Source organism: Coenobita brevimanus, chromosome 58 (assembly GCF_032717465.1).
Source record: "Coenobita brevimanus isolate Jiangsu-jjx chromosome 58, ASM3271746v2, whole genome shotgun sequence".
Lineage (NCBI taxonomy): Eukaryota > Metazoa > Arthropoda > Malacostraca > Decapoda > Coenobitidae > Coenobita > Coenobita brevimanus.
In genome coordinates this window covers 17,741,930-17,886,108 of record NC_137011.1, presented here as the reverse complement: position 1 = coordinate 17,886,108, position 144,179 = coordinate 17,741,930, and positions in this window count along the sequence as shown.

Below are 144,179 nucleotides of genomic sequence, written 5' to 3'. Positions count from 1 at the left end.
CCACAGGGAGGCTCGCATGAACAGGTGTTGACAACATTTGAAACTCAATTTCCGGCATTGGTGCCGGGTCATATCTACCGATGAATTTCGTTTCTCAGTGTGTGTGTGTGTGTGTGTGTGTGTGTGTGTGTGTGTGTGTATGGTTACTTGGCCTTTTTAACATAATTGTTCCAACCCTATTTACAGAGGCAATAATGACGGTGAAAAGTTTCATGAGGCTGCTCAATACAGCTTTTCGTTGGTTTTATGAACATATGAGAGTCAATATGTAATATACAAGTAACTTCATGGAACAACAGTTTCCAGTCTCCGTGCCAGAATACCATGATTTCATACTGTAAACTGAATTAGTTGGTCTAAACGGGATTCATATTATTTTTGTGATTAAAATGAAGTGGTCAAAGCTTTCTCCAACAAAGGGAACTTAAGGTACTCTAATGAACGTAGTCGTCCAAAGAAGAATTTAGGTACCATTTACCTGTAAAAAAATATGTTTTAAAAAAGTTACAACAGCTGCGGCATAGGGTCAAAGAGAATCCAAATGACAGTTGCATTCTGAAACTAGAAAACATTTAAAATACCGTACCAAATTGTTAGGTCTTGTTTAATATTTAGTTTTTAAGAAAAATATAAAACAATCCTAAGGGCTACGATGTTAAAACTATCACTCTTAACCTTCTCATTGTTGTAAATGAGAAATAAGTAGAATTTAAGTGTAAACAATACAACACATACCTCAGGAAATCAGATGACCAACATACTGTACATCTTACAGTTATCAGGCATTTATATCGTAAACAGTCACTTAGGGACGCTTGTACCGGCAAGTTTAAACTACTGAGTCGTCAACAAGAAAGGAAGATTATATATACTGTGTATATATATATATATATATATATATATATATATATATATATATATATATATATATATATATATATATATATATCATCATCATCCGGACCTCCTTTCCCACCTTAGGGCATGGTGAGGAGTAGCAATGTCCAGACAGCCCAAATTTGCCCAATACAATGGGCTGCGCTTCCATTCACTCAACATTCAAGCTCCCGGAATCCTGTCTCAAGCGGATACGCCAAAAACATTCACCACGTTCTGTAGCTTCACATAATTGTATCCAATAGAGTCAACCCGGAGGCTGCCACGTTAAAAAGGGGTGCCAAAATCCCTGATCACGCACTTCTCTTCATAATATTCATCTAGCCAGCTCGATCTCCTGTCAGTTCCCTAGCCTCACCGACTTCCAAACCTCTCTTTCTCAAACACTCATCCACCGTATCTATCCACTTTCTCCTTGGCCTACAACGTCTCTCCCTCCTTCGAATTCTCTCAGATATACCTTTTTCACCACTCTATTGTTATCCATTCTCTCCACATGACCATACCATCTTAGTACACTCTCTTCGATTCTGGTGTTCACCAACTTCCTCATTCCGCATCTTTCACGAATCACATTATTTCGTATCCTATCCACCCTCTGTACTCCGCATACATTCATCTGCAGGCCCATATCCAGTGCTCTACTTTTGGCTTTTCATTTTCATGCCATACCATAGTCTTACATCCATATGTTAAAGTTGGCACTAACACTCCTTCAGGTAAGCCTCGTGCAGCTGTAGCACTCAAACTTCTGTTTCTTACCAAGGCCTTCATTGCACCAGCTACTTTTCTTCCTTGTGTTACTTTACTTTCAACTTCTTTTGCACATTTTCCTCTCTTTTCTATCACTGTACCCAGGTATTTGAACTCTCTCACCAGTTCCAATCTCTCTCCATTCACTGTTATATCGCACTGCGAGTCACCTTCTCTCTCAATAACCATCACTTTACTCATTTCTACATTTACTCTCAAGACACGACGCTCACACACATCAGTAAGACTCTGCACTGGCCTACGAAGTTCTTGTCCGGTACTTGCAAGCAGTATTGCATCATCAGCATTCAACAAATTTGAGATAGTCCATCCATCACCAATCATTTCCAACGCCACCCCTCTCTCCATTACTTGTGTTTTTACTTCTTTCATCACCCCATCCATATATATATATATATATATATATATATATATATATATATATATATATATATATATATATAATAAACAACCATGGGGACATCACACAACCTTATAGCACGCCCACACCGATCGTGAACCATTCACTTAGATGCCCATTAACCCACACACATGCTTCACAACCATCATAAAAACTCTTGACGGCACCTATCAAAATAGGGGAAGGAAAAAATAAATAAATAAATAATCCATACACCAGATTACTGGCGTCGTCCATTCATAAATAATCTGTAACAGTTGGACTAGAACAGCTGAAGGTTGAAGTCTGGCGAGAAACAACTCTGGGGAAGCGAGTTCCAGAAAGAAGTAGGTCAGGGAATAATAGAATCCTGATAGACAGAAGTTCTGCAATGTGGCTGTGTAACATTCCAGTCATGAGCACTGTCAGATGTCTGTGTAGCACGAGGGAATGCATGGATAGGTGGCACAATGGACACAACTTCGTATGAGCATCTGCCATAAAAGTATCAGTAATATATTGCACGGGAGGCAACATTCGTTCTTACTTGTGGGGGAGGTAGTTTATTTATAATAGCAGGGTTATTAATAATACCAACAGCATTGTTCTGAGTTTTGTCTTGTTGTTTCAGTGCACCCTTTCCACATCCATTCCACAAGGATGAGCAATATTCCAGCTGAGAGCACACATGACTTATAAATTATAGTTAACTGCTCGTCAATGAAGATGTTACGGACTCTTTACAATAATCCAAGTTACTTTGAGGAGGTTTTAGCAAGTGATCTGACATGAAGGGTCAAGCTGTGGGCATTGTTAAGTGAAACACCAAGAATCTCAATACTTTTGGAGATGGGAAATATACGTAGCATTGATGGTAATATACGAATCTAGCAGTATCTGTCTATTAGTAAATCGTATATATATAGCTTTACTAGCATTAAATGAGACAACGTTAGTTTGTCCCCATTCAGTGATCTTGGATAAGTCTTGACGTATAGAGATGGCTGCACTGTGTTGAGAGTTAGAGATATTAAACTCTGTGAATCGGTGTTTGAGTGTGAATGAACTGCGAAGTGCTGAGTCATGTGCATATGAATGGATGGGATTGTGGGTGACAGATAGATCATTAATATGAACTAGGAATAGGACTGTTCCCAGAACTAATCGTTGTGGCACGCCGGCGTTAACTAAGTGGAAATTGGAATATACATCAACTATTGTTCCTCTTATTTCTCTGTTGCTGAGGTATAAGGAAAGCAGAAGAACAACAGACGTTAGTTCATAGCAAGGGAGTTTGGACAACAGGGAACGGTGGCACACTCTGTCCAAAGCTTTTGAAATATCAAGGGCTACTGCATGAGTTTCTCCATGTTGGTCCCTTGATTGATGGATGGAATGAGTAAGGAGATTGAACATATCAATGGTGCATGTTTCGTGGCGAAAACAATATTATCTATCACTAATTAAGTTGTTGGAGTTAAGATGTTTAACTACGTGCTTATTAATCACATTTTCAAATACTTGTACATTACCAAGAGAAGATGTGATAACTATTGGTCTGCAATCAGAGGGGTCAGAGAAACTTCCTTTCTTTGGAACTGGGCGGATAATAGCTTCTTTCCTTGAATTAGGGAATGAAGAAGTGCGCATGCATAATCTGAATAATTTAGCTAGAACAGAGGGAAGTCCTGGGAAGCACTGTTTAAAATCAGTTGGAGGAATTCCATCTGGGCCTTGAGCTTTGTTTGTTGGCAGGGGCGCAGCCAGAAATTTACAGTAATTCGGTGGGGGCCATAATGGCTAACCATAATCTATCTATCTATCTATTGCCAGATGCCATAATCCCATAAGGGGTGGCCATTTGACTTTGAGTTATTTGTTTTACGGGGAGGGTCACTAACCCTCCACCCACCCACTTGCTGACACGTAGGGAGCACGTATGGTTTGGTTATATGGTTACCACCCAGCGTTGTAAATGGTTTCTTTGGCTTGTCACTCAATGTAAAGCCGCCTGTAAGGGAAAGAAAAGCAATAAGAAGTGACAGGAAAGATGGGAGAAATAGGAAGATAGGAGGGCAGGCACAGAAAAAGAATGATACAGGCTAAGGAAGAAGTAGGCAACACTACAGAAATATAAAAACACAATGCATTTTATCATTTGGATTGATGTATGGCAAAATCACCCATCTTGCTGATTTTTTTTATTACCTCAAAAACTAAAAAAACATAACTTCAAACAATCACCCACTTCCGAACAGGTTAAACAAGAAGCCATCCAACGCCAGTCGAGGTAACGACGACGAGCCATATCTGAGAATGTATTTATCCAATTAATCAATTTGAAGTTTGTTTAGTTATCATTTCGTTTTTAAAGTCTCCAACGTGCTTGATCCGTCGGCCTTGGTCACCTAATGGCGGTTCTCTGTGCTGCTTGATCTCTGGCAGCTTACCTGTTCAGTCCCTTATCCCTGAGGTCACACTCAGTGACCGTGTCCCGGGTCCTTTACGGTAAAACTCTTGCAACACTACCCCCAACATTAACACTTATCAATTTCTGCACCCCATTATCATTCCCCATCCTCTCCACATGCCCAAACCATCTCAATCTACCCTTTTTCATCACAACACCAATTCACTCCAGTCTCATTCTACCTCACAACTCTTCCTAGCCTCCCCCCCACGCCTGGCCCTTAAGGACACACTGCACTATACATATTCCATAGTTAAGAGTTCCATTAAGTTGCTTGTAGCAATTTATGGAGAAAAATTTCACTGAGAAATATGCTTTTTATAATCATGACAGGTTTTGTCCACCTCTTGCATCGTACAAGGTACAGTTCCTACTAATAAGACAGGTCCACCAATGATATACTGCCGAAAATCATTATCAGTATACAGTATATCATCACAAACTGTCCAGTTGCATTTCTCAGTTCCTCTCTTTTCCAAAAATTTCAATGTACAACTCTGTTTCCCTACTTTTAACACTATACCAATATATGCTTTTTTGCCATAATCCACATCACAGTATTTGCTCATGCAACCTGAAAATGAAAAATGCTTTTTGACACCGAAAACCACCGTAAATACGACAAAATAAAAAATATAGTAGTATACAATGCGTGAAAAGTAGGTTTTTCTTTGCGAAGATCACAAATGAAATTGTTGTCCCAAATCATCCTGGGTAAAAAAAAAAAAAAAGAAAAAAAAAAAAGGTGGGCGAGTCGGGACAATTGTCTATTTATCCTTCAGCACTGCTGTGCTGTAAAAATGAATTTTATGGATAAATCACAAAAGACTATAACAGTTGAAGATTTCATCCGCCAAAAAGTAGATTTTTAGCTCTAAAACTGACTGTGGGAGAGGAAAATTGGCAAAATACGTGTATTTTTATAAATTAAATTCTACAAAGGACAAAATACCACCCTTTCATATTTGCACATTTTTCTGGCATCATTCGTGGTTCTATAGAAAACTAGTATTAACATTTGTAAAGTTGGGGCAGGGCTATTGAATAGGCACCATAAAATGGAGATGTCTTGGCATTTGGCATTGCGGTGCCCACTGTTCCAACTCGCCCAGTGTCCCGCGCTGTCCCAACTCACCAGACTCAGTGCTAGTGTCTGTGAAAATCCATCGTCTGTTAAATACTTCACTTAGTTAAATAATAATTAGTTTACTTCAGTGATGGTTGCCATACAGTGCACAGGTAGCTATAGCCTGAAATATATCACAAGGATAATCTTAAGCAATCATTGGCTTCCAGTTTCTGCGTGCACCTACACTTATGTAGTGCTCATGGCATGAGGTTATCATTTGTTATTATTGCTGGCAGTAATATCCTCTACAATGTAATGCATTTGCTAAACATACTCTGACCTTTCAGAACTTGAACTCATGAAGTCCAATATACTTGACTGCTGCAGCTGCTTCCGTTTCATAATACAGTGATCCAGGGAAACCCACGGAATGCGTCTTTTCACTTCTTGTCACAGTACAGCGTGCAAGTAGCGTAATTAGCAAGTTGTATGGACTCGTTACTGGTGCAATACGATCTGATGAGAGTTGACATGACTGATGGCACAGGCGGGTGATGATTGTGATGTGTCGTTCGTGAACGATTCGGCTCTTTTAAGTAAACGATGGGAGCCGTTTACTGTTTTCTTTATTTTCTTGGTTGCCAGATTTAGCTAATATTTATTTTCTGTTTTTTATATGATAATGAAGGTTTTATTCGTTATTTACACTACAAATGGAATATATACATTTTAAAGTTCTCCTCGAGCATCACAAGAGCAAAGTCCTTCATGTGGCCTTTGAGTTTAAGTATACTGTATGTGTAAGGGTAATTTGATTTCACAAACTATAAATGCTGAATATGCATAATCTTATCGGTATTGAGAACGTTTCAAGATGATTAAAGAGAAAAATATACTTGTGGAAGTCAATTTTGTGGCTGCATCCATTTTTTTTTTTTTTACATAAGCTGCAATATTGCTAAATTTGGGCAAATTTTATAAAAGCCAATGTGGTACTAAATGAGGAGCCACCTGCGAGCCGAAAGAGCCGGCCCTCTTGACTGAACTGAACCAAATGAGTCGGCTCCCTTGAAAGAGCTGGAATTCCCATCACTAGTTGGTCAGCAAGTGACACTCAGCTGATGGCCGGTAAACGTTGCCACGATAGTTCATTTTTCTTGCCAATTCTGCCACATGTAGGCCTACATGGCCACAGGTACTCCTAACTAGTTAATTACATAAACCTATTAGTAAAGGAGTTTCCTGTTTTGAAGATAATGTGTCATAAGGTACACAAAAAAATTGAATATTTCACAGAGAGGCAAACGTTTCTTGCTTCCTTCTTTGCCTCCTCTCCTCATCCGTCCCGGTGCCAACGGCTCCCGTGTGATAATTCGACTATCTGTCTCGCATCTAAAAGTAAGTCTTAAAAAGTGTTTGTGTATACAAGACTTTTTACTCAGAATTGCATATTTTTTCAGTTTTTCAAATATGTGACATACCGAGTATTACACCCTGGATTAAACAAATATTTGTCATTTAAGATTCGCAGTCTATGCTTGAACACACGTAGAAATTTCGGGGGGGGGGGCCGTGGCCCCCCCCCCTGGCTCCGCCACTGTTGGTTGGTGAACTGTCTAGGATGGATTTCATATATCTAGTCTGTATTTTAAGTGGAACAGTTTCTGAAGAGTCAAGTTCTAGTTCAGGAACGTTCTAGCTGACATCTTCTAAGGTAGAATTCCTGGCAAATGTATTGGCAGGGATACTCGCTTTGTCACGCTTGTCACTTGTAGTGTTACCACCTGAAGATTTTAGTACGGAAATTGGCAATGACTTGTTAAAGTGATTATTGAAAGAAGTGAGAGTTGATCAGAATCTTCAGTTGTCGCTGGGAATGTTAAGTAATTTTAATGTTTGGTTCTGAAGAAAATTCGATTTAATGAGATTTATTTCTGCTTTAGCATGGTTTCTAGCAATTTTAAGCTGACAGAGCGATTCAGATGTTTTTGATTATTAAGTAAGAGTTATATGCTAATGACTTTTGGGCCGTCGCTACAGCACAGCTGCTATCAAACTACTTCGGAGAGTTCGATCTTTTAGTCAACTATTGACTTGGTATGAATAAATCTATACTGCCTATTATTAAGTCATTAATGTGGGACTGGGTAGAACTGATGTCACAAGAGAAGAAAGAGTGCCATGGAATGTCAGCAAGATCATTTCTGAGTCCATCCCAGTCTGCCCTATCAAAGCGCCATCGGGTCACCCTGACAGGTTCAGAACGGGGAAGTTTGGGGAAGCTGACTAATGAGGCTTTGGTGAAATTGTGGTCGGAGGATCCAAGTGGTGACACCACTTCTACCCTGTACTGATCTGGATTATCTGTTAGAAATAGATCCAAGAGATGGGCGTTATGGTCAGGATTTTCTGGTATTCCGGTTGGTTGCTTAACCAACTGAGTGAGATTAAACGATTCCGCAAATAACTCACATTCTAGACAAGTATCATTAATCCTGGCAGAGTGCAATAACCATTCAACCTAATGAACATTAAAATCACCCAAAATGGAAATTTCGGTGCTAAGGGTAAGTTTAAGGTTACTCAACTATGTGGCTAAGGAGTCATATACACTGGGTTCTGATGAAGCACTGGGGGAGCAATAGACTACACTGATATATTTGATAATATTTAAATAATTCAGTTTATGTAGTGAGTAATCAAAATTAGCTGAAGTAAAGCTTAAAACAGTGCCAACTGCAAATTCTAATTTGATATAACAACAGGTGCCAACCTTATTACGTAAGTTTTTGAGGAGATGGTAACCTGGAAAACGGAATGGTGATATTTCGTTAGAGGGTGAGATATAGTGTTCTATGAGGAACAGGGCTAAAGGAGATATGGACTGTAGGAAAAAAGGAACTGAATTCAAATTGGTACAGAGACCACGGATATTAGTGAAGAATAAAGCCGCACGTGCACTTCTCCGCTGACGAGCATGAAGGGAATTTGCAATGTTTGCTGAATGGCACAGTCACTTATACATATATATATATATATATATATATATATATATATATATATATATATATATATATATATTTCCGGAATATGCAAGGAAGAATGAAACAAAGGCCAGAAGCATGCAAAATATTTCTGCCAAGAAGAAGAAAAGAAAAAAAAAAAGATAAAAGAGAGCCAAATTCAAGATCAGTACCGTTCAGGGTGCCTGGCTACACTGTTTGTAGGCCTGGAGATCATAGGCATTAGGAAATACAGACAGATGGAGACAGTTCCAGAGTTGACTTGATTCATACATGAAGGACTTGGAGCAACGGTTAACTCTTGGATTAGAGAGCTGGACAGAAAAGGGATGACAATTATATGCTAGACGGGTGCTACACGCCCACCGTTCTGAGAAGCAGTGACCATCGAAGTAGCGTTAGAAAAGAGATAAAAATGCGACAGTGTGGAGAGGAGTCGGAGGTTGAAGGGAGCCAGTAAGAGGAGGAGAGTTAATAAGACGAAAAGCCTTTGATTCCACCTTGTTGAGAAGAGCTGTTTGTGGGGAGCCTCCTCACACATGAGAATTATAGTCTATACTGGGTATAATAAAACTCACGTATAAAGTCAGTAATTGTGCAGGGGTAAAGAAGGCACGGAGTCAGCCTAGCACACCTAATCTCTTGGAAGTAGATATAACAAGTGACGTAATACGTTCTTCCAAGAGAAATCCCGTGCGAATGAAATGTGAAATATGTTTAAGGATAACGCAGGATTGATCTGGAAATTGTAAAAAATTAAAGAGTACTCCTGTAGAAGATTTTGGCAGGTTGATAAATGTAAGAACTGAGTTTCTGATGTATTAAAAACAACAAGATTACTTTTACCCAAATCAGAGAAATGAGCCAAGACAGGCATTAGGTGTGCCCTAGCCTCATCCCTTGTCTCTTGAAGTAACTGCTGAATGGACGCTACGGGAGGTGAGCGAATGGAAAGGTGAAGGATGGAGTCATCAGCGTATGAGAGGATAGGGTAAGATGTGCAGCGCTGAAGGTCATTAACGAATAAAAGGAAGAGAGTTGGTGATAGGACAGAGTCTTGTGGAACACCACTATTGATACCTCAAGACGAAAAACAGTGGTCGTCTACTACAGCTGCTATAGAACGAATAGAACGACCAGCAAGGAAGCAAGAGACGAAGGCACAGATAGAAGGATAGAAATCGAAAGAAGGGAGTTTGGAAATTAAAGATATATGCCAGACTCGATCAAAAGCCATTGAGATGTCAAGTCCAATGGCAAAGCTTTCACCAAAGTCCTGAAAGGAGGATGACCTGGAGTTTGAAAGGTAGGTGAGAAGATCGCCAGTGGAGCGTCTGTGGCAGAACCCATACTGTGACTGGAAAGAAGATTATGATAGGAAATATGCTTTAATTTTTTGTTGTATGAATAGAATCAAAACTTGAAATACAGCATGCAAAAGCAACTGAGCGACGGTTCGAAGGCTCGGATTGGTCACCCTTCTTTGGGAAAAGATGAATGAGAGCAAATTTCCAGCAAGAATAAAAGGTACAAGCTGACAGACAAGGGCGAAATAGTTTACCTAGACAGCGTGTAAGCATGGAAGAAGAGTTCTTGAAGACAGCTGGAGAGATACCATCAGGTCCAAATGCTTTGTTAGTATTGAGGCCAATGATGGCAGAAAATACATCACTTGAAGAAATTTTAATATCAGCCATGTGGGAGTCAGTGGGGGAAAGTGAGGGAAGAATGGCACCCGAATCGTCTAAGGTGGAACTGGAGGAGAAAGTCTGAGGCAAGAGTTCTGTTTTATCAATCGAAGAAATAGCTACAGAGCCATCAGAGTAGAGAAAAGGAGGGAAAAATTATGAGTTTAAGTTGTTAGAAAGATTGGGTAAGGTTGGAGAGTCTGGAGCATTTAGTATGAGTGAAGCTGTTTTCTGCAGAGCAAAGAAGAGAATTAGCATGATTCTGGGCAGAAACATAAAAGAGATGAGATTCAGGAGTGGGTTGGCTCCGGTACTTTTTATAGTCCTTCTCCATTTTTTGGACAGAATAGAACACGCGAGATTAAACCAAGTTTTTTTTTGCACTAATCAGACAATATGAGAAAGGAGTGTATGCTTCCATGTCCGAGAGAATAAGCTCCATAATGTGCAAGGCACAGTAAGATGACTCTCTGCCATGGAAGTAATAATCATTACAGGGAAACTCAAAGAAGTACTGCTGAAGAGCCTCCCAATCAGCAGCTACAAAGTGCTACAGCAATATATATATATATATATATATATAAAACCTTGTACATCCCCGGGTGGCGAATAGGGGAAAGCCTTGCATTTATATGAGGTACTGTCTTTGGCGGCACAAACCGTGGGATGCTCTATACATATATAGGGCTCCCCCAAATATGTTAAATAAGATGGTAAAAAGATTATATGTCACCAGAAAATATGTGGCACAGAGGTGAGATTGTTTGCCACTATCCCCCCAACCAAACATGAATTCTACTGCTTAAAAAATTCTGCTCTTAATGATTTCACGTGCGTTCCTGTTGGCTCATCGTGTACTAATATTCAATTGCACTGACTCTTTTACTTGCAGACAGCGTGCTACTGAAAGCAGGTAGAGTAGACACTGTCTGAGCAAATTAGAGACAGGGACATTCAACAAACCGAGAAGTTCTACACGTACAGTGTAAGAAGCCTGAAAGAACATTATAAACTTGATACCTTAATGACTGAATTAGGAAACATTAATTGGGATATTGTAAGCCTGACTGAGATCCACAGAGAAAAAGAAAATTTAATATAGCTCTAAGACAGCAAACTACTGTATCTATCTATATACTTAGGCTGCTTCCCCCAAGGAAAGGGAGGTAGCCGAGACATGACAACACACTCCCAATTTACTCATCCACTCAAACACATTCATTCATATCTTAGACCCAAAAGGGAGAGGGGACAGATCCTCACCACACCACACCGCACGAGGGTCAACTGCACAATGCAATCAGTGACATCCACAGCAGGGGCTGACAGCAAAGCTCGTTTACCCCTGCCACATCATAATAGACCCATCCCCTTACCCACACCTGACCTGATCAGCTGATCAGACAAATGCGGGAGAGTGTCCTCTCAAAGCAGCGTCATCAGTTATTCATTCACCTTTTCTCTCCACTCATTTCTATCATGCACGCCCACTCTTCCTTGCTCAACAGGCATCCCTCTCACACCCAACGCTCTCTTCACACTCTCCATCCATCCTATTCATGGTCTTCCTCTCAGCCTTACACCTATTTTATTACAGAAGAAGGCAAATTGAAAGGGTTAGTAGTGTAGGATTTCTAATTCACGGAAATAGTTTAGAGATCGTTGTTAAATTGAACAGTGTATCAGAGTATCATGGATTGTAATTAGACTAGGCAAAAGATACACCCTGAATATAATACAAATGTATGCACTGACTTCCTAAATCTTGGGTGAAGAAATAGAAACATTCTACGATGACATCTGTCAAACTATGGAAGAAGAAAAAAAGAAAAATTATATTATTCTCGAGCGAGACTTCAATGCCACAGTTTATAAAAAAAAAAAGTGGAGAAACATGTCTGGGAAAATTCGGAGTGGGAGAAAGGAATGGCAGAGGTGAAATGGTGGTAAATTTTGCTGAATGTATAACCTGAGAATAATGATCACATTCTTTCACCAAAGAACAGGGAGATAATGGACTTGGAAAAGTCCAAATTGAGGAAAGAAGAATAAAATCGACATCATTATTGCAAGAAACACCGACATGATCAAAAATATCACAGTTATGAACAAAGTAAGTATAGGAAATGACCATAAAATGGTGGGTTGTACAGTCTGATTCATTTTCAGATGTGAAACAAGGAAGCTGAATAAAAATTAACAGATATATCCATCAAAAGTATGGGAAAACAAAGCAGTCCTTCAGTTAGAAATAACGAACAGACTTCAGGCTCTACATTATGCTGAGTGTGATACTGATGAGTTGATGGACAGACTAACTAAATTTCTAAGAAAATCAATCGAAGCAAGAGGAAAAACTAATACAACCAAAGCAAAAAAGTATTAAAAAACGACCCTCGAACTCATAAAATGAAGAAAGGAGATGAAACTATGAGGAAAAACAATGATGAAATGGAAAGAGCTGAAATAAACTTATCAACAAGAGACAGAGAAGCAAAAAAAGAAAGAGAAACATGGATCAGATAAAAGAAACCATCAAAAAAGGAAAACTATGTGAGGCAGGTCCGAAGAAAATGTCGCTAGGAAAGCAACAAATTACAGTATATTACTGGAAGACAAAAATGGTGGCGTTCTTAAATTCAGAGTTAAGATGGTGGAGGGAGTTGAAGAATTTTTCAAAGAACTATATGCATCAAACACTACACTACTTTTCAGGTGTCACAAGTGACATACCTGAGGTGACACCAGATGAAGTAAACATTTCTCTTAAAAGGATGAAACGAGGGAAGACCCCATGGAAAGATGAAAAAACAGCAGATTTACTGTCGGATGCAGAAGTTTAAGTACAAAACAGGCTCGCCCACTTATTTACTCAGTGTATAAAGAAGACAATTTTCAAAACATGGTTTAATGCAATATTTATGAGGCTTTACAAAATGGAGATTCAAAGACTATTACTACGGTAACTATCGGCCCATTAAGTTATTACCAGTTATTTAAAAACACTTCACTAAAGTTCTTACAAACAGAAAAACAATAAATTTTGGAAGAAAACCATCCTCGTGAATAGGCATGATTCCGAAGGGGGCATTTGACTACTGATCATATACACATAATGAATCAGCTGACTGAGAAAACCGCTAACATAATACGCCACTGTTCTTAGGTTTCGTTGATTATGAAAAAGCTTTCCACTCAGCGGAGCACATAGCATTATTATAAATTCATTGTGGGAACAAGGAGTACATGAGAACTTTGTAAAACTGCTTTAAAATACATATAAACGTTGCTCATTTCCATAAAGACACGGTAAAAATTATGACAGTAAAAGGCATGCATCAGGGAGATACAAGTTGGCCAAAATTATTTACACTATGCCTAGGAAATATTTTATAGAAAGCTAGACTGGGAGAGCAAAGGAGTAAACATTACGGTTACAGCTTTTTTTTTTTCTTTCTAATAAAAGGTAGCCTGTATCATCAATTGATGAACTTTAGTTTAAAAACAAAGAAAAAAGCCCCTATTCCTCTCAGTTTTAAAAAAAGGTCATCCCCCCAAAAAAAAATAAAAAATAAAATGGATTACCGTATATTGAACATTACCACATGCAAGTGTTATCACTTTCTTAATCTTTATATAGATTTTTTGTAACTTTATAGACTTGCACAAATAATTTTAGAACTGTTCAGAACTTTCTAGGACAGTTTGTAACGTTCTAGTATGGTTTAACATTGTTTAGAACATTCAAGAATAATCTGAATATTATCAACGGGATGCAGTTTTCAGTATCTAACAGTTATCTTCGCAGTTTGCAGGTGAACAGTCAGCAAAATAATTGCTTAGTGTGTTACTGTTATATATTAAATAATTTTCTTTTTCAGGTAAGCATGTCGCACAAAAGAAGTGATACTATCGTACAGAAGAACAATGATGCCTGGCCCAATAATTTGGTTTGGTTCCGGCAGTCACATAGAAGAAGAGGAATTGTGCCTTTAAAAGAATCTTCATTAGAAAAAAAATGCTGAATGCCAAACCAAATGCAAGTTGTTGAACGTTACCAGTTTCTTGGAACAAAAATCTAAGTAAGAAACGAACGAATTGTCGAAATTTCCAAAGAAGTTACAAAGTTATGGGAGAAAAAATTGAACTATCCACATGTGTCAGATCATGCACTACAAGCAAAGCTTGACAAGGTGCTAAAATCTTATGATGAATGTGTCAAGAGGGGAAAATATGATGCCCTAAATAAACTTTTTAATATCACATAAGTAAATGGTCAATGGTTATCCACTGAAGGTCAACTCCTCTACCACCTACAAGTGCAAAGCAAAGAAGTGGGGTACTCAACAGGTTAAGTTGCAAGTAAGAAAACCATTCACCCTTCAAAAAGACGAAAACTGCCTGATAAACATATTTTATCATCAACATCTTACAATCTTTCATCTAGTTGTAGGTGCACTGAATCTGATGACAGTGAATATAAGGATGAAGGTGAGACTAATCATCCACCAACCAGAAAACACAACAGAAGTAAAGTTGCAACTAACTTGGTGTCATCTGCTGGAGTATTGACAAATAAAGATGCTAAAATATGCAAAATATTGTCACATGATGGTATTGACATTCCAGCTCCAAGTCAAACAGCAATTTACAAGTCAATATACAAAGAGGCTACTACACTGAAGGAGGATATGATTGAAAAGTTACAGTGACAGTTGGAAACATTGTCTTTACATTTCGATGGAAAGCGGATTGATGAAAATGAGTACCAGGTAGTACTACTGAAAAATGAAAGAACCGAAATAAAATTGGATGCATTGCGTTTGGAAAATGGCAAGGCTGAAACTATTGCTGAAGGAATTGCAAAAGTTTCTGATCAATACAACTAGCGTTAACACTGGGAAAAAGAGTGGACTTGTTGTCAGACTACAACTAATGTTCTCGGATAAGAGTTTCAACAAACCACAATTTATCAGTTGTCAGCATCACATTCAGGACAGGATTCTTCGTTTGGTGATGAACGAAGAACTTGGCGCTATTACCAATTCTCCAAACATCGAATATCCATTTGTGTCTCAATAAAGAATTATGAAAAACTAAAAACATAGTTTGTTAACGGAACAGAAGAGATCCTTGATAAGTCAGGATGGAGAGATGACATGAAGTTTTTGTACCATTTAACACGAGTGTTTAGATTTTTTGAACAAAATGGACATTTTCCTTTGATTAACTTTCACAAAATTTCAAATATCAGTAACGTGAGGTGGAATTCAAGAGCAATTCTCGCTATCCTTGCATTCATTCTTATGCCTACAACAAGGAAGACTTTGGAGAAGATATGCAGATTCATTTCGTACGAATGGTCAGAGTAATGGTTTACTAATCAGATGTACAATGAAAATGACTTCAAGAACTTGTCAGAAATATTGAAACCTTACAAAAATGCACTAAGCTCATTGCAGAATCACTGGAAGCAGGAGCCATCCTTACTCAATATACCAAGATGTAATCAGTGTGCAGAACGTGCATCCGAAGTGATGCAGGAATTTCATGCTGCCTGCAGAAACAAAGCCAAACTGCAACTTAGATTTATTCTAGGTATTAAAAACAGAGATATTAAGTACTAATGCATTTGTATTAGCTCTTTTTTCAGTTATTATTGTACATGTAAATATACACTTGAAAAAATCGTTTTTTTAAATTTTAGGGTGACTTTTTTTTTCTTTTTTTTTTTAAACTAAGAGGAATAAGGGCTTTTTTCTTTGTTTTTAAGCAAAAGTTCATCGACTTGAAGCACAGGAACATAAGGTTGTAAAAAAGTTGTAACCCTAGTAAACATAGATGAAAAAATTCTAAACCAATTAACCCTAAAACCCTAACCATGGTTGTACAGTATGTCACCCAATGCACATGACGTCATCGCCATGGCGTATGGTTCCCGTGCCTCTAGAGTTATCTATTCTCCAATAGTCTCATTTGGCAGCCAGTTGTGGTAGAGGAAGGATACACCATCGCGCTCTGTACGTGGGTATCTACTGCAGGCCTTGGTTCAAGTGTGCAAAACGATGAAGAAAAGTGAACATTGAGTGTTTACCACAGCAGCAGGGCAATGGCAACCTGTTCAGGGGTAGCCCAAAGGACCTGGGATTACATGGGAGGTTTTTCAAAGACATCTGCTGATTTTTGTTTTGTTTTTTTCATGAAACTTACCAAAATCTGCCTACTTTTAATCACTATATTTACCAGCAGTACTCATTTTCCATACCGAAATTATATGATTCAGTCCTCTGTAATGTTAACGCAAAGTACAAAGCCTAAAGTTCCTTCATGTACATTTATTTTATTAAAGCTTTGTATTATGTATTTTTTTTTTCCAATTTTCCAGTTTCGGGTTTGAAACATCCATGATTAGTGTTACTAAAATGGAAGGTTAGTGTTCTCGGGTTATGATTTGCAGATGACACTCTCCTAATCTCGGAAACTGCAGAGACTGTGCCAGAAATGTTAAATGACCTAAATAGAAAAGGTCTCCAAGGTAATCTGCAGCATAAATTTGTCCGTTCATAACATCGGTGACATGAGACACATCAGAGTGTAGCTGTATAGTTCAGTAATCCCCTTCCCCCGTCAGCTCTCTCTCTCTCTCTCTCTCTCTCTCTCTCTCTCTCTCTCTCTCTCTCTCTGGAAAGACATATGAAACTCCACGGAAATGCCCCACCACCTCTTCCACGTGCGATTAATGTAACACCAGTGGTATCAATTGTTACAGGCCAACACATCCGTTCAGAAAGTATCAATCGACATGAAATTGAAACTGTCCCACTGGGACCATATTGAAGCCATCCTGCTATGTTTCATTAAAAAAAAATTTTTCCAGTTTTGGCTGCACCACACACACACACACACACACACACACACACACACACACACACACACACACACACACACACACACGCACGCACGCGCGCGCGCGTAGGATTAGAGTATACTGTATTAGATTAGGTCTCACGAACCATATGTCAAAGCATTATAGAACTGACACTGTTTAAGTTTCTCGGTGGGGAGTTCCACAAATTTGAGATGTTAAATTGAAAGGATATATATGCGTCAGAGCGGGGACTGCAACAATAATCAATACATGGTGAAAGACCAAAAGCAGACAAAGACCAGGAATGACAATGGAGTCTCCAGTCATCCCAACTATAGCTAATTTGTTTTTAGAGCATCTGAAAAATGCTAGTTTTAGCAACATCTTGACTGTACATTAGTGATACCCCCTGAGTAGGCTCTTAGATCACATAAATGGGGCAGAAAATAGTATACATTCTACAGTAGAATATGAGACTAACAAAAGACTGCCTTACTTAAACATTCGTTCGATAACAGACGAAAACAAGCTTACATTCAAGATTTACAGGAAACAGACTAGAATGAAAGATTATGAACTTGTTCATTTCTCTGCAGAAAAGAGGACTATACCAGGTATTGCCATATGTTGTTATCTTCGTGCCGTGAGGTTATGTTTGGAGTTTTTAAAGGAGTATACCAGCATTTTTATTTTTTATTTTTAATGCAAATAAGAAGGAACCAAAAGCCAGAAGCCCACAGAGATTGTTCCCTCCAGAAAGAAAGAAATACAAACAATAAAATGAAGATAGCTAACAGACAGCCATATTCAAGTTTCATTAATGTCGAGATGGCTGTGGGTCATAGGCAATAAAAAATACAGAAAGAGAAAGAGGGAAAAAGATCCAATGTCGACCTACCTGATGCATTGTTGAAGGGTTGGGAGTAGTAGTTTACTGTTGCATTAGAGAGCTGGACAGAAAAGGGATGACAGCTTGCAACAAGAGAGGTACAATGCACCCGCCGTCATGGTGAAGGGATGCATCCAGACATTCACAGGAGCAGTGACCACTGAAGTTGCGATAGACGAGATAAACATGCAACAATGCAGCGAAAAGAAGGACGAGGAGAGTTAGTGAAACGAAAAGTCTTTGCCTCCACTTTCTTGAAATGAGCTGTATATGGGGAACCTGCCGACATATTGCAGTTGTACTCTACACAGAGGTAAACAAAACCCCTTTATAAATTCAACAACTGTGTGGGAGTAAACAAGGCATGCAGTGGGTTTAGCACACCTAAGCTCTTGGAAGCGGATTTTACATGAGAGGTAATATGATCTTTCCATGGATAAGTTGCGAGAATATGGAACACCAGGTATGTTCAAAGATGAAGCAGAATTGAGTTGAATATTGTTAAAATTAGATGGTAATACTTTCTGACGGCTCGAAAGATATAAGAACTGACTTTCAGGTGCATTAAAGACTGAATTACTTTGACCTCAATCCGAGATAAGAGCCAAGTCAGATATTATGTCATAGACTCATCCCTTGTTTGTTGAAGTAACTTCAGAGATGGACGCTGCAAGAAGTATATGGAAAGGTGTTGGGTGGAGTCATCAGCGTATGAATGGATAGGGTTAGGTGTACAGCACAGAAGGTCATTGACGAATGGGAGAGAGCCCTGAGGTACGACATTATTGATAGCCATAGGAGAAGAATGATGGCCGTCTACAACAGAAGCTACAAAACTACCACAAAGGAAGCTAGATATTATGAAGGTACAGATAGAAGGATAGAAGCTGTGAGGGGGCAGTTTGGAAATTCAATACTCATGCCACACTAGATCGAAAACCTTTGAGGTGTCATGTGCTGTTGTAAGGTTTTCGCCAAAGTTCCGAAAAGAGAATGACCACGAGTCTGAAAGGAAGATGAAAAGAACACCGGGGCAGTATCCTTTGCAGAACCCATACTGTCAATCAGAATTAAGAATATGATAGGAATGGTACTTCAAAATATTTTTTTAAGGATAAATTCAAAAACTTTAGAAATAATGGATGTTAAAGCAATTGGACGACAGTTAAAGAACTAAGAATGGTCACCCTTCTTTGGGACAGACTGAACAAGACCAAACTTCCTGCAAGAAGAAAACGTACAAGTTATCAAAGGCAAAAGAATTTACCTAGGCAGGGTGTAAGCACAGAAGCACTGTTCCGGAAGCCAACGGTAGGGGCCCCATAAGACATATATGCCTTGTTAGTACTGAGACCAGTTATAGCAGAAAACACATCAGTTGAAGAAAATTTATTGTCAGCCATACAGAAGCCAGGTGAGGGAAGTGATGGAGGAACAGCACCGGGGGCATCTTAGGTGGAATTGGAGGGGAAAGTCTGAATAAAGAGTTCTGCTACAGAGCCTTCGGAATGAAAAAGAGAAGGGAATGAGGATGAAGTAAAGTTGTTAAAAGGTTTTTGGTAAGGTGACAGAATGAGCAGGAAGACTAAGAATCAGGGAGTTCAGAGCACTAAGTACAAATTATATTTTTAAGTAACGCAAAGGACAGACTTAGCATCGTTCCGAACAGAGACATAAACGAGATGAGACTGACGGGTGAGTTGGCTCCAGAATCTTTTAAGGTCCTTTTCTTATTGTGGACAACATTAGAAAAAGCGGGATTAAACATTTTTCTTTTTGCGTTAGTCACAGGACAGCGGAAAGGAATGTATGCCTCCATCATCGAGAGAATGACCTCTGTAATGCGCCTGGCACACTCAGATCACTCTCGACCGTGGAAACAATAGTAATTCCAGGGAAAATAAAAAAGAAAAACAATTACTGTCTGAGAGTTTCCCAACCAGTAGCAGCAAGATGCCACAGCCGCTACTTCTTTGGAGGGTTCACAGGCATTACTGATGCAATACGACAAGTTAAAGTGATAAGTTTGTGGTCAGAGGAGCACAATGGAAAGAAAAGATTAACAGCATAAACAGAAAGGATTAGTTGTATGAAATTGTCAAGTATGTTCCAATTCTCCAAGATGATCAGGAATATGGGTAGGGTAGGAAAGGAGAGGAGATCCAAAGCTGATGGTGAACATTGAAAAATGACAGAAGAAAATTTCAGACTATGTAGAAACTGATAGGATGTATTCCATCTCAGAAAGAGTGTCGAATATTTTTTCATGGTCATTAGGATTAAGAAATGAATATACAGTACAGATAAATTAGTCAGAGAATAATAGGATAGCCTGTTCCAGAAGGTAGAGAATTCAGAAGATTCAGGGTCAGTAATACGAGAACAAGATGTGTTGATGTGTGCATATACACAATAACCACCATTGGCTTTGAAGTGAGTAAAGAAAAAGTTGGAGGGTACAAAGATGGGCTTGCTGTCAGTTGCTTCTCACTTCACTGATAAACACAGCTACTTTATCCTCAAGGCAAGGAATAGTACTGTATATATCTATGAAACAGAGGCAAATTTATAAAGATCATACTTCTAAATACCTCAGTAGCTTGCAGTGTTTCCATATTTTCAAACAAAAATGTATCAGCGTTGTGAAAACAAGTTCTGTAACAACGGGCAGTCTACCGAAAAAGAAATAGAGTAGGCAGGATGTGTTTCAAGCAAGATTTTACTGTGCGCCTTGTGCAAGATGTGATGGAGAAACATTTTGTGGAGCTGTGAAACGAATAATGGAAGATAAATATGACATTTAATGTTTTAATATGAATAATCTGATTGTCAATCGTTGAGTAGACGTGGGACATAATGCCGACTGGAAAGAATAACAAATAATGAAATATGAAGACAGTACTATGAGACGTAGACATTTCGAGTCCGCTTTCACAGCAAATGTGTAAAATCCGTCAAAATATTGCCTGTTTTATATTACCCAGGGCTTTGGCATGCCTCCTACCGAGCAGACAGCCAAGTATTATAGAATTGTTTATATGCTGTGTTTAGGTCATCACTCAGGCTTGAGACTGTTTAAGAAGTGAAGTGCAGTCCACCAATGTTGTTCGTGACGAAGTCCTCGGATGGGGAAGACGTTGAAATAAACTGGATCCTGTTTCTGCTTTTGTCCTTTCTTGGTGTACTGTATATTCGTAGGACCTGACACACGAAAACTTCTCACAAATGAAGATTCTGACAACACAATTACAGGGGCTGAAAAAGAGGCATGCGGAAGCTTCAGAGACGTCGCGAATAACTTCCTAGGAAAAGCATCCTGATTCCAAGAATACTGTAGAATACATGTTAAAACGTTCAAGTAATGGACGATGAGCCAAAACGCTCATATTTTGCATAAACATCTGGACCACTTTCCTGATAATCCATGTGCACTAAGTGAAAGTTAGGGTGAAAGATTTCGTCACAATATGAAAATAAAACGACGACACCAAGAGCACAGGAACGTGAGTATAAGGAGTGATTATTGCTGCTGCACTAAAAGGAATGAAGCCACAGTAATAAACAAGAGGAATTCATAGAGCGGCATTTATGATATTCTTCAACAAAGGCCGACAAGTTTTGCTTTAACGTTTTCCTTTATTTTTAAAGTATTGCCCTTTATTATTTGTATTCAGTACCTTGATATCAGGAATTAACATCACCAGTGTTCATTGTTTATTTATTTATTTTTTTTGTCACTGACTGTTAAAAACGAAGGGAAAAATTAATAACATTTATGAGAATTGGAAAATAAAGAAAAGAGACATTGGTTAAGAAACCTCAGTTCGTAAGTCACAATTTGTGTATCAATGTAATCAAGCATCCATTGTACTTTGATAACATATTCACTTATTCGTTAGCAGGAATGGACGGAGATTTCGTAATCAGACATACACCGTACTTATACATACTACCTAGTTAATAATTATTACCTATTCCTTAATGGTGGTAAGGGGTGGCGTCCATCATCCACTCACGTGATGTAGAGCTGCCTATTTTTTCCTTAACCTTTATCCTTCCTTTTCTGTGTCTGTTCTCCTCTCTTTCTATTTCTCCCATCCTTTCTGTCACTTTATTAATCTTCTTTCCACTTCAGGTGGCTCCGCACTCAGTGGCTAATGGTTTCCAGTAACCTAAGAGACCATTTACAACGGTAGGTTGGAACCTAATAACCAGATAACGAGGTGAAGTGGAGCCTACTATGATACCCCTATGAACTGGGTGGAGAGACGCAAAAGTGGCGCCCGCCTAGGAACCAAACCTCCACACTCTTAGCCCCTGAGGAGAGTCGTTGTCTGCCACAAGCGAAGATCGACTCACCGCAAGCGACGGTCCTGCAGGGGCGGATGCTTGCCTGCGGTTGATGGATATGTTTGGCTGAACAGACTGGAGTCACTCAACAACAACAGCAGCAACATTTTATTCGTTGGCAAGAAAGAAAGGCGATTAAGAAAACGCTTAGAGTGTTATTAAACTTACATACAGTGTTCTTAACATACATTTTCTTCGTCAACAGGCAGGAACGAGGAAACAAACAAAAAACAGGGCTTAAATTTGTCTATCGACTGAAATGAAGCCCCAACAACTTTCTAAGATAACCGATGTCAGAGAGCGTGCATACTTCGTGTCGTTGTGGGCGCAGGGAATGTCCTTAAGATCCATTGCAGCGATAACTGGTACAAGTCCCACCACAGTTCAGAGATGGGTCAAACGATGGCAGACTAGTGGCAACCTGCTGTCTCTGTATCGAAGAACAAGGCCAAGCCGTTTCCTCATGAGCGTCATGATGGATTATCTCATTATATCATCCTTTTATGCGCCATCATTTATTGAGGTCTTAAATTACGAGCATTGCTTGCCCTTTCAAATGTACTCTCTACCTCATTAATCTTTGGGTCACATTCATAGTGGGTCAGGAGATCTTGCAAAATGTTAATTGCAATTCACTATCCTCATGTGTTGTTGATGCGAAATTTATTGATGTAAAAACGAAATTCACACCGGAGAAGAAAATATTCAGGAGCAATAAGTAAAATAAATCGCAATGTAAGAGATGATACAGACCCTCCTAGGCCATCTAAAATATTGCCCTTGTAGGCCTATTCATTCTACTTTATCACTATTAAGTATATGTAAAATAATTCCTTTCGTGAATGGATATATTTAAACTACACATACTTTATTCTTTTATATAAATCACTACAATAGAGATACAAAATAGGACAGTTGATGTTGGAGTGGCCCTAATGAGACAGGACAGTGTTCGGAAACTCCCTGAACTGTTGTTTGCAGATGATGCTGTGTTGTTAAGCGAAGATGAAGGGGAGCTGCAACACTTGGTGAATGAGTTTAGGAAAGAGTGTAAGAAACGGAATCTAAAGGTGAATGTAGCAAAGAGTAAAGTTATGGTCGTCGTGAGAAATGATGTCACTGAATGATGTACAGTGAGGTTGGATGAGTAGGAAATGAAAAATGTGAGTACGTTTAAGTATTCAGGTAGCGTAATGAGTCAGGATGGAAGTTTAGAGGGTGAAATGTTTGAAAGGGCACAACAAGAAAGAAAGGTTGCTGGTTCTTTGAATGCAGTGATAAGGAGCAGGGAAATAAGCATGAAAGTAAAAAAAAGTCGCTGCATGACAGTATTGTGATATCAACTCTAACGTATGGAAGTGAAGCTTGGACCTCGTTTCAGGGACAGAAGTCAAGAGTGGTAGCAGTGGAAATGAGTTATTTGAAAGGAGCATGTGGAGCCACATGGAGAGAAAGACTGACAAATGAGGAAGTGAAGGAGAGCGTTGTGGTGTGGATGTGGATGTGCTAGAAAGCGAGGAGAAATACATTGAATTGGTTTGGCCATATGCAGAGGATAGAGAGTGAGAGAATGATGAGGAGATTGAATGTGAATGAGGAGGTGGGGAGAGGGTGGAGGAGGCCACGGATGAGATGGATGGATGGAGTGGAGAAGTATATGAGAGAGCGGTGTGTGAGCTGGGAGCAGGGCAATGATATGGCGGAGGGCAGGGCGACATGGAGGCGATTTGTTTTTTACGACCCCTTACGAGATCAAGGCGTGTGGCAATAGACAGATATATCGATAAATCATTACCTTAAAACTGTATTTCCCTGAAGCTTAATGAACTTAAAGATTTACCTATTATTAAATAAACCAAAATGTTGGAATGTATTATTACCCTACAGAGAAGTACAAAAAAAAAAAAAAATACAGTTGAGGTCTCTTCCAGCAAGTAGAGAAGATGTGGCAACAGCATTATATACCTTAGCTGACACATCTGACCACCAGTCATAATTTTTTTTTTTTTTTGTAATACTCATTCTTGGATTTCCAAAGTATCAAAATACGTAGTGCCACATGTATCTCAACTCGATCTTGTTGTCACAGCTACTGTACTTCCAGAAAGAGTCCCCAGCAGTATATGATATGTGATATTTATACCAGTAAAGTGTGCTTTGTGAGCATGTGATGAACAAGTGAGCGCCATGTTATCACAATTTCCCTTGGATATAATATTATATGAGGAATCTCCGATATTTAAATGCTAGAACTGATCCCCACTCCCCCCACCCCCCAAAAAAAAGACAGCGGTACAACAGAAAATCTTTTTTAAATTTGATTTCGTAATTCAAGCGTTCACTAATTAGAGCCGAACACTCCCTTGGAAAACTCGAGATTAAAAGGGTGAGTTTTTAGATGATAACTCAATTTATTGAATGAATGTAATTACATGCAGAAAGAATTCCAACTCTACTTCTCATAGAAGTAACGTTGTTAACTTCTGCTCAGTATGAGTTGGGTCTGACCGGTTCGAGCCGGGCCTCTCATTTACAAACTTAACTGAGAGTAAACATCGCTAACTCACTCGTAAATCTTGATAACTAACAATATAAAAACTATTTCAACCAAATGAAGTATAACTGTTCATGAGGAGTCTAATGGAATTTTATGAATATGACAGATGGGACAAGTGGAAGGTGTGTGCAAGATATTCACAAATGAAATTTGTGCAGCATGTGAGGTGGTGTGTGGGGTGAAGAGAAGATGAAATAGGGTCCAAGGAACAGCATGGTAGAATGAAGAAGCGAGATAAGCTGTGGCGCAAAAGAAGAAAACATATAGTGAAAGCATGGGATGCAGAGGCATGGAGGAAGTTGAGAGATGAAATAGAGTTGTACTGTCTGTAGAGGGGAAGAGAGAAATGAAAAGTTTAATAAGAGAGTAAGAAGAAAGTGAATGAGGACTCTGGAAGATATCTGGGTGTAAAATGGAAGGAGAGTAAGAAAATGTTCTGGAAAGAGGTAAAGAGAGTTTGACAGGGTGATAAAGAAGTTAGAAGGGGAGTGAAAGATAAAAATGGTACATTGCTAATGGAAAAGGTAGAAAAACTGACCAGATGGAGAGAACACTTCAAGGAACTGTTAAACAAAGAGAATAAAAAAGTAATACGAGTAAAAGTGGCTGGAGAATGGCTGGGAAGAAGAGGGAGGTGAGAAGGGAGGGAGAGATCAGTAGGATGGAAGTAGTGGAAGCAAAGAAGAAAGATAGAATGTGGAAAACACCAGGGACTGATGGAGTGTATGGTGAACTGCTGAAGCATTGGGAAGATATAGTAGTAGAAAGGATATGGAGAATGTACAGATTGGCCTGGGAGGAAGGTAGAGCCCCAGAGGATTGGAAGTCAGGTATAATTATTTCCCTGTACAAAGGAAGGGATATAGAATTGTATGGTAATCATAGGGGCATTTGTGTTCTTATGTAAAAGGAAAAGTATATGGTAGGATACTTATTAACAAATTTATGGAAATAACAAAGAAACAAGAAGCAGTGCCAAAGGACAACAAACCCGTCCCCGGTAGTCATTTTAGTGCTGACGTATAAATACAAGATATCTAGTCAAACATGTCACATATCAAATTTGGAAAGAATTGGGTGAAAATTGATGATTTTATGCCCATTTGAAATATTAAGCCCGACCCACCTGACATTAAACCCCTATTGCTAACTTAGGGGTGGCCCCCATTAGGTAATGAGACATGTTATAGGATGCAGATTTGAAAGAAGCAGCTTTAGGTTTTAGTTTCATGTTGAAATGACGAATTTGAAATGAGTTATGGCAAAAAAAAAACATTGTTATATTTATGTTTTTTTGAGCCTACAGCCTAAGCCTTGGGCGACTTTGGCCAAAAAATTAATTAGGTGATCAGAAGGTCATAGCCCATCACCCCTGTAATTTTAATCAAAATTGCACCAGTAGTTTTTGCGTTAAGTTGTTAACAGAACGACAGACAACACAGACAAACAACAAAAAGGCAGACAAACCAAGTGAAAACAATACCCGTGAGAAGATTAAGGAGGTTTTAGGAAGGGAGGAAATTGTTTCGATCAGATATTCATCCTTGGGACTTTAGTGAAAAAGTTTCTAGAGAAGAGAAAGAACTTGTATGCTGCATTCATGGATTTGGACACAGTATATGACAAAGTGGATAGACATGGAATGTATAAGGGTTCTCAGGCTGCAGTGCGTGTGGATTGATTCATTGAACATAATTAAAAATCTGGCGGCACAACTACAAGTGTCATATGCCGCCAGACAGCAAGATAAAAGATCCCTCAAATAAAATGTGCATTTTTAAAATAAATTTCATACTCATTTGAAGAAATAAGAACACTGCAAATAATAAAAGAATGGTTTATAAATTATCAATTACTTGTAGAAGTGGAGGGAGGCCTGCCTCCTGAAGAAAACTAAAAACATCAGTAAAATCACCAGAGGTTCCACAAAGCATCAAGGACTGACAGTAGGCATAATCTGCTCCCTGATGCCTATGGAGGAATCTCCGACGGAGGTCACCTAGACTTGGACACTCAACCAGCAACTGATGAACAGTAAGGGGACCAAGGCAATCACCACACTTTGGTTGAGTCCCACCACTTATCAGAAACCCATGTGTAAGCCAAGAGTGCCCAGTGAGAAGCCTGGCAAGAGCCACCTCCAATTGCTGAGGCATGGAGGGAAGAACCCTTGGCACAACCACTGTCCTGAAAATTTCTTTTAGCTTATTATGAGCAACACCATCCCACTGTCTCTGCCAACACTTACAAATCATGTACCACAAGTGTTAAATCGCAAGCAAGAGGCGGGCAGTCAATAGGGGGCCATCGAGAAGACACAGTATTTGCTGAAGTATCTGCCCTCTCATTGCCCACCACACCAATATGCGTAGGAACCCAACAGAAATCCACACAACGGCCATGATGGCCAATAAGAAAAAGCCACTCTAAAATCGATAGAACCAGTGGATGGGATGCATTAACCCACCGCATCCTGACAAAGTATGGATGCGTCACCACGTTTTGTCACGGTGACACCAGACGACGTATCCATACGTTGTGCAATTGTGAGGTCCGTCATTTGCACAATTTTCAAGTTTCACGGGTGATTTTTGGAAGACATATGTGGGAGACCTTCCTCTACCCAACACCAGACAGGGATAATGGCTGGCCCCACCTGACCCCCCCTTCCCCTTCGCAGGCCATTTTCTTGGCAACTCACCTGTTAGCAGTGACCTGGCCAGTAAAGACATGTCGCTCCACGGTCTCACCAATGATGAAATTCAAGCTAAAGTGATTCTTGAGGTGGAGGGCAAAGGAAAAAAACAAGCCAGAGAAAGAAACAAGCAGAACTGATGAGACGGTAACGTCGTAAAAGAAGGTGCCATATGTTGATGTTTTTGGTGAATGAACATCGCTTATATCACCTATAATATTGTCTGAAAACTAATATACTCTTGTACTACATATAAATTTGTACCAAATAAATGAATATCTAACCAGTTATGAATGGTATGGAATAGCTATCCCTGCCATAGAAAACGTTTTCTCTCAAGCCTAGCCTGAGAGAACATGGTAACAGGGTAAAGGTATTCTTACTTCTACCATATTTCTAAACTCAACTGAGCACTTTCTTTCTGAATTTTCGATGTTTCACATAATAAGCAGAGGTTTTAGCCAAAAAAAAAAACTTTTCGAAAATCTGCCGCGATTGGGGGGGTCAGTGGTGAAAAATCTGCCGGGATGCGGCGAGTTAAAAGACTCCAATGCAGGAAGAGCACTAGGAGAATCACTAAAAATCGCAAAAGTAGATTGAGGGATAGTAAATATTATTTGGAGAGCATATAAATTTGCAGTCAATTCCACTGTACTGTATATACTTAAGTAATACCAGGGAGACTACCACTCCTACTAAAGGAAGGGGAGACAACACCAAAGCCTACTCCAGTATCAGTCTCAGATCTGTTTGTATTAACAGGGACAGAGTCCTCATGAGTTGAGGCATATTCTAAAAAGAGAGAGAGTGACATCTGACAGGGAAGTGAGTCCCTCTTACTAGCAACAGACCTACAAAATTTCACATGAGGGAGTGGCAAAAATCCCGCCCTTGGGACCTTATTTGGACAAACTGCCAGTCTCGGAACAGAAAGGGCCAGTTAACATAACGGACCACACCCTGTAACCAAAAAGCTTCGGGAAACTAGGACGGGTGTCATAAACAAAAGATCATAAATCCTGGCAGATGATGGCACAAGAAATTGGGTTCGGAATGTGGTGAAGACGATACCAACACCTCATCATCAATGACTGCCGATGTAAATCCAAAGGGAGGACACCAGCATCCACCAACAAACTTGAAATCAGGGATGATCAGAATGCCTGGTTGCCAGACGCACACCAGCTTGATGTACAGAAATTAACAACTGGAGATGGGCATTTGTTGCAGAGGAGCAGATCTCACACCCATATTAAAGTTTAGGAAGGATACAGTAAGAGACCTATCCAAGAGGAGGATGGTCTGACAGTCAGCACCCCAGGAAGTGTGAGCCTGAACCCTCAAAAGATTCAAAGCTTTAATATAGCCACCTTAACAGAACAAATTTGAGGAACCCAAGTTAGTCGTCTATCAACTATAATACCTAGAAACCGCGTCCTTTCCACACAGGATGTTCTCCTACCATAGATATACAAGTCAGGGTCTTGGTGAAGCCCCTGAAGATGACAAAAGTGCATAGCCACTGTTTTTGTTATAGAAAAACAGAAGCCACGAGATTCAGCCAACTCAGAAATTTTGTTAATAGCCAGTTGCAACTTCCTTTCTATCAGAGACATTCTACATGCAGTGAAGGAAATTGAAAGGTCATCTACACATAATGAGCCATGTACACCAAGAAGTACACTATTTATATTACTGATGGCCACAGTAAAGAGAGTAACACTAAGGTTGCTCCCCTGTGGTACCCCATCCTCAAGTGCATGGGTATGAGAAAGAACTACTCCTACTTGGACCCTTAAAAAATGGTTAGATAATAACTGCTGAAAAAAAAAAAAAAGGCAAGTGCCCACAAAGACCAAACTTGTCAAGAAAATGTAAAATGCCATGATGCCAGGCAGTGTTGTATGTCTTCTCCAGATCGAAGAAGGTGGTCACCTGGTTTTGGTTCGTGGAGAAAGCCTCACAGACAGAAGATTCCAAGGACAGTAGGGTATCAGTGGTAGATCGCATTTTTCAAAAAACAGACTGGACTGGTGGTAAGTAATTGCTCCACTCTAAATACGATATGAACCTACCTGTTACCATCTTCCCTAACACCTTGCAAACACAAGAGGTTAAAGAGATGGGATGATAATTTCTTGCCTGAAAATGATTCTTTCTGGGCTTATGGATGGGGATAACCACAGCCACACCCCAGCAAGACAGAAACTCACCAGTACACCAAATTCTGTTATATAGCACCAGTAAAAAGGAAAGGGATTCCTCAGGAATATGAAGCAAAAAGGCGTACGGAGATGAATCATGACACTGCAACAAAGCCTCCCGTGGCTCATAAACAGAAAAGGGGACATTGTAAGACTCCCCCAGAAGATGTGAAACTGAGGCTAGAGGATTCCAAACGCTGACATTGGCATGCCTGAGACAATTCAGTGTCCTTTTTAGACACTCTAACAAAACGCTTGAAAAATGCTTCAGAAAGAGCACAGGGATTAGTCACAGTCCCACCTTCATCAATAACTGGAAGTGAAGGAATAGAAAATTTGCTAGACATCATTCTGATCCGGTTCCACGCCTGGGTGAGAGAAGTCCTAGAGTGAAGGGAGGAAACGTACTCCTGCCATGAAGCACGTCTGGCCTCCTTCAACACGCTACGTGCATGAGCACGCACCCTCTGAAAAGCCATCAAATATTGAGTGTCTCCACAATGACACCGAAGCCTAGAGAAGGCACCCCATTTGGCTGTCATTGTAGAAGTGCATTCATTGGTCCACCAGGGAACTAGACGTTTTGGAAATCGACCAGAAGTCTTGTGAATAGATAAAAGAGCTGCTGAGAGCAGTACATCAGATATATATGCCACTCCCTCATCAGCACCATGAAAACTGTCCACAGTGCAGTTTGTGGAACATAACTCCCTGAAGAGTGGCCAGTTTCTTTTATCCAGATGCCAGCAAGGAAGACGACATTGTGTCTCACATTCAGCAGAAGTTAAAAGAATTGGGAAGTGATCACTGCCATGCAAATCTGGCAACACACCCCACCTACAATCTAAAATAGCAGTAACTGAGAACAGAGACAAATCAATGGCCGTGAAAACTCCAGTCTGACTATGAAAGTACGTCATTTCACCTGAATTCAACACCCGCAACTCCTCATCCTCCACCAAACAAGCCAGCATAGCACCCCTATGGTTGATCATACTGTCACCCCACAATGGGGGACAACCATTCAGATAGCCCAGTAAAAGTAAGGGGGATGGAAGGTCACGAACAAGGTGAACAAGACCAACCCTCTCAACAGAAGCACTTGGAGGGAGATAAAGTCTATACATCGAATATTGATGGCGAAGGAAAATCTTAATGGCAGCAGCCTGCAGTGGAATTCAAAGACTGACACAAGTGTATGGGACATCACAGCAAACTAGAAGAGCAGCTCCATTATGATGTCCTTGGCCAGGAAGAGGATCAGAATAAACTACACGGTAACCAGGAGGACCCGAAGGAGCAACATCCCCAACCATGGTCTCCTTGATGCATATTTATACTGGAGAATAGTGGGCAATAAAACTACACAATTCCTCCCAACTAGCACGTAAGCCAAGACAGTTCCACTGAATTATTGATCCCGTAATGGAGTGGCATTATATCAGGTTACTTCCAGTACCAGAGTTCTGGATGCTGGGAATCTTAACGGGTTTCCAAGTACCTGTCCGAGGGTTAGGCTTAGTAACAGGTTTTCTAACAACAGCTAACCCCCTGCAGGAGGAACCCGAGATACCCTGTTCTGCAGATGGCAAATGAGAGGAAGAAGAAGGCCGGACAATGGTCTTCTTGTGTGGTGGAGCAAGAGATGGTTTGGTAGGGGGACTGCAAGCTGTCTTAGGCTGAACAGAGTGGGCAGTGCTATCACAAGGTGGAGTACGATCAGTAGCGCATCCTACGGTACTAAGATCCCGAGAAGGCAAAGCCTTATGTAAATGAGGAGACACATCAACAACACGGACATCACCACTGTCTGGTGGTATCTGGACTGTCAACAAAATATTATCCTTAGCCTGCACTTGCCCGGACCCCTTAGAATCCTGGAGAAAATGGGTAGTGGGCTCCCCAGCCAAAACCTTGGTGGCAGGGCCTCAGTTTCTGAGCATTCTGAGGAGCCACAGCGACGCTTGCCATGCACAAGAGAGATGCTGGGTTTTTTGGATACGTCAGGAGAAGGAGAAGCATCGACAGGGACATCTGCCACCACCACGGAAGGGTGTCGACCCTCTGTCACTAAAATGGAGGCAGTTCCTCCAACAACCAAGTCTCTGGGTATTGGAGGAGTTCCAGGGAGTAAATGACTCCCTTACACTGGTTAAAGGTGGCGTGGGGTACACATGTCATATTGCTACCAGATACGGAGGTCAGAGATTGGAAACAGGAGCTCTCTTCTGAGGAGGTCACCTCAATAAGGAGGCTACCATCCCAGAGCCGAACCAGTCCAACGTGACATCCTCCTTGTTCCACTGAAACGTTGGGGCATAGGAGAAAAGCCTCTAGGGGATTGGAAAGGCTCCAGAGTGGCAGTGAGGGAGCAGGATCCATTAGAGTGTCCAGGAACAGGTGCCACGTCATCAACAACATTATTTTTTACTAGATGCCATAAATGCAAAAAACTATCTTCATTCCCCCACACGTCCACCCACCACAGAGCCCAACAAGGGCAGGTCATATGCCAGGGACAACACCACTGGCAACCCTAGAGGTAGCAGGAAAGTATATGTGGGTAACCACTTGAAAACCCGAACAAGGGTGACTCCAGGACGATAGGAGCCACCAGGCCCCCCAGTGCCCACTTGGCCCTAGCCAATGCATGACCAGCCGATTGACCTGGTTGGGCCCATCCAGGCCGCCCGTCCAGGCAGAATAAGGGACCTAAAAGGTGTATTGTTAGCTGCAGGGCACACTGTGCAGCATTGCTCAACCCCCACGACTCCCATCTCCCAGCATTATGGGACGCCACTCACAGCAAACATGTGGGGAGGTAAAAGTCTAGCCCTAGATGGCAAATGTGCAGAGACTAACATCACAAGCAGGCATACTCCACCTGTGATGAAAGGGGTACTTGGTCCACTAGGCCGACAAATGCCGAACCCTACAAAGATAGGCATGCCTCCAAGGTAGGTGGAACCACCAACCACACTTCAAGGCCCGCCACCGTGTCAAGGTGACCACCTGCAGCGGGACAGTGCGTGTGGATGGCGAACTGAGTTAATTATTCTATCTGAATGTTGAATTGAAACAGGAATGTATCATGTTTCCATGGTTGTTCAGTCTGTAAATGGATGGGGTTATACAAGAGGTACAAGGTAGGGCACTGGATACTGGAGTGGCCCTAATGAGAGGGGGTAGTGTTTGGAAACTCCCTGTACTGTTGTTTGGAGATGACACTGTGTTGTTAAGACGAATGGGGAGCTGCAAGGCTTGGTGGAGAAGGTTAGAGGAGTGTGTAAGAAACGGAATCTAAATGTGCAGATAGGGAAGAGTAAAGTTATGGTCTTCGGCAGAAATAACGTGAGGTTGGATGATGAGGAAATGAAAATATGAATGCATTTAAATACTTAGGTAGTGTGATCAGTAAGGATGGAAGTTTGGAGAATGAAGTGCTTGAAAGTGGACAAGAAGAAAGAAGGTTGTTGGTTCTTTGAAAGAGGTAATAAGAACCAGGGAAGTGAGCCTGGAAGCAAAAAAAAAAAAGTAACTGCATGATAGTATTGTGAGACCAATTCTAACGTGTGGACGTGAAGCTTGGACCTTGTTGGAAGGCCACAAGTCAGGCGTGAGAGCAGTTGAAACGAGTTATTTGAAAGGAACATATGGAGTTACATGGAGAGACAGACTGATAAATGAGAAAGCAAAGGAGCGTTGTGGTGTCAATGTGGATGTGATATCGTAAGGAGAAATACAGTGAGGTGGTTTGGCCAGATGGAGAGTATGGAGAGCGAGAGAATAACAAGGAGAGTGTATGTGAGTGAGCTGGAGGGAGAGCAGAGGGATGGGGAGAGGATGAGATGGAGGAATGGAGTGGGGAGGTATATGAGAGAGTGGGGTGTGAGCTGAGGGGAGGGCAGTGAAATGGCGGGGGAGAAGGGGACATGGAGGAGAATTGTTTGTGGCCACCCTTTAGGGGATTGAGGCGTCTGGCAATAGACAGATATATACGTAGACAATCGAAATCTATCATTTTCTCTTTGTAAGGAAAAAAATAGTGAACATGGATACAGGAGCCACATGATTATTTTATAGGTGTCAGGAAAGATTATAAGTCTAAAGATTGACAAGTTAATTATAGGAAAGAAACCTACATAGTTTGCTACACAGGCGATAAGAGGCAGCCATTTACTGCAATGAATGAAAAGAAAAAAAAATGTTTAAAATACAGTTTAAAAGAATTTACATAAACAATTATAAACGTGAGTGTCCTCAATTAAAAAAACGCAAATAGAAACAGTAGAAATACAAAAATTCATTTATAAACAAAGCAGTACAAATTTAAAATGCAACAAAATTACTACTTTACTACTGTCAGCTTTGTTGAGTTGCACTCTCAGCCGTCATCTGACTGCTGGGAGGTCAATGTGAAGTTTACTAACACATATGAACAGTTTGATCATACTTATAAAACAAATCTCCTTGCATCTAATGAAAAACATTACTTCAGCCAATTAGAGGCGACTGTTACGCTGTGTCAGTCTGCGGATGACGAGTTTACTGGAATAGAGAATAGTAAAGACTGAAGTATTTACGGAATGTGAATAAAACTAATATAAAAACTGCTATACAGAATGTCATCCAGCAGAATAACTACCACCGTTAAATGAAAATCAACAGAGATGACTTTATATTGGTAGTATATTATCTACCTTAGCACGCTCTGGTGGAGAATCAGTGATTAACAGAAGTGAAGTTGTTAGGGTGAAGGTTTATATCCAAGGGGTGATTGGGGTTTATTGCTCATGTAATGCCACTCAGGGATGAGTGAGGCTGGTCACTTTAAATGTCAGGACCAACTGCCAAGCCCCGGGCTTCTACGCTCATCATGGGACAACGTAGGATTGGATGATGGATGGATGGATGATGTTGTTAGGTCAGAATTAAACTACCAGACGAACAAAGTCACAGGGCATACCAGTCTAGCAGCCTAAATGGCCAAGAACCCAACTCCGGTTTTTTCCATTTACGACCTGGACATATTAACCAATACACGAACAGTTTTCCAGATATGAGGACTGAGGTGGTGCTGCTGCTGTTGTTGTCCCTGGTTGTCACTCTCACAGTGGCTGTCTTTCGTGAACTTCACGTTGGGGGTAAATATTTATACAATAGAGTTCAGGATATCACATAATGACTGTGTTACAGGTAGCATAGGAGACTTTGTAGTACCTCTTTTTTATCGATTTGTCTGCATGTTACAAATAACCATTTTCTTGTATGTTATTTGCATTGACACTGCATCAGTAGTATGGAAGACGATATCCAGGTGCACATTTCATTCTTACTGGAAGTTCGCTCTTATTTTGTCTGCCCCCCCAAAAAGAGTGGTCGACCCTAGTTCTCTCTCCTACAATTAAGTGAAGATTTATTTTTCTATAGATTTTAAATCTATTCTTGACAAAAATGCAAAAATATAATAAAACATCCTCTCTGTTACAACCTTACCTACCGTCAGCATTGGTTCAGCCAGGCACACACCACTGGCAGTACTCTCATCATCCTATCAGACTTGTTTATTCTGATTTTTGGACTTTGGCGAGAGCTATGACATTGCCCTTGACATCTCAGGGGCTTTCGGCCGAGTCTGGCATATCTCTTTAAAATCCAAAGTGCCATGTTATGGTTTCTATCCTATTTATTTTTTTTATAAATAACAGAACGGAGGAAGGAAAAACAAATGGGTAAAAAAAAAATAATCCATACACCAGATTTCTGGTGTCCTCTGTTCATAAAATATCTGTAACAGTTAGACTTGAACAGTTGTGGGTTGCAATTTGGAGGAAAACAACTCTGGGGAAGCGAGTTCCAGAGAGATGCAGTTCGGGGAATGAAAGAATTCTGATAGGCAGAAGTTCTGCAATATGGTTCAGTGACATTCCAGTCATGAGCGCTACCAGATGCCCGTGTAGCACGAGGGAAGGCATGGAGAGGTGGCACCATGGACGCAACTTCGTCTGAGCATTTGCCAAAAAAATATCTGTAAAATAATGCAAGGGAGGCAACATTCCTTCTTACTTGCAGGGGAGGTACTTTATATGTAATGGCAGGGTTGTTAATGATTCTAACAGCTTTATTCTGAATTTTGTCTAGTTGTCTTAATGCAACCTCTCCACAACCATTCCACAAGGGTGAGCAATATTTAGGCTGAGAGCGCACATGACTTTTATAAATTATAGCTAACTGCTCATCGGCGACGAAGTTACGGACTCTGTACAATAATCCAAGTTTCTTTGAGGCGGTTTTAGCAAGTGATCTGACATGAGAGGTCCAGCTGAGGGCACTGTTAAGTGAGACACCAAGAATTTCAATACTTTTGGAGATGGGAATATTAGTAGCACTGAAGGTAATGTACGAATCTGGCAATATCTGTCTATTAGTAAACTGTATATATTTAGTTTTACTAGCATTAAAAGAGACAAGGTTGTTTTGTCCCCATTCACTGATTGGAGATAGATCTTGATTTATGGAGATGGCTGAACTGAGTTGAGAGGTAGAGATATTAGACTTTGTAAATGGATGTCTGAGTGTGAACTATGTAGTGCTGAGTCATCTGCATATGAGTGAATGGGATTGTGAGTGACAGATAAGAGATCATTAATATGAACCAGAAATAGGGTTGGCGCCAGAACTGATTCCTGCGGCACGCCGGCGTTAATTGAGTGGAAATTCGAATATACATCATCTACTTTTACTCTTATTTTCCTGTCACTAAGATAAGAAGAAATCAAAGGAACAAAAGACGTTAGTCCATAGCAAGGGAGTTTGGACAGCAGGGAACGGTGCCATACTCTGTCGAAAGCTTTAGAGAAATCAAGAGCTACTGCATGAGTTTCTCCAAAAAGATCAATTGATTGATGGATGGTATGAGTTAAGAGATTGAGTATGTCAATGGTGGATCTTTCGTGGCGAAAACCGTACTGTCTATCACTAATTAAGTTGTTGGATTCAAGATGTTTAACAATATGCTTATTAATTAAAGTTTCAAATACCTTACCAAGAGAAGATGTGACAGCTATTGGTCTGTAATTGGAAGGGTCAGACGAACTTCCTTTCTTCGGAACTGGGTGGATATTGGCTTCTTTCCATGAATTTGGGAATAAAGAAGTACGTATGCATAGTCTGAATAATTTAGCTAGGACAGAGGCAAGTTCAGGGGAACACTTTTTCAAAACAATTGGCGGAATTCCACCTGGGCCTGGAGCTTTGTTGGTAGGTAAATTGTCTAGGATGGATTTTACGTATCTTGTCTGTATTTTAAGTGGGGCAATTTCGGGAGAATCAAGTTCCAGTACTGAGACATTCTGGCTGGTATCATCTATGGTAGAGTTTCTGGCAAAGGTACTAGCAAAGATATCTGCTTTCCCACGTGGGTCATATGTAATATTGCCATCTGAAGATCTTAGTGGGGGAATGGAAGATGACTTGTTAAAGTTATTATTGAAAGAATTAAGAGTTGACCAGAATATTCTATTGTCATTAGGGTTGTTAAGTATTTTTGATGCTTGCTTTTGAAGAAAGTTTGATTTAGCTAGATTTAATACAGCTTTTGCATGATTTCTAGCAATTTTAAATTGGGAGAGTGATTCAGATGTTTTTGATTTTAAGTAAGAGTTATATGCTAATGACTTTTGGGCTGTTGCTCTGGCACAATTGCCATCAAACCATTTTGGAGAGTTTGATCTTTTAGTGAATTGTTGACTTGGTATGAATAAATCCATACCAGCTAGTATTAAGTCGCAAATGTGGGACTGGGTAGAATTGGGATCACTAGAGAAGAAAGACTGCCATGGAACATCAGCAAGATAATTTCTAAATCCATCCCAGTCTGCCCTGTCAAAGTGCCATCGGGTCACCCCGACAGGTTCAGAATGGGGAGGTGTAGGAGGGTTAACTAATGAGGCTTTCATGAGATTGTGGTCAGAGGATCCAAGTGGTGACAGTACCTCTATCCTGTAATGATCTGGATTATTTGTCAAGAATAAATCCATGAGATGGGCATTATGGTCAGGATTATCAGGCATTCTGGTTGGTTGCTTTACCAACTGGGTGAGATTAAACGATTCCGCAAAAGGCTCGCATGCTAGACCAGCGTCGTCAGTCCGGGCAGAATGCAACAACCATTCAACATTGTGTATGTTAAAATCACCCAAAATGGTAATTTCATTGCCTTCATATCTAGTTTTTTTTTTTTTCTGTAGTTTTATAGCTGCTGTTCTAAATGGCAGCCTCTAGCTTTCTTTCTTGTAGCTCTAAAGCTGCTGTTCTATACAGTCACTATTTGTCTCTAAAAGTTGTCAGTAGCCGTGTTCATCGGGGTTCTGATCTGTCACCACCTTTCTCCCGTCTTTCCATCAATGACCTCCTGAGCAGCTGAACTGCACATCTAACCCCATCCACTCACATGCCGTTGACTCATATCTTCATCCATCCACTTGCTTCTCACTGGAGTTATGGTACATCTACAGTATTTTCAATCTCGATTGATAATATCTATGATCTGGGTAAAAGAAAAATTTTTTGTTATTAATGCATGAAAAGCTCAATTCCTCCATTTTTCACCTGCAAAAATCTTCCTGTGGGTATCCATCTATTTTTAACAAAATACAATGATATCTTGCATCATCTTTCAGTGTTCTTGGAGCGTCAGCCTCATCAGAACTATCATGGAATGACAACATTATCTATCTCTCAAAATCCATTGCCAAGAGACTGTGTTAAGAGAAATACGTGCATTCATTATCCCTGCATAGCTGTTCGTATTATTTGCTCTTTTGTGGGGCACAATTCTCATGTTTTGGGAGGGGTTCCCTGTACACAACTCTTGGTTGGAATTAAAGGCTTTTTGTCTCACAGACTTCCATCTTCGTACTAATTCCTTTTAGCCTCTGACTCTTTCCTACAGTGTTGCATCTTTATCTCTTTACTATTGCCACTTAAATGTCAATGCTCTTTTGAACCGTCTGGTTCCATCTCTCCTCCATTACGCAATATCCATAGAATACAATGTCTACTCGCGGGCAGCCCGGGAGCTAAAGAAAACGCCCCCGCTCCTGGGTGATGACGTCACACTCTCCTCTCGTCTCCCGCGTCCCAGTTCATATCTTACATTGTTACACAGTAATTTTTTTCTTTTTTTCCTATCATATCTTAACATGTAGTTGAATATTATGTCAGAAAAGAGGCAAATAAATAACATACTAATCTCCAGCCGAACTCTTTTATTGGTTTTAGTTATACCCTGATCATATCATTACAAGCTTTGAATCAGTGTATAAGCATATGAACTAGAAAATTATCTCATGTCATATTTAATAGTTCATTGAACATGAATCTCTCTCTCTCTCTCTCTCTCTCTCTCTCAAGCAATGACTCAGTGTATTTATACATCTAGTTATTATCTTATGAGTTTACACGTTTTTGTTTTACAATTTCTCTGAATGAAGTGATTTTTTTATTCAGTACTCGCATTCTAAAAAAAACATACGACAGCGAACAAGATAAACAATTACTGCATAAGGCAGAGAAACAAATTTAGCAGTTTGACTGGCTAGATTCTGGACAGTGGCTTTTCCAGGTTGCAGGGCTTTAGCTCCATGTTGACAAATAACTTTTCCATTGTTTTTCATTTTTCCAGGAATTCAAAGCTAGGTTTCATCAACTTTTCATTTCCCATGCTAATTGCACCAATTCGTGTGTCTTCTTTGTTTGATGCCTTTGAACCGATGTACTCATATTGAGGAAATTTATGAGCTGAGAATCCACCAAAATACGCTTGGCCCTCTTCCTCAATAACTTCTTTTAATCCTTTAACCTCTATATCCAGGTTGATTGAAATATTTTCCTTGTCCATACCCTCTGCCTCTGGTTCATCGTTTTCATCTGACAAGCAGAACACAACGCAGACAGGGTCAGTTCACGCTGGAGATTTTCTTAGCCATCCTCAGACAACGGAGCATGCTCATAACTGAAGCTAAAATGATCTTGCTGACACGTTCACATCATTTTTTTTCCTCCACATTTTATTTTGACCTCACAAGTGAGCTGTTTTTTCCGAGATGTGACCTAACCCAGTGTTTAATAGCAACAGGAGATGGATGCCTAGCTTATTTTGGTGGATTTTTAGCTCAAAAATTTCCTCAATATGAGTACATCGGTTCAACGGCATCAAACAAAGAAGACACACGAATTAGTGCAACTAGCATGGGAAATGAAAAGTTGATGAAACCTAGCTTTGAATTCCTGGAAAAATTAAAAACAACGGAAAAGTTATTTGTCATCATGGAGCTAAAGCCCTGCAACCTGGAAAAGCCACTGTCCAGAATCTAGCCAGTCAAACTGCTAAATTTGTTTCTCTGCCTTATGAAGTAATTGTTTATTTGTTCCCTGTCGTATGTTTTTTTAGAATGCGAGTACTGAATAAAAAAATCACTTCATCCAGAAAATTTGTAAAAAAAAAAAAAGTAAACTCATAAGAAAATAAATAGATGTATAATTCACTAACTGACTGATTGCTTGAGAGAGAGAGAGAGAGAGAGATTCATGTTCAATGAACTTTTAAGTATGACATGAGATAATTTTCTAGTTCATATGCTTATACACTGATTCAAAGCTTGTAATGATATGAACAGGGTATGACTAAAACCAATAAAGAGTTTGGCTAGAGATGAGTATGTTATTTATTTGCCTCTTTTCTGACATTATATTCAACTACATGTTAAGATATGATAGGAAAACAAGAAAAAAATTACCGTGTAACAATGTAAGATATGAACTGGGACGCGGGAGACGAGAGGAGAGTGTGACGTCATCACCCTGGAGCGGGCGCGTTTTCTTTAGCCCCGGGCTGCCCGTGAGTAGACATTGTATTCTATTGATATTGCCATTACATTGTATTCTATGGATATTGCCATTACGGTCGGTGCCTAGCATCTGTAGGGCTATGTACTCTCACCCTGATTCTGTCCAACTCAGTAATGCAAGAGTTATATCATATTCTCATTCGTTCATGTTTGCAACAGGTCAATTCTGCAACTGTCTTCCTTAGCCTGTATTCAATTCTGCCTTTGAAATCAAGTCTTTTAAACGTAATGAACAGTAGGCCTACGTTTGGCATCCCAAAATGAAGGGGATCTTATATTTGTATTTGTATTCTTCTCAAAGGGAACATCATTGCATGCTTCAAGTGTTATATGCTTTCTGTGCATAAAAAAAAAATATGCAGACTAATTCACTAAGAAAAAGGTTACTGTACAAAATCTCCAAAGCAAATTTGAAACCATTTGGCTCTCAACAAGTGCATCAAGATGTATTACTCCAGCTATTACAAAGCGATTTTGTTCAGCTGATGAAAAGTTGGTCATCAGAGGCTTGATAACTTTACTGATTTACGTTTGGTAGGCTCGACTTCGCCTCATCTCCATAAAGTACTCCAGATTTATGTTTAATGAAACAGTCGCATCCATGGTACCAGTATCAATGAATTAACAACCGCTTTGTATCTGTAGAACTTCACTGTACTACTTAGTACCAGCAACAATATATACCCATCTCTCAACCTATCTATCAGTCTGTCTCTCCATATATCAGTCTATCTATCTATCTATTCATCTATCCATCTCTTTGTCACTATATATATATATATATATATATATATATATATATATATATATATATATATATATATATATATATATATATATATATATATATATATATATATATATATATATATATATAATATGTGTGTGTGTGTGTGTGTTTAGTAATTGATCAAGACTGTTCTAACATTTTTACATTATAATGTGCAGGGAAACTTGGTGAAACAGCAGAGACCCTGGAAGCAATTAAAGTATTGCTTGGAGCAGGACAATGTGAACATTCCATCAATCTTCTGGTGACAGAAAGCGGTTCATTGGTAAGACGTTGCTCACTGCAGTCATTAGAACATGAGTATCGTAGATGCAATGAGTGTATTATTTTTCCTGGTCTCTGCATTTCTGATAGATTACCTGTGGCTGGCAGGTAAACAAAGTGGATGAACTACAGTCACCATGGGGACTCGGAGTGCTCGATGTGGCATGGAACAACCAAGACATTAACAAGACCTTGACAGAACTCTCCTTGGTGATAGGTCACGCTAGCCGGGTAGGTCACTTTCAAGTTGCTCCTGAGGTGGACATGTCAGTCTTACGTTTCTGCTGAAGTGGGTAGGTCACTATCAACCTGCTGCAGAGACCGGTAGTTTAGAGAACTAATTTGCTTCCTGGTGACGTCTCCAGCTGCGGCAGGTGTCTTTGCCTTTGACGGTGGTGGTGGTGAGTGATGACGCAGCCTTCCTCACCTCCTTCGCCAAATGGTCTCTCGAGAGTCGCCTTCTAGTGTGGTCGACAAGGCTCCTCGTCCTCACCCGCCTCACGCTCCACCGTTTACACCGTATCTGGGACACACTCGCCATGACCAACTCGATGTTGATCATCCTCACTCACTCCCCATCATTCAGGTTAATATATTTTGCTTGTGTACATTGCACTGCAATGATAACTTCATCATTTAAAATCAAATGGCTTACTCGAAGCTTCAAACTGCTGCTTAGTTTTGCATTTGGTAAATGTTTTGTGGGCGTTTACCACATTCCCTAATTGAGCATATCCAACATGGGAAAACAAACAATACACCTGTATAACTGGACAAGAGGATATTAAATTACTGAAGCAATTGTCCTAGTATCATCAGGGCTAGTACAAAGAAAAGACAGTGCTTCAAGCGATACAAGCATAATGAATAATTAAAGCATAGATTACTCCATACCTACTGTATATTTGTACTATTACCGTTTTACCGGCACTGTAATTTCAGATATAATTGTTATAACTAGAATACTTTGATTACCATTATAAATCAGCCATTTTCATGAATGAGAAAATGTACAAAACCTACAAACAAGAAAACTTTACACGGGACTACTTATTGCCTCCGCCAAGGTTATGTTTTTGTCCTTCTTGGTTTGATTATTTGTCTGCTAGCAACGTTACGCAAAAAGGTGTAAACGGATTTTGACTAAACTTTCTGGAAGGGTTGGCCATGGGCGAAGGAAGAAATTATTAAATTTTGGGCCGGATCCGGATGAGGATCCAGAGTATCCCGCACAATATATCTAAAAGTTCTCAATGAATTTCAATGAAATTTTGAGGAAAGGTGGCCATGGACCAAAAAGGGACTGATTAAATTTTGGGACGGATCCAGATCGGGATCCGAATCCGGATCGTTATTAATGACAATGGCATTGGCTGAGGTATGCGCTCTCTGTGTGCTTTCTAGTTCTTTTGTGGTTTACCAATACTTCCGCCGCTGTTCTCCTTGTATTTCGTAAATTCTGGATATCATCAGACGCTTTTAAAATTATACATTATCTTCTGATTTTATTATGTAGATGAGCAGATCATTCATCAGTGTTTAACATGAAAAAGAAATAATAATGTAACTTTCAGATTCCAGGGTTATGTAGCATTGCCCTACACTTCTGAGGAAAATCAGATGCTGCTGGTCGCTACCTGGAATACCAAGCGGGGTTTAATTCTAAATTCTCGTATCCAGCTTTTCCCAGAGAAATTTTACAGGTACCTGTGTGTGTGTGTGTGTGTGTGTGTGTGTGTGTGTGTGTGTGTGTGTGTGTGTGTGTGTGTGTGTCAATAGATGCATCACTGAAGAGAACATTTTTTTTTTCTCATGCGCAGATAAAATATTTTAGTTTTCTACATCTTCATCAATGACAAATTTTAACAGGGATGTCTATTTTCGACGAACACTGGGTATTCCTGTCCCTATGAGTACTAAGTAGTGACCTTTTCTCCTCTTTTATGCCCCCCTTGCTAAATAACATCCTCTTCTTTTACCTGATTACTCTTTTTTATCTGTTTCCCCCTTCATTCCAAATCATGCCAGTCACGTAAAATGTCCTGTAAAAGACCAATTTAATTAGACATATAAGCCCGCCCCTTCCTCACAGTTGCCACAGACTGAGTAAAATTGTTGGCAACCATCGCTCACCCAACAGCTCTCCATTAATGAATCAAATTTCGTATGATTTTTGTATATTCTCGTAGTTCAGCTGTTCAGTTATCATCTGGAACTGTATCCGAAAATGAGTTGTGGAAGTTATCTTCAGAGTATAACTGAAATATTTGAAAATTAATAAAAATAATCTGTATTGTTACTAGTGACCTTGGCGCTGACTTTCAGCTCAATAGGCCTCTTCTTCTCCACTGCCACGAATTAAGGTCCATTCACACATACTTAACCAGTGGGCTGCAATGTGTCTTTCAGAAGAAATTAATTCGCCTTCCGGAGCCACACTTAACTTTTTCGTAATATTTACGTTTAGTGTTCCAAGGAAGTTACGCTTGATAATGGCATTAACAAGTGGTGATGCAACATTTGTACAATGTAATTATGGTAGTGGTTACTTCCCACCCCACTGTATGCTAACTGGTGAGAGTTTACCTGGATTGCAAAAGCTAAGTTTCTTCAGGCCATCACTGCATGAATGGTTGCACGCACTGTCTTTCATTTTCTCTGATTTGTAAATAGGAAAATTTTATGTTTGTGTACCGGTTTTTCCTAAGGTTTGATTTCTGTTTTTATAGAGCAATTTCTCGTGGTTTTGGGGGACGATCCTTTCACTTGGTATAGTGCTTCCTTTTAGTTACTCCAAACTGAATGACATGCCAAATGGTTTCATATAACCCAGGAAAGCATTTATTACGTTCGATGTTAATCACAGAATCATATGACGCTTGGGAGTTTAATAAGTGAAAGCACTTCAGCGAGATGGGGCCCACGGGGCTTTACACCCGAGGTGTGGTTGGTGTTTCTATCATAATGCCACTCTGCAAGAACAAGACAGATAAACTCCTTCTTCAATATCAAGACTGAATAGACTTGTTCCATGTCCCAACCGTCTGAGCAGAAAAAAAAAAAAAAAGGATGAAGATCAGATATTAAATAATTCTATGATAAATCTGTGAGCGAGGAATATCAGTATTTCTCAGATCAATTGCATCATTCATAAGGAGCTGGGCTTATCTCCCACCACATGAATTGATGTTTATATATTCATCCTTTATTCCCATTATATGACGGTTTCTACTCCATTACAATATATACACGTGACATCTATCGGGAGTATGTATGACAAATGTTATTTTATTTTTCGCACATGCCTAGTCACTAGGAGCTCAGGCCTACTTTTTACATTTCTTCTGCTTCCACCCTACTGCTGACCATTCTACCCACAACACGGTTTCTCACCTCTTGCACCCCACTGTCACACCATGGACTAAATTTTTATTTCTTTGATCTGATATTAGTTCTTTAGAACTTTTTATCGACAAACAATAATACTTAATTTACACATGATTTTCCTTAACAGTGGGATTTGAGTAAGCTCTGCCTAATGTCTCCAGTCTAAACAGTATTTCCTAAGCTAGTTAATGAAAGGCTTCAAAAGCAGTAAAACGTTATCGAAGTGAAATTCTAAATTAAATGTCGATGTGGTCATTCAGCATGCATGAATCTTTCAAGAGATTGAAATAGCTCAGATGAAGTGCCCATATTTCTGTGGTTAGGGGCCACAACAATCAACAGGAACTATGACGCTAACGGCAACCTAATTTATCTATTAAAGGTTTCCTACAAGACCTAACCTGATTGTGACAAGGGTACTATTGTCGCCATATGTGAAAACAGTGGAGGACCCAAAAGCCCCCGGTGGGAAGCGAATCATTTCAAGAAGCCCAGAGTTTTTTGCAGTGGAGGCCATATCACACATCATGAACTTTTCGTAAGTTGTTGAGATTTTATGTATGGAGGGACAATGGGCCATAATATGTTTAGGACAGGAATCGTGGCAGAACCTCTTGCTTGAAGAATTACTCTGCTTATTACACCATCATAGCCTCTTGTATGTTACTGATACAAAGTGCACTAATATTAACCCATTTGCACCCAGTGTCCTCAATAAAGGACAGAGCTCGGCATCTTCAGTATTTAATAAAGAAGGGAACTGTTCAAAATCCGCCGTACAGGACCTCAGGTGGCTAATGGGTTAAAATGATAAAAATACCAATAGAACAGTGCTTTCAGCGGGTGGGGCCGCCCCACTAGGGGAGCAAGAGCAGTGTTCAGTAAAGGTGCAAGAATCCAATGAAGAAATGTCGATTTGCTTGGATAAGAGCGTGTCTTTTTTTTTTTTTTTTTTTTTTTTTTTTTTTGCAATAACAGAACAGAGGAAGGAAAACAAAATAATTTTTAAAAATCCATACACCAGACTACAGGTGTCCTTTATTCTTAAAAATCTGTAACACTTGGACTCGAACAGCCGCAGGTTGAAGTTTGAAGGGAAACCGGTCTAGGGAAAGGAGTTCCAAAGAGATACAGTTCGGGGAATAAAAAAAAATTCTAATAAGCAGAAGTTCTGCTTCAGCCTCTGAAACCTATTTGTTTTTGTTCCAGTGAGAAGTAGGATTGTTTCTTCATCTGTCTGTCACCTGGCCCCCCTCTCTCTGATCCTTTTCTTCGTTCTGGCCATCTCCAGAACAAAACAGAGATTCCTAGAAATCTCATATCAAATGGTATAGCAGACCACACACTAGTTTGCCAGTCTAGTAAAAAAAATAAAAAATAGTTGCACTGTTATGAGGACTGGTTTCTGTTCCCGGTCATTTCACAAGTTTGCCCCCCCCCCCCACCTTTTTAAGTTTTTTGACAGCAACAGCTTCAAGTGCCAGTCGATCGCCATGTCAACACAAGACAGTTCTCTGTCTCTCAGTCTTACGAACGTCTTTATTCTACTAAAATATGCTTAATTTTATGAAGGAAGCATTAATGATGGTTCTGTATTTTGAAAATGTTTACTGTTCGATTTATTTCTCGTAACAAGGAAGATGTTTGCCTAATGAAATGGGATTATGAACAAGCATGTCCTGATTATGGCTGATATTAATGATTTTGAGGAAAAGTGCATGATCGCGAATTTGGCACCCCATTTTAACATGGCAGCGTCCGGACTGACTATCGGATATGTTCATGTGAAGCTACAGAACGTGGTGAATGTTTTTGGCGAATCCGATAGAGCCAGGATTCCGGGGTCTTGAATGACGAGTGAATGGAAGCATGGCCCATTGGATTGGGCAAATTTGGGCTGTCTGAACATTGCTACTCCTCACCGTGCCCTAGGGTGAAAAAGGAAGTCGGGATGATGATGATGATGATGATTAATGGTTTTGGAATTCACTTCACGAACACATGCTTGTATTTGGCATAGAGTGGTAGTGGTGGTGCTCATATAGATGCAGGTGCTTATAACCATGCACTGTGGTGCTATTATGACCACATGGTGTTGTGAAGTTGGTAATCATGAGTTATGGTGGTATTTATGACTATGAGGTGTGTTGGTGTTTATAATTATGTTGTATTATGGTGTTTTGGACCACCAGCTATAAGATGTTTATGACCATGTTGTGTAATGGTGTTTACAACCATACAGTGTATTAATGTTAATGACCATTGCCGTGATGATAATTATAACCATATAAAGTGGTTTTATATATGATAATGCGGAGTGATGTTGTTTATGACCATAAAGTATTGAGTTTATGACCATGCAGTGGGGGTGGTCATTATGACCAATTGGCGTTGTGTCTGTGACCATCCAGTGTGTTATTGTTTATATCCATATGACAAAATGGTGTTTATGTTCATGTGGTGTATTATTTTTAGTGTTTTTGTGATTTTATGGCCATGTGGTGAACTGGTGTTTACAACATGTGGTGTGACGGTGGGTATAACTTGTGTGGTGGTGAGTATAACCGTTAGCTGCGTGATATTACACACACACACACACACACACACACACACACACACACACACACACACACACACACACATATATATATATATATATATATATATATATATATATATCCTTAGTGATATGCAAAAAAATTCGTGTTATTGTTTTTATTGCTTCCAACATCTCAGTACATCTGGCAAGGTTAGTAATAACTTCATGCAAAAAGTTGCTGGCAATCAATGTATATTTAGAAGCTGCACACCGACTTTCAATTTGCACTCCTGTCTGGTGAACTCTGGTCCACTTCATGGACCCTCCTGGGATTTATATCCTTGAAGAAGGATCCCACCTCTAATGCCTCCCGCTCATTGTGATTTCATTGCCGCCAGAGTCAGCTTCTTTGCGTCTGGGCGGCATTCTGGTGCTTGCTCACTACTTGCAAGAGGAGATGGAGCTGTTCTTCCTCAGTGGTAATAATACGGCTGAACTCCTGAAATAGCGCCCCTCCATGTTCTGCATGATCATTGACAACAGGTAGGCTCTCAGTAAAGGATTTAGCGGTTTGGGACAATTGCAATGTTGGCGGAGGTTCTGATTCTTCCTTCAGGAAGTTCATGGGGATATTGAGCCTTTTGCAAGAGAACCTGGTGTTCATAGAAACAAAGTGCACTAATGTGAGATAGTATACATCTCCCCAAACAGTGGCCTGCTCTATCGCTGAGCTATTCTCTTCAAGCTCTCCATTTTATTATCAACTGGGACTGAAGGATCAAAGAAAGTGAAGGCAACGGACTCCAAGGAAAGGTTCTACATTTTTTTTTTCTTGAAATCTGCATCTGTTCGATGATTTTTAAAGATCTTCAGGAGAGCTAAATCGTTTTGAGGCACTGCGGCAGGGAGAGGAGCTCAGTCCAGCTGGAATTGGTGCCAAAAATCCAGACCTGTAGGGAGTAGATCACTATGCTCATCGAATGAGTACGGAGCATTGGTCCTGGAGCCATGAATCGACCTCCTCGCTTCGAGCTGGTTCCCATGAAAATTAAACAATTCAATGAATTCCCTGTAGTCGTCTCCCAGGTCCTTCATTGTTCGAAGTTTGTCGAGGGCCCAGTTGATGATTGCTTCCTTCTCCTTGCACAACACTTCAACGATGGCTAGATCTTCTGCCTCATTTTTGTATGATGTCAAGTGAACGTCCACTGCTGTTGGAATTGCTTGAACAGGGGATCAAGTGGGCTGCTGCTGGTTGACCCCCTGACAGAAAAGTTGGCTGCTTCAAAGACAGCTCAATCACATTGTGTCGACAGGCTAACTTTAGGAAATACTCCTTCAGTGTCTGCTACAAAAGCACACATGTGCCGATATTTCGACTAGTGTTCAAATAGGTCATCCAAATTATATATAACGTTACACCTTAAGTGGCAGCATCTTAAATAACACTTTTTTCTGAGAAAGATTTGGTAGTAACAATAACTTACCTAGCACAGCTTATGTAGCTCAGTAGTATCTAGTAGTGAGTTAATAGACTTTAAAAGTATGTTAGATAAGGCACTGGGTATGTTATATTATGTGATACGACTCAAAGAATGTTGAGGACCACTGCCATAGAATAATTACGTTTGGCATTTATAGGGAAGTAGCACAGTGAAGTTTTCTGTGGCAGTGAGGATACTCCTCAAAAATTATGAATTTTGCTATGAATTTCTTCTTAGATAGCGCATGTCTTTAACCATACTATCATCAACTTAGCGAGATGTCTAGCTCTGCTTTCTTAATTAATCCATGGCCCACTGGGATATCATATTGACGAAGAGAAGAATGTCCTTCGGGGCGTCACATGACACAAGGACTTCACCTAATAAGGAAGTAACATCTGGTGGTCCAGTCATAAATCACAACCATCTCCCACACCAACTGAGACATTTCGGTTTGTTCCTGCTACCTTAATGCTGGAACAACTTATTTCACGAAAAATCGATGGTCACTGTCTCCCATTGTTACAATGATGTCAAGAAAATCAGTGACGATTTCTATTTTGCCACCTGCAGATAAAGAATAACGTTCCACATGGACAACTTAGTTTTCTAAATAACTTCTCTCCAACATGAATATTGTATTTTCTTATGGAGGGGAGAAGGAATCAAAGGCTGGAAGCCCGCAACTACCGTTCCTTCCAAGAAAAAAGACAAAAACAAGATACCAGAGCGACAAAGTTAAGATCTGTTCATTTCGAAATATCTGGACACTCTGCGCTTAAAAGAATGGAGATCATAGGAAGCAGGAAATACAGACAGAGGGTGACAATTCCAGAGCTGACGTATTGCATAAATGCAGGAGTGCAAGCAGATAGTTCAGAGGATCAGTGACCACTGAAGTAGTGATAGAAAAGAGATAAAAATCCAACAGTGCTGCGAAGAGACAGAGGTTGAAAAGAGCCATTAAGAAGAGTTAATGAGACAAAAAGCCTTAGACATTACCTTGTTGAGAGAAGCTGTATGTGGGGAGCTTCCCCAAACATTAGAGTTGTACTGTACACAGGCGCAAATAAAACCCGTGTATAAAAGCCAACAACTGTGAAGGGGTAAAGACAGTTCAGAGTTTGCATAGCACACCTAATCTCATAGATTCAGATTTTAGAAGAGATGTAATATGATCTTTCCAAGATAAATCTCGAGAGAATGAAACCCAAAGTATACTTGTATTTGAAGGTGATGCAGGATTGAGCTAGATATTCTTAACATTATCTGGTGCTCCTGTAGAAGATTTTAACAAGCTGATAGATGTAAGAACCGAGTTTTTTACACATGAAAAACAACAAGATAACTTTTACCCAAGTCTGAGGTACGAGCCAAGTCAGACATCAGGTGTGCCATACCTTCATACCTTGTTTGTTGAAGTAATTGCTGAGATGCATGCTGCAGGAAGCGAATGTAAAGGTGAAGGGTGGAATCGTCAATGTATGAGTGGATAGGGTTAGATGTACAGCTTAAAAGGTCATTGGAGAATTAAAAAAAAAAAAGAGAGAGTTGGTGATAGGATGGAACCATGAGGAACATCACTGTTGTTAGATCTAGAAGAAATATGGTGGCCATCTACAACAGTAGTTACAGAACGACCAGAAAAGAAACTAGAAATGAAAGCACAGATAGAAGGATAGAAATTATAAGACGGTAGTTTGGAAATTAAAGATTTATGCCAGACTCGATCGAAAGCCTTTGATAAGTCAAGTGCAATGGCAAAGCTTTCGCCGAAGTTCCGAAAGGAGGAGGGCTAGGAGTCTGAAAGGAAGGTGAGAAGATCGCCAGTGGAGCATCCCTGGTGGAACCCATACTGGCGATCAGAAAGAAGGTTGTAATAGGAATGATGCTTTATTTTATTTTTCTTATTTTTTTAAAGAATGGACTCGAAAACTCTTGAGACACAGGATGTTAAAGTAACTGGGCGATAGTTAGGTTGGGAATGGTCACCCTTCTGAATGAGAGCAAGTTGATAGACAAATGCGAAAGAGTTTACCTAGGCAGGGTGTATGCACAGAAACACAGTTCTTGAGAACAACAAGAGAGATCCCAGTAGGCCCATATGCCTTGTTAGTATTGAGGACAGTGATGTCAGAAACTATATCAGTTGAAGAAATTTTAATATCAGCCATGAGGAAGTCAGAGGGGGGATGTGATGGAGGAACAGCACCAGAATCGTCTAAGGTGGAACTGGAGGAGAAAGTCTGAACGAAGAGATCTGCTTTATTAGTAGAAGAATTAGCTACAGAGCCATCAGGGTGGAAAAGAGGAGGGAAGTATGATGAGGTAAACTTGTGAGAAAGGTTTTTGGCAGGGTGCCAGAATTAGCAGGAAGAATTCGTGTTGGAGAGTTCAGAGCATTTACGCCAGATGAAATTATTTTTAGCAGAGTGAAGAACAGACTTTGTTCAATTTCGGGCAGAAACATAAAAAGGATGAGATTCAAGGGTCAATTGGCTCTGGTACCTTTTGTAGGCCTTCTCAATGTTGTGGACAGCATTAGAACAAACGTGATTCAAGCAAGTTTTTTGTTTTTGCAATAGTTATAGGATATGAGAAAGGATTGTATGCTTCCATGCCCGTGTGAATAACAACCATAAAGTGCAAGGCACACTCAGATGGCTCTTGGCCGTGGAAGCAATCATCATTCCAGGGAAATGCAAAGAAATACTGCCTGAGGTCCTCCCAATCAGCAGCTCCAAAGTGCACAACCGACATTTCTTTGGAGGGTCCACAGGCTGAACTGGATCGATGGGACAGCTTAAGGTGATAAGGTTGTGGTCAGAGGAGGCCAACGGAGAGGAAAGATTAACAGTAAAGCAGAAAGATTAGTTGTAAGGAAGAGGTCAGATACGATGGAACTCTTTCCAAGGCGGTCAGGGATACGGGTAGGATGCTGTACAAGCTGATCTAGGTCATTAAGGACAGAAAAGCTGAAGGATTGTTCACCAGGTGGATAAGTGAAAGGAGAGGAGAGTCAAAGATGGTCGTGAACCCTGAACTCTCTAGAATGGAGATTTCAGAGAAAGAAGAAATGAGTAGGATGTGTTCCATCATAGAATTAAGAGAGTTGAAGATTTTTTTCTGTCAGTAGAATTGGGCGATAAGTAAGCAGCACAGACAGGAAAGCCAAAGCCAGAGAGTGGAGAAATTAGAACAATCAAGTTCAGGAAGACAAGAGTAAGATAAATTGTTGCATACATGTACAGAACATCCACCTTTGGCTTTGAAATGAGTATAGAGAAAGTAGGAGGATAGAGAGAAATGTTTGATATAAGTTGCCTCAGATAGCTGAGTCTGAGTTAGGAAGGGAAGATGTGGTTTAGAGGAGGAGAGGTGGTGCTCAAAAGAGAGAAAGTTAGAGGCAAGGTAGGGAATGTTGCGGAAATGAAGAAAAATCGAGTCAGACAGTTGTTCCAGGTATCTCGCAGGGTCGTCGTTGGGAGATGGGGGGATGGTAGGGGCATTTTTGCCCCCCCCCCCAGGAACTCCGAGGCTTGATTATGAGTCGCCATTTTGGCTTAAATTTGAGTAGGAAGTGTAGTGTGTAATGTAAAGATGTAAAAGATGCAGCAAATAAAATGTGAATATTCAATATAAAGTTAATATCCGTCAGTAGGAATAAAACACTGAAAATAATAAAAGAATGGTTTATAAAATATCAATTGTTTATAAAAGTGGAAGGAAAGTGGTGGTGACAGTTAGAGAAACTTGTATTGGAGAGTATGCTGGCCTACTCTCTGTGTTACTTAAACGCTGAAAAAATTGTTTATAAAAGTGGAAGAAAAGTGGTGGTGACAGTTAGAGAAACTTGTATTGGAGAGTATGCTGGCCTACTCTCTGTGTTACTTAAACGCTGAAAAAGTTCAGCAAAGGGAGATGGGCTGATGAAATTGGAGCTCCAGCTCTCCTGTCATCAGCTTTCCATCCAACTTGGGTGTACCCCCCCTGCTTGATTGGTGCTATAGTGCTGATTCCTAGCAGTTTTTCCATAAAGGAGCGCAGATGGAAGGGAATGCTCTGTATCCCACGCCCTGGTGGTAGGATGGTAGGAGTTAAGAGATTGCTTTTGTACATGGCACAGGATTGTTCACTCTTATGTTTTGCTGCAAACTTTTAATGTATTAGGTCTTATTAAAAAAGTGGAAGGTAGAGTGACACAAGGAAGGGAAGTAGCTGGTGCAATGAAGGCCTTGATAAGAAACAGAGGCTTGAGTGTTGCTGCTGCATGAGGCTTACATGAAGGAGTGTTAGTGCCAACTTTAACATATGGATGTGAGACTATGGTGTGACATGAAAATGAAAAGTCAGGAGTGAGAGCAGTGGAGATGGGATTGCTAAGGAATGTATGTGAAGTACAGAGAGTGAATAGGATACGAAATAATGTGATTCGTGAAAGATGCGAAGTGAGAATGTCTGTGGACACCATTGATGGACTGACTGATTATATTAAAAATCTGGCGGCGCAACTGCCAGGGTCATATACCGCCAAACAACAAGGTAAAAGATGCAGCAAATAAAATGTGAATATTCAATATAAAGTTAATATCCGTCAGTAGGAATAAAACACTGAAAATAATAAAAGAATGGTTTATAAAATATCAATTGTTTATAAAAGTGGAAGGAGGTCCGCCTCCTGAAAGAAACTAAACACATCAGTAAAATCCCTAGAGGCTCCACCAAGCATCGAGGAGACACAGTAGGCACCATCTGCACCCTTATGCCTATGAAGGAATCTCTGATGTAGGTCCCCCAGACTCGGACACTCGACCAGCAAGTGACGGACAGTAAGAGGAACAAGGCAATCATCACAGTGCGGTTGAGTCTCAGCACTCATGAGGAACCCATGTGTAAGCCTGGAGTGCCCAGTATGAAGCCTAGCAAGAGCTATCTCCAATCAATGAGACATGAAGATTCGAACCCTTGGCACAACCACTTTCTGAAAGACTTCCTTCACCTTATTATGAGCAACACCATCCAAGAGTCTCTGCCAACACATGCGAATTGTGTACCGTAAGTAAGATGTTACATCAGAAGCGGGAAGTGGGTAGTCAGTTTGGGGCTGTTGAGAAGACAGCTTTGGCTAATGTATCTGCCCTCTCATTACCTACCACACCAACATGTGTGGGAACCCAACAGAAGTCCACATGGCACCCACGACAGCCAAGAAGAAAAAGCCACTCTAAAACTGATAAACCATTAGATGCGATGCATTAAAAGACTCCAGTGCAGACAGAGCACTGTGCAAGTCACTAAAAATCACAAAAATGGATTGGGGGAGAGTAAAAATGATTTTGAGAGCATATAAAATCGCAGTCAGTTCCGCCATGTACACCGAAGTAATGCCAGGAAGGGTACCACCACTATTGAAGGAAGGGAAGACAACACCAAATCCTACTCCAGCATCTATCTTAGACTCTTCAGTATAGACGGGAACAGAACTCTCATGAGTGGAGGCATTTTCTAAAAAGAGAGAGACCGACACCTGAGAGGGTAGTGAGCCCTTTCTTTCAACAAAAGACCTACAAAATGTCACACGAGGGAGTGGCCAAGAACCCACCCTTGGGATCTGATGTGAACAAACTGCCAGTCTTGGAACAGACAGGGCTAACATAACAGACCGGACCATGTAACCGAAGGGCTTTGGTAAATTAGGACGGCTGTCATAAACAGAAGATCGTGAATCCTGGGAGACCCTGGCACAAGAAATTGAGTCTGGAATGCGGTGAAGATGATATCAACACCTCATCATCAACAACTGGCATCACAAATCCAAGGGAAATACACCAACATCCACCAACAAACTTGAAATCAGGGATGATCTGAATGCCCAGGTTGCAAGAAGTACACCAGCATGATGCACAGAACTTAACAACCAGAGACGGGTATCTGTTGCAGAGGAGTAGACCTCACACCCATATTCAAGTTTAGGAAGAATAAGAGACCTATGTAAAAGGAGCAGGGTCTGATGGTCAGCACCCCAAGAAGCTCAAAGCTCTTAGACATGCCGCATTAACAGAACGAATATGAGGAACCCAGGTTAGTTGTCAATCAAACAGAAGACCCAGAAACCACATCTCTTCCACACAGGATATTCTCCGACCATAGAGATACAAGTCAGGGTCTGGGTGAAACCCTCGATGACGACAAAAATGCGTAGGCACTGTCTTTGTTAAAGGAAAATGGAAACCACGAGACTCTGCCCAGTCAGGAATTCTATTAAGAGCCAGCTGCAATATCCTCTCTATCAGAGACATTCTAGATGAGGTGAAGGAAACTGAGAGGTCATCGACATATAGTGAACCTTGTACACCATCAGGAAGTACACTGATAACGCTGTCAGTGGCTACAGCAAAGAGTGTAATACTAAGGATACTCACTTGTGGTAATCCATCTTCTAATGCACGGGCGTTAGAAAGCACTCCTCCCACTCAGGTCCTTAAATAAACGGTTAGATAAAAGCTGCTGAATAAAAATAGGCAAGCACCCACGAAGACCAAACTCATGAAGAGAATGTAAAATCCCATGACGCCAGGCAGTGTCATATGCCTTCTCCAGATCGGAAAAGACTGTGATCTGGTGTTGGTTAGTGGAGAAAGCCTCACAGAAAGAAGATTCCAAGAACAGTAATGCATCAGAGGTAGATAGCATTTTTGAAAACCATACTGGGCAGAAAATAAAAAGTCACCTCTCTCCAAAAACCACACAAACCTAATATTAACCATCTTTTCTAACTTTACATATATAAGACGTCAGAGAAATAGGCCGATAATTCGTCGCCTGTAGGTGGTCCTTACCTGGTTTGGGGATGGGGATAACTACAGCAACACCCCAACAAGCCAGAAACTCACAAGCAAACTATATCTTAATAAATAACGACAGCAAAAATGAAAGGGACTCAGCAGAGAGGTGACATAGAAAGACATTAAGAATATCATCACAGTCAGATGAAGAATCATGGCCTGGAGTTCAGAAATAGAAAATGGAACATTGTAAGACTCTCCCCCAGAAGAATCAAAATTGAGACCACGAGACTCTAGACATCGACATCGACAAGCAAAAGGTAAATCTGCATCCTTCTGTGACACGCTGGCAAAATGATCAACAAACAACTCAGCAGCAGCAAAAGGATCAGCCACAGTTCCACCTGATGCAGACAGAATAAGAGGGGAGGGAACAGTAAATATTCTTGAAATTTTCCTAACCCGGTTCCACACCTGAGTGAGGGAAGTCCCCAAACTGATGGAGAAAATATAACCTTTCCAGGATGAATGCCTGGTCTCCTTTAAAACCCACCTCATATGAGCTTGCGCCTTCTGATATGCCACCAAATACTGAGGATCCCCACAGTGACGATGAAGTCGAGAGAAGGCGACTCGTTTAGTTTTCACCGCAGAACTACAATCAGTGTTCCACCAAGGATCCGGACATATAGGAAACTGACCCTTCATTCTTGGAAAAGATAATAAGTCTGTTGAGTGCAACATGTTCGTGAAACGTGACATCGCCTCAGTAAGACACCCAAACTCATTGACAGAAAGGGAATTGGAAATTAATTCTCTGACATGTGGCCAGTCAGCCTTATCCAGATGCCAGCGAGGAAGACCAGGCTGAGGTCCACCTGCACTAGCAGTCAAGACTAACAGAAAATGGTTGTTGCCATACAGGTCTGGCAACACATCACAGGTAAAATCTAAAACAGCATCAGCTGAACATAAGGACAAATTAATGGCAGTAAAAGTTCCGGTTTAGTTATGGAAATAAGTCATCTTATTGGACTTTAAAATGCCCAACTCCTCATCCTCCACTAAAGTGGCCAGCACAACACACCGAGGGTTGGTTTCACTGTTTTCCCATAGTGGATGGTGACCATTCATATCTCCTGGTACCAGAATGGGAGAAGGAACGCCACCAACTAGGCATTCCAGATCCTCCCATTCTACAGTAGCACTAGGAGGAAGATAAAGGCTGCAAACTGTATACTGCCTACATGAAAACATCCGGACAGGAACACCCTTGCGGGGTAGTAGAAATGTCCAGATGACTGTATGGAATATCCTGGCGAAGGAAGATAGCAGCACCTGCATGATGACCTTGACCCAGCACAGGATCAGAATAAAATGCATGGTAACCAGAAGGACAAGTAGGAAGAGCATCACCAACCATAGTCTCGTGGATGTACATGCAAAGAGGAGTGAATTGAGAAACAAGATGACACAGTTCCTCATAGTTTACACATAAACCCTGACAATTCCACTGGATGATAAAACCCATAGTGAAGGGATGATGATTACGTGCAGGACTTTACACCTCCTGACAAGCGAGCAGGTTTGGATTGATGCTTAGGAAGCCCCTTGGGAAGAGACTCCCCAGCACCTGGAACCCGCACCCTATGACGAACATCTGTAGGCAAACGTGAGGATGAGGAAGAAGAAAGTCTTACAACATTCTTCCTCTGGGGTGAAACAACAATTTACTTGGAACCATTATGGTGCACAGTGTGCCTCAGGGTGAAGATAACCTGGAGGAAGAAGATGTGGGCCGGCCAATGGTCTTCTGTGGTGGAGCAAGAGATGGTTTGGCAGGGGGACCGCAAGTTCCCCCAGCCGGAGTGGAGCGGGCAATGCCATCATGAGAAGAAGCATGATTGATAGCACACCCACAGTACTGGAACCCTGAGAGGGCAAGGCCTCATGCAGCTGAGCAGGCACATCAACAACCTGGGCACCACCAATGTCTGGTGGCTGGGCCATCAGCAAAATGCCATCCCCAGCCTGCACTTGCCCCTGCCCCTGAGCATCCTGAGTAGGAGTAGTGGGCTTCACAGCAGAAATCTTTGACAGCAGCGTTTCAGTCTCTGAGCACTCTGAGGAGCCACAGCGACGCTTACCACACACAGGAAGGATGTTGGGAATTTTGGATGTATCAACACAGGGAGTAGTGTCAACACGGACATTTTCCACAGGAGAAACTGAGATGGGGGAGGCACTTCCAGATGCAGGAAGCATCACCTCGGAGGGGACACCCCCTGAGACAGGAGGTGCCTCCTTAGAGGAAGCACAGCCACTTTCAAGCTGCACCCCCTCTGTGGAACCTCCCCGGCTGAGAAGGCCGGGAAGTAGAACCCCAAGAAGTTAATGGGGTATTGCATGATGGCAGGGGCACCTGCCGGGTAGCTTTAGGGCGAGACTAGACAGCAGCAAAGGTGACCCCAGGGCGAATGAACCTCTCCCTTACTCTGTCCTTGGCCTCAGAAAAGGAAATTTTCTTCTTTGTTCGGACAGAAACAATCTCATACTCAAACTTGTACACATCGCAATCCCTTGAGGAGGCCGCATGCACTCCTTCACACTTCACACATTTAAAGGGTTGAGAACAATCAACCATACCATGGGAAAGTCCACCTCAATTTCCACAGACCTCAGGAAGGCCAGATGTTTCCCGCCGGCAAGTACAGCGAACATGACTGAACATTTGACAACAATAGCAGATTCTAGGTTGGGGAACATAAGGTTTAACCTTAAGCTTCCACCACGCAGCAGTGCAACCTCTGGCAAAGTAAGGCAATCAAACATCAAGATAAGAGTGGGCGTGTGTGTTAAAACCCCATCAACCTTCTTCATAAGTCTCTGTACTGCTACAACTCCCTGAGGAGCCAGCCCCTTCAGCAGGGAAGAATTAGAATAAGAGACTCAGTCACAAGAATACACAACCCCACGGGACTGATTTAGGACCAGGTGACGAGAGGCAGACACTGGATAACCACCAACCATAGTAAGGGACTGGATGCATGAACTCTCCTCTTCATTCCTGGCCTCTAGCAACAGAGAACCATCGCCCTGCAAGGAGACCTTCGGGGTAAATCCACATGCTGTAACTAGACCACTGTGAATCTGAAAACAGACCAGGTTCCAGCATGAAGTACCATCAGCCATTTTGAGTACTATGTATTTTGTATAAGAGTTTTTCACAGACGCCAGGTAACAGCTCGATAGAAAGGACACCTGGATTCGCAGTTTTGGCAGATGACCCGGAGGGTACAGAGTCGTCGGCCAGAGAGTGACCAGGTGATGCTGCCTAGTGCGGCTGGTCACTGACCACCCAAGTGGTTGAAGAAGTGTTTAATGTATCCATATGTACAGTTGAGCAAGCAAAAAGTGCGAAAAAATATTAGAGTATATGGAGACATCTAGCAGTTCCCTGTAAGTCCAAGTATCTTTATGAATGAATCGCTGAGAACCTAGAGCCTGTGTAAGGTGGACCGTGATTGAATGAACTTTTGAGTGGTGGTGAAGCAAATATTCTTAACATATTATACGTAAATCAAGGTTAATAACTAATAAGTGGCACAAAACAATGTATAGAGAATAATACAGTATTTAATTATCGAACGTGGGGTATATTAGAGTAATAAGCGTCAGTAATCTGTAAAACGTAACTGGCAACATAGCACAGAACAGCAGCATGTCAGCTGGTAGTTTCGTTTATTCATAAAACTCAAAGCAGCGGAAACGAAGTCTAGTGAATCAGATTAATAGATGTTGACCTTTAACGAAGAGAACAGGCAATGGTTTCTTTAACGAATGTAGTATTGGTATTACATTTCATCAATTCCAAGGGTTATTATGCTCTATGACACATGATATCTGTTAGTATGCATGTGGAGTTAATTAATACTAAACTATTTGTTATCTTACTACCTTTTATATTTCACCAAATATATTGAAATACGAGAGAAGACTGTACTAAGCCAGTAAGACCTTGTAGCACAAGGGAGAAGGAAATAGAGTGGGCCAGCAAGTACGAGGAAAAAAAAAAATGAGGAACAGTTGAAGAGTTGAAAAGGATTGATTCGGGACCAAAAGGGTGCCAAAATCCTTTAAGTATCGCCCACGTCTCTGCAGAGAATATCCCCTCACGGGGTTCATTCTCAGTATAAATGCATTGCATTAGACGTGCAAAAATATAGTAAGATAATCATCAACATTCATATATTATGAGATGGTTACCTTAAATTCTTCCTAGCAGGTTGACCTAATGACTTTCACGTCCATGAGGTGCATAAGACATCGTTCTGTAACATCAATCATTGACTAGGTAACCAAACATTCAGTTTTAATTTGCAGCATCTAACCAACACCGATCCCTCCCCCACAGTGTTTGGAGGAGATGGTAGGAAAGAGACAACGATGAAGACAGTGGAATGAAGAGGCTACCAAATGAGTAACTAGCGTCTATTAACACTGGCAGCTGTGGGGTTGTTCCCTCATTTTAATACATAAATATGTGTCTTGACGTTAGTCAGTCCCCAGATGTAGGCTAAGTTAGTAGTACAAAAGCGCCCAGGAGTACGCATGCGTACTCCTGGGCACTGTGTGATGGGCATCCCCCCTCCCCCTACCCCCCCACCCTCTGCGTACTACTGGGCATACCTTCAGGCAAACCCCACTTCAAGCCCCTGTTCAGGTCTACGCATGCCTAATCCTGGACACTTTGTAATAGGCATCCCCCCCCCCCTCCTCCTGCATACTACAGGGGATGCCTTCAGGCAATCTCCACTTCAAGCTCCCGCCCAGGTCTACGCACGCTAAATCCTGGATACTTTGTAATAGGCATCCCACCCCCCACGCCCCATTATTAGGTCAAATACCTCCTGTCCAAATCTACAAAGGGTTGAACATGTTTTAATCAAGAGAGCTCATCTCACGCGTCCACCTTCTGTGGTGGGTGGTGGGTAAATGACTAAGGGAAAGCTTGAGTGAGTGGCCTTGACTACCTTTCATAGACGAGTAACTCTCCCTCTCTCTCTCTATCTTCATTCTGCTTTCTATCTAATTTCCTCTTTTTCTCCACACCATTATCACTATTATTACATAATTTAAGAAACATCTTTTCATGTAAAGGACAAATAAAAAACAAAGTGAAATATTTGTTGTTCCCCTCCTCTTCCTCCTTCCCTTCCCCATCCCCCTTCCCCATCCCCCTCCCTCTTCCTCCTCCCACTTCCAGCAAGCAGTCACCCCAGCCCTCCCCCCCCCCTCCCACTCTAATTTTGGGCCACAACTTCCTGTCCACAGCTACGCAGGCCACACCTCCCCCGCCCCCCCGTCCAAATCTACGCAGGCTGAAGATGTTTAATCATGAGAGCCAACACGTCCACCTTACATAGTCATCCAAAAAAAGTTGTGTCCTCGTTCCGAACCCCGTAAATGTTCGAATAGATAAATCGAAGCAGCAGAGATAGCTTCACAAGTCTGGCAACTGTGACAGACCAGACGGTGGTAGGGGTGCGTGGTTTGGGGTGCCATGTATTACTGTCGACTGGAAATTGTTGGGAATAACATACTGGGTAATAGGGTTATAGTCAGCTATCATCACTGTTATGTCACTAAATGTCTACATAAGCATCATTCATCATGTATTTACATGTAATCAAAATATACTGCAGTTTCATATACATGAGTTGTCATGTCTAATTCATCTTTGATGTTTGGAATACTTCAGAGGACGGAATAACGGTGGAGTACGTTTCATAATATGTGTTTAGAATTTAATGAAACTTCACGAACATGATATAAAACAGCGTTTATTAATGATAACTAGAATCTCCCCTCTCTTTCCCGTCGTCCAGTATACTGTAGATAACTGAATGACTGTGAAGATATGACTATATGCTGGTGGGTGAATATCTTGGTTTCATCACCTTACGTAATACCTGTGGCTGGGTTTCCCCATAGATATAAATAAGACTAGATGCCGCATCGCCCTTTCTTCAGTACAGCAGCGGTGCGTCTGTGTGGCCGCCAACTTGGAGCGGTCAAGCATGTAATAGTGGGGCTTGTTTTAGAGTGAATTCAGACTATGAGAATGAATGTTGTTGTGGTGGAGGTGGTGATGGTGGTTACTGCCGTGGTGGTGGTGATGGTGGTTATTGTTGTGGTGGTGGTGATGGTGGTTATTGTTGTGGTGGTGGTGATGGTGGATTTTGTTGTTGTGGTGGTGGTGATGGTGATTTTTGTTGTTGTGGTAATGGAGATGGTGGTTTTTGTTGTTTTTGTGGTGGTGATGGTAATTGTTGTGTTGGTGGTGATTGTTGTGGTTTGTTGTTGTGATGGTGGTGGTTGTTTTTGTGGTGGTGGTTGATGTGATTGTGGTTATTGTGGTGGTGGTTGTTGTGGTGGAGGTTGTTGTGGTGGTGGTGGTTATTTTGGTGGTGGTGGTTGATGTGATTGTGGTTATTGTTGTTGTGGTTGTTGTGGTGGTGGTTGTTGTGGTGGTAGCGGTTGATGTGGTGGTGGTTGTGGTGATGGTGGTGGTTGTTGTGGTGGTGGTGGTTGTTGTTGTCGTGGTGATTGTTGTTGTGATGGTTGTGGTTGTTGTTGCTGTTGTGGTGGTTGAAGTGGTGAATGTGGTGGTGGTGCTTGTGGTGGTGGTGGTTGTTGTGGTTCTTGTTGTTGTTGTTGTTGTGGTGTTGTGCTGGTTGTTGTTGTTGTTGTGGTGGTGGTAGTGGTTGTAGTTGTTGTGGTGGTGGTAGTGGTGGTTGTTGTGGTGGTGGTGGTGGTGGTTGTTGTTGTTGTGGTGGTGGTGGTGGTGGTTGTTGTGGTGGTGGTGACTTGTGGCGGTGGTTGTTATGGTGGTGGTGGCGGTTGTTGCTGTTGTTTTGGAGGTTATGGTCGTGGTGGCGGTTGTTGCTGTTTTTGTTGTGGTGGTGGTGGTTGTTGCTGTTATGGTGGTGGTGGTGGTTGTTATAGTGGTGGTGGTTGTTATGATGGTGGTGGTGGTTGTTGTGGTGGTGGTTATTATGGTGGTGGTTATTATGGTGGTGGTGGTTATTATGGTGGTGGTGGTTGTTGTTATGGTGGTGGTGGTTGTCGTTGTTGTTGTTGTTGTGGTGGTGGTTGTTGTTGTAGTGGTGATGGTGGTTGTTGTTGTGATACTTGTTGTTGTTGTTGTGGTGGTGGTGGTGGTGGTGGTGGTGGTTGTTGTTGTGGTGGTGGTGGTGATGTTGTTGTGGTGGTGGTGGTTGTTGTTATGGTGGTTGTGGTGGTGATTTTTGTTGTTATTGTGGTGATGGTGGTTGTCGTTGTTGTTGTTGTTGTGGTGGTGGTGGTGGTGTGGTTGTTGTTGTTGTGGTGGTGGTGGTGGTGATGGTGGTGGTGGTGGTGGTGGTGGTGGTAGTTGTGGTGGTTGCTGTTTTTGTGGTTTTAATGGTTGTGGTTCCTGGTTCATATGAAACGTGAACTCGGTGGACTGCAGGTTTAAATTTCCCTTCTACAGCCCACCATCCACCTTTCTGGGGATAGGGGAGCAACTGAAGGACGTTTGCATAACCAGACAGTTGAACTGCTCATGCTATCGGTGTCACTCTTGATATATTCCGACGCTTTCTACACCCAAAAGCAGCAGTGCTGCAGAATTTCTAGGTAAATGGCGGTCAGTTTTGCCCATTGTCAGGAACACGACATCGTCTGCCTCGATCGTTCCAAGATGGCGGCCGGGCAGACGCATCTCAAGTAGTATTATTTATATCTATGGGTTTCCCTCACCCCTATACCAAAACACTAACCACTTGTGGAATGCATTTCTTGTTATTACTGTGAAGGCACCGCATGCATCTGCCACACCACACATGGTATATATACAATATATCCTGCCATGTTCAGAAGGTAAACATACTGTAAAAACACACCTTTCTGTCTTTTATTCCGATGTCATGTGACTTGTTGATTCCCGACGGAGGGGGTGTGGCAGAAAAATGGGGAGGGGACGGGGTTGCACCTCGTCGTTTCATTTAACGTTTGATTGGCTACACGGTCTAGGCATTATTTCTGGCTGACGATACATTTCATTATTTACAGGTATTAAATCACGTGTAATATCACATTTAGCACCTTTGTTATGCGATGTAATGCTGGACTACGCTGCCAACAACAACTATAGCACACACATCCTTCATTACCCCACCTCCACCTCCAAACCACTCACCCCCACCACCGTCTGGTCCGACACAGTTGCCAGACTTGTGATGCTATCCCTTCTCCTTGGACTTATCTGTTCGAATATTTGCGGGGTTCGGAAAGAGGACACGACTTTTTTGGCTGACTATACAGTAGCAACTGGCTAAATGACGAAGTGAAGGAGAGACCAAGGTGAGTGTTTGACCAACTCTCATTCCCGGGTAGTTTTCATCTACGGAAATAAACAAACATATTCGTCTCCAGGATGCTTTACCTGACCTTGACAGTGGTAGGATACTTTCACCAGGGCGAATGTACTAAACAAAAAAAAAAAAAAAAAGGCGTAGTCTCCTCTCTCTCTCTCTCTCTCTCTCTCTCTCTCTCTCTCTCTCTCTCTCTCTCTCTCCATTCTGTTTTCAATTTTCTTCTTATTCTCTACAGCTACATTCACTCTACAGTACAGCTACAGTACCGGTAACTAAAATTACCACCACCACCACTATTACCTGATTTAAGAAACATCTTTTCATGATAATATAGGAGAAATTAAAATTTGTACTGAAGTGTGGTTCGTCACCTTCATTATAGAACTTGGGCAGAGGAAGAACAAACGCAAAACACACACACACACACACACACACACACACACACACACACACACACACACACACACACACACACACACACACACAGATCATAAACTTCGTCATGAATTGCCTAGCTTTGTCAATCACTGCCTTAATATGATGTGGAGAAAAACTGAACCTTGAAGGTCGGATTTGCGCAGCTCGCAGAAGTGATTTTGATTATTGAGTAAAAAGATAAAATACTTTTGTTTCTTGATTACTTGTTCTTTACAGAGAACTGGTGAGACAGGTCAGAGGTATTTTATTTACACTTTAGTGGCTTGATTAGGTTATGTTTACAGTGAGCTGGTAAGATAGGTCAAAGACGTTTACAGATATTTACAAGTGATGATTCTTTTATAACACATTGGCTGTAAAAGGGCAACATGCTATGGATTGGATAAAGGATACAGTTATCCTAAGTGGCACAGTAGATTTCGTAACGCCTCTTGCCTAGCGATTTATGCTGACCATAACACTTCAGTATCGTCTGTATATTACTCATGCATACACCGTCGAGATAATAACTATACAGACAGCATACACGAGAATGGTAAGGTGTTATAGCAAGCTAGATCGCTGAGGAGAAGATGGTGCTAATCTTTCAGTGGCATCTAGAATGTGACCTAAAATGATGAGAGGTTCCCAGTAATGGTGATGATACTGGCGTTCGGAAAAAGTAACGTAGAAAGTAAAAAAAAAAAAAAAAAGTGAGATTGGAGGATCTGAGAATGGTGATGATGATAGTAATGATGACATGTTGTTTAGGTAGTGGGTTATTGGTGAAGGGCAGAGGCGAGAGAGGTAGGGTGGTGATGACGATGATGATGATGTGCAGTTAAACAACGCCGAATTTTCAGTCGTTTAAGAAGAGATATGGGAGACGTTGATTATAATGATGATGATGATGATGGAATTTTAGGTTATGTGGTCAGTCGTAGAGAAATGGGAGCAGTTAGGTATGATGAAGGTGAAGGTGGCTTTTTTCCGTTAGGTGGTATATTACTGAAGACGACCAAAGAATGGCGATGTGGTAGATGAGGCTTTTCTTCGACTGAGTACAACAGTAAATCGATGACAGGGGGAGGTGGAGTAGGTTCTCTCTCTCTCTCTCTCTCTCTCTCATTTTTGCTACCACCAGCGGTGCTGTAACCGATACGATTCGCCGAAAGCATATATTGCCGATATTTGCATTTTTCTTATTCAGAACCGATACCGATATTTACTGTTGATATCGGGATACTGGATATGGACGGAAGAATCATTAACGTGACTTTTATTGAGTATATCGGTCAATGTTTTGCCTGATTCTGCGAGTGTTGTTACCTTGACACTGTTTTGCAGCCTAATGGTCTTACACAGAATCATTAAATGTTCATAATAAGTGGTCGAGTTTGGAATGAAGAGAGAGAGAGAGAGAGAGAGAGAGAGAGAGAGAGAGACGAAAGCATCAAGTTAAGAGTGAGGTATACTGTGTACGTGTATTGGTGGTGTGAGTGATGACCGTGTGGGTTTATGTACTGTGCATATACAGTGTACACTCGCTGGTGAAATAAGCGCGATATGCCCGCACATATTTGTTGGTGTATTCTCTTTCTAGTCGTAATAGTCAGTTTTCTCACTAGAGTCTAAATAAGAAGTTATTTGTTGCATATAATAAGGAAGAAGACAGTAGATTGTGGCAATGAGAGGACAGTGACTCTGGGTCATGGGATGCAAGACATTTGGCAACTTTGTTGATGCTCAGCATAAACAATGAAACAATACTTGAAGAAAGTTACATATAGATCTTGCCAAGGCTTCTTCATTACTACGCTGTACATACAGGGTTTGCAATTGGGTACTTGTGTGCGTGCGTGCGTGTGTGTGTGTGTGTGTGTGTGTGTGTGTGTGTGTGTGTGTGTGTGTGTGTGTGTGTGTGTGTGTGTGTGTGTTTGTATATACATAAAAACATTCATAACGTGATAAAAAATACCGTATACACAAAGGCAAGACGGTAAAACGAAGGGTGTGTACGTCTATTCATGATGTGTATATATGGTCGGTCGTGTGTGTGTAAGCTACTAGTGTTTGTAGACGTAAGCCCAGATTCGAGCGTCATCTCTGGACGAATATTTCGCATGACTGAGGGGGTGATCCAAAGCGTCGCTCTCTTTAACCACAGAACCCTCAGTGCTTGGCTTTTCAAAGTAAATAAAATATACTTGACTGAAGAATGTCTTAAAATCTACAGAAGCATAACCTTTTGTGTGTGTGTGTGTGTGTGTGTGTGTGTGTGTGTGTGTAAAGTGAGCCACTACAGTAGCTACATTTTTGGTTGGAATACACTGAACCCAGACATTTTTTTCTTCATTTCATGGAGAGCGGTTTTAATCAGGATATATATGAGGATCAGTTTTGGACTACTAGTGTGTTAAATCCAATCTCTCAGCAATGACAGCAGGTGTATTTTTCCACTGTGCACTAACTCTTGGTTGGTCTGACCTGAATTGGCTAATGATCAAAATGTCATACAGTACTTTGAGTCACAAAAGAATCGGTGCTCAGGGGTCCAATGCTTACCGAAAACATTCAAACAACTGCGTACATTACCAACGTCACATTTTGTATGAACAGCGTTTATATAAACATACCATTTGCTAAATGTTTGCATGAGAATATTGTTAGTTGGTGACATTTGACACTTCCCTACGATAGGCCTACCAGCGTGTGGTAGGTCAGACACTAATATTTCAATGACCTTCGTTCTGTGGTCCAAAATGTTTCTCGTATACTGTGCACCGATACCTTTGTGAGCCATAGCACGTTTAAATACAAATGTTTATTTCTATGGCTCATGGCCAGTCGGCCAAGATTTTTCATGCGGTACGGAACTTTGAAGTAAAAATGTATTTTATATAGTAATGACTAGAAGCTCGTATATGTTATGCGTTACATCTATCGTTAAATCGCCATGATCTGGCTTAGCTTTAGCAGCTGTTGTGTGTTTACTGTTTGTCTTATGAATTATTGTTCTGTACCTTTAGGGGAACAAAAGTAACGGTATGTGCTTTATACTTCCTATTACTTTGCCCAGTTTTTATTTTGTGGCTTCTTTGTAATAATAATCCAAATACAAATATTAAAGGAAGTGTTATTCTATGTAATTTTATATATTTATATAGATATTATTTTAAGTTAAACAGAATTAGATTTGCAAGTAACGACCAATTTGGCACTAATTTCCTTAAACTCAAAGAAAGGCAACGATAATTAAATCGTTTATTATTTAATTGCATGCATTTTACTTAACATTAATAGAAAAAAAAATAAAAGAAACCCTTTTCTTCCCACAGCTCTTGTACCATCGAATGTAGACAATAAGGTTAAATCATATCACCGATGGAACACCGCCAGTGTGTGTGTGTGTGTGTGTGTGTGTGTGTGTGTGTGTGTGTGTGTGTGTGTGTGTGTGTGTGTGTGTGTGTGTGTGTGTGTGTGTGTGTGTGTGTGTGTGTGACACTCGCAAGTTCATAGAAGTCTACCACTGCTTCTTGACGGAAGATCGTTTTCTAGGTATTTGTGTCGAACGTCATTCTAACAAGTGATATAATATTATGATTTAGATGTTTCATGTGTTTTAGTTCAAGTATTTTATCATTTAAAACTCATTACGGTTTGGAATACGACTGTATCTCTGAAAGATAATAATTCCATCGTTAGTTCACATCTACTGTGGTAGAGAAATTAGTGCTACAGTCTAGGGTCACTAGGTAAAACAATCATTTATGTATTTTTCATCGTTTCTCAGCCGATCACGATACGATTCCGATTATCGGAAAATATTTCCCTACCAATACCGATACCGATATTAATTGATTTTTGGCGGTCAGTTTACAGCACTAAGCACCGACCGATTTTATTTAACTTTTATCAGACGTTAGCAGCGGAAAGGTTACTGAATGATATAGTCAACTCTTCCAGGTCGAAAAATCTGTTCACAGTTCACAAAAATCGTTTGACGGAAGCAGTAACAAATCACTGGAGTGAAGTGATTAAGAGATTATTTGTGACGGTCATTTATTCTCACAAGGACTGTAAACTGAAGAGATGAAATTGTGGGAGTGGTTGATGATGATGATGATGATGGTGGTTTAATATTCCTGAAAGAATGCTTGTAGTAAAACAGTCTAAGAAGAAGGGTGAAGGATGCGAGGTAATAATGACGTTTTGTGTGTGTGTGTGTGTGTGTGTGTGTGTGTGTGTGTGTGTGTGTGTGTGTGTGTGTGTGTGTGTGTTTAGCAAAGATATAAATTGCCTAGGAAGGTTAGAAAAGGTGAAGGACGGAGTAGAGAAACTTTTATTATTAACTCTACATGTTTTATCCTACTTTAATTTGGAATCAAGTGGAACATCTTCGGTGTGTTATTCTGCTTAGCTTCTGGAATTTTGTGTGAACTGTTTTTCATGTGCCATTTTCACTCATTTTTCTTGTGTTAAATGAATGAAGTTTCCATGTGCCCTTTTCACTAACTTGTATTAAATGAGTGAATATATTACTTTTTTATTAAATGTAATCTGGTGAAGCCCTTGTCTTGTTTTTCCATATATTGCTTCTTCAGTAATTTATCCACAAACTCATACCTGTGATAGATGAAGGGAGGACTTTATTAAATTCAGTTACTTAAGTTGTATGTTTTCTTTTATGATCGATGGATATATGCAGAATTAGCTTTTTATGACTAGTTTTGGACTGGTCTAGCTTCGTAATGTGTGTGTGTGTGTGTGTGTGTGTGTGTGTGTGTGTGTGTGTGTGTGTGTGTGTGTGTGTGTGTGTTGTTTCATCTTTAGTTGTTTTTATTCCTTAACTATTTTCTGTGATACGTGAATGAATAGATTATGTCATGAACTTGCTATGGACTGTTATTCCTTTATCTTGCACTGTATGGTGTATGGTATTTCCTCCTCGGCTTTTTCGCTTACTCTCCTGTGGCTGTATTGCCTTTTCATTGATTAGTTTATGATTGGTTAGCTCTGTATTAGCTTCTGTGATGTATAATGTTTCTCTCGTTACTTTATTACTGAATAGCATTATATTGAGTCGCTTTGCATTAGCTCTGTTCTAGCCTTATGCGGTGTTCCTTTTGTGGCCATTTTAGGATTTATTTATTTATTTTTTTTTTTTGCTAAAGAAATAAATAGCTTTGATTTGAGAAGCCTTGTCTTGCCCTTGTGTGTTATGTGTTGCTTGTTTAGGTTTTTGATCTTGAATTTGGATTTCGGTTATCTTATCATTATTTTTTTTTTCTTGGAGAGAACAATCTCGTTTCATTCATGTGTACTTTTTATACTAACTCATTTTCGCTCGATGGGTAGATAGATACAGTACAGTATATAAAGTAGTTTGTTTTAATCGATTAACTTTTCAGTGATTTAACTCTACCGATGTAACTTTGTCCATTGCCTTGTAGTGTGTGTGTGTGTATGCACATTTTTTTTTTTTTTTTTTTTTTTAATGTGTTCGACTCTGGGCATAGGCTTCACAGCCTGGTATCAAGGCCCAGCAGTCCTCCTACATACCACACACCTCTACATGTCACCACTTCGGCGCTAACACCCACCGTCCATATTGAATACATGCTAGGGCTGTCTCATACAGGACTGGTATATTGGTATTAGCGGGGGTATTTTTACGACATGTCGGTGGGTCTCCTGGTAGATCAGTAAAGTCTGATTTAATGAAATTCAAATCCTTAAACTGTTCCCTGCCCCAGAGGGGATTTGAACCCGGGTCCGTTAGGACTACAGGCCACCTCTCTACCGATTGAGCCACCGCCTACATGGATATGTGTATGTGTGGGATACGGATATGTGTATGTTAAGGTGTGTATGAGCACGATTATAAACATACATCAGCAGATTTGTATAGTGAAACACACACACACACACACACACACACACACACACACACTACAAGGCAAAGGACAATGTTACATCGGTAGAGTTAAATCACTGAAAAAGTGAATCGATTAAAACAAACTATATACTGTACTGTATCTATCTACCCATCGAGCGAAAGTGAGTTAGCATAAAAGGTACACATGAATGAAACGAGATTGTTCTCTCCAAGAAAAAATAATAATAATAAGATAACCGAAATCCAAATTCAAGATCAACAACCTAAACAAGCAACACATAACACACAAGGGCAAGACAAGGCTTCTCAAATCAAAGCTATTTATTTTTTAGCAAAAAAAAAAAAAATCTAAAATGGCCACAAAAGGAACTCCGCATAAGACCAGAGCAGAGCTAATGCAAAGCGACTCAGTATAATGCTATTCATCAGTGAAAAGGCAATACAGTCACATCATACACCATAGGAGAGTAAGCGAAAAAGACTTGGAAGAAATAGCATACACCATTCAGTGCAAGATAAACGTATAACAGTCCATTGCAAGTTCATGACATAATCTATTCATTCACGTATCACAGAAAATAGTTAAGGAATAAAAACAACTAAAAATGGAACAACACACACACACACACACACACACACACACACACACACACACACACACATTACGAAGCTAGACCAGTCCAAAACTAGTCATAAAAAGCTAATATTGCATATATCCATCGATCTTAAAAGAGAACATACAACCTAAGTAACTGAATTTAATATAGTCCTCCCTTCATCTATCACAGTTATGAGTTTGTGGATAAATTACTGAAGAAGCAACATATGGAAAAACAAGACAAGGGCTTCACAAGATTACATTTAATAAAAAAGTAATATATTCACTCATTTAATACAAGTTAGTGAAAATGGCACATGGGAAATTCACTCATTTAACACAAGGAAAATTAGTGAAAATGGCACATGAAAAATAGTTCACACAAAATTCCAGAAGCTAAGCAGAATAACACACTGAAGATGTTCCACTTTAGTCCCAATTAAAGTAGGATAAAACATGTAGAGTTAATAATAAAAGTTTCTCTACTCCGTCCTTCACCTTTTCTAACCTTCCTAGGAAATTTGTATCTTTCCTAAACACACACACACACACACACACACACACACACACACACACACACACACACAGACACACACACACACACACACACACACACAACGTCATTATTACCTTGCATCCTTCACCCTTCTTCTTAGACTGTTTTACTACGAGCATTCTTTCAGGAATATTAAACCATCATCATCATCATCAACCACTCCCACAATTTCATCTCTTCAGTTTACAGTCCTTTGTGAGAATAAATGATCGTCACAAATAATCTCTTAACCACTTCACTCCAGTGATTTGTTACTGCTTCCGTCAAACGATTTTTGTGAACTGTGAACAGATTTTTCGACCTGGAAGAGTTGACTATATCATTCAGTAACCTTTCCGCTGCTAAACGTCTGTTAAAAGTTAAATAAAATCGGTCGGTGGTTAGTGCTGTAAACTGACAGCCAAAAATCAATTAATATCGGTATCGGTATTGGTAGGGAAAAATTTTCCGATAATCGGAATCGTATCGTGATCGGCTGAGAAACGATGAAAAATACATAAATGCTTGTTTTACCTAATGACCGTAGACTGTAGCACTAATTTCTCTACCACAGTAGATGTGAATTAACGATGGAATGATTATGTTTCAGAGATACAGTCGTATTCCACACCGTAATGACTTTTAAATGATAAAATACTTGAACTAAAACACACGAAATATCTAAATCATACTATTATATCACTTGATTGAATGACGTTCGACACAAATACCTAGATAACGGTCTTCCGTCAAGAAGCAGTGGTAGACTTCTATGAACATGCGAGTGTCACACACACACACACACACACACACACACACACCGCTCGCTGGTGCAGTGGTAACGTTCACGCTTGCCAACTGGTGGACGGGAGTTCGAGCCTCGCTCAGGTCGCGAAAAGTTTCACTGACGAAGTGGGTGGTTACTGTCCCCCTTGAGCAAGGGGACGGGTGTGTGCGTGTGTGAAGGTCACAGCCTTGCCCTTAGATCGGACTATATGAGCTCTCAGCTCCCTTCCGGGAGGGTAAAAAGCTGACGATCACGACCATCAAGTGATCCTGACCGACCCGGTGAATTACACACACACACACACTGGCGGTGTTCCATCGGTGATATGATTTAACCTTATTATCTACATTCGATGGTACAAGAGCTGTGGGAAGAAAAGGGTTTCTTTTAATTTTTTTCTATTAGTTAAGTAAAATGCATGCGATTAAATAATAAACGATTTAATTATCGTTGCCTTTCTTTGAGTTTAAGGAAATTAGTGCCAAATTGGTCGTTACTTGCAAATCTAATTCTGTTTAACTTAAAATAATATCTATATTAATATATCAAATTACATAGAATAACAATTCCTTTAATATTTATATTTGGATTATTATTACAAAGAAGCCACAAAATAAAAACTGGGCAAAGTAATAGGAAGTATAAAGCACATACCGTTACTTTTGTTCCCCTAAAGGTACAGAACAATATTTCATAAGACACACAGTAAACATATAACAGCTGCTAAACCTGAGCCAGATCATGGCGATTTAACGATAGATGTAACGCATAACATATACGAGCTTCTAGTCATTACTATATAAAAATACATTTTTACTTCAAAGTTCCGTACCGCATGAAAAATCTTGGCCGACTGGCCATTAGCCATAGAAATAAACAACATTTGTATTTAAACGTGCTATGGCTCACAAAGGTATCGGTGCACAATATGCGTGAAACATTTTGGACCACAGAACGAAGGTCATTGAAATATTAGTGTACGACCTACCACACGCTGGTAGGCCTATCGTAGGGAAGTGTCAAATGTCACCAATTAACAATATTCTCATGCAAACATTTAGCAAATGGTATGTTTATATAAACACTGTTCATACAAAATGTGACGTTGGTAATGTACGCAGTTGTTTGAATGTTTTCGGTAAGCATTGGACTACTGAGCACAGATACTTTTGTGACTTAAAGGATGTAACATTTTGATCATTAGCCAATTCAGGTCAGACCAACCGAGAGTTAGTGCATAGTGGAAAAATACACCTGCTGTCATTGCTCAGAGATTGGATTTAACACACTAGTAGTCCAAAACTGATCCCCTTATTTATCCTGATTAAAACCGCTCTGCATGAAATGAAGAAAAAAATGTCTGGGTTCAGTGTATTCCAACCAAAAATGTAGCTACTGTAGTGGCTCACTTTACACACACACACACACACACACACACACACACACACACACAAACAGACACACACACACACACACACACACACACACACACACACACACACACACACACACACACACACACACACACACACACACACACACACACACACACACACAAAAGGTTATGCATCAGTAGATTTTAAGACATTCTTCAGTCAACTATATTTTATATACTTTGAAAAGCCAAGCACTGAGGGTTTTGTGGTTAAAAAGAGCGTCGCTTTGGATCACCCGCTCAGTCATGCGAAATATTAGTCCAGAGATGACACTCGAATCTAGGCTTACGTCTACAAATACTAGTAGCTTACACACACACGATCGACCATAAATACACATCATGAAAAGGCGTACACACCTTTCGTTTTACCGTCTTGCCTTTGTGTATACGGTATTTTTTTTATCTCACTATCAATGTATTTATGTACACACACACACACACACACACACACACACACACACACACACACACACACACACACACACACACACACACACACACACACACACACACACACACACACAAGTACCCAATTCCAAACCCAGTATGTACAGCGTAGTAATGAAGAAGCCTTGGCAAGATCTATATGTAACTTTCGTCAAGTATTGTTTCATTGTTTATGCTGAGCATCAACAAAGTTGCCAAATGTCTTTCATCCCATGTCCCAGAGTCACTGTCCTCTCATTGCCACAATCTAATGTCTTCTTCTTTATTATATGCAACAAATAACTTCTTATTTAGACTCCAGTGAGAAAACTGACCATTACGACTAGAAAGAGAATACACCAACAAATAGGTGCGGGCATATCGCGCTTATTTCACCAGCGCGTGTACACTGTATAAGTACAGTACATAAACCCACACGGTCATCACTCACACCACCAATACACGTACACAATACACCTCACTCTTAACTTGCTGCTTTCGTCTCTCTCTCTCTCTCTCTCTCTCTCTCTCTCTCTCCAAACTCGCCCACTTATTGTGAACATTTAATGATTCTGCGTAAGACCATTAGGCTGCAAAACATTGTCAAGGTAACAACACTCTCTCGCAGAATCAGGCAAAACAATGACCGATATACTCAATAAAAGTCAGGTTAATGTTTCTTCCGTCCAAATCCAGTATCCCGATATCAACAGTAAATATCGGTATCGGTTCTGAATCGGAAAAATGCAAATATGGGCAATATATGGTTTCGGCGAATCGTATCGGTTACAGCACCGCTGGTGGTAGCAAAAATGAGAGAGAGAGAGAGAGAGAGAGAGAGAGAGAGAGAGAGACTGTTAACCTACTCCACCTCCCCCTGTCATCGATTTACTGTTGTACTCAGTCGAAGAAAAGCCTCATCTACCACATCGCCATTCTTTGGCCGTCTTCAGTAATTTACCACCTAACGGAAAAAAGCCACCTTCACCTTCATCATACCTAACTGCTCCCATTTCTCTACGACTGACCACGTAACCTAAAATCGCATCATCATCATTATATTCAACGTCTCCCATATCTCCTCTTAAATGACTGAAAATTCGGCGTTGTTTAACTGCACATCATCATCATCATCATCACCATCGCCATGACCACCCTACCTCTCTCGCCTCTGCTCATTACCAATAACTCACTACCTAAACGACAACTAGTCATCATTACGATCATCATTTCCACATTCTCCAATCTCACTATTTTTTTTTTTTTACTTTCTACGTTAGTTTTTCCGAACGCCAGTATCATCACCATTACTGGGAACCTCTCATCATTTGAGGTCATATTCTAAATGCCACTGGAAGATTAGCACCATCTTCTCCTAAGCGATCTAGCTTGCTATAACACCTTACCATTCTCGTGTATGCTGTCTGTATAGTTAATATCTCGACGGTGTATGCATGAGTAATATACAGACGATACTGAAGTGTTATGGTCAGCATAAATCGCTAGGCAAGAGGCGTTACGAAATCTACTGTGCCACTTAGGATAACTGTATCCTTTATCCAATCCATAGCATGTTGCCCTTTTACAGCCAATGTGTTATAAAAGAATCATCACTTGTAAATATCTGTAAACTTCTTTGACCTGTCTTACCAGCTCTCTGTAAACATAACCTAATCAAGCCACTAAAGTGTAAATAATATACCTCTGACCTGTCTCACCAGTTCTCTGTAAAGAACAAGTAATCAAGACACAAAATTATTTTATCTTATACTCAGTAATCAAAATCACTTCTGCGAGCTGCGCAAATCCGACCTTCAAGGTTCAGTGTTTCTTCACATCATATTAAGGCAGTGATACACAAAGCTAGGCAATTTATGACCATGTTTTTGATCTGTGTGTGTGTGTGTGTGTGTGTGTGTGTGTGTGTGTGTGTGTGTGTGTGTGTGTGTGTGTGTGTGTGTGTTTTACGTTTGTTCTTCCTCTGCCCATGTTCTATAATGAAGGTGACGAACCACACTTCAGCACAAATTTTAATTTCTCCTATATTATCATGAAAAGATGTTTCTTAAATCAGGTAATAGTGGGTGGTGATGGTGTTAATTTTAGTTACCGGTACTGTAGCTGTAGAGTGAATGTAGCTGTAGAGAATAAGAAGAAATTAGAAAACAGAATGGAGAGAGAGAGAGAGAGAGAGAGAGAGAGAGAGAGAGAGAGAGAGGAGACTACACCTTACTTTTTTTTTTTTAGGACATTCGCCCTTGTGAAAGCATCCTACCACTGTCAAAGTCAGGTAAAACATCCTGGAAACGAATATGTTTGTTTATTTCCGTAGATGAAAACTACTCGGGAATGAAAGTTGGTCAAACATTCACCTTGGTCTCTCCTTCACTTCGTCATTTAGCCAGTTGCTACTGTACAAGGTTGACGTGTTTGCTCTCGTGATTAAACATCTTCAGCCTGCGTAGATTTGGACGGGGGGGGGGGAAGGTGTGGCATGCGTAGCTGCGGACAAACGTGTCACAGGGTTTTTTATAGTATACAATATTAAGGAATAATATTCAATAATACTTGAGAGCAGGATAAAGAACTGACTTCTGAAAATCAAGCAATGATTACTTTATGCCTGCTTACTTCGCCGATTCTCTAAGGACGAGAATTTATTTACTTTCTCAGCAGTATGCAGCAGAGACTAATTACTCACAAATTCTGTTTATTAGTATGCTAGCCTCATGAGAGAGCGACTCCACCCCTGACAGTCAATAACTAATGCTATTAATGATAAACAAGTTCTTGCTGGTGCAATTAACTCCAAGTCGGCACAACGGATTTAAGTTAATACAAAAGGACTGGCCTAAGTACCAGTTATGAATAATGCAAAACGTTAATGCAAACTAGGAGCTGCAACTAGAATAAGCTTAATATGGAAAATAAAACTTGAGTTTACGTTACATTAAGCTCAAGAAAAAGAACTGTTAAATTTATTGATTACAATGAAATAAATTTACGTTACATGTTTCAAAATGAATTCAAAATAAGGAGATCGCACTCACTCACTCACTCAAAAGCTAAACTCTTAAACCTAGGATAAATGAAAAGAAAATACTAGTCAGAGAAGTGGACTAAGTGGATGACTGGACGTTGTTGCTGAGGAAGGACGCTGCACACACTGAGCCTCTCGCCAAATCACGCTAGGTGGGAATTCAGGAACTGGACAACGGCGGTGGGAGGAATTGGGTGGCGGCTGAGGAAGGACGCTGCCACACACACTGCTAACCTGCTTCCACAGCGCTCAAATCTTGACTGAGTTCAAATTGTGAGAGAGAGGTGAGTGTCGGGCCGCACTTGCTAATGGCCAAAGAGTGTGAGCGATACACACCCACAGTATCAATCAGCAGAGGTGCTAATGTCGCGCACAAAGACGATCACTTATGAAACAGTGAAAAATGTCTTGAAAACATTCCCGATTGAGTAAATGCGGGGATGGTTAAACTGAGTGATAAATACTGGGATTCCACTAGAATTCGCGGTTTCCCACCAAAGTTTAATGTCACGAGTTTATTCAAATACTTAATTGCGCCAACTCGTGACATTATGACCCATCAAAAATGAATTTTTTTTTCTCAGGGGAAAAAAAAATTTCAATATACATACATATAAATCTTAACTCAGTCAAACAAGATTCACACTGTGGTGTGTGTGTGCTGTCCTGCTACAAGAGAAAGTCACAGTCGCCAGTGAGCGAGAAAACCTCATATTTACATTAATAGAAGCAAGCTTGAGGAAAAAACTCCATGACAGCGGTGAAAAATCCTGTACTCAGGTCAAATTGAGCGAAAAGTTCGCTACATTTACATTAACAACTAATTGTTATGTAGAGTGATGTATGTAATACACGGTGTAGGTGTGACAGTTGTGGTGTAACTGTACCTATGTGTAAAATTACATAATGCAAATCAATAGTAAATGATGACGACGAGGCAGAAGAGAAGAGGCGGCAGCATGCGTCAGGGACGATCAGCTGTTCTGCACGGCAATGCCGCACCTGCCAGATGCACCTGCGAAAGGAATCAAGGTGGAGCATCAAAAGTGTCATTTCTCTCTCTCTGCCTAGCAATCAGTACTTATGTCATTATTAACCAGGAAACGTAGTCTTAGGATTTACAAATCTCTCAGGACCCTTGTAGTTTACTGGTTAAGCTAACTTATTAACCAGGAAACATGTCAGTTCTTGAATTGCTCAAATCTCTTAGAACGGGCAGTTTACTGGTTAACCTAACATTATTAACCAGGAAACGTGTCAGTTCTTGAATTGCTCAAATCTCGTAGAACAGGCAGTTTACTGGTTAAGCTAAGTCTACACTTACGATTAATGACAGGAAGCTGAGAATCCCTACGTAGTCTTGGGCAGGTCACATTTTAACACCCATCGTGGGTGTGAACACTCATGTGGATAATGTGCATTCTCCGGGAATCCTCTGAGAGGCCCACAGCTCGAGACGTTCCACAACGTAATTCATACACAGCCTCGGACTGTCTCTGCGGGGTTCTCGAACTTCCCCCTTAACTTATGGTATACATGTATATACAGGTCCTGGACGTACTGTGTCCTGTGGGGCCAACGGGTGAGACGTCAGGTCTGCACCCCCTTCACCACTGCCCTGTCTCTCAACTGACTCAAAGATTACGGGTGTGGTTTCAAACAGAGCAGGAAAGACATGTCCCTGATTAGCGGTACTTTGAGACACACTGCAGGAATGCACAAAACTATCTATCTCTCGTCCCATCCCTGGCCAGAAAAAGTCAGCTCGGATATGGCCCCTGGGTCTTCCTTTTGCCCATGTGACTTCCTGAGGCTGAACAATGACCCCATGCTAAAACTGCTTGGCGGTACTTGGCAGGAACGACAAACTGCAGTCGAACCTCGCCCTGGGGTGTTAGTGATTCACGGTAGAGCCGTCCTTGTTTGCGAAGGAACTTGGCTCGATCTCCCCGTGAATACTTTATCACTCTACCCTTTTTTTTCTTTTGCACGGCAGCAAGTGTTGGGTCAGAATGTTGTTCTTGAACAACAACTTGGCTACACATCAGATCTTGCGACGATTCAATGGTTACCAGGGTGACACAGTTTGGAGCCTCAGCCATGGCTCATGTTACTGCAGCCGAAGTCTGAGTACTGTCATCTTCAGTGCAACTATGCTTGGCACCGGGAATATTGCCTATGATAAGGTCAAACAAAGGTTCTGGCATGACAACTGTGACTGTCGTACCAGTGTAAAATGGAGATGCCACCTGGATACGTGCCTCAGGGAACAATCTCACGTATCCATCAATAAGGTTAGCTTGGATCTGTCGACCTGTGTACTCCTCAGGCTGAACTAGACTCTGCCTGACAGAGCAACCTGAGGACCAGTTGTCTCTCAGGACCTTCACAGGAATGGCTCCCACAAACCCTGGCTGAACAAGGAAGGCACTGTCACCTGTGGGAGGGCCTGTGGAGGAAGCAGCTAGCCACTGATTAGGCTGCTGAATAAATGATGCGGCAAACATGGTGCCCTGAGAATTAGATACTTGAGGGGTCGTACTCACTGCCTGGGGAGATGGAGCATTGGCCATCTGTGGAGGGGGGTTCACTGTTGCCGTGGGACTAGTGAACTGTGGGGGAGTACCCGTACTGCTAGGGACAACACCACCGTGCTGCTGCTGAGGAATGAAGGCTGCGTTAGCCTCCTGCCTCCAATACACTGGGGCTGGTGCTGAAAAGGATAGTCCCGATGGTCAGTTGCATGGCTGATACTGCTGCTGGTTAGGGTACTTGTTGTACTGCTTCCACTCAGGTTTCTGAGTGTTTTGCCCCTGGTCCTTGTTCTGCGGTTTTGGACCTTGGCCATTATTCTGAAAACGGCCTTGTTGCTGGGGTTCAGTCTGAGACGGTTTCTCAGATTTATCAGCTTTCCTGTTCCAGGTATGCTGCTTGCGAGTTTGATACCCGTATGCAATGAAGAATGCATCAGCCTTCTTCACCATTTGGCTGGCATCTCTTACCTGGCAGATCTTAAGCTGATCCATAAGTTCAGTAGGGCACGACTTTTCTAGGTGCATGCGCAGCATAAGGTCAATATTATTATCCCCTCACGCGTGGAAGGAGTTTCATCTTTCTCCATCCACTCATCTAAGTAAGCAGTAAGCTGGTCAAGAAACTGAACGGCAGTCTCTTTTTCCTGTAGAGGCGCCCTCATGAACTGACTCTTGGCGTCGTCAACTGTGAGACCGTACGCTTTGACGAGTGCAGCCTTCATCATCTCATATGTGAGATTGTCTCCACGAATTCTGTGGAGAGTATCGAGGGCAGGGCCCTCAAACAGGCTAAGAAACTGAAGCCGCTTAGCTGCATCATCCAGCTGGTAAAGTTGAGCCATGTCTTCAAAACGAGCTATGTATGGCTCGATTCGCTCGCCTTCCTTGTATGGGGGAAGCTTGATGTGTGGGGTCGCCAGAATATGTGCAGGGATAGCGCTCGTGGAGCTTGGGCCACCTGCACCAGATGTGTCTGAAGCCAAGGAATCTCACTTGAGCTTCAACATTTAAAATTCATGTTTTTCGCATGCTTCTCGCTTGGTACATTCATGTTCTCGTTCTCTGTCTCATTGTTCACGCTCGTACTCACGTTGTCTCTCACGTTGTTCTAACTCGAGTTCACGTTGTTTTTGTTCGTGTTCACGCTCTTTTTCGCGTTCCTCACGCTGAATTCGACACTCTTCATGAGCATCATTTTCGCGTTGCTGCTCGTAATTAAACCGAGAGAGGACTTAGTCCTTTATTTTCTCCGGATCTGTAAGCCCCGTATCTTTAGCTTCCTGTACATAGACGCTGGTAGACATGATGCTAAGTCAATCTAAGTGAACTAAGGACTAAGTACTGACCGCAATTTTGCAGAGAAAGATGCCAATAATCAAGAATAAAGAATATAGGCACAGGTTAGTGGTGACCAGTTTTATCTAATTAAACTGGTAAATAAAATAAAATTACACAAACAACTGACTGTGAAAACTATTACGTAACATTAATAGAACTAAATCAATAATCACCAGTAAGACAGTGCCTATAGACTTTAATGATGAATACCTAAGTATGAGTGAGTGAGTATTATCTCATGAATAACTTTAGAGCTAGGAGTTAATATCCTGGCGAGGTCGCCAGATGTCACAGGATTTTTTAGAGTATACAATATTAAGGAATAATATTCAATAATACTTGAGAACAGGACAAAGAATTGACTTGTGAAAATCAAGCAATGATTACTTTAAACCGGCTTACTTCGCCGATTCTCTAAGGACGAGAATTTATTTATTTTCTCAGCAGTACACAACAGAGACTAATTACTCATAAATGCTGTTTATTAGTACTGGTAGCCTCACGAGTAAGTGACTCCACTCCTGACAATCAATAACTAATGCTATTAATGATAAACAAGTTCTTGCTGGTGCAATTAACTCCAAGTCGGCACAACGGATTTAAGTTAATACAAAAGGACTGGCCTAAGTACCAGTTATGAATAATGCAAAAGGTTAATGCAAACTAGGAGCTGCAACTAGAATAAGCTTTATATGGAAAATAAAACACGAGTTTATGTTACATTAAGCTCAAGAAAAAGAACTGTTAAATTTATTGATTAAAATGAAATAAATTTACATTACATGTTTCAAAATGAATTCAAAATAAGGAGATCGCACTCACTCACTCATTCAAAAGGTAAACTCTTAAACCTAGGAAAAATGAAAAGAAAATACTGGTCAGAAAAGTGGACTAAGTGGATGGCTGGGCGTCGTTGCTGAGGAAGGAAGCTGCACACACTGAGCCTCTCGCCAAATCACGCTAGGTGGAAATTCAGGAACTGGACAACAGCGGCGGCGTGAACTGGGCATCGGCTGAGGAAGGACACTGCCACACACACTGCTAACCTGCTTCCACGGCGCTCAAATCTTGACTCAGTTCAAATTGTGAGAGGCGAGTGTCGGGCCGCACTTGCTAACGGCCAACGAGTGTGAGCGATACACACTCGCAATATCACTCAGCGGAGGTGCTAATGTCGTGCACAAAGATGATCACTTATGAAACAGTGAAAAATGTCCTGAAAACATTCCCGATTGAGTAAATACGGGGACAGTTAAACTGAGTGATAAATACTGAGATTCCACTAGAATTCGCGGTTTCCCACCTAAGTTTAATATCACGAGTTTATTCAAATACTTAATCGCGCCAACTCGTTACAAGGAGGTTACGGCCTAAAATTAGAGTGGGAGGGGGGGAGGAAGGGTTGGGGGAACTGCTTGCTGGCAGTGGGAGGAGGAAGAGGGATTGGGAGGGGGAAGGGGAGGAGGAAGATGAGGGGGACGACAAATATTTCACTTTGTTGTTTATTTGTCCTTTATGTGAAAAGACGTTTCCTAAATCAGGTAATAATAGTGGTAATGGTGTGGAGAATAAGAGGAAATTAGATAGAAAGCAGAATGAAGAGAGAGAGAGAGAGGGAGAGTTACTCGCCTATGAATGTTAGTCAAGGCCACTCACTCGAGCTTTCCCTCAGTCATTTGCCCACCATCCACCACAGAAGGTGGACATGTGAGATGAGCTCTCTTGATTAAAACATATTCAACCCTGTGTAGATTTGGACAGGAGGTATGTGACCTAATAACGGGGGGTGGGGGTGGGAAGCCTATTACAAAATCTTCAGGATTAAGCGTGTGTAGACCTGGATAGGGGCTTGAAGTGGGGTTTGCCTGAAGGCATGCCTAGTACTACACAGAGCGGGGGGGGGATGCCTATTACAAAGTGTCTAGGATTAGGCATGCGTAAACCTGGGGGCTAGAAGTGGAGTTTGCCTGAAGGCATGCCCAGTAGTACACAAAGGATGGGGCAGGGTAGGGGGAGCAGGAATTCCTATTACACAGTGCCCAGGAGTACGCAGGCGTACTCATGGGCACTTTTGTACTAAAGCTGTTAAGCCCCGTTCACACTCTCCCTATCAGGCAGTAACTGGCGGACTGTGCCCTCATCGGGCACAGTCTGCCAGGCATGACTGTGATGTTGTCCAAACTGCTGAGTAGCTGGTCAGCCAGTAAAGTCGACCAGTAGTCAGTAGGTGGTCGGCGGCGATTGAGTGTGATATGACCATACGCAATGCAGCTGAAAAGAAAAAGAAATAACTAAGTACGGCATATAAATTGTTGCAATTGTAAAAAAACAAAACAATGATGAGTGCAGAAAAACAGTATGATTAAAGAGGCAACTTTTTGAGAATGGCAGGGTCCTTGGCTCACGCCCGGCGCCAGAACACCGGGAAATGTCTGATGATTTCGCTAGGCTACGGGCACTGGCTGTTCGCTGGTTTGCCCATCAAAGTTCCCACAAAGTGTTCGATGATTACTTTAACTTTATTTGTGTATCGCTTATCGGCTTATCGGCATCTCTATCGATTGCCAGGATGTTTACTGTGTGCGATTTATCTGCGAGATGAGCACGGCACTGATTCCCACACATATCTCACAACGATTATATTTCCTTTTACCTTTTCCAAGAAAATTCATCGCAGTCATTAAATAGGACAGGTTTTCTAAAGTGGTGAAAATTAACACAGGGCCGGCATGGAAATCAATTATGAGGGTTTGTTTTTGCCTAACATATAATTATTTGTCACTAATGTTGTTAATGTTTCATCTCTACTAGCCTATATCTCATCATCGGTAGGCATAGAATAAAATCATAGTAATTTACAGTAAGTTTATTTCGTAACAAAATATTCCTTCCTCCTAACTAATGTTCTCTCTAAAATAACGTGTGATCTATATATGACAAATAAATAGTACTCCTGCTTTATTCGGAAAACTGTCCAAAAGATTATAATATCATGACAACAGCATTGGATGAAATTATTAACCCAAAATATATCTGCCATTGTAATTACAATCAATATTTCGCCCAGGGACCTTTGCTGGTAGTCACATCGTGAAGGCGGTCAGGTAGTGATGCCACATGATTGTGAATCATGTGAGGCTTTCTCCTGAGGACCTCCCACTCCCTCATCATGTGACGCAACAGTCGCTGTGGCGTCCTTTCCTCGTTGGGCTCCCAAACATTAACATTATTAGCCCAAACGTACTCAGTGGGATTTAGGTCAGGGCTGTTGCTAGGCCAAGGCAAAAGTTCAAGGTGGCACTGATCCTCAAACCATGTTCGCACAACTCTCACTGTGTGCACAGGACAATCATATAGGAAATTGATGTTCTCAGGATACGGAAGGGTGTATGCGCGGACAGTAGGCAGCATCACCTTCTCTCGTATCTCCAGATACTGCTCAGCCCTAAACCTTCCCTCTATCTCTGTGACCTCACCAACACCATGGAGACCAATCCACCCCCACACATTGCATGTTACGTGATCACTCCGTGTCTATGCGTAGATTTGCTCCCGAACATAACTGTAAAACATTATGTCCTTGTCAGTTTCGATAAATAATACACATTAATAACTTCATTTTCTCTCTTTATTTTGTATTATATATTTCCATGAGATTTATGAATTCGATTACACATTACCTATGTTAAGAATTCTCTCTCTCTCTCTCTCTCTCTCTCTCTCTCTCTCTCTCTCTCTCTCTCTCTCTCTCTCTCTCTATCTCTCTCTCTCTCTCTCTCTCTCTCTCTCTATCTCTCTCTCTCTCTCTCTCTCTCTCTCTCTCTCTCTCTCTCTCTCTCTCTCTCTCTCTCTCTCTCTCATAGCCACACCACCTAACAGTACTCGGTCAGTACTGGATTACTGGGGGAGAGTCATCTTTTCTAATAAGAAGACCTTCTCTTCAACCTCCCATGGGAAACTTCATTGCTACAGACTTAACAACATGAGGTAAGTCACAATGAAATTGAAACAGTCCATTTTTATCAAACGTTCATATCATAAATTCAAGCAAGTGGTCTCATCGTTTTGCGGTAGTTAGAACAATTTGTAGCTGATTGAATATATATATATATATATATATATATATATATATATATATATATATATATATATATATATATATATATATATATATATACCTAGGCTGCTTCCCCCAAGGAAAGGGAGGTAGCCGAGACACGACGACACACTCTCCATTTACTCATCCATTCAAACACATTCATTCGCATCTTAGCCCCAGAGGGGAGAACGGACAGATCCTCACCGCACCACACCGCACAAGGGTCAACTGCGCAATGCAATCAGTGACATCCGCAGCAGGGCCCGATAGCAGAGCTGGTTTACCCCTGCCACATCATAACAGACCCATCCCCTTACGTGCACCTGACCTGACTAGCTGATCAGACCAAATGTGGGAGAATATCCCCTCAGGGCTGCGTCATCACTTATTCATTCACAATTTCTCCATTTATTTGTCACGCACAGCCACACTTCCTTGCTCAACAGACATCCCTCTCGCATCCAGTGCTCTCTTCACACTGTCCATCCATCCTATTCGTGGTCTTCCTCTCAGCCTTACACCTCACATATCAGATCTAGTTATCTTTTTCACCAATCGCCCATTATCCATTCTCTCCATATGCCCAAACCATCGCAACACCCTCTGCTCAGCTCTACCACCCATCTCCCGAACAACTCCAGTTCTCCTTCGCACTTCATCATTTCGCACTTGATCCATACGTGTCAATCCACACATACTCCTCAGACACCTCGTCTCCATAACATTCAAACTTTTCCTCTCTGCTACACCCATATTCCATGTTTTAGTCCCGTATAACGAAGTCGGTACCACAGCACCTTCATACAGCCTTCTCTTTACATCCATTGTAAGCGAACGACATCTAAACACTTTTTTCATTCCTCCCAGCACCTTTCCTACTTCATTTATTCTAAACTTCACTTCTGCATCTATTCTTCCATCCACAGCAACATGTGACCCTAGATGTTTAAAACACTCTACCTCCTCAAGCAACTCGCCATTCAAAACTATATTCATCACCCTACCATCTACCAACCTCGTACACTTCATCACTTTACTCTTATTCTCATTTACTTTCAATTTCCTCCTTTCACACACCCTTCCAAACTCCTCTACAGTCTCAATCTCTCCTCTGAATCAGCCATAAGTGTAGTATCATCTGCAAACAGCAGCTGGTTCAGATTCCACTAGCCACCATCAACATTCACCAGATTCAGACCTCCACCTAAAACTCTTGCATTCACCTCCCTTACAACACCATCCATATAAATATTAAACAACCAAGGCGACATCACACATCCCTGTCGCAGCCCCACTCTCACGGGAAACCAATCACTCACAGCGTTTCCCACTATTACACATGCTCTACTATTTGCATAAAAACTTTTCATCCCTTTTAGTAACTTATCATCAAGTCCATACAATAACTTAAAACAATCCACAAAGCCTCCCTATCAATTCTATCATACGCTTTCTCTAAATCCATGAATGCCCAAAACACATCCTTGCCTTTCGCTAAATACTTTTCACATACTTGTCTCACAGCAAACACCTGATCCACGCATCCCCTCCCTCTCCTAAAGCCACACTGCTTATCACCAATCACTCCCTCTGTACCCTCTCTAACTCTCATAATTAACACTCTGCCATAAACCTTACCTACAACACTCAACAGACTTATACCCCTAAAGCTAGTACATTCATACTTATCACCCCTGCCTTTATACAACGGGACCACACAAGCACTTGCCCAGTCAATTGGCACCATACCTTTCACAAAGCACACATTCAACAATATTACTAACCAGTCAACAATAGTCACTCCACCACCCTTCAGGCATTCCACAGCACACCCAACCATACCTGCAGTTTTCCCTGTTTTCATCTCCTTTACTGCCTTCTCCACTTCCTCCTTCGTGATCAAAGAATCATTCAACTCTCCCAACACATTTATTCCTTGCACCCTTCCATCCGCCACAATCTCAGCCAACCTTTCCTCCTCTACATTTAACAATCTTTCAAAATACTCTGCCCATCTCTTCCTTATTGCATCCATCTCAATTAACATCCTTCCATCCTCTGCTTTTACTCGTTCTTCCTTCCCAGACTCTCCCTTTCGCACCCTTTTCACCTCCTTCCAAAACATTTTCTTATTCTGTTGAAAATTCTCTGTTAGCCACCTATGCCACCTCTCATCTGCTGCCACTTTAGCATCACGCACGGCCCTTCTCGCCCTATTCCTCTTTTCCTTATACCTTTCATATGACATCTCATTCTTCCTCTGCACCTACACTTCATATGCATGTCTCTTCTCAGCCAGAGCCATACTTACTTCCTCGCACCACCATTCACTTCCTTTTCTTACACCACCACCCACACGTCTCACACCACACACCTCTTCTGCATGCCCCACCACAGCACTCTTAAACAAGTGCCATTCCTCCTCCACACTGCCATAATATATAGATATATATATATATATATATATATATATATATATATATATATATATATATATATCTTGTGGTAGGTGGGGACGCTCACCATCCACTCACTCGATGTAGTGTTGCTCTTAGTTGTCTGTCCTTTCCTCTCCTCCATCCTTCTTTCCTTCCATCCTCATCTGTCTTTCCGTCATTCTTTCCTTGTCCATCTGCCTACTGGTGACTTTACACTCCCTCTTCTGTCTTTCTTTCATTCTTTCCTCTTCCTTCTGCCTGTGGGTGACTCTGCACTGAGTGACAAGCCTAATGGTTTGCTGTACACCAGGAAACCATTTACTACTCTGTGTGGTATCCATATTACCAAATTTTGGCGCCTGGTGGTTTACGGAGCTCCAATCGGATTGAGCCGGTGAAGGTTTATATCCAAGGGATAGTTGGGATTTATTGCTTAAGTAATGCCACTCAGGGATGAGTGAGGCTGGTCACTCTTATTTGAAATGTCAGGACGTATTTGCCTATCCCCGGACTCCTACGCTCCTCATGGGGCAACGTAGGATTGGATGATGATAAATATATATATATACACACACACACACACACACAACACACACACACACACACACACACACATATATATATATATATATATATATATATATATATATATATATATATATATATATATATATATATGGAGTAGACTGTAGCACCAGTCGAGCAGGGCAGTACTCCCGAGGTGGATGGAAAGCTGATGACAGGGAGTGCTGGAGCTCCCGTTTCATCAGCCCTCAGGACTAGTTCCTGACCATCCCCCTTTGCTGAACTTTTCAGTGTCTCAGTTACACAGAGAGTAGGCCAGCATGCTCTCCAGTACAAATTTCTCTATCTATCTTCACCAAACTACATGCACAGTACACACTACACTTCCTATTCAAAATTCACCAAAATGGCATCAATTCACCCAGCCTCGGAGTCCCCGGGGGGGGGACCATAAATGCCCCCGCCATCTGCCCCTCTCCCGGTGACGACTCGAGGTGCCTGGAACCACTGTCTGACTCTCTTCTTCTTCATTTCTGCAACATTCGCGGCCTTTCATCTAACTTTCGCTCTGTTGAGCACCACCTCTCCTCCTCTAAACCTCACCTTCTTTTTCTAACGGAGACTCAGCTGTCTGAGGCAACTGACAGCAAACCCTTTTCTGTATCCTCCTACTTTCTCTATACTCATTTCAAAGCCAAAGGTGGCTGTTGTGTATACATACGCAACGACTTATCTTGCTCTCGTGTTCCTGAACTTGATTCTTCTGAATTCTCCACTCTCTGGCTTCGGCTTTCCTGTCATTCTCTGACTAAATATATCTGTGCTGTTTACTTATCCCCTAATTCTACTGACTATCAAAAATTCTTCGACTATCTTACTTCTACAATGGAACACATTCTGTCCATTTCTCCTTTCTCTGAAATCTCCATTCTTGGAGATTTCAATGTTCACCACCACCTTTGGCTCTCCTCTCCTTTCACGGATCCACCTGGTGAACAAGCCTACATCTTTTCTATCCTTAATGACCTAGAGCAGCTTGTACAGCACCCTACCCGTATCCCTGACCACCTTGGAGAGAGCTCCAACATACTTGACTTCTTCCTCACAACTAATCCTTCTGCTTACTCTGTTAATCTTTTCTCTCCGTTGGGCTCCTCCGATCACAACCTTATTACCTTAACCTGTCCTATCGCTCCAGTATGGCCTGCGGACCCTCCAGGGAAATGTCGTCTCTGGCATTTTGGAGCCGCGGACTGGGAGGCCCTCAGGCAGTACTTCTTTGATTTTCCCTGGAATGATTATTGCTTCCATGGCCGTGAGCCATCTGAGTGTGCCTTGCGCATTACGGAGGTTATTCTCTCGGGCATGGAAGCATACATTCCTTTCTCATATCCTTTGTCTAACGCAAGAAAGCCTTGGTTTAATCACGCTTGTTCTAATGCTGTCCGCAACAAGGAGAAGGCCTACAAAAGGTACCGGCGCCAACCCACCCCTGAATCACATAATCTTTACGTTTCTGCCCGGAATCGTGCTAAGTCTGTTCTTCGCTCTACTAAAAATAATTTCATCCATACTAAATGCTCCCAACTCTCCAACTCGAATTCTTCCCGCTCCTTCTGGCACCTTGCCAAAAATCTTTCTAACAACTTTACCTCATCATCCTTCCCTCCTCTTTTCTACTCTGATGGTTCTGTAGCTATTTCTTCTACTGATAAAGCAGATCTCTTCGCACAGACTTTCTCCTCCAATTCCACCTTAGACGATTCCGATGCTGTTCCTCCATCACTTCCCCCCTCTGACTTCCTCATGGCTGACATTAAAATTTCTTCAGTTGATGTATTTTCTGCCATCACTGGCCTCAGTACTAACAAGGCATATGGGCCTGATGGGGTCCCTCCTGTTGTTCTCAAAAACTGTGCTTCTGTGCTTACACCCTGCCTAGGCAAACTATTTCGCCTTTGTCTGTCAACTTGTACCTTTCCTTCTTGCTGGAAGTTTGCTCTCATTCAGCCAGTCCCAAAGAAGGGTGACCACTCCCAACCCTCCAACTATCGTCCAATTGCTTTAACGTCCTGTATTTCAAAATTTTTCGAGTCAATTCTTAATAGAAAAATTTTAAGGCATCTTTCCTATCACAACCTTCTTTCCGATCGTCAGTATGGGTTCCGTCAGGGACGCTCCACTGGCGATCTTCTCACCTACCTTTCAGACTCCTGGTCATCCTCCTTTCGGGACTTTGGCGAAAGCTTTGCCATTGCACTTGACATCTCAAAGGCTTTCGATCGAGTCTGGCATAAATCTTTAATTTCCAAACTGCCCTCCTACGGTTTCTATCCTTCTATCTGTGCCTTCATCGCTAGCTTCCTTTCTGGTCGTTCTATAGCTGCTGTCGTAGACAGCCATCGTTCTTCTTCTAGATCTATCAACAGTGGTGTTCCTCAGGGCTCTGTCCTATCACCAACTCTCTTCCTTTTATTCATCAATGATCTTCTAAGCTGTACATCTAACCCTATCCACTCATACGCTGATGACTCCACCCTTCACCTTTCCATTCGGTTCCCGCAACGCCCATCTCAACAGTTACTTCAAGAAACAAGGGATGAGGCTATGGCACACCTAATGTCTGACTTGGCTCATATCTCTGACTGGGGTAAAAATAATATGGTTGTCTTTAATGCATCTAAGACTCAGTTCTTACACCTATCAACCCGACAAAATCTTCCACAGGTATACCCACTAATGTTTAATAATGTTCAGATTAATCCTGCATCATCCTTGAACATGCTTGGGGTTTCATTTACTCAGGACTTATCTTGGAAAGATCATATTACATCTCTTGTAAAATCTGCTTCCAAGAGATTGGGTGTGCTAAGCCGACTCCGCTCTTTCTTTACCCCTGCACAATTGTTGACTCTATACAGGCGTTTTATCCGCCCCTGTGTGGAGTACAACTCTCATGTGTGGGGAGGCTCCCCACATACAGCTCTTCTCAATAGGGTGGAGTCAAAGGCTTTTCGTCTCATTAACTCTCCTCCTCTTACTGACTCCCTTCAACCTCTGTCTCTTCGCCGCACTGTTGCATCTTTATCTCTTTTCTATTGCTACTTTAATGGTCACTGCTCCTCTGAACTGTCTGCTTGCATTCCTCCACCTCTACGACGGGCGCGTAGCACCCGTCTGGCAGCAAACTCTCATCCCTTTTCTGTCCAACTCTCTAATGCAAGAGTTAACCGTTACTCCCAGTCTTTCATTTATGCAACAGGTCAGCTCTGGAACTGTCTCCCTCTGTCTGTATTTCCTTCTGCCTATGATCTCCAGTCTTTCAAACGTAGTGTGTCCAGGCATCTCAAAATGATCGGATCTTGAATTTGGCTCTCTATTGTATTTTGTTTTTCTCTTGGATGGAACTGTTACTGCGGGCTCATGCCTTTGGTTCCTTCTTCCTCGCATAAAAATATATATATATATATATATATATATATATATATATATATATATATATATATATATATATGTATATATATATATATATATATATATATATATATATATTTATATATATATATATATATATATATATATATATATATATATATATATATACAAGTATATATATAGATATATTGTTACATAGCCTATGATTTCATCATCCTTTGTGTAATTCTAACGTACAGTGTGCTGCCTGTTTGATCACGAGCGTGTTCTGCCTCAGTCCCCCCCTTCTACCGTTATAGTAGAGTAAGTCGTCCTTTCTGTTGTTCAGAGCAGGATTGTCAGCTCTTTGTCCCCTAGGCTTCATTTGCGCATCCTTCTTACAAGTTGTATCAAGCTCTGCTGGCCCCTATGTAATGAGCTTAGTCTCTGCATTATTGCCACTTAGATCTGCTCCTCATTTTGTTAACATCTTTGTCCTCCCCTGTACAGTTATTATTATTGTGAGTGCTCAGAAAGTCTCCAACCATCTAGCAGCTGTGTAATTTGAGTATAAGTGTTATTACATTTTGTTCTTGTACTGTATAGCATAAGGTGTTAATTTGTAGGCCTAGAAAGGTTCTTTTGTGATTAACCCCTTAACCGCGGGTATTGTTTTCATCTGACTGTCCTCTCCCGCGGGGAGACAAACCTTTAAACCTTAAACCTTAATAACTCTGCACAGAATAAAGCTAGAGAAAAAAATAAGGTATCATTAGAAAGTACAAACCTTCAGCTTTCCATTGATGTAGGTTTCATGACTTCGTTGACTTTCACAGGACGGGGAGAGCCGTTAGAAGTGAGGGGTGTGAAATAACTATTTTACGCCCCACACACCAGTACCAAATGCCAACCACTCTCTCATAATATTAATATAAACATATATGAACACTGTACATACGATAAACACCCACTCTGTGTTCACTGAGGTAGGTAAAAGGCACTTCCCTGCGGCTGCGCCTCACTTCACTGCGGCGGCACCCGCTCACTGACGTTTCCTGCGATCTTTTCATTCTTTCTAACTTCTAATATTATTTTACATATAATATGGGCAATGTACATTATATTTACAATGCACTTATTACTATATTGCGTCACTGGCGCATCACAGAATTACATAAGTGCCGCAGAATTCCACAAGTGCCGCAGATTCTCTTATTACAATATCACTTATTATACTGGCCAATATTTCCTTTATTTTCTAGGCAAAATATCCCTTATTACTACATTATCCATTATACAATTATTGGCAAAGCACGTCACTGTCGCATCACTATATATCACTGTCACTTTCAGTATTTACTCAGAGAGTGGTACTCGGGAAAGCACGGAGTTACACATAGAGCGACTTGGCATTCAAGGGACTGGTGTGTGCTCATTTTTCTCGTCGTAGGCCTTCGTGTGGTGGTTGAACATACTCTGCAGCGGCCCTGTGACAACCTGCCGCCTGCTTTAGGAGGCAATTTCACAAGCTGGTGCCGGCTCATGTAATTGCGGCACTGAAGACGGTCAGGTTGTGTGTCAGAATGTCGCCTCGGGATCAATGCCGTCACCTGACCAAATCATTCAAGTAGCTGCTGCACGACAGTCTTGGAAAACTGTCTCAGTGATGGTTGCCTTATGCCCCCGACTTGTGTCTTGTAAAGAATGAAGGCATTGAGCATGCACATATCGAGCATGTGCAGGCAAGCCTTCCTGTACCATCGGGTGTTTCTCCTGAGACAGTCTATTTCGCCAATCATCATATCAGACTTATCAACAAGTCTCATATTTACATTATAATCAATGACGGCATCAGGCTTCATGATTGGCTCTCCCGTCCTGTAGCTGACCTTCCCAGTTCTCTTCATTTCCCCCTTGTGGATGGTGCTGATCATATTGACAACCTTCTTGTCATGCCACCTGATCGCAAGAAGCTTGTCTGACTTCTTCAGGTGAACATCTCCCCTGGATGATGATGATGCTTCGGGCAAACTAGGCCACTCTTTCCTATAGCTCCGTACAGTGCCAACAGTGCCAATGCCGTGTTCAGCAAGGTATCTGGAGAGTTTCAGTGCTGTGTAATAATTGTCTGTGTACAGCACATGATTACCACCAAAATACCTCTCCATCAGCACTTTTACAACGGAGCCAGAGAAGCCAAGGGGGTCTTTCCTGTTCACATCCATTGTGCTAGCCGAGTAAATGACAAAATCCATTATATACCCCGTCTCACAGTCACACAGCACAAAGAACTTTATCCCAAAGCGGTGGCGTTTGCTGGGGATGTACTGCCTGAATTTGAGACGTCCTCTGAACAATACCAGGGACTCGTCTATGACGGCTTTCTGCATAGGCCTGAAAAATCGCATAAATCGATCCCTAATCTTGTTGAGGAAATCCCTCACTTTCCACAAAGGGTCAGTTTGGGACGGGTTGTCATTATCAGCGAAGTGCAGGTATCCAAGCAGCTGTCGGAACCGATCCCGTGACATATACTTCCCGAATATGGGGATAGTAGTTATGTCATCCACGAGCCAGTACTCCTCCAACTCATGTCTCTTTATATGGGGCATCAAAAACATGAGTGCAAAAAACATACAGCTCTCTGATCCCGACAGGCAACCACGACACTTGCTTTGGCAAGCCAATAGGTCCCAGCCCTTGTGCTGCACACTGAGTTGCATACCTATTGGTCTCATCGCTGACATGCTGCACAATTTCATCATCAAGGAAGGCCAGGAAGTAATCAACAAACTCATCACCTGCGTTGCATGGGAAGGCAGGCTGTATTCCAGCATTTGTCATATCAAACGGTGGATTGTGTGGCTGGAAATCTCCACCGTCAGTCCAGACAAATGCATCAACTTGCCCTGTGCGTGGTTCAGTGGCAGGGGCAGGTTGCATTCCACTCGTTTCCCCGTGAGAAGGAGCTGATGTAGAGGCAATGGGTGAGGCAGGAGGTGAGGCAGGAGGCAAGCGGGAGGTGGGTGAGGCAGGAGGCAACGGGGAGGGGGGTGAGTGCGGGGGCGGTGAGTGGGGGGGTGGTGCGGGTGAGGGAACTGAGCAGGGGGCAGGCGGGGGGGTTTCTGACCTGGTGCGTGGTGAAACTTGACCCTTTCTACCCCGCTTATCACCTCGCTTATCGCCTCGCTTATCGCCCAGCTTTGCCCTCCAACTGCCACGCATCCCCTTTGTTCTAGGCCTGCCTGCACGGCCTGCACGGCCTGCCTTCCCTCGCTTTGCAGGCTTTGGTAATTCGTACTCCTCAGATGATGTAGACTGAGGAGATGGCACGACAGATGATGATGATGATGATGTGAGGGCAATTGGGCTAGGGGAACTGGAAATTGATGGGAAATGCGTACTAGGGCCTGGTGTGGGAGACGTGAGCCTGCGCTTCACTCCCTTCCCACGTGCAATACCAGATTTGCCCATAGGAGCCTTTCCTTTCCCAGAGTAAGTTGGGGGTGGTGGGGGGGAATCAACACGATCACTTTCATCACTGTCACTATCAATGGAAAATGGTTCACCACCAATCACTGCCAAATCATCACTGCTTGCTGTGAGTGTGTCACTTTCACTGCCACAATCAAGAGTAGTACTTACTGTTTTGTCCAGCTGAGTTCTAATTTCAGGAGTGCTCAACCCCTTCTGCCTCGCCTTCGGCAGTTCCTTTACCGGTGTAGAGGTAGAGGGAACACTAGCACTAAACATTGTAGAGGAGGAAGCGAGCGACGATGAGTCGGGACGGAGCGCCATTATCACGCACAGAGCTGGACAGATACTGACTGACGCGGGTCAGGGCAGGGGTGGGGGGGGTCCCCTCGGGGTTGGAGGAGGGAGGTGTGGGATGGCTGGCGTGAAAGAACTCGACAGCTACTCTTGCGTGAGAATATTTGCGCGCCGGGAAAACGCGCGGTGTTCAAAATATTCACGATCATTCCAGAATGCCACCCGCGGTTTGGTCCAGTTTTGTCGCCGTCATTCTGGAATGACACCCGCGGTTAAGGGGTTAAAAGGCTTAGCAAAATTTGGAGTAGCGAGCACTGGCTGACTTAATAGGATAGCTTTAAGTTTGTTGAAAGAGGATTCACAGTTATCGGTCTAGACAAATTTAACTCCTTTTTTCAGTAGGTTTGTAAGTGGTGATACAAGAATTGAAAAGTTAAGAACAAATGTCCTGTAATAACCCACCATTCCCAAAAATCTTTGTAGCTCTTTCCTACTTTTAGGTCTGGGAAGATCACTTATAACCTGAACCTTAGCTCCTGGTGGTGCAACATGTCCATCACCAATTACGTACCCAAGGTACTGAACTTTAGCTTGACCAAACTCACACTTTGATAAATTAGCTACAAGATTAGCCTGAACCAAACGCTCAAGAAATTTACTGACATGGCATAGGTGATCTTTCCAGTTGTCACTGAAGATTAATACATCATCAATATAAACAACACACCCTGCCAAACCCTCTGTTACAACATTCATGAGCTTCTGAAAAGTGGCTGGTGCATTCTTCATACCATATGGCATTACAGAACATGCAAAAGTTTTTCCTAGTGTTACAAAACATGAGATCTCCCTAGCACGTTCAGTCATAGGTACTTGCCAGTATCCCTTTAACAAATCAAACTTACTTATGTACCTAGCCTTTCCGATCTTGTCTATGCAATTGTCCACGCGAGGGAGAGGGTAAGTGTCTGTTTTGGTTATCTGATTAACACGTCTGTAGTCGATGCAAAGCCGCTGTGACCCACCTGGCTTAGGGACTAGAGTGACAGGAGAACTCCACTCGCTCTGACAGGGCTCAATCATCTTGTGGTCCAACAGGTAGCCAAGCTCCTTCTGGATGAGAGGAACTTTCACTGGGTTCACACGGTAAGGAGGCAGTTTAATTGGCTTTGCGTCTCCAACATCGACATCATGCATCAACACAGTGGTTCTTCCTGGAGTGGCACGGAACACTTGCGGGTACTCTAGCAGTAATGCCGAAAACTCCTGCCTTTCCTCGGGAGGTAGATGAGAAAGCTTAGTCTGGAGATCATTCATGATATCAGGATTCTTCCCCAAACTATCACTCAGGCTCATACTGCATGGGAGAGCTTCACTTGCAGACTCGGGTGGAACAGCTACAGTGCAGACTGGGTTATTTTCGTCCCACCTGTGATATAACTTTAGCATGTTGATGTGACAAAGTTGCTTGTCCTTTCTACGATCTGGTGTGGCAATGACATAGTTGACATCACTTGAGTTTCTTCTCCACGAAATAAGGACCACTAAACTTGGCTTGAAGAGGTTGCCCATGCACTGGTAGCAGAATCAAAACCTGATCTCCTGGCTGAAAGTGGCGTAACCTGGACTTCTTATCATACCAAGTTTTCATCTTCTCCTGAGCAGCTCCTAAATTCTCTCTCGCCAGCTGTAAAGCAGTGGACAACCGTTCCTTGAACTTCATCACGTACTCCAGCAGATTGACGTCATCTTCCTCCGACAGCCAGCATTCCTTGAGAAACTTAAGGGTCCTCTTACTTCATGGCCAAACAGTAGTTCAAAGGGTGAGAAGCCTAGTGATTCATTTGGAGATTCTCTTGCGGCAAATACAACGAATGGAAGACCTTTATCCCAGTCTTTCTGATGTTCCAAACAGTATTTCTTGAGCATCGATTTGAGTGTTTGATGATATCTCTCCAACGCTCCTTGGGTCTGGGGATGGTAAGCTGAAGACGTGACCTGGGTGATGCCCAACTCTTTCAGAGACTGCTTGAAAACATTTGACATGAAATTACTTCCCCGGTCTGACTGTACCTCCTTGGGCAGACCAAACTTTGTGAAGAACCCTAGCATTTCCTTAACCACATTCTTTGCTGAGATAGTTCTAAGTGGAATGGCTTCAGGATAACGAGTAGCCATATCAATCCGGGTCAATACATAAGGAAATCCTGAAGAAGTCTTAGGAAGAGGGCCCACAATATCCACCAACACACAGGTGAAAGGCGCCTCAAAAGGAGGAATGGGAACTAGAGGTGCAACCTTTTCGGTCTGATTACACTTCCCCACAACTTGACAGGTGTGACAAGACTTACAATACCAGGAAACATCCCTGAAGATACCTGGCCAGTAGAAGTGTTTCAAAATGCGTGCCACAGTCTTCCTCACTCCAAGGTGTCCTGCCAAACTGGAATCATGAGCCACTCTAATGATATCCTGCCTACAAACACGAGGGATGACAACTTGATGTACGACCTCCCATTCACAGTCGGCTGATGCTGTTGGGGGTCTCCACTTCTTCATAAGTACTCCTGACTTTACATAATAACAAGTAGAAGCACCGGTTGACTCTTCTTCACTGTAAGCAGAGTTAGCTAGACCTTTCAACTCAGGGTCAGCAACCTGCAACTCAACCAACTCTTGACGAGACAAATTATCAACACTACGGGGTACTACCTCATCTGGTGAGTGGTCCAAATTAGCAAGAAAAGTGTCAGCTAGGATAACATCATCATCATCATTATCCTCTAAATCACCAGTAACATTAGACTTAGCCTTAGTGACAGCACATGCAGGGAACACATCAGGGACATCACAATCCTTGGCCACAGCCACTGGCTCACTAGACAACTGAGGAGCTGGACACACTTGACTTCCACCAATATCATTTCCAAGTAAGAAAGTTACACCTGACATTGGGAGTGTCTCAACCAACCCAACCATAACGGAACCATTAACAAAACCAGACTCTAAATTCACTCTCCACAGAGGGACAGAGAAGTAATTATTCCCTACACCTTGTAAGAGTACAGTTTCATCAGAGGAATTAACATTAGAGCCTAGAACACTGGTCAGCATAAGGGATTGGCAAGCACCTGTATCAGGATATATTTTAACTGATTTCCTGTCATTACTGTCCAGAGGACTGACAAAACCATCAGACAGGAAATTAGCACATGAACTCTTGAGAGTGTCACCCACGTTACTGCTCAAAAGAGGAGCTCCATCATGAGAATTTAAGTTACCCCTCAAAGCAGGTTCAGTTAACTCGGTTAAAGAATTCTGGGAACTCTCAAGGGTGGACACTAGACCAATTGACTGAATATTTAAAGACTCCTTTTTGTTCACATCACGCTTCTCCTGAAACATCTCTCCGTAGTATGACCAAGCTTACTACAATATGTACATTTACTTTTCCGAAATCTAGAGGTGAAGCTGGTATTTACTTCCTGAGAAACATCATCTTTATTCTCTTTCCTGTTACCTGTACTCTGAGTAGAGGCAACGTACTTACTCTCAGCTTTCCTTTTTTCTCTAGAATATCTCTTGTGAGTGAGAACATATTCATCAGCTAAAATTGCAGCATCAAATTATCTATTCTTTTCTCATCAAGATATAGGCTTACATCTTTACTAATACACCTCTTGAAGTTCTCCAGCAAAATCATCTGCTTAATTTACCAAAATCAGAATCCACATTCTTAGAATTTAACCACTGCTCTAACAGATCTTCTTTGATTTTTGCATACTCAACATGGGATTGCTTATCTTGCTTGTAAGTTGTCCTAAATTTTACTCTATAGGCTTCAGGAACAAGCTCATAGGCCTTAAGAATCAAGCTCTTAACTACATCATAATTATCAGATTGATCCTGAGGCAAAGATGCATATGTTACTTGAGCTTTACCGGTGAGAACAGTTTGAAGGAGTACTGGCCAATACTTTTTGGCCAATTAACACCTGTAGCTACCCTCTCAAACAACTGAAAATACTTTTAAATCAGATTCATTAAAAGGAGGGACAAGTTTCACATTTTTAGCCACATCAAAATCATCAGAGCTAGATGATCCAGTTCCACCTTGTTTCATGCGATACTCATGGTCTGCCTGAATCCTAGCAAGTTCAACTTGTGCGTGTATCTGTGCCTCCTGAATTCGAGCCTCCGCCTCCTTAGCATGAGACTCCTGCAGGGCTAGCTGTAACTTAGCTAATTCAATCTGCGTTTGCTCATTTGGAGGAGTTACATTAAACAAGCTTTCATTAATCATGTCAACAATTTGATCTTTAGAATGATGAGAGCGAACAGCAATTCCCAATTGTTGAGCAACAAGCTTAAGTTCATTCTTTGTTCTGTTTTCTACATCACACACTGTTTGCACATTTGACAAAAAATCTTTGGCTTCATCAAGTGTAGAAATAGTAGACATCATGAATAAGTAACAGTCACAAAATATCAAGCAATATCCTTATGATAATATCCTGAATATCCTGATGAGAGGTCGCCAAATTTATGTTACGGAACAGCGAAAGATAATGTACAATTTAAGTGAGAATACTAAATATCACTACTGTCCCGTAAAGTTCCAGGTTCAAAACAAAAGAGTTAGGTAAAATTACAAGTTAAAGTTTAATGCTCAAACTAACAACAAAACATTCAGGACTCGTAAGGATAAAGTAATGGCAAAAAACAGGTTAAATATATGGTTAACTGCAATAGCCTCTATTAACACGAAATTAGCATGAGTAAATTTATCTAAGTCAGCCCTGATAAAATGAAAATACACTGGGCAATGCTCAGTTAATGCAAGATAAATTATTACAGATACAAACTATTATTAACAATTGGCTGACATGAAACTTTACATTAACCCCTTAACCGCGGGTGTCATTCCAGAATGACGGCGACAAAACTGGACCAAACCGCGGGTGGCATTCTGGAATGATCGTGAATATTTTGAACACCGCGCGTTTTCCCGGCGCGCAAATATTCTCACGCAAGAGTAGCTGTCGAGTTCTTTCACGCCAGCCATCCCACACCTCCCTCCTCCAACCCCGAGGGAACCCCCCCCACCCCTGCCCTGACCCGCGTCAGTCAGTATCTGTCCAGCTCTGTGCGTGATAATGGCGCTCCGTCCCGACTCATCGTCGCTCGCTTCCTCCTCTACAATGTTTAGTGCTAGTGTTCCCTCTACCTCTACACCGGTAAAGGAACTGCCGAAGGCGAGGCAGAAGGGGTTGAGCACTCCTGAAATTAGAACTCAGCTGGACAAAACAGTAAGTACTACTCTTGATTGTGGCAGTGAAAGTGACACACTCACAGCAAGCAGTGATGATTTGGCAGTGATTGGTGGTGAACCATTTTCCATTGATAGTGACAGTGATGAAAGTGATCGTGTTGATTCCCCCCCACCACCCCCAACTTACTCTGGGAAAGGAAAGGCTCCTATGGGCAAATCTGGTATTGCACGTGGGAAGGGAGTGAAGCGCAGGCTCACGTCTCCCACACCAGGCCCTAGTACGCATTTCCCATCAATTTCCAGTTCCCCTAGCCCAATTGCCCTCACATCATCATCATCATCATCTGTCGTGCCATCTCCTCAGTCTACATCATCTGAGGAGTACGAATTACCAAAGCCTGCAAAGCGAGGGAAGGCAGGCCGTGCAGGCCGTGCAGGCAGGCCTAGAACAAAGGGGATGCGTGGCAGTTGGAGGGCAAAGCTGGGCGATAAGCGAGGCGATAAGCGAGGTGATAAGCGGGGTAGAAAGGGTCAAGTTTCACCACGCACCAGGTCAGAAACCCCTCCGCCTGCCCCCTGCTCAGTTCCCTCACCCGCACCACCCCCCCACTCACCGCCCCCGCACTCACCCCCCTCCCCGTTGCCTCCTGCCTCACCCACCTCCCGCTTGCCTCCTGCCTCACCTCCTGCCTCACCCATTGCCTCTACATCAGCTCCTTCTCACGGGGAAACGAGTGGAATGCAACCTGCCCCTGCCACTGAACCACGCACAGGGCAAGTTGATGCATTTGTCTGGACTGACGGTGGAGATTTCCAGCCACACAATCCACCGTTTGATATGACAAATGCTGGAATACAGCCTGCCTTCCCATGCAACGCAGGTGATGAGTTTGTTGATTACTTCCTGGCCTTCCTTGATGATGAAATTGTGCAGCATGTCAGCGATGAGACCAATAGGTATGCAACTCAGTGTGCAGCACAAGGGCTGGGACCTATTGGCTTGCCAAAGCAAGTGTCGTGGTTGCCTGTCGGGATCAGAGAGCTGTATGTTTTTTTTGCACTCATGTTTTTGATGCCCCATATAAAGAGACATGAGTTGGAGGAGTACTGGCTCGTGGATGACATAACTACTATCCCCATATTCGGGAAGTATATGTCACGGGATCGGTTCCGACAGCTGCTTGGATACCTGCACTTCGCTGATAATGACAACCCGTCCCAAACTGACCCTTTGTGGAAAGTGAGGGATTTCCTCAACAAGATTAGGGATCGATTTATGCGATTTTTCAGGCCTATGCAGAAAGTCGTCATAGACGAGTCCCTGGTATTGTTCAGAGGACGTCTCAAATTCAGGCAGTACATCCCCAGCAAACGCCACCGCTTTGGGATAAAGTTCTTTGTGCTGTGTGACTGTGAGACGGGGTATATAATGGATTTTGTCATTTACTCGGCTAGCACAATGGATGTGAACAGGAAAGACCCCCTTGGCTTCTCTGGCTCCGTTGTAAAAGTGCTGATGGAGAGGTATTTTGGTGGTAATCATGTGCTGTACACAGACAATTATTACACAGCACTGAAACTCTCCAGATACCTTGCTGAACACGGCATTGGCACTGTTGGCACTGTACGGAGCTATAGGAAAGAGTGGCCTAGTTTGCCCGAAGCATCATCATCATCCAGGGGAGATGTTCACCTGAAGAAGTCAGACAAGCTTCTTGCGATCAGGTGGCATGACAAGAAGGTTGTCAATATGATCAGCACCATCCACAAGGGGGAAATGAAGAGAACTGGGAAGGTCAGCTACAGGACGGGAGAGCCAATCATGAAGCCTGATGCCGTCATTGATTATAATGTAAATATGAGACTTGTTGATAAGTCTGATATGATGATTGGCGAAATAGACTGTCTCAGGAGAAACACCCGATGGTACAGGAAGGCTTGCCTGCACATGCTCGATATGTGCATGCTCAATGCCTTCATTCTTTACAAGACACAAGTCGGGGGCATAAGGCAACCATCACTGAGACAGTTTTCCAAGACTGTCGTGCAGCAGCTACTTGAACGATTTGGTCAGGTGACGGCATTGATCCCGAGGCGACATTCTGACACACAACCTGACCGTCTTGAGTGCCGCAATTACATGAGCCGGCACCAGCTTGTGAAATTGCCTCCTAAAGCAGGCGGCAGGTTGTCACAGGGCCGCTGCAGAGTATGTTCAACCACCACACGAAGGCCTACGACGAGAAAAATGAGCACACACCAGTCCCTTGAATGCCAAGTCGCTCTATGTGTAACTCCGTGCTTTCCCGAGTACCACTCTCTGAGTAAATACTGAAAGTGACAGTGATATATAGTGATGCGACAGTGACGTGCTTTGCCAATAATTGTATAATGGATAATGTAGTAATAAGGGATATTTTGCCTAGAAAATAAAGGAAATATTGGCCAGTATAATAAGTGATATTGTAATAAGAGGATCTGCGGCACTTGTGGAATTCTGCGGCACTTATGTAATTCTGTGATGCGCCAGTGACGCAATATAGTAATAAGTGCATTGTAAATATAATGTACATTGCCCATATTATATGTAAAATAATATTAGAAGTTAGAAAGAATGAAAAGATCGCAGGAAACGTCAGTGAGCGGGTGCCGCCGCAGTGAAGTGAGGCGCAGCCGCAGGGAAGTGCCTTTTACCTACCTCAGTGAACACAGAGTGGGTGTTTATCGTATGTACAGTGTTCATATATGTTTATATTACTATTATGAGAGAGTGGTTGGCATTTGGTACTGGTGTGTGGGGCGTAAAATAGTTATTTCACACCCCTCACTTCTAACGGCTCTCCCCGTCCTGTGAAAGTCAACGAAGTCATGAAACCTACATCAATGGAAAGCTGAAGGTTTGTACTTTCTAATGATACCTTATTTTTTTCTCTAGCTTTATTCTGTGCAGAGTTATTAAGGTTTAAAGGTTTGTTTACATTTGGCTGAAACCCCCGCGGGAGAGGACAGTCAGACCAAAACAATACCCGCGGTTAAGGGGTTAAGATGGCTGTTGATGCAAGTGATACAGGAGCTGGGGCTGTTTTTCTGCAAGAGGATGATCAGGGTATTGAACACCCTGTATCTTATTACATAAGAAGTTCACTCCACCTCAAAAGAACTACTCCACTATTGAGAAAGAGCTTTTGGCCTTGATTTTGGGTTTACAGCATTTTTCATTTTATTTGTGTTCTGGTTTTGACCCCATAGTCATTTATACCGATCATAACCCACTGAAATTCCTTAGTAAGTTTAAAGATAAAAATCAGAGATTGACAAGATGGAGTCTACTTCTTCAGGAGTATTCGTTAGATATACAACATGTCAAGGGGAAAGAAAATGTTATTGCAGATTGCTTATCTAGACTTTAGACAGATTGTTTTAGAGTAATAAGAAATTTCCTTTGTAAATTTCTTTTTCTTTGTGGGGAGGTGTTACATAACCTATGATTTCATCATCCTTTGTGTAATTCTAACGTACAGTGTGCTGCCTGTTTGATCACGAGCGTGTTCTGCCTCAGTCCCCCCCTTCTACTGTTATAGTAGAGTAAGTCGTCCTTTCTGTTGTTCAGAGCAGGATTGTCAGCTCTTTGTCCCCTAGGCTTCATTTGTGCGTCCTTCTTACAAGTTGTATCAAGCTCTGCTGGCCCCTATATAATGAGCTCAGTCTCTGCATTATTGCCACTTAGATCTGCTCCTCATTTTGTTCACATCTTTGTCCTCCCCTGTACAGTTATTATTATTGTGAGTGCTCAGAAAGTCTCCAACCATCTAGCAGCTGTGTAATTTGAGTATAAGTGTTATTACATTTTGTTCTTGTACTGTATAGCATAAGGTGTTAATTTGTAGGCCTAGAAAGGTTCTTTTGTGATTAACCCCTTAACCGCGGGTATTGTTTTGGTCTGACTGTCCTCTCCCGCGGGGGTTTCAGCCAAATGTAAACAAACCTTTAAACCTTAATAACTCTGCACAGAATAAAGCTAGAGAAAAAAATAAGGTATCATTAGAAAGTACAAACCTTCAGCTTTCCATTGATGTAGGTTTCATGACTTCGTTGACTTTCACAGGACGGGGAGAGCCGTTAGAAGTGAGGGGTGTGAAATAACTATTTTACGCCCCACACACCAGTACCAAATGCCAACCACTCTCTCATAATAGTAATATAAACATATATGAACACTGTACATACGATAAACACCCACTCTGTGTTCACTGAGGTAGGTAAAAGGCACTTCCCTGCGGCGGCACCCGCTCACTGACGTTTCCTGCGATCTTTTCATTCTTTCTAACTTCTAATATTATTTTACATATAATATGGGCAATGTACATTATATTTACAATGCACTTATTACTATATTGCGTCACTGGCGCATCACAGAATTACATAAGTGCCGCAGAATTCCACAAGTGCCGCAGATCCTCTTATTACAATATCACTTATTATACTGGCCAATATTTCCTTTATTTTCTAGGCAAAATATCCCTTATTACTACATTATCCATTATACAATTATTGGCAAAGCACGTCACTGTCGCATCACTATATATCACTGTCACTTTCAGTATTTACTCAGAGAGTGGTACTCGGGAAAGCACGGAGTTACACATAGAGCGACTTGGCATTCAAGGGACTGGTGTGTGCTCATTTTTCTCGTCGTAGGCCTTCGTGTGGTGGTTGAACATACTCTGCAGCGGCCCTGTGACAACCTGCCGCCTGCTTTAGGAGGCAATTTCACAAGCTGGTGCCGGCTCATGTAATTGCGGCACTCAAGACGGTCAGGTTGTGTGTCAGAATGTCGCCTCGGGATCAATGCCGTCACCTGACCAAATCGTTCAAGTAGCTGCTGCACGACAGTCTTGGAAAACTGTCTCAGTGATGGTTGCCTTATGCCCCCGACTTGTGTCTTGTAAAGAATGAAGGCATTGAGCATGCACATATCGAGCATGTGCAGGCAAGCCTTCCTGTACCATCGGGTGTTTCTCCTGAGACAGTCTATTTCGCCAATCATCATATCAGACTTATCAACAAGTCTCATATTTACATTATAATCAATGACGGCATCAGGCTTCATGATTGGCTCTCCCGTCCTGTAGCTGACCTTCCCAGTTCTCTTCATTTCCCCTTGTGGATGGTGCTGATCATATTGACAACCTTCTTGTCATGCCACCTGATCGCAAGAAGCTTGTCTGACTTCTTCAGGTGAACATCTCCCCTGGATGATGATGATGCTTCGGGCAAACTAGGCCACTCTTTCCTATAGCTCCGTACAGTGCCAACAGTGCCAATGCCGTGTTCAGCAAGGTATCTGGAGAGTTTCAGTGCTGTGTAATAATTGTCTGTGTACAGCACATGATTACCACCAAAATACCTCTCCATCAGCACTTTTACAACGGAGCCAGAGAAGCCAAGGGGGTCTTTCCTGTTCACATCCATTGTGCTAGCCGAGTAAATGACAAAATCCATTATATACCCCGTCTCACAGTCACACAGCACAAAGAACTTTATCCCAAAGCGGTGGCGTTTGCTGGGGATGTACTGCCTGAATTTGAGACGTCCTCTGAACAATACCAGGGACTCGTCTATGACGACTTTCTGCATAGGCCTGAAAAATCGCATAAATCGATCCCTAATCTTGTTGAGGAAATCCCTCACTTTCCACAAAGGGTCAGTTTGGGACGGGTTGTCATTATCAGCGAAGTGCAGGTATCCAAGCAGCTGTCGGAACCGATCCCGTGACATATACTTCCCGAATATGGGGATAGTAGTTATGTCATCCACGAGCCAGTACTCCTCCAACTCATGTCTCTTTATATGGGGCATCAAAAACATGAGTGCAAAAAACATACAGCTCTCTGATCCCGACAGGCAACCACGACACTTGCTTTGGCAAGCCAATAGGTCCCAGCCCTTGTGCTGCACACTGAGTTGCATACCTATTGGTCTCATCGCTGACATGCTGCACAATTTCATCATCAAGGAAGGCCAGGAAGTAATCAACAAACTCATCACCTGCGTTGCATGGGAAGGCAGGCTGTATTCCAGCATTTGTCATATCAAACGGTGGATTGTGTGGCTGGAAATCTCCACCGTCAGTCCAGACAAATGCATCAACTTGCCCTGTGCGTGGTTCAGTGGCAGGGGCAGGTTGCATTCCACTCGTTTCCCCGTGAGAAGGAGCTGATGTAGAGGCAATGGGTGAGGCAGGAGGTGAGGCAGGAGGCAAGCGGGAGGTGGGTGAGGCAGGAGGCAACGGGGAGGGGGTGAGTGCGGGGGCGGTGAGTGGGGGTGGTGCGGGTGAGGGAACTGAGCAGGGGGCAGGCGGAGGGGTTTCTGACCTGGTGCGTGGTGAAACTTGACCCTTTCTACCCCGCTTATCACCTCGCTTATCGCCTCGCTTATCGCCCAGCTTTGCCCTCCAACTGCCACGCATCCCCTTTGTTCTAGGCCTGCCTGCACGGCCTGCACGGCCTGCCTTCCCTCGCTTTGCAGGCTTTGGTAATTCGTACTCCTCAGATGATGTAGACTGAGGAGATGGCACGACAGATGATGATGATGATGATGTGAGGGCAATTGGGCTAGGGGAACTGGAAATTGATGGGAAATGCGTACTAGGGCCTGGTGTGGGAGACGTGAGCCTGCGCTTCACTCCCTTCCCACGTGCAATACCAGATTTGCCCATAGGAGCCTTTCCTTTCCCAGAGTAAGTTGGGGGTGGTGGGGGGGAATCAACACGATCACTTTCATCACTGTCACTATCAATGGAAAATGGTTCACCACCAATCACTGCCAAATCATCACTGCTTGCTGTGAGTGTGTCACTTTCACTGCCACAATCAAGAGTAGTACTTACTGTTTTGTCCAGCTGAGTTCTAATTTCAGGAGTGCTCAACCCCTTCTGCCTCGCCTTCGGCAGTTCCTTTACCGGTGTAGAGGTAGAGGGAACACTAGCACTAAACATTGTAGAGGAGGAAGCGAGCGACGATGAGTCGGGACGGAGCGCCATTATCACGCACAGAGCTGGACAGATACTGACTGACGCGGGTCAGGGCAGGGGTGGGGGGGGTCCCCTCGGGGTTGGAGGAGGGAGGTGTGGGATGGCTGGTGTGAAAGAACTCGACAGCTACTCTTGCGTGAGAATATTTGCGCGCCGGGAAAACGCGCGGTGTTCAAAATATTCACGATCATTCCAGAATGCCACCCGCGGTTTGGTCCAGTTTTGTCGCCGTCATTCTGGAATGACACCCGCGGTTAAGGGGTTAATGTAAAGTTTCATGTCAGCCAATTGTTAATAATAGTTTGTATCTGTAATAATTTATCTTGCATTAACTGAGCATTGCCCAGTGTATTTTCATTTTATCAGGGCTGACTTAGATAAATTTACTCATGCTAATTTCGTGTTAATAGAGGCTATTGCAGTTAACCATATATTTAACCTGTTTTTTGCCATTACTTTATCCTTACGAGTCCTGAATGTTTTGTTGTTAGTTTGAGCATTAAACTTTAACTTGTAATTTTACCTAACTCTTTTGTTTTGAACCTGGAACTTTACGGGACAGTAGTGATATTTAGTATTCTCACTTAAATTGTACATTATCTTTCGCTGTTCCGTAACATAAATTTGGCGACCTCTCATCAGGATATTCAGGATATTATCATAAGGATATTGCTTGATATTTTGTGACTGTTACTTATTCATGATGTCTACTATTTCTACACTTGATGAAGCCAAAGATTTTTTGTCAAATGTGCAAACAGTGTGTGATGTAGAAAACAGAACAAAGAATGAACTTAAGCTTGTTGCTCAACAATTGGGAATTGCTGTTCGCTCTCATCATTCTAAAGATCAAATTGTTGACATGATTAATGAAAGCTTGTTTAATGTAACTCCTCCAAATGAGCAAACGCAGATTGAATTAGCTAAGTTACAGCTAGCCCTGCAGGAGTCTCATGCTAAGGAGGCGGAGGCTCGAATTCAGGAGGCACAGATACACGCACAAGTTGAACTTGCTAGGATTCAGGCAGACCATGAGTATCGCATGAAACAAGGTGGAACTGGATCATCTAGCTCTGATGATTTTGATGTGGCTAAAAATGTGAAACTTGTCCCTCCTTTTAATGAATCTGATTTAACAAAGTATTTTCAGTTGTTTGAGAGGGTAGCTACAGGTGTTAATTGGCCAAAAAAGTATTGGCCAGTACTCCTTCAAACTGTTCTCACCGGTAAAGCTCAAGTAACATATGCATCTTTGCCTCAGGATCAATCTGATAATTATGATGTAGTTAAGAGCTTGATTCTTAAGGCCTATGAGCTTGTTCCTGAAGCCTATAGAGTAAAATTTAGGACAACTTACAAGCAAGATAAGCAATCCCATGTTGAGTATGCAAAAATCAAAGAAGATCTGTTAGAGCAGTGGTTAAATTCTAAGAATGTGGATTCTGATTTTGGTAAATTAAGCAGATGATTTTGCTGGAGAACTTCAAGAGGTGTATTAGTAAAGATGTAAGCCTATATCTTGATGAGAAAAGAATAGATAATTTGATGCTGCAATTTTAGCTGATGAATATGTTCTCACTCACAAGAGATATTCTAGAGAAAAAAGGAAAGCTGAGAGTAAGTACGTTGCCTCTACTCAGAGTACAGGTAACAGGAAAGAGAATAAAGATGATGTTTCTCAGGAAGTAAATACCAGCTTCACCTCTAGATTTCGGAAAAGTAAATGTACATATTGTAGTAAGCTTGGTCATACTACGGAGAGATGTTTCAGGAGAAGCGTGATGTGAACAAAAAGGAGTCTTTAAATATTCAGTCAATTGGTCTAGTGTCCACCCTTGAGAGTTCCCAGAATTCTTTAACCGAGTTAACTGAACCTGCTTTGAGGGGTAACTTAAATTCTCATGATGGAGCTCCTCTTTTGAGCAGTAACGTGGGTGACACTCTCAAGAGTTCATGTGCTAATTTCCTGTCTGATGGTTTTGTCAGTCCTCTGGACAGTAATGACAGGAAATCAGTTAAAATATATCCTGATACAGGTGCTTGCCAATCCCTTATGCTGACCAGTGTTCTAGGCTCTAATGTTAATTCCTCTGATGAAACTGTACTCTTACAAGGTGTAGGGAATAATTACTTCTCTGTCCCTCTGTGGAGAGTGAATTTAGAGTCTGGTTTTGTTAATGGTTCCGTTATGGTTGGGTTGGTTGAGACACTCCCAATGTCAGGTGTAACTTTCTTACTTGGAAATGATATTGGTGGAAGTCAAGTGTGTCCAGCTCCTCAGTTGTCTAGTGAGCCAGTGGCTGTGGCCAAGGATTGTGATGTCCCTGATGTGTTCCCTGCATGTGCTGTCACTAAGGCTAAGTCTAATGTTACTGGTGATTTAGAGGATAATGATGATGATGATGTTATCCTAGCTGACACTTTTCTTGCTAATTTGGACCACTCACCAGATGAGGTAGTACCCCGTAGTGTTGATAATTTGTCTCGTCAAGAGTTGGTTGAGTTGCAGGTTGCTGACCCTGAGTTGAAAGGTCTAGCTAACTCTGCTTACAGTGAAGAAGAGTCAACCGGTGCTTCTACTTGTTATTATGTAAAGTCAGGAGTACTTATGAAGAAGTGGAGACCCCCAACAGCATCAGCCGACTGTGAATGGGAGGTCGTACATCAAGTTGTCATCCCTCGTGTTTGTAGGCAGGATATCATTAGAGTGGCTCATGATTCCAGTTTGGCAGGACACCTTGGAGTGAGGAAGACTGTGGCACGCATTTTGAAACACTTCTACTGGCCAGGTATCTTCAGGGATGTTTCCTGGTATTGTAAGTCTTGTCACACCTGTCAAGTTGTGGGGAAGTGTAATCAGACCGAAAAGGTTGCACCTCTAGTTCCCATTCCTCCTTTTGAGGCGCCTTTCACCTGTGTGTTGGTGGATATTGTGGGCCCTCTTCCTAAGACTTCTTCAGGATTTCCTTATGTATTGACCCGGATTGATATGGCTACTAGTTATCCTGAAGCCATTCCACTTAGAACTATCTCAGCAAAGAATGTGGTTAAGGAAATGCTAGGGTTCTTCACAAAGTTTGGTCTGCCCAAGGAGGTACAGTCAGACCGGGGAAGTAATTTCATGTCAAATGTTTTCAAGCAGTCTCTGAAAGAGTTGGGCATCACCCAGGTCACGTCTTCAGCTTACCATCCCCAGACCCAAGGAGCGTTGGAGAGATATCATCAAACACTCAAATCGATGCTCAAGAAATACTGTTTGGAACATCAGAAAGACTGGGATAAAGGTCTTCCATTCGTTGTATTTGCCGCAAGAGAATCTCCAAATGAATCACTAGGCTTCTCACCCTTTGAACTACTGTTTGGCCATGAAGTAAGAGGACCCTTAAGTTTCTCAAGGAATGCTGGCTGTCGGAGGAAGATGACGTCAATCTGCTGGAGTACGTGATGAAGTTCAAGGAACGGTTGTCCACTGCTTTACAGCTGGCGAGAGAGAATTTAGGAGCTGCTCAGGAGAAGATGAAAACTTGGTATGATAAGAAGTCCAGGTTACGCCACTTTCAGCCAGGAGATCAGGTTTTGATTCTGCTACCAGTGCATGGGCAACCTCTTCAAGCCAAGTTTAGTGGTCCTTATTTCGTGGAGAAGAAACTCAAGTGATGTCAACTATGTCATCGCCACACCAGATCGTAGAAAGGACAAGCAACTTTGTCACATCAACATGCTAAAGTTATATCACAGGTGGGACGAAAATAACCCAGTCTGCACTGTAGCTGTTCCACCCGAGTCTGCAAGTGAAGCTCTCCCATGCAGTATGAGCCTGAGTGATAGTTTGGGGAAGAATCCTGATATCATGAATGATCTCCAGACTAAGCTTTCTCATCTACCTCCCGAGGAAAGGCAGGAGTTTTCGGCATTACTGCTAGAGTACCCGCAAGTGTTCCGTGCCACTCCAGGAAGAACCACTGTGTTGATGCATGATGTCGATGTTGGAGACGCAAAGCCAATTAAACTGCCTCCTTACCGTGTGAACCCAGTGAAAGTTCCTCTCATCCAGAAGGAGCTTGGCTACCTGTTGGACCACAAGATGATTGAGCCCTGTCAGAGCGAGTGGAGTTCTCCTGTCACTCTAGTCCCTAAGCCAGGTGGGTCACAGCGGCTTTGCATCGACTACAGACGTGTTAATCAGATAACCAAAACAGACACTTACCCTCTCCCTCGCGTGGACAATTGCATAGACAAGATCGGAAAGGCTAGGTACATAAGTAAGTTTGATTTGTTAAAGGGATACTGGCAAGTACCTATGACTGAACGTGCTAGGGAGATCTCATGTTTTGTAACACTAGGAAAAACTTTTGCATGTTCTGTAATGCCATATGGTATGAAGAATGCACCAGCCACTTTTCAGAAGCTCATGAATGTTGTAACAGAGGGTTTGGCAGGGTGTGTTGTTTATATTGATGATGTATTAATCTTCAGTGACAACTGGAAAGATCACCTATGCCATGTCAGTAAATTTCTTGAGCGTTTGGTTCAGGCTAATCTTGTAGCTAATTTATCAAAGTGTGAGTTTGGTCAAGCTAAAGTTCAGTACCTTGGGTACGTAATTGGTGATGGACATGTTGCACCACCAGGAGCTAAGGTTCAGGTTATAAGTGATCTTCCCAGACCTAAAAGTAGGAAAGAGCTACAAAGATTTTTGGGAATGGTGGGTTATTACAGGACATTTGTTCTTAACTTTTCAATTCTTGTATCACCACTTACAAACCTACTGAAAAAAGGAGTTAAATTTGTCTGGACCGATAACTGTGAATCCTCTTTCAACAAACTTAAAGCTATCCTATTAAGTCAGCCAGTGCTCGCTACTCCAAATTTTGCTAAGCCTTTTAAGATGGCTGTTGATGCAAGTGATACAGGAGCTGGGGCTGTTTTTCTGCAAGAGGATGATCAGGGTATTGAACACCCTGTATCTTATTACAGTAAGAAGTTCACTCCACCTCAAAAGAACTACTCCACTATTGAGAAAGAGCTTTTGGCCTTGATTTTGGGTTTACAGCATTTTTCATTTTATTTGTGTTCTGGTTTTGACCCCATAGTCATTTATACCGATCATAACCCACTGAAATTCCTTAGTAAGTTTAAAGATAAAAATCAGAGATTGACAAGATGGAGTCTACTTCTTCAGGAGTATTCGTTAGATATACAACATGTCAAGGGGAAAGAAAATGTTATTGCAGATTGCTTATCTAGACTTTAGACAGATTGTTTTAGAGTAATAAGAAATTTCCTTTGTAAATTTCTTTTTCTTTGTGGGGAGGTGTTACATAACCTATGATTTCATCATCCTTTGTGTAATTCTAACGTACAGTGTGCTGCCTGTTTGATCACGAGCGTGTTCTGCCTCAGTCCCCCCCTTCTACTGTTATAGTAGAGTAAGTCGTCCTTTCTGTTGTTCAGAGCAGGATTGTCAGCTCTTTGTCCCCTAGGCTTCATTTGTGCGTCCTTCTTACAAGTTGTATCAAGCTCTGCTGGCCCCTATATAATGAGCTCAGTCTCTGCATTATTGCCACTTAGATCTGCTCCTCATTTTGTTCACATCTTTGTCCTCCCCTGTACAGTTATTATTATTGTGAGTGCTCAGAAAGTCTCCAACCATCTAGCAGCTGTGTAATTTGAGTATAAGTGTTATTACATTTTGTTCTTGTACTGTATAGCATAAGGTGTTAATTTGTAGGCCTAGAAAGGTTCTTTTGTGATTAACCCCTTAACCGCGGGTATTGTTTTGGTCTGACTGTCCTCTCCCGCGGGGGTTTCAGCCAAATGTAAACAAACCTTTAAACCTTAATAACTCTGCACAGAATAAAGCTAGAGAAAAAAATAAGGTATCATTAGAAAGTACAAACCTTCAGCTTTCCATTGATGTAGGTTTCATGACTTCGTTGACTTTCACAGGACGGGGAGAGCCGTTAGAAGTGAGGGTGTGAAATAACTATTTTACGCCCCACACACCAGTACCAAATGCCAACCACTCTCTCATAATAGTAATATAAACATATATGAACACTGTACATACGATAAACACCCACTCTGTGTTCACTGAGGTAGGTAAAAGGCACTTCCCTGCGGCTGCGCCTCACTTCACTGCGGCGGCACCCGCTCACTGACGTTTCCTGCGATCTTTTCATTCTTTCTAACTTCTAATATTATTTTACATATAATATGGGCAATGTACATTATATTTACAATGCACTTATTACTATATTGCGTCACTGGCGCATCACAGAATTACATAAGTGCCGCAGAATTCCACAAGTGCCGCAGATCCTCTTATTACAATATCACTTATTATACTGGCCAATATTTCCTTTATTTTCTAGGCAAAATATCCCTTATTACTACATTATCCATTATACAATTATTGGCAAAGCACGTCACTGTCGCATCACTATATATCACTGTCACTTTCAGTATTTACTCAGAGAGTGGTACTCGGAAAGCACGGAGTTACACATAGAGCGACTTGGCATTCAAGGGACTGGTGTGTGCTCATTTTTCTCGTCGTAGGCCTTCGTGTGGTGGTTGAACATACTCTGCAGCGGCCCTGTGACAACCTGCCGCCTGCTTTAGGAGGCAATTTCACAAGCTGGTGCCGGCTCATGTAATTGCGGCACTCAAGACGGTCAGGTTGTGTGTCAGAATGTCGCCTCGGGATCAATGCCGTCACCTGACCAAATCGTTCAAGTAGCTGCTGCACGACAGTCTTGGAAAACTGTCTCAGTGATGGTTGCCTTATGCCCCCGACTTGTGTCTTGTAAAGAATGAAGGCATTGAGCATGCACATATCGAGCATGTGCAGGCAAGCCTTCCTGTACCATCGGGTGTTTCTCCTGAGACAGTCTATTTCGCCAATCATCATATCAGACTTATCAACAAGTCTCATATTTACATTATAATCAATGACGGCATCAGGCTTCATGATTGGCTCTCCCGTCCTGTAGCTGACCTTCCCAGTTCTCTTCATTTCCCCCTTGTGGATGGTGCTGATCATATTGACAACCTTCTTGTCATGCCACCTGATCGCAAGAAGCTTGTCTGACTTCTTCAGGTGAACATCTCCCCTGGATGATGATGATGCTTCGGGCAAACTAGGCCACTCTTTCCTATAGCTCCGTACAGTGCCAACAGTGCCAATGCCGTGTTCAGCAAGGTATCTGGAGAGTTTCAGTGCTGTGTAATAATTGTCTGTGTACAGCACATGATTACCACCAAAATACCTCTCCATCAGCACTTTTACAACGGAGCCAGAGAAGCCAAGGGGGTCTTTCCTGTTCACATCCATTGTGCTAGCCGAGTAAATGACAAAATCCATTATATACCCCGTCTCACAGTCACACAGCACAAAGAACTTTATCCCAAAGCGGTGGCGTTTGCTGGGGATGTACTGCCTGAATTTGAGACGTCCTCTGAACAATACCAGGGACTCGTCTATGACGACTTTCTGCATAGGCCTGAAAAATCGCATAAATCGATCCCTAATCTTGTTGAGGAAATCCCTCACTTTCCACAAAGGGTCAGTTTGGGACGGGTTGTCATTATCAGTGAAGTGCAGGTATCCAAGCAGCTGTCGGAACCGATCCCGTGACATATACTTCCCGAATATGGGGATAGTAGTTATGTCATCCACGAGCCAGTACTCCTCCAACTCATGTCTCTTTATATGGGGCATCAAAAACATGAGTGCAAAAAAACATACAGCTCTCTGATCCCGACAGGCAACCACGACACTTGCTTTGGCGAGCCAATAGGTCCCAGCCCTTGTGCTGCACACTGAGTTGCATACCTATTGGTCTCATCGCTGACATGCTGCACAATTTCATCATCAAGGAAGGCCAGGAAGTAATCAACAAACTCATCACCTGCGTTGCATGGGAAGGCAGGCTGTATTCCAGCATTTGTCATATCAAACGGTGGATTGTGTGGCTGGAAATCTCCACCGTCAGTCCAGACAAATGCATCAACTTGCCCTGTGCGTGGTTCAGTGGCAGGGGCAGGTTGCATTCCACTCGTTTCCCCGTGAGAAGGAGCTGATGTAGAGGCAATGGGTGAGGCAGGAGGTGAGGCAGGAGGCAAGCGGGAGGTGGGTGAGGCAGGAGGCAACGGGGAGGGGGGTGAGTGCGGGGGCGGTGAGTGGGGGTGGTGCGGGTGAGGGAACTGAGCAGGGGGCAGGCGGAGGGGTTTCTGACCTGGTGCGTGGTGAAACTTGACCCTTTCTACCCCGCTTATCACCTCGCTTATCGCCTCGCTTATCGCCCAGCTTTGCCCTCCAACTGCCACGCATCCCCTTTGTTCTAGGCCTGCCTGCACGGCCTGCACGGCCTGCCTTCCCTCGCTTTGCAGGCTTTGGTAATTCGTACTCCTCAGATGATGTAGACTGAGGAGATGGCACGACAGATGATGATGATGATGATGTGAGGGCAATTGGGCTAGGGGAACTGGAAATTGATGGGAAATGCGTACTAGGGCCTGGTGTGGGAGACGTGAGCCTGCGCTTCACTCCCTTCCCACGTGCAATACCAGATTTGCCCATAGGAGCCTTTCCTTTCCCAGAGTAAGTTGGGGGTGGTGGGGGGGAATCAACACGATCACTTTCATCACTGTCACTATCAATGGAAAATGGTTCACCACCAATCACTGCCAAATCATCACTGCTTGCTGTGAGTGTGTCACTTTCACTGCCACAATCAAGAGTAGTACTTACTGTTTTGTCCAGCTGAGTTCTAATTTCAGGAGTGCTCAACCCCTTCTGCCTCGCCTTCGACAGTTCCTTTACCGGTGTAGAGGTAGAGGGAACACTAGCACTAAACATTGTAGAGGAGGAAGCGAGCGACGATGAGTCGGGACGGAGCGCCATTATCACGCACAGAGCTGGACAGATACTGACTGACGCGGGTCAGGGCAGGGGTGGGGGGGGTCCCCTCGGGGTTGGAGGAGGGAGGTGTGGGATGGCTGGCGTGAAAGAACTCGACAGCTACTCTTGCGTGAGAATATTTGCGCGCCGGGAAAACGCGCGGTGTTCAAAATATTCACGATCATTCCAGAATGCCACCCGCGGTTTGGTCCAGTTTTGTCGCCGTCATTCTGGAATGACACCCGCGGTTAAGGGGTTAATGTAAAGTTTCATGTCAGCCAATTGTTAATAATAGTTTGTATCTGTAATAATTTATCTTGCATTAACTGAGCATTGCCCAGTGTATTTTCATTTTATCAGGGCTGACTTAGATAAATTTACTCATGCTAATTTCGTGTTAATAGAGGCTATTGCAGTTAACCATATATTTAACCTGTTTTTTGCCATTACTTTATCCTTACGAGTCCTGAATGTTTTGTTGTTAGTTTGAGCATTAAACTTTAACTTGTAATTTTACCTAACTCTTTTGTTTTGAACCTGGAACTTTACGGGACAGTAGTGATATTTAGTATTCTCACTTAAATTGTACATTATCTTTCGCTGTTCCGTAACATAAATTTGGCGACCTCTCATCAGGATATTCAGGATATTATCATAAGGATATTGCTTGATATTTTGTGACTGTTACTTATTCATGATGTCTACTATTTCTACACTTGATGAAGCCAAAGATTTTTTGTCAAATGTGCAAACAGTGTGTGATGTAGAAAACAGAACAAAGAATGAACTTAAGCTTGTTGCTCAACAATTGGGAATTGCTGTTCGCTCTCATCATTCTAAAGATCAAATTGTTGACATGATTAATGAAAGCTTGTTTAATGTAACTCCTCCAAATGAGCAAACGCAGATTGAATTAGCTAAGTTACAGCTAGCCCTGCAGGAGTCTCATGCTAAGGAGGCTGAGGCTCGAATTCAGGAGGCACAGATACACGCACAAGTTGAACTTGCTAGGATTCAGGCAGACCATGAGTATCGCATGAAACAAGGTGGAACTGGATCATCTAGCTCTGATGATTTTGATGTGGCTAAAAATGTGAAACTTGTCCCTCCTTTTAATGAATCTGATTTAACAAAGTATTTTCAGTTGTTTGAGAGGGTAGCTACAGGTGTTAATTGGCCAAAAAGTATTGGCCAGTACTCCTTCAAACTGTTCTCACCGGTAAAGCTCAAGTAACATATGCATCTTTGCCTCAGGATCAATCTGATAATTATGATGTAGTTAAGAGCTTGATTCTTAAGGCCTATGAGCTTGTTCCTGAAGCCTATAGAGTAAAATTTAGGACAACTTACAAGCAAGATAAGCAATCCCATGTTGAGTATGCAAAAATCAAAGAAGATCTGTTAGAGCAGTGGTTAAATTCTAAGAATGTGGATTCTGATTTTGGTAAATTAAGCAGATGATTTTGCTGGAGAACTTCAAGAGGTGTATTAGTAAAGATGTAAGCCTATATCTTGATGAGAAAAGAATAGATAATTTGATGCTGCAATTTTAGCTGATGAATATGTTCTCACTCACAAGAGATATTCTAGAGAAAAAAGGAAAGCTGAGAGTAAGTACGTTGCCTCTACTCAGAGTACAGGTAACAGGAAAGAGAATAAAGATGATGTTTCTCAGGAAGTAAATACCAGCTTCACCTCTAGATTTCGGAAAAGTAAATGTACATATTGTAGTAAGCTTGGTCATACTACGGAGAGATGTTTCAGGAGAAGCGTGATGTGAACAAAAAGGAGTCTTTAAATATTCAGTCAATTGGTCTAGTGTCCACCCTTGAGAGTTCCCAGAATTCTTTAACCGAGTTAACTGAACCTGCTTTGAGGGGTAACTTAAATTCTCATGATGGAGCTCCTCTTTTGAGCAGTAACGTGGGTGACACTCTCAAGAGTTCATGTGCTAATTTCCTGTCTGATGGTTTTGTCAGTCCTCTGGACAGTAATGACAGGAAATCAGTTAAAATATATCCTGATACAGGTGCTTGCCAATCCCTTATGCTGACCAGTGTTCTAGGCTCTAATGTTAATTCCTCTGATGAAACTGTACTCTTACAAGGTGTAGGGAATAATTACTTCTCTGTCCCTCTGTGGAGAGTGAATTTAGAGTCTGGTTTTGTTAATGGTTCCGTTATGGTTGGGTTGGTTGAGACACTCCCAATGTCAGGTGTAACTTTCTTACTTGGAAATGATATTGGTGGAAGTCAAGTGTGTCCAGCTCCTCAGTTGTCTAGTGAGCCAGTGGCTGTGGCCAAGGATTGTGATGTCCCTGATGTGTTCCCTGCATGTGCTGTCACTAAGGCTAAGTCTAATGTTACTGGTGATTTAGAGGATAATGATGATGATGATGTTATCCTAGCTGACACTTTTCTTGCTAATTTGGACCACTCACCAGATGAGGTAGTACCCCGTAGTGTTGATAATTTGTCTCGTCAAGAGTTGGTTGAGTTGCAGGTTGCTGACCCTGAGTTGAAAGGTCTAGCTAACTCTGCTTACAGTGAAGAAGAGTCAACCGGTGCTTCTACTTGTTATTATGTAAAGTCAGGAGTACTTATGAAGAAGTGGAGACCCCCAACAGCATCAGCCGACTGTGAATGGGAGGTCGTACATCAAGTTGTCATCCCTCGTGTTTGTAGGCAGGATATCATTAGAGTGGCTCATGATTCCAGTTTGGCAGGACACCTTGGAGTGAGGAAGACTGTGGCACGCATTTTGAAACACTTCTACTGGCCAGGTATCTTCAGGGATGTTTCCTGGTATTGTAAGTCTTGTCACACCTGTCAAGTTGTGGGGAAGTGTAATCAGACCGAAAAGGTTGCACCTCTAGTTCCCATTCCTCCTTTTGAGGCGCCTTTCACCTGTGTGTTGGTGGATATTGTGGGTCCTCTTCCTAAGACTTCTTCAGGATTTCCTTATGTATTGACCCGGATTGATATGGCTACTCGTTATCCTGAAGCCATTCCACTTAGAACTATCTCAGCAAAGAATGTGGTTAAGGAAATGCTAGGGTTCTTCACAAAGTTTGGTCTGCCCAAGGAGGTACAGTCAGACCGGGAAGTAATTTCATGTCAAATGTTTTCAAGCAGTCTCTGAAAGAGTTGGGCATCACCCAGGTCACGTCTTCAGCTTACCATCCCCAGACCCAAGGAGCGTTGGAGAGATATCATCAAACACTCAAATCGATGCTCAAGAAATACTGTTTGGAACATCAGAAAGACTGGGATAAAGGTCTTCCATTCGTTGTATTTGCCGCAAGAGAATCTCCAAATGAATCACTAGGCTTCTCACCCTTTGAACTACTGTTTGGCCATGAAGTAAGAGGACCCTTAAGTTTCTCAAGGAATGCTGGCTGTCGGAGGAAGATGACGTCAATCTGCTGGAGTACGTGATGAAGTTCAAGGAACGGTTGTCCACTGCTTTACAGCTGGCGAGAGAGAATTTAGGAGCTGCTCAGGAGAAGATGAAAACTTGGTATGATAAGAAGTCCAGGTTACGCCACTTTCAGCCAGGAGATCAGGTTTTGATTCTGCTACCAGTGCATGGGCAACCTCTTCAAGCCAAGTTTAGTGGTCCTTATTTCGTGGAGAAGAAACTCAAGTGATGTCAACTATGTCATCGCCACACCAGATCGTAGAAAGGACAAGCAACTTTGTCACATCAACATGCTAAAGTTATATCACAGGTGGGACGAAAATAACCCAGTCTGCACTGTAGCTGTTCCACCCGAGTCTGCAAGTGAAGCTCTCCCATGCAGTATGAGCCTGAGTGATAGTTTGGGGAAGAATCCTGATATCATGAATGATCTCCAGACTAAGCTTTCTCATCTACCTCCCGAGGAAAGGCAGGAGTTTTCGGCATTACTGCTAGAGTACCCGCAAGTGTTCCGTGCCACTCCAGGAAGAACCACTGTGTTGATGCATGATGTCGATGTTGGAGACGCAAAGCCAATTAAACTGCCTCCTTACCGTGTGAACCCAGTGAAAGTTCCTCTCATCCAGAAGGAGCTTGGCTACCTGTTGGACCACAAGATGATTGAGCCCTGTCAGAGCAAGTGGAGTTCTCCTGTCACTCTAGTCCCTAAGCCAGGTGGGTCACAGCGGCTTTGCATCGACTACAGACGTGTTAATCAGATAACCAAAACAGACACTTACCCTCTCCCTCGCGTGGACAATTGCATAGACAAGATCGGAAAGGCTAGGTACATAAGTAAGTTTGATTTGTTAAAGGGATACTGGCAAGTACCTATGACTGAACGTGCTAGGGAGATCTCATGTTTTGTAACACTAGGAAAAACTTTTGCATGTTCTGTAATGCCATATGGTATGAAGAATGCACCAGCCACTTTTCAGAAGCTCATGAATGTTGTAACAGAGGGTTTGGCAGGGTGTGTTGTTTATATTGATGATGTATTAATCTTCAGTGACAACTGGAAAGATCACCTATGCCATGTCAGTAAATTTCTTGAGCGTTTGGTTCAGGCTAATCTTGTAGCTAATTTATCAAAGTGTGAGTTTGGTCAAGCTAAAGTTCAGTACCTTGGGTACGTAATTGGTGATGGACATGTTGCACCACCAGGAGCTAAGGTTCAGGTTATAAGTGATCTTCCCAGACCTAAAAGTAGGAAAGAGCTACAAAGATTTTTGGGAATGGTGGGTTATTACAGGACATTTGTTCTTAACTTTTCAATTCTTGTATCACCACTTACAAACCTACTGAAAAAAGGAGTTAAATTTGTCTGGACCGATAACTGTGAATCCTCTTTCAACAAACTTAAAGCTATCCTATTAAGTCAGCCAGTGCTCGCTACTCCAAATTTTGCTAAGCCTTTTAAGATGGCTGTTGATGCAAGTGATACAGGAGCTGGGGCTGTTTTTCTGCAAGAGGATGATCAGGGTATTGAACACCCTGTATCTTATTACAGTAAGAAGTTCACTCCACCTCAAAAGAACTACTCCACTATTGAGAAAGAGCTTTTGGCCTTGATTTTGGGTTTACAGCATTTTTCATTTTATTTGTGTTCTGGTTTTGACCCCATAGTCATTTATACCGATCATAACCCACTGAAATTCCTTAGTAAGTTTAAAGATAAAAATCAGAGATTGACAAGATGGAGTCTACTTCTTCAGGAGTATTCGTTAGATATACAACATGTCAAGGGGAAAGAAAATGTTATTGCAGATTGCTTATCTAGACTTTAGACAGATTGTTTTAGAGTAATAAGAAATTTCCTTTGTAAATTTCTTTTTCTTTGTGGGGAGGTGTTACATAACCTATGATTTCATCATCCTTTGTGTAATTCTAACGTACAGTGTGCTGCCTGTTTGATCACGAGCGTGTTCTGCCTCAGTCCCCCCCTTCTACTGTTATAGTAGAGTAAGTCGTCCTTTCTGTTGTTCAGAGCAGGATTGTCAGCTCTTTGTCCCCTAGGCTTCATTTGTGCGTCCTTCTTACAAGTTGTATCAAGCTCTGCTGGCCCCTATATAATGAGCTCAGTCTCTGCATTATTGCCACTTAGATCTGCTCCTCATTTTGTTCACATCTCTGTCCTTCCCTTACAGTTATTATTATTGTGAGTGCTCAGAAAGTCTCCAACCATCTAGCAGCTGTGTAATTTGAGTATAAGTGTCATTACATTTTGTTCTTGTACTGTATAGCATAAGGTGTTAATTCGTAGGCCTAGTAAGGTTCTTCTGTGATTAATGTAAAGTTTCATGTCAGCCAATTGTTAATAACAGTTTGTATCTGTAATAATTTATCTTGCATTAACTGAGCATTACCCAGTGTATTTTCATTTTATCAGGGCTGACTTAGATAAATTTACTCTTGCTAATTTCGTGTTAATAGAGGCTATTGCAGTTAACCATATATTTAACCTGTTTTTTGCCATTACTTTATCCTTATGAGTCCTGAATGTTTTGTTGTTAGTTTGAGCATTAAACTTTAACTTGTAATTTTACCTAACTCTTTTGTTTTGAACCTGGAACTTTACGGGACAGTAGTGATTTTTAGTATTCTCACTTAAAGTGTACATTATCTTTCGCTGTTCCGTAACAATATATATATATATATATATATATATATATATATATATATATATATATATATATATATATATATAAGTATATATGAGAGAGAGAGAGAGAGAGAGAGAGATGGAGATATAGCGATTGAGATATCAATATAGAGATTGCGATATCGGTTCAGACATAGAGATATCGGTATAGAGATAGAGATATAGATTTAGATATAGACATTTAGAGAGAGAGAGAGAGAGAGAGAGAGAGAATGTGTAATCGATTTCATAAATCTTATGGAATATATATTACAGTATAAAGACAGAAAATGAAGTTATTAACGTGTATTATTTATCAAAACTGACAAGGACATAATGTTTTACAGTTATGTTCGGGGGCACGTCTACGCATAGACACGAAGTGGTCACGTAACATGCAACGTGTGGGAGTGGATTGGTCTCCATGGTGTTGGTGAGGTCACAGAGATAGAGGGAAGGTTTAGGGTTGAGCAGTATCTGGAGATACGAGAGGAGGTGATGCTGCCTACTGTCCGCACATACACCCTTCCGTATCCTGAGAACATCATTTTCCTGCACGATTGTCCTGTGCACACAGCGAGAGTTGTGCGAACATGGTCTGAGGATCAGTGCCACCTTGAACTTTTGCCTTGGCCTAGCAACAGCCCTGACCTAAATCCCACTGAGTACGTTTGGGCTAATAATGTTAATGTTTGGGAGCCCAATGAGGAAAGGACGCCACAGCGACTGTTGTGTCACATGATGAGGGAGTGGGAGGTCCTCAGGAGACAGCCTTACCTCATTGACGATCATATGGCGTCACTACCTGACTGCCTTCAAGATGTAATTACCAGCAATGGTCTCTGGACAGAATACTGAGTGTAATTACAATGGCAGTTTTATTTTGGGTTAATAATTTCATCCAATGATGTTGTCATGATATAATACTATATTCGTTTGGGCAGTTTTCCGAAGAAAACAGGAGTATTATTTATTTGTCATACATAGATCACACGTTATTTTAGAGAGAACATTAATTAGGAGGAAGGAATATTTTGTTAAGAAATAAACTTACTGTAAATTTTTTTGATCTTATTCTATGTCTACCGATGATGAGATATTTTTTTTTTTTTATAAATAACAGAACGGAGGAAGGAAAAACAAATGGGTAAAAAAAAAAAATCCATACACCAGATTACTGGTGTCCTCTGTTCATAAAATATCTGTAACAGTTAGACTTGAACAGTTGTGGGTTGAAATTTGAAGGAAAACAACTCTGGGGAAGCGAGTTCCAGAGAGATGCAGTTCGGGGAATGAAAGAAATCTGATAGGCAGAAGTTCTGCAATATGGTTGAGTGACATTCCAGTCATGAGCGCTACCAGATGCCCGCGTAGCACGAGGGAAGGCATGGAGAGGTGGCACCATGGACGCAACTTCGTCTGAGCATTTGCCAAAAAAATATCTGTAAAATAATGCAAGGGAGGCAACATTCCTTCTTACTTGCAGGGGAGGTAGTTTATATGTAATGGCAGGGTTGTTAATGATTCTAACGGCTTTATTCTGAATTTTGTCTAGTTGTCTTAATGCAACCTCTCCACAACCATTCCACAAGGGTGAGCAATATTCAAGCTGAGAGCGCACATGACTCTTATAAATTATAGCTAACTGCTCATCAGCGAAGAATTTACGGACTCTGTACAATAATCCACGTTTCTTTGAGGCGGTTTTAGCAAGTGATCTGACATGAGAGGTCCAGCTGAGGGCACTGTTAAGTGAGACACCAAGAATTTCAATACTTTTTGAGATGGGAATATTAGTAGCACTGAAGGTAATGTACGAATCTGGCAATATCTGTCTATTAGTAAACTGTATATATTTAGTTTTACTAGCATTAAAAGAGACCAGGTTGTTTTGTCCCCATTCACTGATTGTAGATAGATCTTGATTTATGGAGATGGCTGTACTGAGTTGAGAGGTAGAGATATTAGACTTTGTAAATGGATGTCTGAGTGTGAATGAACTATGTAGTGTTGAGTCATCTGTGTATGAGTGAATGGGATTGTGAGTGACAGATAAGAGATCATTAATATGAACCAGAAATAGGGTTGGCGCCAGAACTGATCCCAGCGGCACACCGGCGTTAATTGAGTGGAAATTCGAATATACATCATCCACTTTTACTCTTATTTTCCTGTCACTAAGATAAGAAGAAATCAAAGGAACAAAAGACGTTAGTCCATAGCAAGGGAGTTTGGACAGCAGGGAACGGTGCCATACTCTGTCGAAAGCTTTAGAGATATCAAGAGCTACTGCATGAGTTTCTCCAAAAAGATCAATTGATTGATGGATGGTATGAGTTAAGAGATTGAGTATGTCAATGGTGGATCTTTGGTGGCGAAAACCGTATTGTCTATCACTAATTAAGTTGTTGGATTCAAGATGTTTAACAATATGCTTATTAATTAAAGTTTCAAATACCTTACCAAGAGAAGATGTGACAGCTATTGGTCTGTAATTGGAGGGGTCAGACGAACTTCCTTTCTTCGGAACAGGGTGGATATTGGCTTCTTTCCATGCATTTGGGAATAAAGAAGTACGTATGCATAGTCTGAATAATTTAGCTAGGACAGAGGCAAGTTCAGGGGAACACTTTTTCAAAACAATTGGCGGAATTCCATCTGGGCCTGGAGCTTTGTTGGTAGATATGGTTAGTAGAGATGAAACATTAACAACATTAGTGACAAATATTTGTTAGGCAAAAACAGACCCTCATAATTGATTTCCATGCCGGCCCTGTGTTAATTTTCACCACATTAGAAAACCTCTCATATTTAATGACTGCGATGAATTTTCTTGGAAATATAAAAGGAGATATAACCTTTGTGAGATATGTGTTGGAATCAGCGCCGTGCTCATCTCGCAGATAAATCGCACACGGTAAACATCCTGGCAATCGATAGAGATGCCGGTAAGCAGTACACAAATAAAGTTAAAGTAATCATATGATCTTAAACCCGTCATCGAACACTTTGTGGCAACTTTGATGGGCAAACCAGCGAACAGCCAGTGCCCATAGCCTAGGGAAATCATCAGACATTTCCCGGTGTTCTGGCGCCGGGCATGAGCCAAGGACCCTGCCATCCTCAAAAAGTTGCCTCTTTAATCATACTGTTTTCTGCACTCATCATTGTTTTGTTTTTTTCGATTGCAACAATTTATATGCCGTACTTAGTTATTTCTTTTTCTTTTCAGCTGCATTGCGCATGGTCACCCTACTGACTACTTGTCGACTTTACTGCCTGACTAGCTACTCAGCAGTTTGAACAACATCACAGTCGTGCCTGACAGACTGTGCCCGATGAGGGCATAGTCCGCCAGTTACTGCCCGATAGGCGAGAGTGTGAACGGGGCTTAACAACGTAGCCTACATCCGGGGACTGACTAACGTCAAGACACATAATTATGTATTAAAATGAGGGAACAACCCCACAGCAGCCAGTGTTAATTGACGCAAGTTACCCATTTGGTAGCCTCTTCATTCCACTGTCTTCATCGTTGTCTCTTTCCTACCATCTCCTCCAAACTCTGTGGGGGTGGGGTCGGTGTTGGTTAGATGCTGCAAATTAAAACTGAATATTTGGTTACCTAGTCAATGTTTGATGTTACAGAACGATGTTTTATGCACCTCATGGACGTGAAAGTAATTACATGGAGGTGCTAGGAAGAATTTTAAGGTAACCATTTCATAATATATGAATGTTGCTGATCATCTTACTATAGTCTTGCGTTTCTAATGCAATGCATTTATAAAGAGAATGAGCCCCGTGAGGGGGTATTCTCTGCAGAGACGTGGGCGATACTTAAAGGGTTTTGGCACCCCTTTGGTCCCGAATCAATCCTTTTCAGCTCTTCAACTGTCCCTCGTTTCTTTCTTTTTTCCTCGTGCTTGCTGGCCCACTCTATTTCCTTCTCCCTTGTGCTACAAGGTCTTACTGGCTTAGTACAGTCTTCTCTCGTATTTCAATATATTTGGTGAAATATAAAAGGTAGTAAGATAACAAATAGTTTAGTATTAATTAACTCCACATGCATACTAACAGATATCATGTGTCATAGAGCATAATAACCCTTGGAACTGATGAAATGTAATACCAATACTACATTCGTTAAAGAAAGCATTGCCGGTTCTCTTCGTTAAAGGTCAACATCTATTAATCTAATTCACTAGACTTCGTTTCCACTGCTTTGAGTTTTATGAATAAACGAAACTACCAGATGACATGCTGCTCTTCTGTGCTATGTTGCCAGTTACGTTTTACAGATTACTGACACTTATTACTCTATTATACCCCACGTTCGATCATTAAATACTGTATTATTCTCTATACATTGTTTCGTGCCACTTATTAGTTTTTGATCTTGATTTACTTATAACATGATGAGAATATTGGTTTCACCACCACTCAGAAGTTCAGCCAATCACGGTCCACCTTACACAGGTTCTAGGTTCTGAGCGATTCATTCATAAAGATATGTGGACTTACTACAGGGAGCTCCCATATGTCTCCATATACCCCAATATTTTTTCGCACTTTCTACTTGCTCAACTGTACATTAGTGAGAGATAAAATGGCACCAGGAGCCAAAGGAAACGGCCTACCAGGGAGTAGAAGGATCGAGGGCCGTCTGATGGGAGTGGGGTACCTTGTTCCCAGAGGGTGACCCAAAAAGGACACCCTGTGATGTGAGTGTTTGCTCCCACCAGTGCAAAGACCCCGTTCTCTAACACCCCCAGCCCAGACACCCAACCAACCAACTGAGAACAGCATCAAGGCGACCCCTCTGGAGGGCGGCACTAATGACCCATACAGGTAACCTACGTTTCAGGCAGCACTTAGTCAGACCCCTCACCCACAACCCTACCCGCATGAGAGACCCTGGAAGATGTTGTTACGTCTGGGGGCAGGCTTGTGGAATCACAGGGGCACATAAGCCCCCACCATCACGACAAGGTGGCTGCCCACGAGGGGGCTGTGGACACCAGAATCGAAGAGTGTACTGAGATGGTATGGTCATGTGGTGAGAATGGATAACAATAGAGTGGCGAAATAGGTATATCTGAGTGAATTTGAAGGAGGGAGGAGGCGAGGTAGGCCAAGGAGAAGGTGGAGGGTTATGGAGGATGAGTGTGTGAGGAAGAGAGGCTTGGAAGTTGGTGAGGCTAGGGAACTGACAAGAGATCGAGTTGGCTGGATGAGTATTGCGAGGCGAAACACATGATCAGGGATTTGGCACCCTTTTTTAACGTGACAGCGTCCGGATATGTTTAATGAAGCTACAGAACGTGGTGAATGTTTTTGTTGTATCAGATAGAGCCAGGATTCCGGGGGCTTGAATGGTGAGCAAATGGAAGCGTGGCCTATTGGACTGGGCAAAGTTGGGCTGTCTGGACGTTGCTTCTCCTCAGCCTGCCCTAAGAAGGGAAAGGGGGTCTGGATGATGATGATGGTCTTATCAAATTACGTGGAAGAGACTAACAAGGCTTAATACATGAATTATATTGGTAAAACAAAGGTGCTGGAAAACCAACTAACCTAAAGAGAAGACGATTCAGATGAAAATAATTATTTTGCTGTTTGAGCTTATTCTGTTAGTATATTTCTACATACAAATCCTTTTTACTCGTTGCCTCTAAGACGCCTCCTTTATTTCTATAAGTCAATACTAATTTAAGGAAGAATGCATATTAAAATTCCTTTGCCACCTCTAAGGCCAATTTTATCCCATTTTATATACCTCTTTTTTTGTGTGTGTGTGTGTTTTTATTTCTGAACATGTAAGCATCACTAGTATAACACGGACTAATTGTATAATATGTAAGCTGGGATTCTTGAACGCATTTATGATCGATTTAAGGTTGTAATATAAATTTGTTTTTGCAGGAACTGCTGATGTGAACATATCTAAGATAGCATGATATGATTTGGCCATCTTGAGAGAATGAAGAATGGGAAATTGCCTAAAAGAGTGTATACAAGAGATGTGGTGTTGGAGAGGGGAAGCCTGAGAGTTTGAGAGTGAGATGAAGGTATGGGATGGAAACATGTGGCTGGGGAAGGTAAGGTAGAAAGAAGACTGATTGATGTCTAAGGACAGGGTGAAATGACGGGTATTCGTTTGTGGTCACTTTTTCTAGGCTTAGGGTGTCTTACAATGAACAAATAGACAAATTTTATTCCCCTCGTAACGGGTACGCTTTTGTACAACGAACAAGAAGCCCGGGAGGACTCTGGATTCGCACTACCCTTCCTGTCTACTCATCTGCCTGTCTATGCATGTATTGCAATATGCCTTAATCCCGCGAAATTATTGACCACAAACGAATAATCTTCAAGTCACTGTGTCCGTCGCCATCAGACTTCCTTCTCTCCAACTCACCAGGTTTCACTCATATGCCTTTCCTCCCCTTCCTCCTACCTCATGCCTGGTCTCCCCCTTTCACTTCCTCTTCCCCCATGTACTCACATACACTCTCCTAGCCAGTATCTCTAATTCTCGATTCTCCGCTTATGGCCAAATATCTCAAGTTACTTTCCCAATTCATTTCGAATTATGATATGGAGCTTATCGTAAGTCTGTTGATAAATTTCAAGCCATAATATTTCTTCAGCATGACGTTAGTAACATCACCTGGAGGATCTTTTGGAGGAAAAGGTCCGGACGGCTCCTGGACTGGCATGATGGGAATGTTACAAAGAAGAGTATGTGCTTAGCAATTTCAATACAGTTTTGTCTTCTTCATTTTATTATTGCAAACTAACGACTTTTGTAACGAGTGTGTTCATTAGAAATACAACCACACCAAAATAATTATGATCGAGTAACGAGTGTGTTCATTAGAAATACAACCACACCAAAATAATTATGATCGATCATCTAATATGACAAGGATTATGATCGTTTTACAGGAAGATGAACTCCTTTTTACAAAACTAATTGATATGGCATTTAGTGCTTCTTACTCCATATTTCCCATTCCATACATATCCAAGTAACAGATAATTACAAATCCAAGAAGATGTGAAGATTTTATACGTTAATGACAATGTCTTATTTTATAGCTGTAAAGCTTACTCATTTATTTTGATTTTCAGGAGGCAGATATTGGTCTTGGTCCTTTTGGTGTCTCCTCACAGCGATTAGAAACAGTTGACTTCACTTATCCACATCTGTTTACAAGTAACAAAATCATTGCTGGTCGAGGTCGTCTGGAGGTGGACCCCTGGGGCTTTCTGTTGCCCTTGACAACTACTGTGTGGGTGTCCATCCTGGCTGCACTGGGTGCAGTGGTCCTTGCCATTACAGTGATACCCTCGTTCCTCTCATCTGAGATGTTAGTCAGAACTGGGTTGCTGACTAGTACTGAGACTTATATTCGTGTTTTACTGCAACAAGGTAGGTTGCCCAGTCAATAGTTGTCAGTTATGAAAGAAAATATTTGTGGGTGAACTTGCTGTTTCTGAACCACAACTCAACCTGTATCCTGGTTCATGCTACAAGATAAAAGAAAAATTATTTTCTATAAATCAGACTTTATAAATGGCATAGTGCAGAGCTCATTATCCCAAACAATCACACAATATTTCTTACCCAATATCACAGCATAATACAGTGGCCACATAATAATCTAACACGGCACAGAGGATGAAGCTTGGTGATTCGAAAAATTCTCGGTCATGTACACACAAACACACAGACATGCGCTGTTGCCACGTTAACCATATCCCACGACTAGGTGGTCCAGGTGGAACTCTTGTTGACTGTACCTCTGTGAGAAGGGGTTCTAGATACCATTACACCTGTCCTGTATGTGACAGCCCTAGCATGTATTCAATATGGACAGTGGATGTTAGCGCCAAAGTGGTGACATGTGGAGGTGTAGGAGGTCTACTTGGCCTTGGGAGAGGCTACTGCCCCCGAGATATAGGCCCTGACGCCTTTGCCCAGAGTCGGACATATAAAAAGAAAAAATAGTAATGAGGATGAAAAATAAGAAAATGATTCGCCTAGATGTGGCAAACGATGCCAGGCTGACACTCTTAACCATGAAGCCAAGAATGGACTAGTTGGCGGTCGTGTACAAGTTGCATAAAGTGATAATAGTCACTCGTAATCATCAGAATATTTTTTTTTCTCTCCAATTGAATATTTATGAAAAAGTGGCCAATCCAAGTTGGAGATTATCGTACCCCGGGCGAAACATGTACCCTCACTGTGAAGTCATAAACCATACCAAGACCACAGCTAATCACCACCCATAACAATGTCTGGGAATCATACTTCAGTACAGATAAGATTTATGTGATATTCAGCTGTTATTATCATGCTAGGTATTTTACACTTAGTGTAATTGTCTATTAAAGATGAAAATGCTATGTTTGTGCTTTAGTGGAAAGTTTTGTTGGTTTTAGAGAGACTAATGGTGACTGCAAGCCTTGCAACAACCAGGTACAGTCATAAGAAAAAATATCGTTACCCCCAGCAATGTTCGATGCAAAACGAACGTTAGCTAGGCTTTGTGGGTGGGTCCTCGCTGTTCACCCCTCCCCTATCTAGTGTTGCCATATCACAATCCTATTACAAGAGTTGGAGAAATGAACAAGAATGAACCATATGGTGGGGAAATATATAGGAAGTGTTTGCGTTACCCTGAGCGCCCCGTCAGGGATTAATAATGAAACTCGCCACATTTCCTTGAGCGTCCCATCGGGGATTAATAATGAAACTCGCCACATTTATTATTTTCCTACTATTGAACACTTATTATCTATAGAATACAACCAATAAATTTTTTGAAGGGTATTAAAACTATAGGCGTCATCTTTTTTTTTTTTTTTTTAGTCTAATAGGGGTGCACGAGTTCATTTGATTGCTTTAGATGGGTGGTTAAATGCTTCAGAGAGATGCTTCTGAGTTAATATGGATGGGGTGTGGTATATCCATGTTATGCATTATGGAGATGTCACAAAGTGCATGAGGGGCTATAATCGCTCTTCATTTATTATATGTAGAAAGTAATACATATTATTACATTGAAATTTATTAACTTGGCTTGTATCGGCTGAATTACTATCATACGTCGGCATGGGTGCACATACTAATTGCCCGTCTGCATGTGTGTTGCCGACTCTACACCATTCAGTTAAATTTTTATTTAATGAATTCGGTGCCGGATAATAAAACGTATTGTCTTTATGCACAGAAGCCAAACGAGCTAATTAGCTTTTATTACCTCTAGCACAAATTCTAATATGTGTGTGTCTCATATAACTGACATTGATGGGTGTGCGGTACAAACTTCCCTGTTCCGTCATTCCACAATACTTCGTCGTTGTGTCATAGTGCATAGCTCTGAAGGGTAATGATAGTTTTTCTTATGACTGTACCTATAGGACAACGTGGTAGCACAAATATTAGATTTGATAAAGTTGTCTTAATGAAGTGATTTATGAACAGAATCAGTATAAGTATTGCTAGGTCCTGACTTCAGGGGCATATAGACCTGAAACTGGGCAGTAGCACGTAGGGACGATGTCATAAAGACCGATATATTTCAATGTCTTTTCCTCCTAGATAGGCCTGACCATGGACAGTTAAAAATCTGTGGAGTGTTTGGTACAGACATCCACCCATGACTAACTCACAAGATGTACTGATGATTTGGAGGAAGTAGGCCAGTGTCAACATCTCCCAGACCTTCCTTCCCTTCCCAGAATAATTCAGTTTTGTACAGATCACACTGCATTGATGCCACTGGCCACACTACGGTAAATGTATTTTGACGCCATCAGCCATTTAAAGGCTAAAAGTGAAATTTGCGTGTTTACTTATATATATATATATATATATATATATATATATATATATATATATATATATATATATATATATATATATATATAATCAGGAAGACCTTGATATACGAATGACAGTCACTTACGATCTGAAATCATCATTGTGGATGAGGTGTTTGTGCAGCAAAACATGCAGTGAGTCAAGTGTTTTGAGTAAGTGAGCCTCCCTCAAATCCCAACCCCAAATCCATATCTCTGAGGCCAGAACAGATCTGCCGTGAGTTATATTGAGTCTCCTGAGTGGGTCTTTTCTTTCGCAAGTGACTGTACTGTAGCCTACTATTAAATTTAGTAGTTTATTAATATATCTTGAAATTGCTGATACTGTACTCAGTTTCATCACATTAAAGTAACATATGATATTCATGTCGATTCATTAGGAAACAACCCCTTAACCTGCCGTGTGCCGGCTATTTTTAGCTCAATGGGTCACCCCAGCACCGGCCATTTTTCTACCTTTTTTTTTTTGGTTAAAATGATAGATTTTGATGTGCAAACAACAAATTTCGCCATTAACATGCTCACCGAGGCTCGGAAATGAGTTTTATTAAGTCCTGCATACTCATGTACAGGTATATCCACTCTCTCATGCTCACCACGTATGTGAGAGAAAGCCGTTTTCTGTGTAAGGTATACTCAGGTATTTATGCTGGGAAGGTATAGCAATGTTCAGTACACTTTCTAATTACTTATTACTTCAGCATATAACACAATTTGCATGTCTTTCTCACTGTGAATGCATTATCTTACACTTACTTGAAGATAGGTACAACCTGACATCATTACGTACAGTCCTGGCACTTACAAGAAGGTATTTACAACCTGACTTCACTATATAGTCCTTACACTTAAAAGAAAATATGTACAACTTACTCTTACATGAAAATATTTACAAAATGCCTTCACTATGTGCAGCACTGGGTGAGGCACACAGGCAGAATGAGGCAGAGCGAGCGTGATGGAGGAAGCAAGTGAGTGTATGGCCTTGACAGCCTGGGGGATGGTAGAGGAACAGATACGTTGCATACCCGCCAATTTTTACCCGCTAAGCTTGAAAAATGTGGTCAGTGAAGTTTTTTATTTTAAACCATTTTAAAACGGCACTAGCACTGGCCGAGGAAATGTCAAACCGTTTTAAAACAGCACTGGCAGGCAGCAGGTTAAGCAGTGGCGTCACTAGGGGGGCACAGGGGGTTCGTACCTCACTGGGTGAGACCATTAGAGGGGGTGACATCAATATGACTGTGTATAAAATTTTTGTGCAGCGTTTCAGAAAATGGATCCATGCATCATCCTATCCTACGTTGCCCCATGAGCAGCGTAGGAAACCGGGGCTAGGCATTTAAGATTCGAGTGACCAGCCTCACTCATCCCTGAGTGGCATTACATGAGCAGTAAACCCCAACCAACCCATGGATATAAACCTTCATCAGCTCAATCCGATTGGAGCGCAATAATTACCCACTAAACCACCAGGAGCCAAAATTTCTTTATATGGTTACCACCCAACATAGTAAACGGTTTCCTGGTGTACAGGAAACCATTTGACTTGTCAATCATTGCAACATCACCCACAGGCAGAAGGAAGAGGAAAGAATGAAGGAAAGACAGACAGAAGAGGGAGTGTAAAGTTACCAATAGGCAGAAGGATGAAGAAAGAATGAAGGAAAGAAAGAGAGAAGAGGATGGAAGGGAAGAAGGATGGAGAAGAGGAAAGGGCAGACACCCGAGAGCAGCAGTACATCGAGTTAGTTATACCAATAAAAATATTTTTCATAAGCCCAGCTTACATGTACGAATTTACCTACAAGGCTAAAATTCTGTACTAATTGACTTTTAGAATTTTCTAATGCGCTCCTGTCAGAGCTGTACTTATTAACCAATTACAATGACGCTTTGAATCACGTGGTTTTGTCTGGAAGCGGTATAAGCAAGCGCTGTTGTTTTTGTTGCTGCTGGTATTTTTATAGTCGACGATTTGTCAAATTTTCTGGTCTTTTAGCTACAATATTGTGGTAATCAGTATTTGAAAACTTATATTAATAACTTTTTTCAGAATGAAGTAGATATTACAGGAAAGGAAGGAGGAAAAAAAAAAGCTTCCTCTCAGTTACCAATAATGTAACTAATAATGCTTTAATTCATTGCAGAAAGATTGTATCACACAATTTTGTTGTTAGTATTCATATAATCTAAGAAATAATATATGTAAGCAATTTTCAACCACTATATATTTATCACCTATTACTGTATGATTAAAACTGATATTAAACTTACTTGTATAACAGTTATTGATTATATAACTCTTTGATAACTAAAAGAACAAACTGACAGTTCAAAACATGAAGTGGGGGAAATGTTATGTTTCTTGATATATGTTTAGATATATAACTTAAATTCAATTTTTTTTTTATTATTCTGGTCTTTTTAAAATATTCTTTAAAAACATCACTGTCTTCCAAATATATATTTGATTTTAATGAAATATTCAGGGTTTAAGTTTGAATTATGATTTAAAAAAAAAAATCGTGACACATTAAAATTACATTTGACAGAACTAACATATCCAATACCATTTAACTTTTTTTATTTATTTTTTTTCAAATATTGCCATTTTGTCTTTTTTGTGTGGGGATAGTCAGTCATGCCACATGGAGAGCATAAATCAAAGAGGCCAAGCGAATATCAGCAAAGAAAATCAAAAGAGGCAAGAATTAAATCACTCAAAACACTTCCTGGATCCATGCTTCAGTATATCAAAAGACCGGATGATGACCTGGGTTCATCAAAAGACACTGATCGTCAGTCTCCAATTGAAGAAGCTGAACCTTCTGATGCTACCATGCATTCTGCAGAAGAGCAAGAAGTGGAAATGGCAGAATTTGAAGCACAAGAGCACCAGTCGAGCAGGGCAGTACTCGCAAGGTGGATAGAAAGCTGATGACAGGGAGAGCTGCAGCTCCCGTTTCATCAGCCCTCGGGACTAGGTCCCGCCCATCCCCTTTTGCTAAACTTTTTCAGTGTCTCAGTAACACAGAGAGTAGGCCAGCATGATCTCCAATAAAGTTTCTCTAACTATCTCACCAAACTACATGCACAGTACACAGTACACTTCCTTTTCCAAAATTAAAAGAAATTAAAATCATGGCAGCTCAACACGTGGCCTCGGAGTCCACAGGAGGGGGACCATAAATGCCCCCACCTTCTGCCCCTCTTCCGGTGATGACTCGAGGTGCCTGGAACCACTGTCTGACTCTCTTCTTCTTCATTTCTGCAACATTCGCTGCCTCTCCTCTAACTTTCGCTCTGTTGAGCACCACCTCTCCTTCTCTAAACCTCACCTTCTTTTTCTAACTGAGAAACAGCTGTCTGAGGCAACTGACAGCAGACCCTTTTCTGTATCCTCCTACTTTCTCTATACTCATTTCAAAGCCAAAGGCGCCTGTTGTGTATAAATACACAACGACTTATCTTGCTCACGTGTTCCTGAACCCGATTCTTCTGAATTCTGTACACTCTGGCTTTAGCTTTCCTGTCATTCTCTTACTAAATATATCTGCGCTGTTCACTTATCTCCTAATTCTACTGACTATCAAAAATTCTTTGACTATCTTAATTCTACGATGGAATGCATTCTATCCATTTCTCCTTTCTCTGAAACCTCCATTCTAGGAGATTTCAGTGTTCACCACCATCTTTGGCTCTCCTCTCCTTTCACTGATCCACCTGGTGGACAAGCCTACACCTTTTCTATCCTCAATGACCTAGGGCAGCTTGTACAGCACCCTACCCGTATCCCTGACCGCCTTGGAGAGAGCTCCAACATACTTGACCTCTTCCTTACAACTAATCCTTCTGCTTACACTGTTAATATTTTCTCTCCATTGGGCTCCTCCAATCACAACCTTATTACCTTAACCTGTTCTATCGCTCCGGTACGGCCTGTGGACTCTCCAAAGAAACGTTGTCTATGGCACTTTGCAGCTGTGGATTTGGAGGCCCTCAGGCAGTACTTCCTTGATTTTCCCTGGAATGATCATTGCTTCCATGGCAGGGAGCCATCTGAGTGTGCCTTGTGCATCACGGAGGTTATTCTCTCGGTCATGGAAGCATACATTCCCTTCTCACATCCTTTGACTAATGCAAGAAAGCTTAGGTTTAATCACGCTTGTTCTAATGCTGTCCACAACTAGGAGAGGGCCTATAAAAGGTACCAGAGCCAACCTACCCCAGAATCACATCTTTTATACGTTTCTGCCAGGAATCGTGCTAAGTCTGTTCTTCACTCTGCTAAAAATTAGTTCATTCTTACTAAGTGCTCTCAACTCTCCAACTTGAATTCTTTCCGCTCCTTCTGGCACCTTGCCATAAACCTTTCTAACAACTTTCCCTCACCATCCTTCCCTCCTCTTTTCTACACTGATGGCTCTGTAGCTATTTCCTCTAGTGATAAAGCAGATCTCTTTGCTCAGACTTTCTCCTCCAATTCCACCTTAGACGATTCCGGTGCTGTTCCTCCATCACTTCCCCCCTCTGACTTTCTCATGGCTGATATTACAATTTCTTCAGCTGATGTATTTTCTGCCATCACAGGCCTCAGTACTAATCAGGCATTTGGGTCTGATGGAGTCCCTCCTGTTTTCCTCAAGAACTGCGCATCTGTGCTTACACCCTGCCTAGGCAAAGTCTTTCGCCTTTGTCTATAAACTTGTATCTTTCCTTCTTGCTGGAAGTTGGCTCTCATTCAGCCAGTCCCAAAGAAGGGTGACCATTCCCAACCCTCTAACTATCGTCCAATTGCTTTAACATACTGTATATCAAGAGTTTTCGAGCCAATTCTTAATTGAAAAAATTTAACGCAGCTTTCCTATCACAACCGTCTTTCTGATCGTCAGTATGGGTTCTGTCAGGGACGCTCCACTGGCGATCATCTCACCTACCTTTCAGACTCCTGATCATCCTCCTTTCGGGACTTTGGCGAAAGCTTTGCCATTGCACTTGACATCTTAAACGCTTTCGATCGAGTCTGGCATAAATCTTTAATTTCCAAACTGCCATCTTACGGTTTCTATCCTTCTATCTGTGCCTTCATCTCTAGCTTCCTTTCTGGTCATTCTATAGCCGCTGTTGTAGGCGGCCATCATTCTTCTCCTAGATCTATTCACAGTGATGTACCTCAGGGCTCTGTCCTATCACCAACTCTCTTCCTTTTATTCATCAATGACCTTCTAAGCCGTACATCTAACTCTATCCACTCATACGCTGATGATTCCACCTTTCACCTTTCGATTCGGTTCCTGCAACCTCCATTTCATCAGTTACTTCAGCAAACAAGGGATGAGGCTATGGCACACCTAATGTCTGACTTGGCTCGTATCTCTGATTAGGGTAAAAATAATCTGGTTGTTTTTAATGCATCAAAGACTCAGTTTTTACACCTATCAACCCGACAAAATCTTCCACAGGTATACCCACTAATGTTTAATACAATAATATTCAGCTTTATCCTGCATCATCCTTGAACATGCTTGGGGTTTCATTTACTCGGGACTTATCTTGGAAACTTCATAATACATCTCTTGTAAAATCTGCTTCCAAGAGATTAGGTGTGCAAAGGTGACTCTGTTCCTTCTTTACCCCTGCACGATTGTTGACTCTATACAAGGGTTTTATCTGTCCCTGTGTAGAGTACAACTCTCATGTGTGGGGAGGCTCCCCACATACAGCTCTTCTCAATAGGGTGGAGTCAAAGGCTTTTCGTCTTATTAACTCTCCTCTTACTGGTTCCCTTCAACCTCTGTCTCTTCGCCGCACTGTTACATCTTTATCTCTTTCCTATCGCTACTTTAATGCTGACTGCTCCTCTGAACTGTCTGCTTGCATTCCTCCACCTCTATGATGGGCGCATATCACCCGTCTAGCAGGAAACTCTCATCCCTTTTCTGTTCAACTTTCTAATGCAAGAGTTAGCTGTTACTCCCAGTCCTTCATTTATGCAACAGGTCGACTCTGGAACTGTCTTCCTCTGTCTGCATTTCCTGCTTCCTATGATCTCCAGTCTTTCAACCGCAGTGTGTCCAGGCATCTCGAAATGATTGGCTCTTGAATTTGGCTTTCTCTTGTATTTTGTTTTTCTCTTGGAAGGAACAGTAATTGCGGGCTTGCGGCCTTTGGTTCCTTCTTCCTCACATTGAAAAAAAAAAATTGGAGTAAAAATTACAGAATTTGAAGCACAAGAGCATCTAGTAGAAACGGCAGAATTTAAGGCAGAAGAGAGTACTGAAAGTGACTCTAGTCATGATACTGTAAATGATATCAGTGACGTTAAGGAGAATGATTCGCAAATTCTGTGTGGTGTTTCTTTCTATAGGATACCAGTTCCAGATCACTTTCGGGTTGAAATCATCAAAGGATAAGTGCTTCCTTCCTGAACAAAAGATGCGCCTTTCAGTGTTGCAGCAAGATAAGATGCAAAAGCAAAGGGAGATGCGCGCCAGTTTTTCAAACGAGTGGTTTTACAAGGTGATGCCAAATGGCAAGTAAATTCTGCTGCCATGGATGGTTTACTCACTCGTCAGTGAGATTTTATACTGTATCTGATGCCAGCTGTTTGCCGTTAGTGGTACAGAAACATCCAAATATGTTACTTGTTTCAGAAGTAGTAGAAACTGAGCCTGAAAGTACATAACCATGAGACATCCAAAGAGCAGGAATATTGTCTTGGAAAGTGGAAAATACTGCCAGCATGACTAAGGCTCCACAAAACCATTGACACCGAAACTATTGCTTTGATGGAGATGGAGATGAAAAAGTGGAGGGACATCTCTCACAGATTGCTTGATATCACATCGATTCCTGTCAAGCAGACTCTGGCATTCTGTGGCCACAAGGAGGATGAATCTTCATCAATAAATAAAGGGAATAAACTATAAGGGAAACAAAGGGAACTTTCATGAGATGACTGAGATGCATTTAAAATATGGTCCAGTGCTGAAAGAGTACCGAATGAGATTAAAGTGGAGCACTTCTTAGTATAATAGGAAAAGTGTATGGTAGGATACTTATTGACAGAGTTAGAGAAAGAACAGAGGAATTAGTTAGAGAAGAACAGGGAGGCTTTAGGAAGGGAAGAGGTTCTGTAGAACAGATATTCATTCTTAGATCTATAGTGGAAAAGTTTCTAGAGAAGGGAAAGAAGTAGTATGCGGCTTTCATGGATTTGGAGAAAGCATATGACAGGGTGGATAGACAAGGATTGTGGAAAGTATTAAGAATATATGGAATAGATGGGAAGTTGTTGAATGCTGTGAAGAGTATGTATGATTGTGCTAAGGCTGCAGTGCGTGTGAATGGTGAACTGAGTGAGTTTTTCTCTTTGAACGTTGGATTGAAACAGGGGTGTGTCATGTCTCCATGGTTGTTCAATCTGTACATGGATGGAGTAATAAAAGAGGTACAAGGTAGGGTAGTGGATGTTGGAGTGGCCCTGGTGAGAGAGGGTAGTGTCTGGAAACTCCCTGTACTGTTGTTTGCAGATAATACTGTGTTGTTGGGTAAAGACGAAGGAGAGCTGCAAGGCTTGGTGGATGAGTTTGAGAGAGTTTGTAAGAAACGGAATCTAAAGGTGAATGTAGGGAAGAGTAAAGTGATGATCTTTGAGAGAGGTGAAGTCAGTGAATGTACAGCGAGGTTGGATGGTGAGGAATTGGAAAATGTGAGTACGTTTAAGTACTTGGGTAGTGTGATGAGTAAGGATGGAGGTTTGGAGGGTGAAGTGCTTGAAAGAGTACAGCAGGGAAGAAAGGTTGCTGGTTCCTTGAAAGCAGTTATAAGAAGCAGGGAAGTGAGCATGGAAGTGAAAAAGTTACTACATGACAATATTGTGATACCAACTCTAACGTATGGAAGTAAAGCTTGGACATTGCTAAAAGGACACATGTCAAGAGTGAGAGCAATGGAAATGAGTTATTTAAGAGAAGCCTGTGGAGTTACATGGAGAGACAGGCTGATAAATGAGAATATAAAGGAGCGTTGTGGTGTGGATATGGATGTGATAGGAAGCGTTATGAGGAACACACTGAAGTGGTTTGGCCATGTGGAGAGGATGGAGGGTGAAAGACTGACGAAGGGAGTGTGTGTGAGTGAGGTGGAGGGGGGAAGAAGGAGGGGGAGGCCGAGGATGAGATGGAGAGATGGGGTGGAGAGGTATATGAGAGAGGGGGGTGTGAGTTGGGAGCGGGGCAGTGAAATGGTGGGAGACAGGGCGACTTGGAGGCGATTTGTTTGTGGCCACCCCAACGGGATTGAGGCGTCTGGCAATATATAGATAGATAGACTTGTAAATATAAATTGTCAGTCTCTTATCATCCACCAAAAACTCAGAATGAGTATATAAGTGCCCTGGCAAATCAAGTGAAGGAGAAACTTGTCAAGGACATAAAGTCTGCAGAGTGCTTTGGGATCATGTTTAACAACACACATGACAACAACACACACATTTAACAACACACATACTGACCAGATGTCCGAGGTTATCAGATACGTAAAAAAAAAAAAAAATAGGGAAGTGATAGAAGTATTCTTAAGATTTTTCCCTTTATAGAGAAAAGAGGCTGCTAACTTTAGTTCTGGCATTCCTAAAAAAATGGAAAGTGACGTACTGGACATAATGATGTGCCGTACTCAAGGTTATGACAATGTTCCCATTATGGCTGGAATCCATGGAGGTGCACAAACCATTCTTAACCCCTACACACTGGGGGTTTTCCGGCGTCGCACGCTTCTCCCTATGGGGGAGTTTGTGATTATCGAAAAAAATACCCTTACTTCAAACCCTAATATCTGCCAAACTATAACAGCTAGAGAAAAAAATAAAGAAAAAATAAGACTCATCAACTCTTCCTCTTTCAAATGAATGTATCCCCACGCCTCCTGTCGATGAGTAAGGGTAAGTTAAAGCTCAAAGGGTGGCAGGAAGACACTTGCAGCTATACACATCAACCGGAGTTGTGCTGCACCAGAAATCGTGATGGCTCTACACATCAACAGGCGTGCAGGAGTTAAGGGAAAGAATGAGAAAGCTATTTTTAGTGGATGTGTTGATCATTTGCTTAATCTGTGCGGTCAGCACTCTGTTGCTGAAAATGCATCATGTGTGTCATTTTTTGGGAACTTTTGAGACAATGTTTTCTTTCTTTGCTGCTTCCATCCATCGATGGTATGTATTAACTGACTATTCTGGAGGGGCCATAATAAACACACTGGAGTGATGATCATGCTCCAGTTAAGCCAGTTAAAGAAAAGATTGATAAGTGTGTGGTAGCAACTGAAGCTCTTTGTGAGCCACATGAAAATTTGGACACATGAGGAGCAGCACAAGGTCTTTTGCCTGCTGTCTATGGTTTCACTTTTCTGTGCTACCTGAACTTCTGGTGTGATGTTCTTCAGGAAGTTAATCTTACATAGCAGTACCTGCAGACCAAGGGCTTACCTCTCGATAAGGTGCTGACAAAGCTATAGGTGCTAAGACTTTTTCTACACCACAGGAGCACAGTCACCTAGTGGAGCATGCGACTGAATAGGCGCTTTTAAAACCCGATGAATATGGAACTGCAGTAGAGAGAAGAGCCAGGTTCGAGAAGAGGGTGGCATGGGAGCAGGCAAGTGATGATGGACTCACTCTACAAGAAAAAAATGAGAGGGCGATGCTTCAGTGCATTGATCGCTTTCATTTTGAACTCAAGATCAGATCAAGAGCCATGAAGGAAGTAGTAGCCATGTCTGAGGCTGTTCAACCAAAGTCTCTTATCTGCCACTGAAGATGAGTTAAAGGTGTCCATTCCAAAGCTAACCCCTTTCTGTGATGAGGTACCCGAGAGTGAACTATTATCAGAAATACCTAAGCTGAAAAGGCACCTGAAGGCAGCAGAGATTTATCTGGAAGAAGTCAAAGACTGGGTAACATTAGACGTTTTGGCATGCATGGCTGAATGAGACTTCGTAGAATATCTCCCAACACTTTCACAAAGCCTAAAAATATTTTTGACGATCTGTGTGCTTGTGGCTTCATGTGAAAGGAGCATTTCAAAACAGAAATTTACAATGAGCCATTTGCGAACTACCATCGGACTCTCATAGCATTCCGATTTTGTGATATTATCAAGTGGTGGATGGAATAGTTGGTGAATGGGGTATGCCTGCTGAGATAGATGAGAATGGCAGTGCGTTAGATGACATTTGTGCTGGGAGGGGGTTGGTGATAGCCAATACCCTCTTCAGGCACAAGATGATCCACAGGTATACATGGCGAGTGATGAGAAGGGTGGGTGGTGAACTGAATGAAAGGAAGGCAATGATTGATTATGTGTGTGTGGATGATAGGATGCAAAAATGTGTAATGGATGCAAGAGCTTATAGAGGTTCGGGGAGTGGACTTTCTGACCACTACTTGGTAGTGGCTAGAATCAAGATCCAATCAAGATGGAGAAATAGAAGAAGGGAAGGACGGGAAGAGGGAGTATTTGTAAGGAGAGTGGAAAGCTTAGAAGAGGATGAGAAAAAGGCAGAGTATAAGAGAGAAGTGGAAGAACGATTGGGCAAATATGAATTGGCGCAGATGGGGGACGTGGAAGGTGTGTGCAGGATATTCACAGAAGAAATAAGTGCAGCATGTGATGTGGTGTGTGGGATGAAGAGAAGACGGAGGGGTGTGCTAGGAACAGAGTGGTGGAATGAACAAGTGAGAAAGGCTGTGGCACAAAAGAAGAAAGCATACAATGAATGGATGAGAAATAGGGGCGTGCAAGAAGTTGAGAGGCAGAAGAGAGAGTTATATGTAGAAAGAAAGAGAGAGGTGAAAAGATTAGTAAGAGAGAGTAAGAAGAGACCGGATGAGGAATTTGGAAGAAACTTGAGTGTAAAGTGGAGGGACTGTAAGAAAATGTTCTGGAATGAGGTGAAAAGAGTACGACAGGGTGGAAGTGAAGTTAGCAGGGGAGTGAAAGATAAAAATGGTAGATTACTAGTGGAGAAGGGAGAAAAAGTGAGCAGATGGAGAGAACACTTTAAGGAATTGTTGAACATAGAGGATGGAAGTAATGCGAGTATAAGTCGCTGGGGAATGGCTGGGAGAAGAAGGGAGGTGAGAAGACAGGAAGAAATCAGTAGGATAGAAGTTGTGGAAGCAATGAAGAAAGTTAAACTGGGGAAAGCCCCAGGAACTGATGGAGTGCATGGTGAAATGCTGAAGCAAAGGAGAGAGATAGTAGATGAATGG